General features: G+C 41.1%; 3 protein-coding genes across 5 annotated transcripts in view; all 3 read right to left on the reverse strand.

Moving 5' to 3' along the window:
* The window catches only part of LOC134223784 (probable G-protein coupled receptor Mth-like 14), a 28073-nt gene extending 10615 nt beyond the window's left edge, over positions 1-17458 (reverse strand). Inside the window, exon 1 of the mRNA XM_062702979.1 lies at positions 16392-17458. Within this exon, the coding sequence (XP_062558963.1) occupies positions 16392-16934 (543 nt within the window). The 5' untranslated portion in view covers positions 16935-17458. The remainder of the gene's footprint in view (positions 1-16391) is intronic.
* Positions 17459-38602: 21144 nt separating this feature from the next.
* LOC134223781 (probable G-protein coupled receptor Mth-like 14) lies at positions 38603-71436 on the reverse strand. 3 transcript variants are annotated; one of them, XM_062702976.1, is made up of 6 exons: positions 71080-71436; positions 56747-57381; positions 39770-40379; positions 39502-39702; positions 39231-39441; positions 38603-39167 (listed from the first exon to the last, which is right to left on the reverse strand). In XM_062702976.1, exons 2-6 carry the CDS (start codon positions 57149-57151, stop codon positions 38885-38887), a joined length of 1710 nt encoding a protein of 569 aa, XP_062558960.1. In that variant the 5' UTR covers positions 57152-57381; positions 71080-71436; the 3' UTR covers positions 38603-38884. The 3 variants fall into 3 exon arrangements, with proteins under 3 accessions (XP_062558960.1, XP_062558961.1, XP_062558959.1); XM_062702977.1 differs by having other exon boundaries at positions 56747-57384; XM_062702975.1 differs by lacking the exon at positions 71080-71436 and adding an exon at positions 70735-70990 and having other exon boundaries at positions 56747-57746.
* An 8597-nt stretch (positions 71437-80033) lies between these two features.
* Positions 80034-110044, reverse strand: LOC134223783 (uncharacterized). Its single transcript, XM_062702978.1, has 6 exons — positions 109529-110044; positions 94210-94430; positions 93802-94142; positions 93539-93727; positions 93302-93479; positions 80034-80887 (listed from the first exon to the last, which is right to left on the reverse strand). The coding sequence occupies exons 1-6, from the start codon at positions 109862-109864 to the stop codon at positions 80470-80472; spliced, it is 1683 nt and encodes a 560-aa protein (XP_062558962.1). The 5' UTR covers positions 109865-110044; the 3' UTR covers positions 80034-80469.
* Positions 110045-144179: the final 34135 nt, after the last annotated feature.

Raw genomic sequence — 144179 nt, forward strand, 5'->3', positions numbered from 1 at the left:
GGGTTGCCTTTGGATTGGATTTGGATTGGGCTTCGATTTGATTCGGATTGGATTTGGAATGGAATCGAATTTAACTGCGATTGTATTTGAATTGGATTTGAATTACATTTGGAATGGATTTGTATTGAATATAAATTGAATTGGAGTGAATATGGATTGAATTTTCAATGAATTGAAGTTAAATTGAATTGGATTGAATTAGGATTGGGTTAAAGTGGATTGGATTTAATTTGCATTTGGATTAAATTTGAATCGGACTCTGATTGGATTTGGATTGGATACAGATTGGATTTGGATATGATTTGGATTCAATTTGGATTGGATTTGGATTGAATTTTATTTGGATTAGATTAAGTTTGGTTTTGGATTTGATTTGCAGCTTATTTGATTTGTATTGGATTTGGATTGAGTTTTGTTTGAATGAGGATTGGATTTGGATTTAAATTGAATTTTGATTGAATTTGCATTGGATTTTATTTGGGTCGACGATAAAGTCTCAATTAATTAAAAAAAAACGCTTTTATAAAGCATTTTTTAAATGTTTGGAGTTAAATTGGATTTGGATTGGATATGATTTAGCTTGAATGTATTCAGATTGAATTAGTGTTGAACTGGATTTAGATTGGATTTGGATGGAATTTCGATTGGACTTTCATTATATTTGAATTGGAATCGGATTGAATTTGGATTGGACAAGGATCGGATTTGAGGTGCCTTCCTCCGCCGTGTGGTAAGATGCGTTTCTACAAAGCAAGACCAAACTGAAGGTTCAATTATTGGTGCACATGAACACACATGCTTAATGAACACACATGCTGCGAATCGGCAATGTCCTAGTGGGGGATGTAATGCCAATAAGAAGAAGCAGAACTGGGATTTGATTGGATTGAATTTAGTTTGTAGAAAAATTGGATGTAGATTGAAACTGAATAAGATTTGAATTGGATTGGATTAGATTTGGATTGAATTTGAATTGGATTGGTATCGGATTGGATTGGATTAAGTTTGACTTCGAATTGAATGTGGATTGAATTTAGATTGGATTTGGATTATAATTAGGTTGGATTCGGATATTATTTGTATTGGGTATGGATTGGATTAGGAATGGATTTGCATTTTGGATTGAGATTGGATTGATCTGTGCTGTATTGGATAAGAAATCGATTAGGCCTTGGTTCTAACATCGATTGCATCATGATTTCATTTGAACTATGTTTGTGTTTAATTATAATGAAATTTAAAACAGATTCGTATATTGTTCGAGTAGTATTTTTCTTGTATTTGACTACATTATTGAATTTAAATTGTTGATTTGATTTGAACTGTTTTTGTTTGGATTTGAGATGGAATTCATTGTTTTGATTGAAACATGATTCGACACTAGGCTACATTGAACACATTCTTCACGCCATTAACAAAAATCAAAATGGTTTTCTGGAAGCAGACACTTTTCCATGATCCTAGTGCAAATTGTAGAGAAGGGGACGAATGTAGTGAATATAATGGATTCAAGAAACTTATTCGGTGAGCAAGTAAATGTTTGCAAAAATAAAAATAAAAATGATACATAAAGTAGAAATTATTTTACTGAATAATCTATTCGAATGAGCGCCCAATTTTCTCAGACCAATAATGATTGTCAATGAGGCATTATTCTGAAATGTTCTCAATGACGATGCGCTATAAAAGCTTCACCGAAAGATCTATGTGTGCCAAAGAAGAAGGCTGCACGTGTAAGTATGAGTGAGTCAAGGAGAGAAAATGAGCTGTGGATTGCTGAGGATAGCGAAAGCTTGCGTTTGTGTGTGTATGTGAGTGAATGAGTTTTATTCAATTGCCTGGTCATTCTGTGAACGATCTTTGGTGCGAACTGACGCGTTTTAAATTTGTTTTCCGATTGTAAATTCGCGGATACGACACAGACTATATGAAGTATGCTTCAGCACAATTACATAATTCTTAAGTGAACGAAGTTTTTAAGCGAAATTTGAATCCGTATATGAAAAATCCCACAATTCCTTTATTTTCATATTAAGTAAAACTGATATCAAATTGAACTGATATGAAAATGATCAGATACGGGAACACGCGCTCCACGATGAATTCCTTTGAAAGCGGCACAAATGCTGGGGGTATTGCCTTATCTCCAATGTTAAAAATTCCGCGGAAAAAAAAATAAAATTTCGTTTCGTTTCGAGAAATTTCGAATTAAATGAACCTTGATTTCGTATCGTTTCGAGGTTTCGAAAGAAATCTATATTTCGTTTCGTTTCGATCCGAACCAACATAGACATTTTAAATTTCGTTTCGTTTCGTTTCGTTACGAAAAAGTGTGTTATCGCATACCCTTAGAAGACACCCAGAATATGAAACATATTCGACTGCGCGTGGCGGAGCAAAATAATTTTTGAGCCACCCTAAATATTAGTTTGCTGCTGCCGCTGCCGGTGTGTACATTCGCTCCGCGATCAGTTTTTGGTAGTTTTTTTTATCAAAAATAGCAGTTTATATTTAGTTTTCGCTTCAAACAAGTGACTGATTTCAAAAAGTGATGTTAAATTGGCATTCCATTAACATTTCGGGCTGCTGTGCGGAGAAGTGTGTGAAAACTTGATTTATTCAATTCCCTTTGAGAGGAAGTGAAGTGCAGTGATAAGCCCACCAAATCGCGAACGGCTATTAAATTGGCACGAAGCTGCTGATTTATTATACAATTCGAGCCGAAATGCATAGGACTCTTTGAAGAAACATGTTAATTAACACGGGAAGTAAATAAGTATGCTGTGAGCAGGTTAGTAATTTGAATATTAAACTTTTGTTCGATGCTGTTCGATGCATTCGAATGATGGTGGGAGAGGAGTGCGGGAGGTGTGGTAACGACCCGTGGAAGGTCCGGTGCCATATTGACGGCCATCGTGGTACTCTTCCAACTATGTCCTTAAGCACAACACTGGAAATGATAAAACAAAAAGTCATAAAACTTTCCGCAAAATATTTTGCTGCGCAAAAAAACAAAAAAAAAATCACAAAAAAATCAACAAAGAGCAATCAAAAAATAGGAATATAGGGGAACTGCTCCTTGAATTCATACCATGTACCAAAATCAATACCATTCGAAAACAAGTAATCGGTGCGCAAATTGTTTTATTTCTCATTTTTGTGATTTTTTTTTCAACAGTAAGCACGCTGGATAACAACAAAACACGACACAAATTGAGCCTAAATTGGCTGTTTTACGAATGTTATTGTTAAAAGAGCATGTTATCAATAATGGAACAGATACCCTATCTGTAATAAAATAGAAAAAGGCAATAAACTTGAATGAATTAGCCATGATCATTATCCATGGAAAACATGCTTGGTTATTCCTTTTTATATTATTCCATGAAATTATTCATGTCTTCTTTTGCTCTTTATAGTTTTTTTGTGGAAATTTTGTTTGTGGAAAAAAATGTATTTCGTGGAAAATTTTGTAACTGTTTATTGCTAATATGGAATTATTTCAGCAAAATTTTGTATTTTTTAAAAGGAAAATTTTGAAAATTTTACAAAATTTTACAATATATATTTTTGTGTTGCTAATATATTTTTGTTTCTTTCAAAATGTTTAATTGTTAATGGGAATTTTGCATCATTATAGGAAATGTTAATATTCATTAATTGCTCCAACCCTGATTTCTTCATTGACAATTTCCTTATTTTTTATGGAAATTTTCTATTTATTTAGGGGAAGTTTTTATTTTAGTCAGATTCAAAAGCATCTACAAAGCTTATTTTTTACATTGACATAGCTGTGATAAAAAAAACTCAAATAAATCCAAGGAACCTTGTAATCTGGGATATATTCATTTCTGGAAAATAGAGAAAAAGAAGAAAGAATAAATATGAAAAAAGCTAAAGAAGGAAGAAAAAGAAGATTGATTTCTCTCTTATAAATCCAAAATAATTATAGTCCTAGTCCACCTCACATGGTCACATTTATCTGAGGTAAGTTCAAACATAAAATCAGTTTTTGCAGCCAACAAAAATAAATACTGTTGCACCAAACAAATTGTTACATTTGAAACGTGACTTAGCTGTTTTTGAATCAAACATGCTTTTCAAATTGTTCCAACCAGCGGGAACTTCGAAGCGAACTTGGATATTATTGTTTCGTTTCGACTGACCTAGAACATTCAAAATATCAACAATTTAGAGGCAAAAATAATAAGCTTCCAGCTGGAGTTTTTGTTCACCTTTGTACGAGCTATCAAACAGCTGTCCACTAGTGCATGCATCAAAGCAGCATGCATTTCAATTTGTTTTAAAAATAAATATGTTTGATCCAAACATAAAATCAGTTTGACTTCAAACGAACATGTATGCATGTTTACGAATCGAATGGATGAATTATGTACCGGTTCCCAGCAGAGAAGCAATGGAAGGAGTGCTTGCAAATAAATTGCGCTAAATATTTGCTGTGGAACACGTCTTACTGACGACCGAATTTTCCAGTGTGACAGTGCGGCCTTATTTCGCAACGTGACGAATTTATTTAATACTGTTTGTGTTACCTGAATACCCTACCACTGTTTCTTTTGTTTCCGACACGGGAACTGCATCTTGCTAAGAAAACAATCCGCTTATCAAAACGTCAGGTAAATAATTTATTTGTTTTATCAAGAACGAGAGAGGAAAACTCTTTAAGAAATAATTTTGGAAAATTATTCACAAGTACTTTTTGAAATTCCACCGGAGATTCCTTTAGGAATTCTTTGAAAAATTTCACAAGGAATTTTCCAAATTACTACAGGAATCCCTCAATAATTATTTCAGGAATATGTCGGGATTTTTTCCAGGTGTTCTTTTGTAAATTCCTCTAGTAATTTCATCGCAAGTTCCATTTTTTATTCTTTCTTCAGGAAATCGTTTCAAAATTATAGCCCGAAACTATAGGAATAATTCCTGACGGAGTTTCCAGAGCAAATCGTAAAGGAATTTCCGACATTCTTGAATTTCTGCAAAAAAAAAATCATCGGACATTCCACCAAGAATCCTTCAGAAAATTCTCCGAAAATTACTTATTAAATATTCTAAAGTTGTTCCATTGTAAATTCTCTGAGGAGTACCTTCTAAAATCTATTTGAGAATTTTTTGGAGTTTTTTTTTAAATTCCTTCAAAAGTTACTTCAACAATTCGTTTAGAAAATCCTTAACTTAATCCTTAAGTCAATAATTTTGATGTATCGCTTGATCCCATTTGCCTTTTTTCCAAAATTGACCCTTAACCGGTAGGGTGAAAGACCCAATAGTGGAGGAACTAAGCGCGTTCCACACTGTTTTTTCGCTTAAACACATCTATATTTCATGTCGCTTACCTTAAGTACTTATCCAACAGCTCTTCAATTACATTTTAGAAGAAAAGTATTCCATACGCTGCAGAAACCATTATTGTTACCTAAAATGATACCTCCAATTATTGGAGCAGTGTTCCATTAGTCGCGGTATTTTTTAATTTGTGTTCCTATAGTTACGAATCGCATTGTTTTCTTATGGGACTCGCAACTATTGGAACACTACCGCAACTATTAGTGCAAAGCCAAGAAAAAGATATTGTAATTTAGTGATACTTTACCGATTTGGAGGGATTTTCTTATCTGTTTTCATTTATTTCGAGTAATGACAGGTCAACAAATTGATAGACAATATGAGTTGCTGCGTTAAATACGTAAATTTTGTTAAAATAACACTACCGCAACTATAGGAACACCCACGACTATCGGATCTTTTGTCCTACTTGGTAAATCCTTTTACCGGTTCCAATCGGTTAAAATACGATCCAGGATGTACAAAACTACCATAGATTGCCTTAAATTATGAAACCATAAAGTATGATGTGTCACATGATGATAGTCGCCTATTTCCGTAAAGTGACCCCGTACCAGGTTCCGGCGAAACGTCCAGAATCCCGAATACAGGCCGTACTTTAGTATAAATTCCTGATCAAATTTGGCATAGCTCATGCGTCGTTCATTTCAAAATATCCAAAATAACGCCAAAACATACTTTTCTAATCTAATCGGAAATAAACAATAAGGAATGATCCATAAAAAAGTTTAAAACGATCCGTAAACTCCTCAATTTTGTGGATGGGAAAAACAACGCCCCAAGTAACATTTTAAGTTTTATAACGCTCTCGAAGACCATTATTTACTCTACAATAGTGTTATAGAATCAACATACAACTAAAATGTTACTGGGGCGTCCATAAGGAGATTGCAGACATGGTTCACAGGATCCGTAAGGCGTTAGTATCGGCAGTAAATGAATTCGAACTGATAGCCCATGTAGCGGAGCGCGCATTGACACAAAGGTTTCTGTTGTCGTAGCTCCGCCGGAACAGGGAGGTATCGTATCCTAAGAAGCAGGGGAAAGAGAAACTCCCCGGAGTGCCTCCATGACTCTCAAAAGGACAAGAACCTCACCATGAGATGGCAGGCCTAGCGGACACGGACGGACGCTGTCGCCGTCGAAGGGACAGACGCTACTAGACAGGGAGAAGGATGGAGTACCGTAGTAGGTCAGAAAGAAAAGAGAAAGAAACAGCTGAAGCGAAAAGAGGCAAGGAAAAAGGAGCAGAGCGGGAAAGAAAAGCCTGCACCTCGTAAGCAGACGCCGAAGGAGGGTGCTGTACTAGTCAAGGCTAACGACGTTACGACGTATGCAGCGCTTCTCAAAAAAGTTGGGGGACTTCCGGGAAACGTGATAAGGACCAGGCGCACACAAACCGGAGAGATGCTCGATTATGCAGGAGCGCATTGCGAAATTGTTGGGCTCAGAGACGGAAGTCAAAGCCTTAACTCCAGAGATGGTGATTTTGTACAGAGACCTAGACGAGATCACGTCGGAAGAGGAGCTACGGGGTGCACTACAGGCGCAGTGCAACCTAGGCGGAGGCACACAGGCTGCGATGATTCGTCTGCCAGTAACCGCTGCTAACTGCTCATAAGACACTGGAAGTAGGCAAACTGACGATTGGATGTTGGGTGGTTGAAATGCCCATTAAAAGCCGCCCCAGAAGTGAGCAAATCTGCGGAGAGATGCTTCAAGTATTTGGACATCGGGCAAGAGCTTCTAAAGGCCCAGACAGGTCGAATATGTGCTGGAAGTGTGGGAAACAGGTCATCTTGCGAGAGACTGCACGCAAAGACCTATTTCCCCACAGTGTATGCTTTGCACTACAGAGGACAGGAATGACCATCAGACGGATAGCTTCAAATACCAAGCTCACAAGAAGGTCATTGCAGGTCAGCAGTAGTGGAGATAATGCAGATTAATCTGAATCATTGTGAAACCGCACAGCAACTGCTATGGCAGTCTACAGCAGAAACGATATGCAATGTCGCGATAATTGCAGAGCCATATCGACTTCCTTCTGATAACGGATTTGGCTGCTATACAAGTTATGGGCGAATTCCCTATTCAATAAGTGGTGATGGATTCATGCGAAGGCTTCGTGATTGTCAAAATCAACGGCGTCTTCATATGCAGTTGTTATGCACCTCCAAGGTGGACCATGGAGCAGTTCAGCCAGATATTGGATCAGTTAATCGACAAGCTGATCGGACGAAGGCTGGTAGTCATAGGAGGTGACTTCAATGCCTGGGCCATGGAATGGGGCAGTCAAGTGACCAATACAAAAGGATGTATACCGCAGGAAGCTCTATCGAAGCTAGATGTACGATTGTGCAATGAAGACTCGGTGCGCAAATTTTGGAGAGATGGGAGGAAGTCTATCATCGACATCACGTTCTGCAGTCCTTCGTTGACGGCAAATATAGACTGGAGAGCAGTGGTTGAAATCTGCGAACCTTACTCACAAATCAAGAAGCAGGCAATGCAAAAGACTCGCGAACATTTGTTTTGCCTTTTTCTTGCCTACCTACTACTCGCAAAGAAAACAAAAAAACGAACCCCGAAAAATGTTCGTGAAGCTTCGCGTTAACTTAGTGTTAACCTCAGTGAACAGAGGTGGAAAACGAAAGCCCTCAATAAAGAGCTATACATTGAGGCAATTCTATCGGACAGCAGTACCGAGATCATTGATGCGGCCGAGCTAACAAGAAGAATGGTAATGGCTAGCGACGCTACAATGCCACGTAAATTAGAACCAAGAAGCAATCGGCGTCCAGCTTCGTTCCGGAAAGCTAGGACTGCATTAAAACGGGCTATCCATCTTAGCAAGTCAGACTGCTACAAGGAGCTGTTCCGAGAAGCAGACGCCAACCCCTGGGGGACGCGTATCGGGTCGTGAAGGCGAAGATCAAAGGCCCATTGACGCCAGATGAAATGTGCCCGGACAAGCTAAAGGCAATTGTGGAAGGTCTTTTCCCGAAACACGATCCGACCATGTGGCTGCCATCATCGTACGACGAAGAAGGAGAAACAAATCACGTAGATCGACAAGTGTCCAATAGTGAGCTTAAAAAAGGACTAAACGCCTGAAAGCAAAAAAAGCCCTCGGTCCGGATGGAATACCAAACATTGCGTTAAAAGCTGCGATCCTGGCTTACAGACATGTTCAGGAAGGCGCTCTAAAAGGGTCTGGATGAAGGGAAATTTCCAGAAATGTGAAAATCCAGAAGCTGGTGTTGCTGCCTAAGCCAAGAAAGTCACCCGGCAATCCGGCTGGGTACAGGCCTATATGCCTGTTAGAAACACTCGGGAAGCTCCTGGAAAGAATCATCCTTAATAGGCTGACGAAATGTACAGTAGGAGAACGCGGCTTGTCGAATATGCAGTGTGGATTCCGTAAAGCAGTATCGACGGTGAATGCTATTCGAACAGTGCTCGATAGTGCTGAGAAGGCAACGAAGCAGAAGAGATGAGGAGATCGGTTCTGCGCAGTGGTCACGCGAAGAACGCGTTCAACAGCGCCAGCTTTGAAGCCATCGCGGCAGCGCTGCACAGAACGCGGGTCCCCAACTATCTGCAATATCCTGAAAAGTTATTTTCAGGGTAGAGTTCTGATGTACGACACGAACGAAGGACATAAATCGATGCGCGTCCAACTCTTTGGAACGGGATGTATGACGGAGTGTTGACTTAGCAGCTACCCAGGAAAGCGAAAATCGTGGGTTTTGCGAACGACGTGTCTTTAGCGGTGATGGGCGAGACATTTGAAGAAGTGGAGGTGTTGGTGATGGAGACGATAAGCATGATCGAGCGCTGGATTAACGAAGTTAAACTGCAGATAGCTCACCACAAAACGGAGGTGCTATTAGTCAGCAATTGCAAAGCGATCCAGCGGATGGAAATCATCGTCGGAGGACATGCGATTGCTTCAAAGCTATCACTGAAGCACCTGGGAGTGATGATCGACGATCGGCGATCGGAAGTTTTAACATCCGTTGACTACGGCTGTGAAAATTCGGTGAAGGCAATGAAGGTAATAGCGAGAATCATGCGAAATGTAACCGGACCAAGAAGCAGCATGATGACACAATCCACGCACTTCTACACCAAGGGGCCAAAATTTCAAACTAAAAATTAGGATCCAATATCTGTAGGACAGGAAAACACACATATTGAATTTCAAGAAAAACATTTCTTCCACTGAAAAATGTTTTCGGAACATTGTTTAATAGCCAATCAAAGTAGCAGACTTTTAGTTTAAAAAAAAGACTCCCTAATCATTTTTTTTACAAATGTGCTCTATCGCACCTATTTGGGTGAAACTGTATTGATGAATACGTAATTAAATACAGTTTTAAATGATCTTTTTGTGTGCACATTGTATTGCTTCAAAAATTTTAGTTCACATGAAATATTTGTACTTTAAAAACAGTGACATTGAAATGGTATCGCGTTACGAAAATAGTCGTATAATTGATACTAGACAAAAGGTACAAACATTGGAAAAGTAATATTTCGGATTCTCTTAGTACTCGTCAAGAGCTTTCTTTTCGTGTATTAAGATCCAAAATCGGACCATTTTCCATGAAGTTACACTAGGTACAAAAATATGGTGTCGCGTTACGCGAATTGAATGTGCTTCTGTAATAAGGGATAAAATGCTTTCGGTTTATTGATACAGTATCACAATGGTTTCTTTCAAGTAATTTAGGGCTTGTACATGAATAGCGTAACAAAGTCGGGGTGTAACGGGGTGTGTCATTTGGTAACTCTCCATACTACAAAAAATAGGTTACCATACAAAAATGTTACGGAGTGGTGGGAAATTACAAATGTTTGGTGTTTGGTGACCCCTTTGGGGTCGTCCGTTAATAAGTCACGTGAAACTGAGTTTTTTTTTTCGAATAAATCGTGAGGCTTTTTTAATCCTCTCTCTTTTCCACGCAATATGCCACTCATATGAATAAACGTAACTAACAGTTTGCTGACGAACACGTTCTCCTTCTACCATGTCACGAACCGTCAAACTTGTTTGTGGATGCCAAGTATGATTCTATTTTTTTCAATGGTTCGTTTATTTGAAAGGCTCATCTGACGTGAAGCGTTACGGAGCCGCAGTTATGTTTTTTAATACAAGTTTAATCTTGATTTTTAAATATATTTTTAGCTTTGAGGAACCGAAAGACTCGTGTTTTCTTTTCTCCGTTTAATTTGATGATTTTTAATATTTTAGTTAATTTTCCTTTCGTTCGCTCTTACTAGCTCGGCATTTTTGATTCTTTGACCAAGATCGTCACAGCCGAGTACGTCAGCACTCAAAGAAGATGCCGTGAACATACGTCAATTTAGTCGATATTTCATCTTAAGAACTTTAACAGAGATTTTCACAGTCAATATCGGTGAAATAATTTAAGAGTGTTGGTCACCGGTAGTCGAAAATATTATAATTTGCGTCAGGCAAAAAACTTCACCAAACCAATGCAAGAATAAGGGCCTATCGAAAAAGGTTAACAGAGAGTTGCTGAGTGATAAATTGAAAAAAAAATATTTCCATTTTATGTTACTCGCGATGAACCAGCATTGGGCTGGTTCGTTAATAAAGACATATTATATCAGGCATCCTAATGAACTTCGCTTTGACCTGAATGAATAGACAATAATAAGACAATTAATTTACACCAGGATATAAACACTATTTTCAAAATTGAGTATTCATTTTCTGAGTAGTGTTGATGATAGCGTAAAGATTGAAAATGTAGTTAAAAGTAGTGCACTCAGGGCACGACGCATACGTTCTTGTGATAAACATTGGTTGAGACATGAGACGTATTCCAATCTTTACGGAAATAAATGAAAAGTTGAAAACAGACAACGTTCCAGTAGAAACGTAGAATAAAAAACGACAGAAATATTCCTCTTCAACATTGCTGAGCTTCTTGGGCCATCATCACCTTTCAAAATGGTTAACGTAGAAAAAATGACATATAGAACTTTTCAGTTTGAAAAAACTCACTTCTAGGGGGATCGATCGTCTGACCACGTACTTAAAAACCGATCGGGGTCATACTTGGGTGTGACTAATATAAAAATAGGAAAACCCATTACCATTTAATTTGTTTCTAAAACTGAATATGTGATACGAATGGAATTGGTTCAGTTCTATATTTGTGCCGGTTAGTCCCTCAAACTTTAATAACTGAAACTTCAGATCGTAACCACCAACTCGAACTACATTCAACGATAGATAATGTGATAATATTCTGTGTTGAATATAACATGTCGCATCGAAATCGGCTGAAATTACGTATTCTATCAACGATAAACACGTTTGCGTAACGCGACACCATTTGCAGGAGACTGTTTGTCGATCAGCGTAACGCGGCGGTGTTCATATCAATTCCGTTATTTTCATTATAATTTCCGTTTTTTCCTGCGATTTTAATTCACAGCCTCATTTCTGTTGATGTATACGAGAAATGCTTAGAATAAATCGAGACTCCAAACCGTATACCAGAGCTGAAAAACGCAATTGCATTTCAAAATGCGAAAAAGTGCAATTCAGCGATGGTGTCGCGTTACGAAATGCAGCGCGTTATATTTATCATATTCAAAGCGAAAAATATCAAAATGAATATTCTATCAGAAAGGAAATTTAGTGAGGATAATTTTACACCTGTTTAATCATATGTCCCCGAGGCTAATTTTCGAAAGCAGACCTAATTTCTCGCTAAAGTCGAATCCTCATGGTGTCGCGTTACGCTGGAATGTGTCTGATGCGTCTGCTGGCTAGTGTCTCGTCATCGATACTGCGGTATGGGGTTCCTGCTTGGGGCACTGCAAACCGAGCGGAACCGGGAGAAGCTGGAAAGTGTGTTGATGGCCATTCGAGTCGCAAGCGCATATAGAACGATATCGACGGAGGCATTATGCATTATTGCTGGGATGCTACCCATCGGCATCACCCTGGAGGAAGACATCGAGTGTTATTGGCAAAGAGACACCAGGAACGTAAGAAAGGAGGTGAGAATCCGTGCGATGGCGAGATGGCAACAAGAGTGGGACAGTAAGGAGAAAGGGAGGAGACTCACCGGCTCATCCCAAACCTGTCGGTGTGGATGAACAGAAAGCATGGTGAAGTAAACCTTCACGTGACGCAATTTCTGTCGGGCCGCGGATGCTTCCGGAAGTTCTTACATCGGTTCGGACATACTAACTCACCATAATGTCTAGATTGTGAGAATGTTAAAGAGACTCCAGAACACGTGGTATTCGATTGCCCAAGGTTTGCAGAAGTACGTAGAAGAATGCCTGCCATAAGGGCAGAGATTATCACAGAGCGAATGTGTCGCGATGAAGGTACTTGGAATGCGGTGGAGAAGGGACCAGCAAACAAGTGCCAGTTCTGGGGAGTTTTCAACGCAGTGAGCAGTGTTTTGTCTCGGGTCTTATGGGCGCCAGCGAACTGGAAGTCTTCTGTCAACCGGAATTTTGATGGCCTTTAACCCTTGTAAAAAACACACACAAGTTCCATGAATTCATCGTCGGTGATCAAACGCCGACAGCATTAAGGGAGTTTTGATTCTACCGCCAATGATTCCCAATGTTCTTCTTTCATGGAAGATTTGATCACTTGACTCCTTCACTTCGCTGATATTTTTGGTAGCCACAAATGGGTGTCCTCAAAATTTTAACTGGATGTCTCGAGAAGTTGATTGAGTTTTGAGTTCTCTTGTATTGTACCACTTCTTCAGTACAAAGGCTTGGTTATAAAATAGTGATTTGTGCAACAAGTTGCAAAAGGATGATTTTTTCAGCACGAGTCGTACGTTTATCGAACGAGGCTTGCCGAGTTGGATGAATTACTACGAGTGCTGAAAAAATCGAGTTTTGACGCTATTTTTGCAATGACGAAAAATGGACTTTAATATGACAAATCTGTACCAAAATTATACTTGTACTTGTCTAATTCCTTCCAGAATTTACTTCACATGATCATTCTTGCCAATAAATTATGTTACTGCAGAGATTCCATGTTGCCGTGCCACATTGCATAGTTTGATAAACCGTGAAGCGATAGATGTACTTGCTTTTGGAAATTTTTGATGTCATGTCCATCAAGCTATTTTTTATGATCAGGAATTGCAAAAAATACTTTTAAAAGCTTCAGTTTTTAAACCGGAGATAAAAACTGAAAATAAAATGTCTGTCTCTTATCATGGCACACTCGATCTTCTGCATGCCTAGAGGAATCTAATTCTCTGAAAAAGGAGGTCGTAGAGGGCCCAAAAATTCCTTATTTTGCAGCTACATGCAAAAAAATGTTGCGGTCGAAACTACCATTCCGAGGGTTAATTTAAGAATACGCACCGACGATTTTCAGCAGACAACAAACCCGTTTGATTTTACCATGCGCGCAGTAAAAATCAACTGTGGTCCTGGTGGAATGTTGTTGCATGAACTGAATCAGTGGTGTATTTGTCCGAATGCGTGGTTAATTTAACTGAAAATTTGTGGTTGTTTTAAAAACATGGCGTAGTCTACAAAATAGTAACCGTTACCATGGAATTTATTTCAGTGTAGGATAGGATATGACAATTTAATTACGACTGCCTTGTTGTTTCCTCAGTCGATTGCTTCGACGAAGTGGTGGCCAGTGCTTCCGAATATTTTTTTGGCAAAATCCGCCAAACAATATATGTAAAAGAATAGTGTTTTCTCGTTCATTTCTTCCATTATTTGTAATAAAAAATGTTACGTACTATCAGAAAAAAGTTATAACATGGAATCAGATGAGTTTTACAGCGAAATTTGTAAAAAGTTTGTTAATAATGCTTCCAATTCAGTGCTTTTAATAAGCATAACCTTTGAGAATCATGCATACATCATTTACAGTCTAGCATAAAACCATTTTAACCAAAAAAAATCAAAAACAAACTTTTGAATTTTGTTATAAATATTTTTAATAATTTAATAATTTAATAACCCAGCACTATGGCCAAGCTAACAATAAGCTGTCCTTTTGAAAATGTGATACCGCCGATCGAAGTAATCAATTGTCATTTTCACCCAATCAGCAACCGGTACGATTTTGACAGAAAATCGGTACGATTTTTAATGACTAATTGGCACATCCTATCCTAGTTTTGCAGTATCTCAACCAGTGTTTTAAAATGTCATTTGCATTCGTTTGTATAATTTTTTCAGAACTTTTTTCTGGAGGTAGCCATCATTCCTCAGGTAAGTCGAACTTATAGCGCTTAAATGTGCCTACAACTTTGTCTGACAAGACATTGCTGTAAATATGTAATCTGAGGCGTGGGAGGCAAAATGTCATTCAAATGACATTATGTCAAATGACACGTGACAATTTGAAGAGTTTTCACTATCCAGCCTCATATGTTGGACTTGGACAAAAATATAGCCCTACTCAAGCGTTATGAGTACATCTAAAATTATGGAATAAATTTGGCTTCTGAAGAAAGTTATGGACAAATTAGTCAAATGACATGCATATGACATTTTACAAGCCTGACAGTATCTAGGATTTTTATGGTATCAGAGCAAAGCACATGATGAAGCGTTTTTGCGCTCATGATCAGCACAACTCATATAAATTGCCGTAACTCACGTCGCCCCGCTATTTCCCACTGACGAGGACCAGTTCTATGGCGTCTCGACAATATCAACGTATATGTATCCTAAGACAAGCGAAACTGATAACCTTTTTCTCATTATAGGTTCAAGTTTAAACTTCAGGTTTAGAAACGAATTGACCATATGAAATTTCTGCAAATAAAAATTATCTATCGACCTTTTAAAATTCACTTGGAACAGAAATTTTCCTCAAAAGTTTAAAAATCCTAGATACTTTGTTTTTTTATTGATTTTTTTTTGGTAAAAAGGTTTAAATTATCTACACAACTTTCACCGTGAAAGTTATTTATTTGCTGTGTTGTTTGTAACTTACTTTTTAACAAATTATCCAACATAGCTTGCAACATGTCTTCCAAAATTCCGTGACAATTAATAGAAAACAAATCGTTTTGCCATAGCTTACCGATGGGTGCTGTCTCTGGTTTTTTGCACTTGTTTCAGTTTGCGCTTTTTTTGACTTTTTATACATAATTCATGAAGGTTTATGTCTCTCTTTTAACGTTGTTAATTTATCAGTTGAGTGTAAATTCGGCCATCCTCGGGAATTCTACAATTTCTTCAGTGAAGAAACCTGTTTTACTTTAACTAAAGAAACAGTGTACTCATTGTTAGTTAAACCTCCTTTGGATTTTTTTTATTTGAATGACGGCATTTATATTTTTAAAAGTAAGATTAATAGTTTATCGTTTTTTGCCTTACTATCGTTTTTGATAATTGTCTTTTGTGGTTTCACTAATACCTCTACTATTGGAACCATTACCCTTAGGACATTTGCTAACGAAACATTCAGTTGAAAATGTTGGGGCCCTTCAATCAATAACTTCACTGCCAACAGTATTTAATCGGCGCACATGTCTAGTTTTTTATCAACACTGCCATACTGAGCCAAATGTAGTACTGTGAACTAAATTGGATTGACCAAAAATTGTTACGTGATATCAAAACTGCTTATTGTCATTAAAACATGGCTTTTGTTTACAAACATAAAATAGCAGAATGCAATACCAATTAGGTATCAAGAAAGGCATAAGGTGAATTATCTTGGTTTATTTGAATGAGTATTGCGTCACAGCCCTTCATATGAAAGGCGTCGTCATCACTTTGGACTGCCCAACAAATAACGCTTCTATTCCCGCTCCAAAAGAGCTACTCAACATATTATCAGCACTTTGTTTACCCATAATCCACGTTCATGCGATTGTGCTTCGATCAATTCAAGCACTTTTACGAGTTGTAAATGTGGGAAGCCTACTACCTACTACGAAACAATCAAATCTTATCGAATCACGCTTCCATTGCAATTACTGTGAAGACTTCAAAAACGACTACGTTTGAACATTCACCTGAAATCCCTGACAATCTGGCGCCGGTGTGACAGCCTGAGCTTTTCGTGATCCTGTTCCATCCAACACAGCCGAATCCACCGTACCGGTAGTGTTTTCCTTTTTTCCATCATCGCTTCCGAACGATTCCAACAATCCAAAACGAACCGGAAATTCCGCATGTACACTATTTTCCGTTGACCCTTCCACAGTCTCACTTTTGTTTTCCACTTCTGTGGACCCTTTCGAAGTCTCACTTTCATTTTCCACTTCAGGAACCACTATCTCGAGTGGGGGCTTGGCCACAGTGTCGTTGAACGGTGCCCCATAGTCATCGTCATCTTCCGGATAAAAACTGTCCTCAATCGGATCCAACACATCCTCTTCATTTGGAACTTTCGCAACCGGTTTGTTATCACTCACAGGTTCCGCACTGTAATCGTAGTCATAATCCCCACTACCTTCCAGAAGCACCGGTGACGGGAGTGCCCCAGCTTCCAGTACCAGGAGCAACCCCAAGGCAACGGTCGCCACCGCCGATACCGTCATGCTCTGAGTAATCATTCTGCAGAATTGTGTAATTTTCCAGTTTGCACAAGATTAGGCCACTACAAGGCATCCAGGTTACTGACACAAACCTCGCTGGCTCCTCACGCAGATAACGCAAAACGACTTGTTCAATGATCACATTCACATGTTTCCTCCTTGTTGGATACCAATGGCGCACAATTTAACCTGCATTAAAGCATGGTAAGGTACTCGCACTAGACTGCCCCAGGTTCCTTATCAGCTGGGAATTGACACCTCACTGAAGAACAACAGAGCGAACGAGGTGCGAATCACCTTGCATGAAGCACCCTCTTCCAGCGAACCGAACCCGGGGTGTCAGATTTTTGAAATGTTTGCCGATTCGGTGATGTAATTCCCGCGCGGTTTGTGTTATTTGATAATTGAATCACTTTGGATGGATATTTTGAAAAGGCGCGAGCAGAGTTCGCCAAATTGATGATGATCGATAAGACCCAACCAATAGTCGTACGTGAACCGCGTGCGCAAAATGCTTCCAGACCGAACCGAATCTGAGTGCCTTCTGCGAGGGACTCGACTCATTACTGAGCCGCCCAGCGAATCATGGAGTGCTGGAGTGGTTGCATGTGTGTGTGCTGTTTGAAGGTGATATACCTACTCGCTATTATCGATGTGATAAGTCTGGGAGTGCTTATCAGTAAATGCCACCGGAGGGCTTACGGAGACGATCACGAGCGCTGAGCCGAAAAATTGCAACCACCGGGGTTTGGAAGTGGCTGTCGAAGGGACTGTTTGATCGACGATAGTACGTCCAATGTTTGAGTATGTTGGTTGCAGAGGAATTATGGAGTCAACGAATGGCACACAATAAGTGAAGATCAAACAACGGAGATTGCTTTTGGCGCAAATTTCAATCGTTGGTAATGTATTGAAACAACAATTCAAAATTTTATTCAACCCTAGATTCAAGCTGTTTCCAATAAAACGACGTATCGCTGTTTTAGAGCCCGGATTTTTTTTTGATTTGTATAAGAATCTATAATAATGGATATCTATGTATCAGCCTTGAAATATTACAACAAAGTATAACACGCAAAAACATGACAGTTTTGAGTTTAACGTATTGTTGAAACTAATTTAAGAAGTGCTAATCCACGAAAAACAAATATCTCACCAATTTTGTTTTGTATCGCGGCAAGTGAGTAATGATCTTCTTGGACCACCAAGTAGTTGAGATATTTGAACAATGACAAATCATGGCCTTCAGCAAGCCTATTCATTCGTATCTTTTTTGAGGCATGGAAATAGGATTGAATACCATGTTAAAGTCATATGTTCATCTGCTGGTACCATGTTGCAGTCTTCAGATCTAATGTCTAATGTAATATCTGATTTAGTGCTTGTTATAAAACTCATGTATAAAAATTTAAGCTCTTTCAACACGATGTTGGAAGTGCAACCCTCATAATTGATTACCGAAGATTCGTCAGTTTCAAAGAAATGCAAAATTAAAGCAAACGGGTGGATTCAAAGGCAACAGACCCACAAAGAATAAAAGACAACGATTTGCAGTTGTATCTGGGAACGTGTGAAAACTTTCAATAAACTTGTACGTATTGGGTCTTGGCTAATGAACTGCACAAGGTGTGCGTCGTGAGCGTGGCAACAATCCTAGAAACAAAATACTACAACTGCAGCCTGATAAGCATCTATGCTCCAACGAACGATAAGCCCGATGACGTGAAGCATGCTTTGCTCGACAGCCTTGATACACTCTGACCTTCATCCATTGAGTAAAATTGTATTGACGTTTCTTTTATCTCAAGAAAATTTTACTCAATTTCCGTCAAAAGCGGGACCAATCATAGTTTTCATTTCCGTGGACAAATAAGACGGTAATACAATTTTACTGAGTCACTGAGTAAATGAACGTTCGTGTGTAAGGACACTCAGCAGAAAGCGGGCTTGGTAGTCATATGGCTACTGCTTCTGCCTTATACGCAGGAGGTCGTGGGTTCAATCCCAGGTCCGCTCCATTCTCCTACTTTGTATCTTTCTCTATATTTCTCATGTTCCTAGCAATCGCTAGAACTGGAAATGGACTTCCTTACCGTTTCCATCTCAATTCCTATACCTTCAACTTGAATATTCTAACAGTAATCTGCTAGAATTGGAAATAAACTATAAAGCGCGTTTCCAAACATCCAATTAGAAATTCCATCAGTTGCTTTCTCCTATCTATCACATTGGCAGATCGTTAACCAAGACGGACCTCTGCCTCTCGAACCTAACCCAAAAATTCCAACAAATTCCGCATGAACTCGCGGCAAGTGCAGAGGTATATTCGGCTTGCAGTGGGCGAGTGATTGCATCATCATTTCCTCCCCCTTCCCAACATTGACTTGCATTCTGACGCAGCAGGCGCCAGTATGACCTAACAAATGAGATCACCAGTACTTGTACATTGAAGATGTGTGCTAGTCCCAAGCAAACATCTGTTGGTTCCCTGTGCAAGAACAGCTGATCTGGTCATAATGGAGTAGCAACTACGAGCAGTCAATCAAACTCAAAACTCAACTCAAGTTCGTGTGTAAGGACACTCAGCAGAGCGGCCACAATAATGACTGCAGAATAATATGTCCAAGAATTAGAAATTTTCCATATCCAGCTTTTTACGCTAGCCATAAACTTGATAAGGGGTGATTCAGCTATGACAGATGCTGTGTACAGATTTTATAGGATTAATCAAAGTAGCCTTCGAATATATACTTGTTTTCCCATCTGTCAATAATTTGCGCAAGTTTATGATCGTGTTTAACGGTAAATTATTTGCTTAAAAGCTATTTATATTAATTTTCAACATTTTAGGCTGCGGAACAATTAATTTCGATGCCGTTAGTTGAAATTGGACAAACACATGCAACGTTAAATAGACACACAACTTTTCCTCACGGATCTGGAAAAGCTTACTTTCCGAAGGAAGAAGCCATCATCCAGGCTTTTGGCGCGGCTATGCTCTTATCGGCTGCGAAATGGTGAGTTGACATCCGGGAAGGGCGCCTAACATAGCTCTGGTCCTCACAAGTTCCAATACTCACGCTTCCACGGGTCTTCCGATGACAATTGACCGCCAGCTAAGGGTTGCGTACTTAGCTGGTAGTGCAGCCTGGGCACTGTTGTCCTTCTGACATCAGCTAGAGTGAGAGGGTGCGTACTGTGGGGTCTGCCTAGGATGTGGTGGGGTTCGACAGTGGGCTCTGTTGAACTTCTATAAAAAGCTGCATGTGTCCCCAAGCAGGCCCTATCAAAGCGACCGTGTGCTGCTCAAAGCGTACTAGCCTAGTCCTGGTGTTGGGTGGGACTTTAAACAAATTTGACCCGACTGATCGAGCGTCTGTCCACCAAGGAGGTGCGGCTCCAACAGCGTCTGTTCTGGCATCCAGCGGCTGAGTATGAAATGCTATTCCCCGGAAGCTATACCTAAGATGGCAGCCCCATCCCGGTGGATAGGGAACCTTGGGCCAACAACCTACTGTTCCCGAAACATCAATTTGTTCGAGAATCCGATAATGAAAGAATACGGAATGATTTTACGGCGACGACTCTTAGCGCGAAACAACGGACACGAATAGGAACATGGAACGTTTTAACCCTAGCCCAGCAGGGTAAATTGGCACAACTTGCCAATGAGGCACGCCGCATGAAGCTTGAGATCCTGGGACTGAGTGAAGTCCGTTGGCCAAACTTTGGAGAACACAGAACGCCGTCGGGACAAGTTCTGCTATACTCTGGTTTACGAGGTGAACACGCTCCCCGACATCGCGGAGTTGGCTTCCTGCTAAGCGCTCAGGCACACTCTGCGCTTATGAAGTGGGAACCTATAAGTGAAAGGATAATCGTTGCCAGATTTAGAACACGGGTCCGAAACCTTACTATAATCCAATGTTATGCGCCAACCGATGCTGCCGATCTGCAAGACAAAGAGAACTTCTACAGTCAACTCAATGCCGTCGTAGATAGAATTCCGAAGGGTGATATCAAGATCTGTTTGGGCGACTTCAATGCGAAGATCGGATCCGACAACTCGAACCATGAGCGCATTATGGGACGCCATGGTCTCGGAGATATGAGCGAAAACGGAGAGCTGTTCGCAGAATTTTGTGGTAATAACGACATGGTGATCGGGGGATCGCTCTTCCCTCATCGACCGGTTCACAAGGTCACGTGGGTCTCCCGTGACGGCTTTACAGAAAATCAAATCGACCACATCTGCATCAGCCGAAAATGGAAACGGAGCCTTCTTGATGTAGGGAATAAACGTAGTGCCGATATCGCGTCTGATCATCACCTCCTCATCGGCGAAATACGCCTGCGCATTGCGCGGATTCGTCGGCAGGAGGAAAGAGTTGGACGACGATTCAACACACGCCGACTGGAAGATGCCACGGTGAAACGGTCCTTCGTTGAAGAACTGGAGACGCGTGCTGCAGATATTCCGGAAGGTGGCAGCGTGGAAGACCAATGGACCGCCATCAAGAATGCCTTCATCGCCACCAGCGAGAACAATCTGGGCGAACTACGCACCCAGAGAAAACAATGGATCACCGATGAGACCTGGAGGAAGATAGAGGAGCGAAGAGAAGCCAAAGCCGCGATAGAGCGATCGAAAACCAGAGGAGCCAAAGTCTTAGCCCGTCAACGATACACGGCTCTTGAGAAGGAAGTAAAACGCTCATGTCGACGGGACAAGCGAGCGTGGGCAGACTCTCTGGCCGACGAAGGAGAGAGAGCCGCCGCAACCGGGGACATTCGCCTCCTCTACGATATCTCACGACGCTTAAGCGGGGCGAAGATGAATGCAACGATGCCTGTGAAAGACGCGAATGATCAGTTATTGACCGACCCAACTGACCAGCTGAAACGCTGGTTCGAGCACTTCGAACAACTTTTTCAAGTGCCAACCAGGCCATCACCACCTCGGCATGATCTGCCTAGGATCCGACGTATAACACGTGTCAATACCGAAGCTCCATCACTGCTAGAGATTCAAACAGCCATCCAAAGCATGAAATCGAATAAAGCCCCAGGGGTCGACCGCATATCAGCCGAGATGCTCAAAGCTGACCCCATGACATCCGCTCAACTACTGCATCGTTTATTTCGTAATATCTGGGGCACCGCAACTTTCCCGGTCGACTGGATGCAAGGTATCTTAGTGAAGGTGCCCAAAAAGGGTGACCTGACTGTATGCGATAACTGGCGAGGCATTATGTTGCTGTGTACCGTTCTCAAAGTTCTGTGCAAAATTATCCTAGCCCGGATTCAGGAGAAGATCGATGCGACTCTCCGGCGGCAGCAAGCCGGATTCCGTGCCGGAAGATCCTGTGTGGACCATATTGTCACGCTCCGCATCATTTTGGAGCAGGTTAACGAATTCCAAGAGTCCCTTTACTTGGTATTCATTGACTACGAAAAAGCTTTCGACCGTCTCAATCACGAGAATATGTGGGGCGCCCTGAGACGCAAGGGGTTCCTGAGAAAATCATCGGCCTCATCGAAGCACAGTACGAGGCCTTTTCGTGTAGAGTGCTGCACAATGGGGTCCTGTCCGACCCTATCCGGGTCGTAGCTGGTGTGAGGCAAGGATGTATTCTATCACCGTTACTGTTCCTCATCGTAATCGATGAGATTCTGGTAGATGCGATTGACCGTGAACCAAACCGCGGGCTGTTATGGCAGCCTATAACCATGGAGCACCTAAACGACTTCGAATTGGCGGATGACGTTGCACTCCTCGCGCAACGGCGCTCTGATATGCAGAGTAAGCTCAACGACCTTGCCGATCGCTCCTCCTCGGCAGGTTTAGTCATCAACGTCAACAAAACCAAATCGTTGGATGTAAACACGGTGACTCCTTCCAGTTTCACAGTAGCCGGGCAACCAGTGGAGAATGTTGAAAGCTTCCAATATCTTGGTAGCCAAATGGCGTCAGACGGCGGTACCAAGATCGACATAGGCGCACGGATCAAGAAAGCAAGGGCTGCCTTTGCGAGTTTAAGAAATATCTGGAAAAACAGGCAGATAAGTGAACGCACCAAAATACGAATTTTCAACTCTAACGTGAAATCTGTGCTGTTATACGCTAGCGAAACATGGTGTGTATCAGTGGAGAACACTCAACGGCTGCAGGTGTTCATTAACAGATGCCTGCGGTATATAATTCGGGCCTGGTGGCCTCACAACTGGATCTCAAACAACGAGCTCCATCGTCGTTGTCACCAGAGGCCGATAACAACAGAAATTCGGGATCGGAAGTGGGGCTGGGTCGGCCACACTCTACGTAGGGGCGGATACGAAATCTGTAAGCAAGCGTTAGACTGGAACCCAGCGGGACATCGCAGCAGATGCAGACCCAGAGGCTCATGGCGGCGAAGCCTCAATAAAGAAATAAAAGAAGTCGACCGAAATCTAACCTGGCAACAGGTTAAAGCGATAACCGGGCATCGCTCAGGATGGAGATCTTTCAAGTCGGCCCTTTACACCACCGGAGGTGTACAGGATCCATAAGTAAGTAAGTAAGTATGCTCTTATCGTTTTTTATCGTTGAGAAGCTCGCGGAAATGCGGAAATGCGAGACCAAACTAATATGAAATGATGAAATTTAGTTTCCAATAGAAAACTCCCATGAGTGGCTACAGGTAGCGCGCCAAATGATGAAAACTGCGTTGATGGTTTCTCGTATAAGATCAAGAAAAACCCCTGTCGTTGATGTCCACGTTCCGCAATATCGGGCTGCCTGAAGACGGATTTGCTTTAGAGTATCATTGTAATTGAGGTACAGATGGGCCGTAATTTGCATGATGTCCTAAGGGTTTTTATTGCATGATTTTACACGTATTATTGGAAAAAAGATAACTGGAAAAAATTAAGAAAAGGCTATTCAAAAAGTATAACATTAAAAATGTTATTGTAATTTTAAGAAAGGTGCAGCAATCAACATAAAATTAATTAAAATCGAGAAAAAAATCTCTTTTTGATTTTTTGATATTGGAATTTATTATTACAAATACTCGTTTCAATAATAAGAACATAATTCCAAGAATTGGGTTGTGAGTTTTTATCATTTCTTTCAACGGCTTCTATCTATACATTATTGAGTGAAGCATTTTTGATGACCATCAACGAATGCTTCGTAAGATCTGGAGCTTTCAATATTGAATGATCTGCTTAACATTATGTTATCCAGAAACCTTTCGAATTATTGAATTTTACCGATTACCAAGATGTACATATTTTGCTCTGATTAAACGCTCATTCAGCAGAAAATAGCTTCGAAAGATATAGTTTTCCAGAGGATTACGTAACTACCATGTGCCTCTTGTGAAAGATTTCTTCATCGATACCAATGACAATGAGTAACGGAAGCTCAATACCCCAAAATCCAACTGAATTAGTTTTTTTAGCTCCCCAGAATCTTGCATCACATCATATTCGTTTGGATACCTAAAAGGAAGAGGGAAGATTAAATTACTAAGGAAGATTTTGGAATTGCTGGCAAAATCATGACAGATCTATGTTTTCATAAAAGAAATCTAACGAGCCAAAGGTTGCTGAGATTGATCCATACGCAAATTATATAGTGAACACAGCGAGTGTCAAAAGGGGTTATTCCAAGCATTATGGCACCATCGCGTAAAAAGCTGGATAAAAATTGGAAAATTGCCAATAAATAAATCAGGGTATGAGCAATGAATAAATATAAAATTTCAATAAATAATGCAAAACATCCACAAACAATTATGAATTTTCCACAAAACAAAAAACAAATAAGAACTTCTAAAAGCAAAAATTGCAATTATAAAAGAAGAATTTTCCATAAGAAATTCAAAATGTTCGAGGGAAAAAATACAAAATTTCCATAAATAAATCAATATCACAAAATTTAAATAAACAATTACAAAATTTTCTGCAAAATAATCAATGAAGAGCAATAAAAAATAAGAAAATTATTATGAAAAAATACAAAAAAGCAATGAACTTCCATGAACTTTAAACGCTTCCAAAGAATGGAAATAATCTCAGTTTTATTGCTTTTTTTACTTCTTTGTGTGCTGTAATTGTTTTATATTAATTTTGTATTTTTTCTTGTAGAACAATTTGATGTCTTTATGGAAAATTCTTCTTAATAATCGCAATATTTGCCTTTTAAAGTACTTATTTGTTTTTGTTCTGTGAAAAATTCATAATTGTTTGTTATTTTGTTATTTTGCATTATTGGTTGAACTTTTATATTTCTTCTTCTTCTTCTTCTTCTTCTTCTTCTTCTTCTCCTTCTTCTCCTTCTTCTTCTTCTTCTTCTTCTTCTTCTTCTTCTTCAATGCGATGTATAGAAGTCTAAGGATGCGCAAATATGGATATCGGGTGGGAAAACTTATTTCTTCCAGTACCTAATAAGTGCAAGTCTCCGATTTGTGACTTTACTGCAGTTAGAAACATGACATTCAGCAGTGCCTATTTAGTACGTAAGAATGCCCACAATCATAGCGGGCAACACCCGAATGCCGAAACACTCGCACAGACTGGCCACGTGATGATCGAAGGACGGCATGTGTGCGAAGTTTTTCAATGGCCCGACAGAGTTATTTGAAATGGAGGTAGGGGAACTGTACCAGTTTTGGCCATGTTCCTAATTTTCCAATTTCTCGTATAACTCCAAAAATAAAGTGATTTTTGAGGATTTTATTAGCTTCAACAGGAGATATATCCCTCATTCCGCTGCACCGTTGAAACTGATAGATATTTTTTATTGGAAAATATTTTATTAGCAAAACTAGGCATTAAGGAAGCCATAACCGGTATGCTTACCCTAGTTTTAATGAGTCATATCAGATTAAACTATTCACCATATGTGAAAACCTAATCAGTTTGTTTTGGTAAACAAAAACAAGCAAGCCTTGAAAATGCAATTTATTTGATCGGCGGTGACACATTTTTCCTAGGGCACATTGTTGGGGTGTCTATAATCTGAGAAACCTAGGAAAACCTGGCATTAGGTATCAAGGATTTTTTCTCCCCCTGGAAACATGTTTAGCGAAAGTTAATTACTTGGTTGACAATCGGTAGAAACCTTGACTTATGGAGAGTAGATCGTATTGGCTTTTGTGAATATCTTGAAAATAATAAGAAGGAACACAATGATAATAATAATTATAACAAATATAATATACATAATCAAAACAATGTCTCCAAAATACTGGCGAGCGGACGTTCATCAACGTCAATCCGGAGATGATGAGTTCAATATCGGTCTGATTCAGGCTGAAAATTTCGCGAAATAGAAATTGAAGTAATATTGAGCTTCTCGACAAATATTATCTTTTTGTTTTTTTTTTTTTTTTTTTTTTTTTTTAACTAATTTTATTTGCTAATTATCTAATACATGCATTCATCTCTTAGACTAGGTGTTCCGTGTTTTCTTAACACTATCATCCTTATTTGCTATGTTACGCTTTTAGTTATTATTAATACATTTCAATTGCCTCTGGCAGTTTTTTTCCTCTGGTTGAATTGAACCATGTAGGAATTACAATGTTTTCAACCTTAACTAAACTTAACCTATTTTATACTAAGGGTACAAGGAGTTAATCGTTGCAATAGAAGATTGCAACGATTTTTGTCTAAAATTGGAAATTATTTTGTTGGACATTTGTTGCAATGTCTCAATATTAGAAATTCAATGAAGTTCATTGGTACTATACCACGGAGGCAACTTCAGAATCATTTTCAAAATTTTATTTTGAATCCTCTGGCGTGCCTTCTTTCTGGTATTGCAGCACCTAGACCATCTTGGCACAGCATACAACATGGCAGGTCTAAAATTTGTTTGTAAATCAAAAGTTTGTTCTTAAGACAAAGTTTTGATTTTCTGTTTATAAGTGGATATAGGCACTTAATATATTTGTTACATTTGGCTTGAAGGCCTTCAATGTGATTTTTAAAAGTTAATTTTGATCTAGCAGAAGTCCTAAATATTTAGCTTCGCTAGACCAATTAATTGGAACACCATTCATAGTGACAATATGTCTGCTAGAAGGTTTCAAGTAAGAAGCTCTCGGTTTATGTGGGAAAATAATAAGCTGAGTTTTGGAAGCATTCGGGGAAATTTTCCATTTTGCCATCCATTTGTAAGTGGAGAAAACATCCAAACTTTTTGCAATCTACTACAAATGACACGAAGGCTTCGCCCTTTGGCTGAAAGGCCCGTGTCATCTGCAAACAAAGATTTTGACACCTTGGTGGTAAATCAGGTAAGTCAGAAGTAAAAATGTTATACAATATGGGCCCCAGCATGCTGCCTTGGGGGACACCAGCCCTTACAGGTAATCTATCAGATTTAGTATTCTGATAGTTTACCTGCAGTGAGCGATCTGATAAATAATTTTGGATCAGTTTAATGATGTACAGAGGAAAATTAAAATTCATCAATTTTACAATCAAACCTTCATGCCAAACACTGTCAAATGCTTTCTCTATATCAAGAAGAGCAACACCAGTCGAATATCCTTCAGATTTGTTGAGCCGAATTAAGTTCGTAACTCTTAATAACTGATGAGTAGTTGAATGCCCATGGCGAAAACCAAATTGCTCATCAGCAAAAATAGAATTGTCATTAATATGAACCATCATTCTATTTAAAATAATCTTTTCAAACAGTTTGCTTATTGAAGAAAGCAAACTGATTGGGCGATAACTAGAAGCCTCAGCTGGATTTTTGTCCGGCTTCAAAATAGGAACAACTTTGGCGTTTTTCCATTTATCTGGGAAGTATGCCAATTGAAAACATTTGTTAAATAAATTAACCAAAAGGATGAAGAGCTCTCAGGAAGTTTTTTTATAAGTAGGTAGAAAATATAGTCATCACCCGGGGCTATCATATTTTTAAATTTTCTAGTAATAGATCTCATTTCATCCAAATTAGTTCTTAACGAAGGATCAAAAACATTATCTTGGTTTAGAATGTCTTCGAAGCTCCGTGTAACCTGATCCTCAATTGGACTAGTGAGACCAAGACTAAAATTATGGGCACTCTCGAACTGCTGAGCAAGTTTTTGAGCCTTTTCGCCATTTGTTAATAAAATTTTATTTCCCTCTTTAAGCGCTGGAATTGGCTTTTGAGGTTTTTTAAGAATTTTTGTTAGTTTCCAAAAGGGTTTCGAACTGGGATCCAACCTCGAGACATTATTCTCAAAGTTGGTATTTCTCAGAATAGCGAAACGTTTTTTAATTTCATTTTGCAAATCTCGCCAAATAACTTTCAACGCGGGATCGCGAGTTCTTTGGTATTGCCTTCTTCTCACATTTTTAAGACGGATCAGTAGCTGAAGATCGTCGTCAATAATAATGGAGTTGAATTTAACTTCACATTTCGGAATTGCAATGCCTCTGGCTTCGACAATTAAATTTGTCAAAGATACGAGAGCATTATCAATATCACTTTTGGTATCGAGAGGAATATCAACATCAAAATTCCTATCGATATACGTTTTGAGATAAATCCCAATCAGCTCTATGATAATTAAAAGTAGAGCTGATTGGATTATAAATGGCTTCTTGTGAGATTTCAAATGTCACAGGAAGGTGATCAGAGTCAAAGTCAGCATGAGTTACCAATTGGCCACACAGCTGACTTGAATCCGTTAAAACTAAATCAATTGTAGAAGGATTTCGACTGGAAGAAAAACAAGTTGGTCCATTGGGATATTGAATAGTATAATATCCCGCAGAACAATCTTCAAATAAAATTTTACCATTGGAATTGCTTTGAGCATTATTCCATGAACGGTGTTTGGCATTGAAGTCACCAATTACGAAGAATTTTGATTTGTTGCGAGTCAGAATTTGAAGATCAGCCTTCAACAAATTCTTTTGCTGCCCATTGCATTGAAAAGGCAAGTAGGCTGCAATGAAGGAAAATTGTCCAAAATTTGTTTCAACAGAAACTCCCAAGGTTTCAAAAACTTTGGTTTCAAACGAAGAAAATAATTTATGTTTGATACGTCTATTAATGACAATGGCGACCCCACCACAGGCGCTGTCAAGACGATCATTTCTGTAGATAGAATAGTTTGGATCTCTTTTAATGGAGAGTCCTGGTTTTAAATACGTTTCAGTTATAATGGCAATATGCACATTATGAACTGAAAGGAAGTTGAATAATTCATATTATCTTTTTGTAGTTTTGCCTACCTGTCACTGAGTTGTGCGTTAGGGTATGATGCGTATATTTGGGCATATGTTTTGACATTATAAATACTGATATTACGCTCGAAAAATAATAAATTGTCATGCATAGGCGTATAACTTTTCAATGATAATTCATTATAATATATTATGATTTATTGTAATGATTATTTTGACATATTGTACCCATGCACGCAAAAATATGTGCACAGGTCATAATAGGACAGAAACCCTAGAAGCAACGAATCCTAAATGTACACAATCAAATATCACAGGATCTGTTGCGTAGTAAGATTCTTGTCGTCTGCAGATTTTCGAAGTTCTAGGTAAATAATTAAGAATGTAAAAATGTTTTACTTTTATTATTATTTATTCAGACTAAGGCCGAAGTGGCCTGTGCGGTATATAAGAGTCTTCTCCATTCAGCTCGGTCCATGGCTACACGTCGCCAACCACGCAGTCTACGGAGGGTCCGCAAATCGTCCTCCACCTGATCGATCCACCTTGCCCGCTGTGCACCCCGCCTTCTTGTGCCCGTCAGATCGTTGTCGAGAACCATTTTCACCGGGTTACTGTCCGACATCCTGGCTACGTGCCCGGCCCACCGCAGTCGTCCGACTTTCGCGGTGTGAACGATGGATGGTTCTCCCAACAGCTGATGCAACTCGTGGTTCGATCGCTTCCTCCACGTACCGTCCGCCATCTGCACCGCACATAGATGGTACGCATCACTTTCCTTTCGAAAACTCCAAGTGCGCGTTGGTCCTCCACGAGCATCGTCCAGGTCTCGTGTCCGTAGAGGACTACCGGTCTAATGAGCGTTTTGTAGATTGTCAGTTTGGTACGGCGGCGAACTCTATTCGATTGGAGCGTCTTGCGGAGTCCAAAGTACGTACGATTTCCAGCCACTATGCGTCTCCGAATTTCTCTGCTGGTGTCATTTTCGGCAGTCACCAGTGAGCCCAAGTACACAAATTCTTCTACCACCTAGATTTCGTCACCACCGATGCAAACTCGCGGTGGGTGGCTCACATTGTCGTCTCTTGAACCTCTTCCTATCATGTACTTTGTCTTCGACGTGTTGATGACTAGTCCGATCCGCTTAGCTTCCCTGTTAAGTCTGATGTAGGCTTCCTCCATCTTCTCAAAGTTACGTGCCATAATATTTATGTCGTCGGCGAAACCAAATAGGAGAGGAGATGTAATGCCAATGAAGAAGAAGAAGAACCAAATAGCTGGACGGACTTATTGAAAATTGTACCACTCGTGTTAATCCCTGCTCTTCGTATTACCCCTTCCAAAGCGATGTTGAATAGCAGACACGAAAGACCATCACCTTGCCGTAACCTTCTGCGGGCTTCGAAAGGACTCGAGAATGCCCCTGAAACTCGAACTACGCACATCACCCGATCCATCGTCGCTTTGATCAACCGTGTCAGTTTATCTGGAAAACCGTGTTCGTGCATTCAGCATTAGCTGCCATAGCTGGTCCCGATCGATTGTATCATATGCGGCTTTGAAGTCGATGAATAAATGATGTGTTGGCACGTTGTATTCGCGGCATTTCTGCAGTACTTGGCGAATGGCGAACACCTGGTCCGTGGTGGAGCGTTCGCCCATAAAACCCGCCTGGTACTGTTCCACGAACTCCCTTGCAGTTGGTGCTAGTCGACGGCATAAAATTTGGGAGAGTACCTTGTAGGCGGCGTTCAGCAATGTGATTGCGCGGTAGTTGCTACAATCTAGCTTATCGCCCTTTCTGTAGATGGGACATACGACACCTTCCATCCACTCCTGCAAAACTTCCTCCTCCCAAATCTTGGTAATGACCCAGTGCAGCGCTCTAGCCAGTGCCTCACTACCGTGTTTAAATAGCTCTCCTGGTAGTTGGTCAACTCCAGGGACTTTGTTGTTCTTCAGCCGGCCAATCTCCTCCTGGATTTCCTGGAGATCCGGAGCCGGTAAAATTATGTCCTGCGCGCGTTCTCCCAGGTCCATCACCATACCGCCATCTTCGTCTGCCACATCGCAATTCAGGTGTTCTTCGTAGTGCTGCCGCCACCTTTGGATCACCTCACGCTCGTTCGTAAGAAGGTTCCCGTTTATGTCCTTGCACATATCAGGCTGTGGCACGTGGCCCTTATGTGAACGGTTTAACTTCTCATAGAACTTTCGTGTGTTATTAGCGTGGTACAGTTGCTCCGTCTCTTCACGGTCTCGATCTTCTTGCTGGCGCTTTTTCCTCCAGAAAATCGAGTTTCGTCTGTTCCGCGCCTGTTTATATCGTGCCTCGTTCGCCCTCGTGCGGTGTTGCAGCAATCTCGCCCATGCTGCATTCTTCTCTTCCAGTAACTGCTCACATTCGCCGTCATACCAGTCGTTTCTCTGATCCTGGGGCACCGTGCCAAGTACAGTGATTGTGGTGCTACCAATGGCGGATCGAATATCTCTCCAGCCATCTTCAAGAGACGCTGCGCCTAGCTGCTCTTCCGTTGAAAGTGCCACTTCCAGCTGCTGCGCGTATTCTTGGGCTAGTTTACCGTCGTGTAGCCGCCCAATGTTAAGCCGCGGCGTCCGACTTCGACGCGTGTTGTACACCGTCGAAAGTTTTGAGCGCAGGCATGCTGCAACAAGGTAGTGGTCGGATTCAATATTCGCACTGCGGTAAGTGCGGACGTTCGTGATGTCGGAGAAGAATTTACCGTCGATTAGAACGTGGTCGATTTGGTTTTCCGTTTCTTGGTTAGGTGATCTCCATGTGGCCTTGTGGATATTTTTGCGGGGAAAGAAGGTGCTTCGAACTACCATTCCGCGGGAGGCTGCGAAGTTTATGCATCGTTGGCCGTTGTCATTCGATACGGTGTGCAAACTATCCGGTCCGATGACCGGTCTATACATTTACTCCCTTCCTACCTGTGCGTTCATGTCACCGATGACGATTTTGACGTCCCGCAGTGGGCATCCATCATATGTCTGCTCCAGCTGTGCATAGAACGCTTCTTTCTCGTCGCCGGGTCTCCCTTCGTGTGGGCAGCGCACGTTGATGATGTTATAGTTGAAGAAACGGCCTTTAATCCTCAGCTTGCACATCCTTGCGTTGATTGACTGCCACCCAATCACACGATGGCGCATCTTACCCAGCACTATGAAGCTGGTTCCCAGCTTGTTGGTGGTGCCACAGCTTTGGTAGAAGGTAGCCGCCCGATGCCCGCTTTTCCACACTTTCTGTCCTGTGCAGCAAATCTCCTGCAGCGCCACGACGTCGAAGTTGCGGGGATGTAATTCATCGTAGATCATCCTGTCGCAACCTGCGAAACCTTGCAATCGTGATCCTGTATTCGTCGCCTAGGTCTTTGCCGATTATATCGAGTCGCATTATCTCTTATATTGTTCGTAACGATTGGTTTTCCAGGCGGCTTATTGGGCCTGCGCAAACCTCCTGTCTCGTCGGAGGGCCGTCGTGTCAGGGCTGTTTATCGTCCCACCTAACACCAGGACTTGGGCTTCTGCGCTTTGAGCGGCACACGGTCGCTTTGGTGGGACCTACTTGCGGATACATGCAGCTTTTTATAGAGGTTTAACAGGGCCCACTGTCAAACCCCACCACATCCTAGGCAGGCGCCACAACTCGCAGATGGCCTGGGGAGGGATCGTCAAGCCCTTGGACATAGTCCCTGCTGCCCACGCAAGTTTTACTTTAGATTAATTGATATTTCCATTACAGATGGATTGTTTCAAAACGGGTGAAATATCCAACGAAATGGATTTTGAATGTTTGGAGGAAGATGAACCATTTGTTCACCAGATGCAAGGACACAGCAACAACAACGGCGATGGTGCGTCTTACAATGAGCCTGATTTCAAAAACGACTTCCGACTTTGCTTCCCTGTGACGGTCGACATGAGAAATTTTAAGGGCCATAAAACTGGACCGTCCATTGGAAAAGTGTTTGTGAACTGCGACAATCCGGAAGAAGTGATGTACATTTGTTAGCGCCTCTGCGCTAGCGCGCCTTACTGTACCTATACTGTGACAACGACCAACGTGTATACTCGGCATCAGTCTAGAAGGAACGAGCAGAAAGCAGCACACGTCACTGTCATGACAGATGAAACGGAACGTTTGACAGCGTACGTCATTCCGGTATTGGCAAATAAAGGTTGCACGAAGAAGAAGTCGAAGGATGATATTTGAAAAAAATTGCACGGGGAAGCATACGGGAAGTTTTTTAAAACTCTTCTCAAAAATTCTAGGAGTAATTTAATTAAAAACGGTTAGCAGTACGGGGTTGGACTTTCCTTCTACTGCATAATAAACGCAATTTTTCAATTTCAAATTTTATTTCGTGATATCACCCTTGATACACAGTACAAGCAAATTCCAACCCCGTACTGCTTTCCGTTTTTAATTAAATTGCTTCTAGAACTTTTGAGAAGAGTTTAAAAAAATTTCCCGTTTGCATACCCGTGTAATTTTTTTCAAGTATCATCCTTCGACTTCTTCTTCTTCATGCAACCTTTAATCGACAATGGTGAGTGGTAGAACAGTAAAAGCAAGGGAATAAAAAAGCCGCATTGAATTTCACGCCGCGAATATAGTTTCTAATATTTAATACTAAATTTAGAGATTCAGTAGTGAAACCGTTCAATTTCAGTCAGGTAAATACTAATTACATGAATTACGTGCAGTAAATTAATTGTAAATCCCGTTATCCAGTGAATTTCAACTGCAATCTGTACTTAGCTATTCTAACCTGTATTTGTTAGATCAGCTCCGTCAAAGAAAAGGTAATTAGTTTGGCTTTAATCATTTAGTGATGTATTTTACCAACAAATTTATAAAGCATACAGAAACTGCATCACGGATCGCTAAAAATAATACAGCAACAGTTCGCTAACTGGGCGCTTTTTAACTGGACTGTTTTTTAACTGGGCCTTCGCTAACTGGGTCAAATCCCAGTAAAAAAGCAGTTATCCGTCAAAAACAACAACAAAGACTAGCTGACGAGGGGATTCTGAATGGTATATTCTTTAAGCTTCATGTAAAACAAAATCACAACAATGCATCGCGAATTCCCTCGTCAGCCCAGTTAAAAAGCGGCGTTCGTTAACTGGGCTGGTGGTTTAGCCCAGTTAGCGAACGGTTGCTGTACGTTTCGGAATACAGCCAGTCACAACGCAGTAAGTTTGCAACCACTTTCCCGCTAGACAGAAAACCCACGCAGTGCAGACCATTTATAAAAGGGACTAAACGTGAGTACAGACACAGAACTCCTTTGTAAATATGATGAATTCGTTGTTATCAGATTCCAATTGGAAAACCAACCACAGAAATGTTAGATTTAAGAGATGCATAATTATCCTGATCGGTTAAAAACACAATTGTTGTACGTATCAATTTCAGGAAAATAATAATGCTCATGCACAGTTAAACAGTAAATCCCATCAAATTGGTCGTTTTTGATTGCTGCATTATTATTACGGAAATTCCCTTTTTCTCATCTGTTGGCAATTTCCAACAAATTATTATTTTTGTTTATTGCAAACGTTTAATACGGTCTGAGCGAAATGCCAACCCGTGGAAGTATCAAGTCGGGTGCAAAGGGTGACAAACAGGCGCGAGATAAATCTCAAAACAGTAATGTGGTTGGTAGTGAAGGTGCTGGTGCTAGTGGAAATATTCCGGAGGTTGTGGTAATGGATGAGACAGTGGAAGAATATACGTGCAAGACGTGTCATGGTCCAGACACCGAAGAGATGGCTCAGTGCGACAAATGCGACGGATCGGATGGTACCATTTCTCTTGCGTAGGCGTTTCGGACGAAGTTGCTGACAAGAGCTGGAGTTGTACTAACTGCATCACCGCGAAATGGGTCCAGCGAACTGAGATAGCTTCCAAAGAGAGTGCCGAACAGAAAAAGAGAAACTTAGAGCAAAGGTCGAGTAGGAGCCAGCCAATCGGAAAAATCGTGACAAGCACCAGAATTAATCTCGTGATTTCTCCAGCGTTGGAAACGGTATTAGCAGTCTCAACGGAAGGAGTTCCAGTCACCAACAAGAAGGCAGTGTTTTCTGATGCACCAAAAGAAGAAACCAACAGATGGAGTTACCTACCGAGAGTGTGCCAAACGTGGAACAAACGATACAGAAAGCATTTTCTGCAATATCCATTTCTTCTTCGCAAAAATCAGCTGCCAAACGCGCAAAGCTGCAGCTGATGCGATTGGATGAATAAAGGGAGTATCAGAAACAGCAAGAAGAAAAGGCGCAGAAGTACAGTGAATACTTGAAAGAGAAGTACCGCATTCTTGAAGAAGCCGTGAGCGAGACAGAGTCCAGAAGTTGCAGTGAGATATCAAGTCGAGTCGTATCGCTTCGAGCCAAGTGTCCAAGTAAGAACTCCGAGTCCTCAGTCGCTTTATCCCGAACAATCATCATATCCAAGACAAACAGAAGTTTCTCAAGGTGTTCTTAAAATCCTCCAAAAATTTCTTCGAAAATTCTTTCAGGATTTTTTTTAGTTTTGAAATCCAGAAACTCTAGAATCTATTCGAAATTCTTCCAGGAATTTGTGTGAATATTCCTCCAGAAGTTCCATAGAAAAATGTTTCAGAAGTTCCTTTGACAATTTTTCAAACAATTCTTTAAGTCATGTCTCGAATAAACTCCTCTGGGAGTTCTGTTAAAATTCCCTCCGGAGGAATTTTCAAGCAAATTCGCGGAATTATTTAGGAAATTTCTTCGCATCTTCCTTCGGAAATTTCTTCTAGGATTCCTGATATTACAGACAGAGCACAGCTGTGTGGTTATAATACAACTGCCGTCATATGCCTATTTGTCTCATGTTTCCTAGGATTTCCTATGTACATGGGGCAGTTATGCGTATAACGACAGACAAGGCCATTAATAATAAATAATACGAAGTCCTTTCGTACTTTTCGTATGGTAGCTTTCAACGAGAATAATACACGAATTTTGTATATTCCCTTTCTCACCAAGCTTCAAGTCGTATTGATGGTGTTGGTTGGCGTGGGAGAGCTATCAGATTCGTCAAATCGTCGTTTGAATCTTTGTTTACAAAAGCAGATAAGTCGTTTTGAAAATTTTGACTTGAATTCTGAATTAGAAAAGTTGGACATTCTTTTGGGATTACTGAGAATTGCTTCAGAAATGCTGAGAACTTCTCCAGGAGGTTTCTTAGAGGACTCCTTTGATAAATTTCCGAAGGTATTTCCAGTAGAATTAAGCAACTCCAACAAGAATTTGTAATAAAAATCATGGAACAATTTCCTCTTAGAGCTCCATTGGAAATGTCTCCATAAAATCCATCGGGAAATCTATCAGACATTGCAGGAATAATTCCAATGTAGAGCTTCAATTTTTGGACCCTGTAAAGTTTTAATTTGAGGATATTTCAACTAGAGTACGGATTCCCTGAGTAAATATCTAGGGGGTGTGTGGCCCCAAATGGCCGGAGCGAATTGTTATGACGGCAGCTCTCCGTGGGTGCGTGTGCGCGCCACGGAGGTCTGACCTGAAGAGTCCGAGTCATGGCTTGCTGCGCACTGATCGACACGCTGATGTGTTAATGAATAATCACACGCTGATGGTAACTTACTCAAACCTCACAGGGGGTACCTCAAGTAATGCCAAAGTCTGAAGGGGTACATTGCAACAAAAAGGTTGAGAACCACTGATCTAGAGAAATTCCTGAAGAATTTTCTCGTGGAGTAGCTGGAGGCATTTCCGAATCAAAACCATTGATTGTTTCATTAGTAGTTGCCAAGTCATAGGCCGACCAGATCGATTCAGTGAAAAACCGGGATAATCGCACTTGCAAAACGGAACCTTATGACAAAATTCAAGAGCTGTGGAAATTTCAAAATGGATGGGCTTAATTCTCATGTTCCGTGTAAGAAATAGGAGAAATTTTTTAGAGTGAATCGTTCATCACCATAAACTTCTATTGTATTAAGTTAGTTGTTGAAAACTACAACTCACTGTTTAAAAGAGCGCGGACAGAAAAAACGAAGGAAGAAAAAAAAAATTTAAAGCGTGGTGTTTTAAAATTTTATTTGAATCCACTCTTGAACATGCATTAAGGATTTTATTACTGAGCAACATCAAAAACTTTTATAATTCTGAACAATTGAAAATAACAAAAAAATAGTCAAAGTACCCTGCCTAAAGCCTGAGCATTAGAGAGATATAAGAAAACATAATTTCGAGCAAATAAAAAATGTCAAAGACAAATGCGAAAAGAGCAAAAGGGTGGGATCATTGATTTCCAGTGCTTAGACCATTTATCATGAATATAATCTAAGGAAAATCTACGGATTTGCGGAGCATAACAAGAATCTCAACTAGGAAAGAAATTTTTTTTTTATATAATTTTCTTTATTTGGTAGGCACTGTGATTTCTAACCGCTACTGTGCCGTGATCTACTGTGGCATTCTGCTAAGCAGAATTCACACAGAATCTATTCTTAGACATTCATTATTGTTATCATTGCCGGGGTCCATCTCATTGTTACTCCATTGTGTCCATTTTCCATATCGTAAATCCATTTGTTCAGTCGCTGTTTAACCGGGTACGTTGGAGGAAGGCCTCCAAGAAGAACAATTTGTCAGTCGTCATCGGGCAGCCGTGTCGGTGAGACGCGCACCGCAAAACGCCACCCACTTCCTGGGACTGACAAGAGTTTGGTGGAGGGGTTGGGAATCGAACCCATGATCGTCCGCTTATAAGGCGAACGTGTAGCCAACTACGCTACGGGACCCCCATTTCACATTAGTAAAATGTAATTTTAATTATTTCCATGAATATAGCTGGCGCATGTGACTGAATGTCAAACTTAATCAATTCAAAGTCCTTTTTGATCGAAATTTATTTAAATGACGCTAAAAGTAGCCTCACACCTCGGGAACCTTGTCCATTGGTTTTGTTCCCATGTGCTTACAAAAAGGCGGGACTCAATTTCGTCGCGAAAAGTAAAACAAATCCTGTCTAATTTATAGACTGGTTTACAGCTCGGACTCTCGGGGATTTCCGCCAGATAGTATTTTTTAATTCTAGTAATTCTAGTTTTCGACAACGAAATCCTATAAATCCCACCCAAATCATGTCATATGAAAACAAAAGTTGCAGACAAGCTCCTGATCTGTACACAAGCCTTAAAATACGTGAGGACCGAAATCCGATCAAATTTCCCTCGGTTTGAAAATGCCTTAATCTGGATTTTGTTCAGCTGATTTTCAAATTATTTTTCAATGTCGTCGTTTTTTTTACAGTAGATGATTTCAAAATATTCAGAATCATTCAGAATACTTGCCACACCCCACAAAATACATACTCATACAATGGCGGGCATAAAAAAAGCTTTCAACCTAATTTCGATCCCACCTAACCAAATTTCCTGGGGGCGATTTAGATTTCTTTTGAATAGAGTAAAATATATTTTGGCATTTTTATTTCTTTATTTCAATATGCTTCCTAGTTAACATTAAATATTAGTTTAAACTAGTCATTTTATTTCTGGATGACAATGTCGATCAATACTGCAACAAGATTAATACAATCTTTTCTTTTCTAAACTAAGCAAACTCAAATAAGCGTACCGTTAAAACTGGTAAACATCGTTTATGCATATCTTTTTCTTAAAATATTAAATAAATACGCTTTCGACAAGCTCTCGCCCTCTCGTTCACCCAATCGCACAAACATACTTCCGCCCAATCGTCGCATTTCACGACTCGATCACAGCCTTTCGTTCCATCGTTCGCATCTCTCGCTCCGTCTCCAGTGCATGCAGATCGATTGATCCGGAATTGCTCCAGCATTCTCGGATAATGGTCCACTTTTGGCTACCCCCTACGAACAGCACCCCGATGAGCATCCCCTGGAAGATGACGGCGAAGGCCGCCCCGAGCCGGAAGATGTCGTACTGGCTGTCCAGCTGTTGCTCCATCAAACTGAGCACCACCCAGCAGATGATGGTGTAGATGGCTTCGATCGTACAAAGGCGGTTCCTTTTGGGAGAAAATTTGATTGGTTAAAACGGACATAATAGACCAGAATGCTGGTTAACTTACGTGCCACGCACTTCATCCAACCGTTCCTGATTGATTCGAGGTTGAGCGTTTACCGCTTCTGTGTAGGTCAACTCCTGATAGTTCTGGTGCGAAACAGTAAATCTGATAAATTTACTGTTCGCCAGCGTTCGTATGGCACGGTGACTGAGATACAAGACTACTGCTATTACTGCGTAGAATATGTATAAGACTATGTGGAAGATGAGAGCATCTGAAATAAAATATTGGGCTTAATAAAGGTAGATTTGTATAAGCTGAAGGGGTCTAGTACTCTTCCAAGGCAGGAACATGGGAATGATAGTAATAGTGTATGATACAGCTAGGAAAAAGAACACATCGGACTTGTTTTTGGTATCGAACTCTAAACCATTTGGAAGATAATACGCAGAGTAGACATAGTTGTGGACGTTCATCAAAACGAAGGCATAAACGGCCGTTATCAGGAACACATGGCCGAATATCTCGAGTGTATCTAAAAATAGTCATACATTAGCAAATAGAAATGATTCGAAAACGATTCCCAGGTAATGATAACTCACCACCTCCCTGAACGCAACGGTCCCCGCAAACTGCCAGGGATATCAAGATCATCCCCACCAAAAACGATCCCGCGTGGCTCACCAGCAAATATCCAAACACATCGTTCAGCTTAGGAACGAACGCATAGGCAACGGACGTTAGCACCAGTCCGATCGAAGCAATCGCCAGACCAACGTAGATCAAAACGGCCGTCGACCGAAGCACGATCGGCTCCACTTCGTCGCATGCCTTGGCTAACAGTTTCCCCCGAACGTCCACCTCGACGCAGTAGTTGTCGAACACCGCCATGAACTGCCCCTGGGCGACCACCAGCAGCGATCCGTTCTGGATGACGAACATCTCGTCGCCCTGATCCTTGCTGTACTGAAATGTCAAATTGTTCGCGTAACAGGCATTGCTCGGTTCGTAGTCGAAGTGGATTTTGTGCTCCTTGTCCTCGATACACTCCGCATCGCCATAGAATACGGCGTAGATGGTTTCGATATCAAGTTTGCGCTCGCCGGGTGTGCACCGTAGCCGACCTCCACCGATGTCTTCGAATATTTCCCCATGGGGGCAGCACTTTTTTATGTGCGAGTCTTTGTCGTAAAGTGGTTGATGTGGAGAAACCTGTGGGGAAAAAACAACATAGTTTAGATAATAGTAAACTGGAATATGGGTTCAAGAGAGAGAACAGTAGCGCCTCCACATCTAATATAGAACCAATAAGTTAATGATCTTCTAGCCTTCGGAAGCGTTGTGAAATTGTAGCGATCAACATTTTGGTATTGACATTGACAAAACAAAAGATATTTTAGTTACTAGATAAAGATTGTCGCTTCGGTTCCCTTTGTTCTGCTGCCCGAAACATGTGTGGTACATACCTGTCAAATCGTATGGATTTTCCTTCTTTGACATTTAGCTCCCCTATCCTCGCCAGCAAAAGATGTTCCGGACAGCGACGACAGCGACAATCTTTATCTAGTAACTAAAATATCTTTTGACAAAACCAATAGTGAATAAAATAGTTAATAATGAACTTAACAGCTTAACACAGCATGATCGTATGGACAAAAATCATCCAAAAATGGTCCAGTTTGCGAAAATAAATAATTGCATTACAGGGTCGAGCTTTGATAAGGTAAACGAGATCGGAGCTCGCACTGTTGTAAAAAGTACAATACTTTGAGTAAAAGTGATATATCTTTTAAGGAAGATCGCGAGTTATATTGTAGGGGATGTATGTATAAAATGCGCCACCACCTTTTCTTGGATTGTAACCCAAATTTTGTCTCAAAATCGTAAGCAGCTGAACCCAAAAAACATTTGTGAGCCGTTTAACGAAAGAACTCAGTCAAAAACTCAAAAACAAAAATTTAAAAAAAACAAAATATCATTTTAGCTCATTCCAACGCAATTTCGGCGAATAGGGTAAAATGCCCAATAGTAGACCCCCTAGTAGCGAAATTTTGCTCTTCCTGGCATAAGGAGTGGAAATTTTCAAAATATTAACTTCGCGTGATATCTAATATCAAGCTCTGCATCTCCTCTTCACGATACATGCATAAAACACTCAAATACTGGACGTTATTCGTTGATATTAACATTTTAAAGTCTGACTGAATTCGCCCTATAGTAGACCCCCTGGGGGTCCATAATAGGAAATTGCTTCCCTTTAGTCGACACTTCATTTGATTTTTATGTTCCGTTTCGGGACGTTCTGCTTCCCTATTATGGACCCCCCAAAATATTCCTATAATGGACACTATCGTGTTTATTTTTTATAGAATTGTAAAAAGTCATCTAATTTTACTTTCCATAGCATTTCCAATGCATGTAATCAAATCATAGGACTGTAAGGTAGGTTCCCCCGATGGAATTTCATAGCAAAATGTTTACATTGTGCTGTAATAATGCAAAAATGGCTGGAGGGTCCACTATTGGTTGGGGGTCCACTATTGGGCACTTTACCCTACGTCTTCAGATGTTTTTTCTTTAGATACCCAAAAAAAAACGTCTTCTTACTATCATCAGTCTGAGATATTGACTACCCTAAAGGAAAGGGTTGACACTAAGCTTGTGAAAAGGAGTTAAAATATTTTGGTGAAAAATATTGGAATATTTTGATTTTTATTTTTCAGTGGCGCATATTGCCCTGCATCGTTCATTTCGAATTGAAATTCTCAATTTTGGAATAAAATTGTTTTGTTGCAATATTGCTGGCTTTACATGGAATTTTTCAGACCATATAATGACTGTTATGTTAGATTATTGATAAACACTTCGAAAATGGATGTTTTCGGACGAAATCATTATTAAATTTAGTGATTAGCTTAAAGGGCGCATATTGGCCGCAACTCCCCTACATTTCCTTCCTTCATTTATTGTGTATTACAATTTGTATTCTTTATACATATTACTGATTTACATCCGGGCGAAAATCGACGAAATAGGAAGGAGTAAAGTGAGTTCGTTAACGCGTACACCGTTGAAGAGAAGATGAGCTCCATGCTGAGAAATTGCGAAAAGGACTATCAAGCAAAATCTGCTCCATACGTCAACTAGCAAAGCCCTATGTGCGACAAAAGTGATCACAAACTAATGCTATTGATGAATCGGATTACAAACGCCATCGTTTGTTGTAGACGGAACCAGTGGCTGAACCACGAAGGGTCGATTAAAGATACAGCCGTAGAATGAGTGTGGATAGTTTTCAGTGCTTTGCTGGTGGTTGCTGTCTGCACTTGCTGAGGCTTGAAGTCCTCCGGCTGGTGAAGAAAGGACGGTCCGTCGAACCAAGGATTATCCGGCGAGAAATCTGGTCCATTCTTCCACTTAGTAGCGAGTTCCGCCGTATTTAAACCGAAAGGAACCCATCTCCATACGCGAACATCTGTAGCTGCCGCTTCAGACCGAATCCATGCCAGAACGGTAATTGAATCGCTCCAGAGGAGGCGTCGACGACTGGGATAGGTATTGATAATCATACACGGACTTCAGCATCCGAACTCCCAATACCGCTGCTTCCAACTCCAGGCGAGGAATCGATAGTACCTTGAGAGGCGCTACCATGTTTTTTGAGTAAACCAGTAGTGCTACATCATTTCCGTTCTCCGTTTCGAGGCGGTAATATGCAACGCAGACGTACGCGGAATCACTTACATCAACGAAAACATGGAGGGTAAAAAACATGAAAACACGAGAACATGGAGGGTAAAATGGGTAAAAAAAACCGCGTGAATTTGTAAATTCGAATTAAAAAACATTTTCCAACGAAAAAGATTTAAAACAATTTACTGATAAGTGAAAAGTTACCCACTCTATTTGATTGACAAAAACTTAGAAACTGGATATTGTTGAAATGGGCTCGCCGGAAATTGGTGTTTGGCGCCATTTTAGAATTCAAGACGGCCCACTTCCGGTTAGACCTGTGCTTCGCCGCCGACGATTTTCTTCGCCGTTGGCGCCGTAAAAACTAATCGGCGTGCAGCCGTATGAAAATTGAACAATTATGCAGCATTTATTCTCATTTCCTAGAAATCGATGAATCGAAATCATTGGATGGCGACCTACTCCCAACTACAGCATGAAGATGATTTCTAGCTAAAAATGCGAAATACGTCGCACAAAAATAAAAATACATAGGGTTTCTTACCCTATTCCCGGCCTAACTTGCGTACGACAGCATTATTTAATTGATAATTATGACAGGAAGCAACTTTTCCTGAATTTTGTGGGCTGTATAATACTGCATTTAGGGTGACCATATGGTATCCTAAAGGAGGACATGTCCTCCTTTTTCATTATAAATCAAATGTCCTCCTTTTGCGCTAAAATGTCCTCCTTTTTGGAAAACAGTTGCATGAATATCAATTTCTAAAGAGATTCTAGTTTAACAAGCAATAATACAACATAAGTCCATTCTGTAACAAAACGTTGCAATTCCGAAAAAAATTCCTTGAAGTTTTGGAATAAAATTAATGTAAATATCAAAATAAAATGCGTGAATTACAGTTATACAGGTGTCAAAAATATCAGAAAAATCGGAATTTTGAGAAATTGATTAGGAAAAAAGAATGCAAATGCTTCTCAAACATTTTCTACGGGTGAACACTGAACACCCATCAAATTTCCTTTTAAACTCATTGCACGGTAAGTTTCTTGAATAGGACACGGCACGGGTTGCTTGGTGTCTTTCTCAGTGCAAAGTAATTAGAAAAACGACAGGGCCACTAGATGTCAAAATTGACATTTACTAGCCTTGTCGTTTTCTTACTTTCATGAAGGAGGAAAGAGAAAAACATTCATCCATGCTGCGCCCTATATGTGAGGCAAAGAACACCCGCCATTCTACGCCAAGAATGGAATAGAAATACCTAAAACTAATCTGAACAGTTTTGAGTTACTTCAGTCCAGGGATTGAATCCTAAAGAGAAAGAACAAGTCTCTCACTTATCATCTCCGTATACATATACGATATGTAGCATACCGCGAGAGACTTTTTTCGCGAGCTGTTATGATAGAGAACTGATTCGGGATGCTATACCCCATGATAAATTTCTGTTAGAAAGCTCCAAATGCGGGGAGCACTGGCTCTGATGATGCAATGCAACTTGTTCTGCACAGCTGTGCAGTAACCAACACGGATGGAGCGAAAACAAAGCAAGAATCACCATTTTTCTGTGGGGGCTGCCTATCCGATTCTGTTTTTTAAGCACTCACTTGTAAACAAGTTCGATAAATTTGTTATCATGGCTTGTTATGATTCGGAACAGTTTTTGCCTCTCTTTTATCGTTGTTCGTTATCTATTGAGAGCAATTTCTACAAACCCTGCTTCAGTCCAATTCTAATCAGTTTAATTTTTTTTCAATTGAGAACTTTGTGGTCATACAGTTAACGGTATCATTCTAATTCACATGCCTTAAATTGTGAAAATCTTTCCATTATAAAGATGGTGCTGGTAGTTTATAATTGGAAAGTGCTCCATGTGGACTATAATGAGAGTAGGAAACGTTCCATCTGGAGTCAATGAAGTAATATGTTATGTTAATAAAGTAGAAGAAGATGCCGTATTTGCCTCGACTTACAAAAACTTCTTCCAATAGACTTTAGTGTGCAAAAATCTAACAAATATAATATTCTCATATTAAAAACGAAAAATTGATCGACGTTTCAAATGTTCTCCTTTTTCTTCCAAATGTCCTCCTTTTTCACTACGATTCTGGTGAATGTCCTCCTTTGGAAAATTTTCATATGGTCACCCTAACTGCATTGAGGTTCACTTCTGCTTAAAAAATAGCTTCTTCTTCTTCTTCTTATTGGTGTTACATCCCCACACTGGGACAGAGCCGCCTCGCAGCTTAGTGTTCATTAAGCACTTCCTTAGTTATTAACTGCGAGGTTTCTAAGCCAGGTTACCATTTTTGCATTCGTATATCATGAGGCTAACACGATGATACTTTTATGCCCAGGGAAGTCGAGACAATTTCCAATCCGAAAATTGCCTAGACCGGCACCAGGAATCGAACCCAGCCACCCTCAGCATGGTCTTGCTTTGTAGCCGCGCGTCTTACCACACGGCTAAGGAGGGCCCCTTGAAAAATAGCTATCCGTGCTAAATATCGTTCAAAAAAGCTTTTATTTGATTTTAATTAACGATGTGCAGCACTCATTTCAGTCATAGCGATTCCCATTCCGGCATACAAAAAAAAACAGTTCCCGGCCTAAGCAAAATTTCACTCAATCTCTCAACATTTTACTCTCATTCTCTCTCGGGACGGTAGAAAATGCGACGTAAACAAAAATATGCACGTTCCACGACAACAAGATGCCAGATGGTATTTTTCATAATCATTTTTATTTGGTTGAGAAGACATATTTACTCATCCAAATTTCTTCCAAATACTTAAAAACAATTTTTTTTTCACCTTTTGAAATCGAGAGAATTATAAATAACATGATAGCACCAACGTATTAGACAGTTTCCCTATTAACAATGAAGGATCATTTTCATACTCCTGGCCTTTTGGCAGCACGGTGCGACAAGAAGCTCTTGGGCCGAGGTGATTTTTTGATCGGTTTGAGGATACATTTTAAAATGTATTCTAATGTGTTTAAATAAGTTCTTGTGAAACGAAAAATTAGGAAGAATTGAAGCGCGTGTGTGTAGAATTATGGTGTGGTGATTAACAGCTTCAAGCAATGGTTGTATCGAGCACTGTGACGATTTTCAGGTAGGTGTTTATTTGATGATACCGTTTTGTAAAAGTGGAAAGAATCACTCCGGCTCAGTGGTGTGGCATCGGAGAGCGAAATTTTAAAATCTACATTTTTATTTTCTACAATTGGATCAATTAGGAGTAAAACAAGTGGTTGAAAAATATTGAGTATTGTGAAAAATAAATGGGAGACTTTTTAAAAATTATCAATCATGAACCTACGGCTTTCAAACAGTATAAATCATTAGTTTTATGTGCAGTGAGCCGGGAACCGGGTCCATAGGCCCAAGTAGTGATTTACCCTAATGTCAATAATTTTTTTTTTTTTTTGGAAATTTCCTTGCGTTAATGAAAATTTTGCATTATCAAGGGAAATTTTATATTTATTGGAAGCTTGATTTCTTGGAACTTTAATTTTTTTAAATGTTTAGTTTTTTGGACGAAAGAGGAATTTTCGGAGGAACTACTGGAGGAAGGAATTCTTGAAGGATGTCTAGAGAAGCTTCCATAAGAATTATTGGAGGTACTTCCGGATAAACCTACAGTGGAACTTTCGGAAAAAAAAACTTCGAGGAATTACCGAATGAATTTTTGGAGGAATTACTTTAGAAACTGCGGAGAATTTCCTAGAAGAACTTCCGGAGGAGTTTCTTTGAGGAATTTCCGAAGTAATTCCTTTGAGGAAGTTCCGGAGGTATTCCTTTAAGGTTTGTCTGGAGGAAGCCGAGCAGCACAAGTCGGACCAAAATGGTTGCTGCAACTTGATTGTGACTAAATCTGGTCACGTTTGAGTTGCAGTAATTTATGTGGAACATGTGTGCTTCTAGGGAGCTGAGGAATTCCTTGGAGAAAATCTGGACGAATATGCTTTGTAGAACTTCTGGAGGAATTCCTTTGTAGTCCTTCCGGAGGAATTACTTTGAGGAACTTCCGGAGGAATTCCTTTGACAAACTTCCGGAGGAATTTCTTTGGGTAACTTCTGAATGAATTTCATTGAGGAATACCTTGAGGAAATTTTGAAGGAACTCCCGGAAGAATTTGTAGAGGAACTCCCGAAGGAATTTGTGGAAGAACTTCCGGAGAAATTTCTGGAGGAACATCTTTGAGAAATTCCTGAAGAATTTCCAGAGGATTTTCGGAAGGAACTTCCGGAGGATTTCCTGGAGTAGCTTTGGGAGGATTTCATGGAGTTGAAATTGGAGAGAATTTTCTGAAAGAACTTCAAGACGATTTCCTGGATGAACTTCCGGAAGAATTCCTTGATTTTTATCCAGAGAAATTCCTGGAGGAGCTTCAGAAGGGAATACCTTTCAGTAACTTCCGAAGGAATTCCTTTGTGGAACTTCTGGAGGAATTTAACACTCGGAAGAATTTCTGGGACAACTCCCGGAGGAATTCCTAGAATGGTTTCCGGCCGATGGTTTGTATTGAAAGGGTTTCCAGTCATTTTATCAACCCGGAATTCGGTCATCTTGAATTCCAAAATGGTGCCAAACATCGATTTCCGGCTTCTACTCATCGAGCCAATTCCGGCAATATCCATATTGTATGGACCCGAACATGGTGACTTCAATAGCGCAGGTTTGGGCGGCATATCGGATCTAGGACGAAATACGAACATCTTGGTGCTCCTGTCCTGTCTTTAGGTGTTATTTGAAGAAAAATCTTCTTGATGTCTCCTGAAACTGACACGAAAAACAATCGGAAACCACTGAGGTTTGGTTTGAGAAGATCCGGACCTTTCAGCAAGTATGACTTGAAGGAAACTGCTCCAGCTTTTGCCGCAACATCCCATATCAACCAAATTTTCGCCGGTTTCTTCGGGTTGATGAGGATTCCTAAAGCTAGAAACCAAGTCCTCCGAGGATCGATGGAGGTCGCTTCTGACTGGCTGACTTTGCGTCTATACCTTCCGCTCGTAGTCGCATAATTGCTCGCGAACTCACTGCATCAAGGCAGCATTTCGGATCAGCTTCTTCTACAACGCTTGGCCATTGGATACGTATTCGGGAACTCCGGATCGTCAACTTTCCATAGGAGACCAGAATCGAATTTAGTTTTTGTACACCTCGCTGAAGCCACCAGTAATTGCCTCGCTCTTTTGTATTCATCTAATTTAATCGTCTTTCCTGGATTAGTAGATCCGTTTTCTTCCAGCGTAAAATCATCTCGAAGCTATTCGTTTAGAAGATCGTCCACGGTCGGCGCCGCAGCCATGTGGAAGTTAACACTCGATCTCAGCAGCGTCTACATATACTGCCCAATATAATCGACACTTAGCTGCTATAAAATCAAACGGTCCTCCCTCACGCAACCGCAGCGGAACCCCGAGACGAAGTGCAGAATGGACTTGTATTCTAGATTTTTCCCCTCGATCGCTGCTGTTTACTTCGCATTTAATCCTCTTTAGAGTCCTGGGAGCGCACAGCTGACCTCACTAGCGGCGCAAACTAGCTTAGCCATGAATTCGCCGGAGGTTGATATCTTAGTCCTCCTTTGTTGGTCTGTGAATGTGGCCCAGTCCAATATCATTAGCCCCGGCAGTTTCTCAACCAGTTCCTGCATGAGCATTGGGTTGGCCAAATGTTCTTCCTGGTCTGCCGCTTGAAGATGGTCTACAAAATTCTGCACTGCCAATCCAAATTCCAAAATTGATTCTGGGCGGTAATGTCTAGGTCCGGGTGTTTAGCGGATTTTCTCGTGTAGCGACCGAACCAGCAGTTTGGGGTGGCAATAAAGAGTGCGAAAGGTATTTAAGACTTGCGGTACAACGTTTCCGAAAAACCACACGCTGCCGTCGACTCCTCTAGACTGCTATTAAACATCGGCTAGTCAACTGAATTCCCACTGAAAGTTGGTAGATCCTTGTCAACATTCTACCTGGCTGCTATTTGCTGCGAGTTTAGACTCCCTGAAGGTCCATTCTGCTTCCGAAGATGGGGATCCAGTGATCTTTCTGGATGACTCAATGATAATGTGACCAGATAAATTTTGTGTGAGCGCGGGACAAAAAAAGTTCAGAGTTGAATATGTTTTAGTAATAACGCTTAAATCAAATCTTTCAATTTTTAATTTGTTAGCAATGCTTAGTTTGCTTATTTTTCCATTTTAGAAGTCAAAGCTTTCTTCAAACGTTGAATGTGCAGCTAGATGTAGCTGCCATGGAGTTTCATATAATTTTGAAGTTCAGCAGTTCCCTGTCCAATATCTGCAAAACTGTTGCAACTATCGAATTGCAGTTAAAAAGCATTGCAGTTAAGGCTCAAGACTCCATCACAATGTTTTGAGAATTAATGACTGTATCGCTTGTCTGTAATAGTGAGGCAATTGGTACGGAAAAGTGCAGCAGCGATAGATAAATTTTGTTTACAACTGGGGTGGGTGGAAATGGGGTGTTAAAAATATGCCAGCTGATGCATAATGTTGCCAGACTTGACGAAATGTTTATTCTATATCACAACACATGTTCACGGTGTATCAAATATATGGGTATTTATCGGTTTAAAATTTTTTATTCACCACTTGGAATTTAACAGCGGCTTACATAACATGTTTAAATATTTATTTCTGGTATATTTGTTCAATCCGACAAACAGCAATGATTTTTTCCAATAAACAAATCTGGCAACGGAGAAGAGATGATTATTTCCTTGTGTATGCACACCTTTGTTTGCGTGTTCGCTGGCGTATACGTTGTATTGTTCGGATTGAATGAAGTTGCATCGCGTAGATTTTGAACTCACCATTTCACTTATTGCGCTAGTGAATTTGAGTCTTCCGCATTTTATTGCATTCACAATACGGTCGTCAAATTTGTCTCTCACTTCGATTTTTGGGAAGCAGTTTTCGACAGTTTTTGGACGCGAAGTGAATTAATTGGTAGTCAATATTGAAGAAAAATGTGAAACTCAGTTAGTGAATATGTTTTAGGAGTGATTAAATCAAGAAAACAGTGGGAAAAGATCAAGTGAAAAATCAAGTGCGTGTGTATGTGTTTGCTCCGAACGTTCGGAGTTAGTATGCGTTCGAAAAAATACGAATGCCGGCTCAGGAAAAAAGGCAGTTTTCATAGTTTTTCCTGCAATTCCTCAGTAATTGTTAATTTGGATAAGTGAAAAACTAATATGGAAATGCCATGAATATATTATGATGGAGGTAAGTCGTCAAATAGCGCAAAAATGTTGAATTTAGTTCAAAACTTTATTAGTATTAGTGCGGATTCGAATAAAATCATCGTCATTATCGGATTGATTACGGTTTATAGAGCCTTAAATGACTTTCAGCTGTTGATCGTCTTGTGTATAGAATTTTGTTTGAAAATATGTTTGTATGTAGCGATAGAAGCAGTGATAGGTATCGAACCTCGAAAATTGTTTTCCGATTAACCTAAATAACTCTTTCTAAAATACATATCAAAAGTAGATACTGTGATTATGAATTAATTAGAAACATATTTCTCTAAAAGTCTATTCTGGTTGAAGCCTTCACCTTCAGGAATATGGTCCACGGCCCAATTTATTTCCGAACAGGTTATACTGAAGAGATATCTGCTCAGAAAATCAAAGCTTCCGTCCCATTTCAGATTGCTTGCGTTCCGCTTATTTGCCAAAATATATTTCGCCTCAAAAGCACCAAATCCCATTAAAAGCGTATTTTATGTTACCTATAGATTTATTTTCTATTGTTTTAAGCAAAGAAAGTAAATTCGATTAATTCGATGGAGAATAACACGCAGAAATCAAGCAATGATGCAAACCGCAAGTCTAATCATGAAGGATTCTCTGTGCCATGAGTCGGGTAGTGTTTGACTCACGCTTGGTTTAAATTTTGGAAAAGATTTAAGAATTTGAGTTTTTCCCAACACTGCTATCGATATCCAATATCAGCACAGTAAAAGTCGTCTTCTAACTGGGGTAGATTTTACGCCAGATTTTGGTCAGCATGGCATTTAAATGGAGTGGAATTTTTTACGTTCCGTGTCGAAATCCAAGCAATTACGCAGCAGGAAATACATGGAAGCAAAATCTGCTTACAAGATTCCCAGGATATAAGGCTTGGGTAAAACAATGATGCTACCACGAATTGCATCAGCTGTTGGGAGAACCATCCATCGTTCACACCGCGAAAATCGGACGACTGCGATGGGCCGGGCACGTAGCCAGAATGTCGGACAGTAACCCGGTGAAAATGGTTCTCGACAACGATCCGACGGGCACAAGAAGGCGAGGTGCGCAGCGGGCAAGGTGGATCGATCAGGTGGAAGATGACTTGCGGACCCTCCGTAGGACTGCGTGGTTGGCGACGTGTAGCCATGGACCGAGCCGAATGGAGAAGACTCTTATATACCGCACAGGCCACTTCGGCCTAAGTCTGAATAAATGATAAAATGAAAACAAACTATAGAGATAATTTAGTTTCAGTCGTAGGAGAACATTTTAATCTTGATTTCTATGATCCATATGATTGCCTTACAAAACGTTAGATTTAGTCAAAATTATATTTTTTTAGTATTAGCTAATAATGTATTCTATTTTTCTGTATTTCGCGGGACATTATTTAAAAATAAGTTGAATGCGGGACGTTTCGCGGGACGCTTTTCAGCGCGGGACAAATAGTGAAAATGCGGGACTGTCCCGCGAAACGCGGGACGTATGGTCACATTACTCAATGATAGTTCCTGTGGGGTTTGAGTGAAATGTCTTCAGCGTGTGTTTATAGATTCACACCTCAGCGTGTCAATCGGTGAGCAGCAAGCCATGACTCTGCCTCTTCTGTTCAGATCTCCACGGCGTGCACACGCATCCACGGAGAGTCGCTGTCATAATTTCGTTCCGGCCATACTTGTTGGCGATCCTGCCAGTCTACTTTTTGGATCCAATCGTTGATTTTATGAGGTGAGATAAATTCAAGTGGCTAAATTGTTAAGGGTGACATATTTTAATTTGCAAACCCAAAAGGGGCGTATGGAAGACCGTCGGAAAAAGGTTTGTGGTTTTCAAAATTACAAGACCCGTCTCGAAGTTCAAACCCCACTGAAGGTTACCCTCTGAACTAAATCTGTCACATGGTGTGCATATGCATAATCGTGTTTCAGACATAGTAACTGATTATATGTTGTGTGTGTATACTGAATTTATTTTTACACTCCCAACGAGGAGTGGAATGCTGTATACGTCGACAACTTTAGATACTTTACCAAAAAAATCAACCAAAGACGGGTATTCAACCTGGACCCTCTACACTTACACTGAAATAAATACCAGATGAGGAAAGATGCGACCAAAGGCGAGAAAGTGAAAATTTGTCTCTTGTCCAGTCGTGTTTCTCCAGTAAGCAGAGCGATCAGCCGATCGTCGAAATTTAGTTTTGCTTTGTGCGGAAAGCAAAACGATCACAAAACGAAAACGTTGTTTTCGAAATCACAAGACGCGTCTCAAAGACAATCGGATAATAGTTTGTGGTTTGCTGAATCACAAGACGTGTGCGGAAGACCGTCGGAAAATGGTTTGTGGTGACGCGTCTGAAAGACCGCTGGAGAAATGGTTTGTGGTTTGAAGAACCACAAGGCTCTTCTGGAAGATTGAAATTGGTTTGTGGTTTAGAAAACTATTAGGCGTGACTGAAAGATAGTCGAAAAATGTATTGCAGTTTGTGAAACTACAAGGTGCGTATCGAAGACCAACACGGACGAACACGGATTTCCAGATAAACTGACACGGTTGATCAAGGCGGCGATGGATCGGGTGATGTGCGAGTTTCGAGTTTCAGGGGCATTCTCGAATCCCTTTGCAAGGTGATGGCCTTTCATGACTGCTATTGAACATCGCTTTGGAAGGGGTAATACGAAGAGCAGGAACCAACACGAGTGGTACAATTTTCAATAAGTCCGTCCAGCTATTTGGCTTCGCCGACAACATAGATATTATGGCCCGTAACTTTGAGAATATGGAAGTAGCGTACATCAGACTGAAGAGGGAAGCTAAGCGGATCGGACTGGTCATCAACACGTCGAATACGAAGTACATGATAGGAAGATGTTCAAGAAGAGACAATGTGAGCCACCCAGCGCGAGTTTGCATCGGTGGTGACGAATCGATATGGTAGACGAATTTGTGTACTTGGGCTTACGGGTGACTGCCGAAAATGATACCAGCAGCATCATTTTAGTCTAGGTCACACTAGTTCAATTGAGGATCAATTTAAACAGAGCTTCGAAGACATTCTTAATTAAGAGAATCTTTTACTAGAAAATTTAAAAATATGAAAGCCTTGTGTGATGATAGTAATTTTTACATACTTATCAAAAAACTTCCTGAGATCTCTTTATCCTTTTTGGTTAATTTATTTAACAGATGTTTTCAATTTGCATACTTCCCAGATAAATAGAAAAACGCCAAAGTTGTTCCAGTTTTGAAGCTGGACAAAAATCCTTCTGAGGCTTCTAGTCAGTGGCGTAGCCAGGGGGGTGGTTTTGGGCATAAAACCCCCCCCAAAGACAAAATTTTTAGAAGAAATTTTTTTTTTCGAAAAAAAAAAGTTCAGAAAACCCCCCCCAGACCAATTTTCTGGCTACGCCACTGCTTCTAGTTATCGCCCGATCAGTTAGCTTCCTTCAATAAGCAAACTGTTTGAAAAGATTATTTTAAATAGAATGATGGTTCATATTAATGACAATTTTCTGCTGATGAGCAACTTGGTTTTCGCCATGGGCATTCAACCACTCATCAATTATTAGGACACTAAATTAATGATTTCGTGTGTGTTACTTCTACGTGAAGTTAAACGATTTACAATGATATGGAAATGCTAATATCATCTTCCAAACTTGGACGTACATGTTCATGATAGCATTAGAGGCGAAAGTATAGAATTGATAGTTCCGTTAGGATACGGCAGGCATGAAGAATGTTTTTATAGAAGTCGATTTGAAAGCGAGCGGAGGGCAATATTTGTGATGGCACATATCGCACGACCTTCCTTCTGCCAAGCTCCCGTATGAAGGGGAGGAAGAATATCAGTGTGGAAGCTGATATATCTCCACTGGCAAAAGGAAGGTGGTTTGACTTGCTCATATGCCATCGCGTGCGGAAGGATTTGCTATCGACAGTACTGTCCCCAAATTTCTAATATGACATCAGCATTTAGTCGAATAGGATTTTTATGGCACAGTTCTGACACAATGAGAAAACAGAACTGTGCAATAAAAATCTATTCGAAGGAAGGACAATATATTAGGAGTTATGAATTTAATTCGATTCAACAAATCTGAAGGATATTCGACTGGAGTTGCTCTTCTTGATATAGAGAAAGCACTTGACAGTGTTTGGCATGGAGGTTTGATTGTAATATTGATAAATTTTAATTTTCCTCAATATATTATTAAATTGATCCAACATTATCTATCAGATCGCTTACTACAGGTAAACTATCAGAATTCGAAATCTGAAAGATTTCCTGTAAGAGCTGGTATGGGGCCCATATTGTATAACATTTTTAATTCTGACTTACCTGATTTATCACCAAAACCAATCTTTGTTTGCAGATGACACGGACCTTTCCGTCGAAGGGCGAAACCCTCGAGTCGTTTGTAGTAGATTGAAAACAAGTTTGGATTTTTTTCCACCCTCTGGTTAAAATCGAAAATTTTGCGGAATGCGAAACAAATTTTTGATTTGCAAACAAATTTTAGACCAGCCATGTTGTATGCACAGTGCTGTGCCAATATGGACTAGTTGCTGCAATACCAGAGAGAAGGCACTTTAGAGGATTCAAAATCAAATTTTGAATATGATTCTGAAGTTGCATTCGTGTAATAGTATTTAGAGAATTTCTAATACTGAGATATTGCAACAAATGTCCAATAAAATAATTCCCAATTTTAGACAAAAATCGTTGCAATCTTCTCCTTGTACCCTTAGTATAAATTAGGCTAAGTTTGTAAGTAAGATTTGCGATTTGGGCGTAACTTATTTTATAAATATACATTGTTTCATGAATTCCGGAGAATGCGAGCGTTTTAATCAAAACTAATTCTTTTATCTGATAGAGGAAAGTTTGTGGTTTGTTACGCCCAAATCGCAAAATAAGTTACGCTCAAATCGCAAATCGGTTCCGAATTCCTACCTACATGGCTCAACCAGAGGAAAAATCCTACCTGGCAGAGGCAATGAATTATTGGCAGTGGCTGAGTTTCTATCCGCCGCTGCCACATCCAGGCGCTATAGTATATGCGTAAAATAGCCAACATGTATTAATCGCCAGAAATTTGTATGGCGAAAGACATCTAATGCGGGCTTTCTCAAAATTAGGAACTTTCCATGAAAAACTATTTGATACCGGTTATGAAGGATGGTGTCCGCTACTCCGCCTACCAAATATTTTTTCGATTATTATTATTATTTATTTATTCAGACTAAGGCCGAAGTGGCCTGTGCGGTATATAAGAGTCTTCTCCGTTCGGCTCGGTCCATGGCTACACGTCGCCAACCACGCAGTCTACGGAGGGTCCGCAAGTCATCTTCCACCTGATCGATCCACCTTGCCCGCTGCGCACCTCGCCTTCTTGTGCCCGTCGGATCGTTGTCGAGAACCATTTTCACCGGATTACTGTCCGACATTCTGGCTACGTGCCCGGCCCATCGCAGTCGTCCGATTTTCGCGGTGTGAACGATGGATGGTTCTCCCAACAGCTGATGCAATTCGTGGTTCATTCGCCTCCTCCACGTACCGTCCGCCATCTGCACCCCACCATAGATGGTACGCAGCACTTTCCTTTCGAAAACTCCAAGTGCGCGTTGGTCCTCCACGAGCATCGTCCAGGTCTCGTGTCCGTAGAGGACTACCGGTCTAATTAGCGTTTTGTTTTGTTTTGTTTTTTCGATTAAGGTGTTCAATTTTGAGAAATCGAACCTTAGATGCCTTTCGCCATACTGATTTCAGAAAGTTAACTCCTAGTGTGCCGCTATAAGCACCCTCAAAGCAGGCGATTCATTTGGAATATGTGTTTCAATATTTTTATCATAATTCGAGTGCTAAGACCAATGGCTCAAAAACACTATTCGAATTGATTTAATTGCAGTCACTTCAAATATGACTATGAATAAAATAATCATAGTTCTATATCAACAAAATAAAAATACAAATTCATAATGTGTCAACTCATTAAATCTATCAACAATTTATTATAAAGCATCTTTTTCACAACAAACAATTGTTGTGAAACAAACGCCTATCATGAATCAAATTGGAAGATGCGTCAACAAAAAAACCTCGATGTGAACCACTTCCAACATCGTGTACGGTTCCGGTATTTGAACCAACCTAATTAGATTAACACTGGTTACTAGAAGACAATTCCCAGTATCAACCAATGATCATGCTTCACGACAAATCATTTCACACCTTTAAAAAAATCCACCGTTCCACAACAGTAATCATCGAAAATTTTGTGTCTCGCAGGTAGCACATTATCTATACCGTTGATCCGTTAACTTGCAAATTGCTTGCAACAGAGCTTGGCGACGACGATGAGACATATAGAGTGCATCAAAATAAACACTCGCAAGTGTCGCGGTCTACGTCATCCGTTCTCTGTTTCCCCCGGTCTTCCAAATGGTTCGTGATTCACATCTAAAGTATTTTTCGTCACGCTTCATACTTTCGAAGGGTTACACCCCAAGATAAAAAATACTAAGCTAGATTGTGAACTTACAACCATACATTTGCGGTGCTTATCATCAAAGACAAAACTAATTAAATTTGAGTAAAAACTACTCACCTCGAATTCCGAGCAGTTTGGCAACTGATCATGACTGGCGGGTATGCTGACATCCGGTGCTGGGATGGCTGTAGTGCTTTCGATAAGCACTTCTTTCCTGGTAGAACTTTGGCTGGCTGTCGTAATACTGGCGGTGGTCGTCATCACGCGTTCTGTTGTAATTTCTTCCGTAGACGTCGTCGTCGTAATTACGGTGGTTGTAACTAAAGCCGGCTTTTCAGTTAACGACCCTACACTGGAACTCGTCACATTCGGCAATATCGATGACCCAGTCGCGTTTCCAATGCCGTCAGCAACAAAGGTACTGTTAGGTGGGTCGAGTCCCACCGAAACGGAACCGTCGAACACAAACACTATCAGCACGAAAATCTTCGCCAGCGGTTTGATTCGACCACGTGAATGCATTTTTTTATCGACTATCCCGGTTAATCAAACGAAGATCAAACACTGAAAGCACCTTCACATGCGGGCGAGGTTCTCCGGTTGCTGATCCCGTACCTACTGCTTGCGCTTTGACTTCGGCCGGCGCTTAGACTGTCAACAGAGCCCACGATACCGTGCAATTAAGTCACCAACACAGACGGGTCCGCTCCGTTCGGTTGCCAATCATTACGCGAGGAACGACGGTCTGCACACTGCTGGATGAGGTTTGTTAGCGACAACGCAACGCGACGGTAAGCTCAGGTCGCCTAAATGAGCTGCGCGCGAACGACGCGAGCGAGGAACGTTAGAACAAAGGCTATGGCTCATCCATCAATGAACGAACAACGAAATGGAGCACATTGCGAGCGAGACCTAAGCCAGAGAGTGCGGGCACGGGCGTGTTGAGGGTTTATCCATTGACTTGACCTGTGCGATTCGTAGCGAATAGCCTGCCAGGTATGGGGTCGTCCGTCATTGTCGTCATCATCGTTGTGGCCGTCTCAGTCGGTCGTTTATGGACAGTCATTCATAATGAAAACGGCTGTTTTGGAGAATCTCGGTTCGATAGTGCACAGTGCTGTGAAAAGGGGTTATCAATAGTGGCATTACAAGTTTCATCAGTAAAAGTCATCCAGAATATGTGTGGTAATATACTTTCGATTGAAATATAAATCACAAGTTTTCCGAAACCGTCAGTCAAAAGTATTTTCAATTCCACACACCTATTTCGTTTGTTACTCAGCACTACACAGTCCAATGTTACTACATTAGATCTACAAACTAAATTTCAACTACTGAGTAAAATTGTATTGTCGTGTCTTTTCTTCTCCCAGAAATTTTACTCAATTTCCGTAAAAAGCGTAATCCTTCATAGTTTTGAATAGCCCTGATTTTGACGGAAATTAAGTAAAATTAAGTAAAATTAAGTCTGTGTTGAACTTAGTTAATAATTAAAAAACACATAATAAATCTATTATGTGTTTTTTAATTATGAATTTCTTCTCTAATTATGAATTTCTGTCTGTCTGACCTTTATAGACTCGGAAACTACTGAACCGATCGGCGTGAAAATTTACATGCAGAGGTTTTTGGGGTCGGGGAAGGTTCTTAAGATGGTTTGAGACCCCTCCCACTTTTGGAAAGGGGGGCTCCCATACAAATGGAACACACATTTCTGCTTAACTCGAGAACTAATTCAGAGAATAAATCAATTGTAGGCGAAACAAAGTTCGTCGGGTCTGCTAGTAAAGAATAAAAAAAAAAGTAAAATTAAGTAAAAGTTATGCCGCCTTACAGTTTTTTTTTTCTAAAACGTGGACGTATGTATGTTTTGGGATTTTTTGGGAAAACATTGGGGGTATTTAATATTATAGTTAAGGGTATGCGATAACACACTTTTTCCTAACGAAATTTAAAATGTCTATGTTGATTCGAAACGAAACGAAACGAAATATAGATTTACTTTCGAGTCTTCGAAACGATACGAAATCAGGGTCCATTTAATTCGAAATTTTTCGAAACGAAACGAAATTTTATTTTTGTTCCGCGGAATTTTTATAAAATTGATTTTATATTATGTACGGAATTTCGATTTCAAAGTCAAATAACTGTTTTGCGATAAATAGAGTTATAATAAGAGAAGTAGTAGTCTGTGATAAATCGCTTCATTCCCGTTTATATATCATTGCCAATAAGGCAATAACCCAGCATTTGTGCCGCTTTGAAAGCAATACATCGTGGAGCGTATGCTCCCGAATTTGATCAATCAGTTCAGTTTTATATTAGTAAGTATATAAAAATATAGAATTTTTTTTGATTCTTCGTTTCAAATATCGTTAAAAACCTAATTTCACCTGAATTTTCTTTATTTTTTTGTGATTTTTTTCATATGGTTAACTCATAGTTTCATTGACGGTAAAGGTCGTAATCGAGTAAAAACCAAACGTGTATAAAAAGAACTGGGTGTAATCTACTCTGGATAAAAAAAAGTTATTCACTTGCTTCGGACTTCAAAAGGGCCCTTGGAACGACTTTCCATCTTTGTCAAAGTTTTAGTTAACTGATTCATATCTGGTTACATTTACACAAATAGGATAGAATAGTTAAAGATACTTTTCGTTTTCTGTTAGATATTTCTAACAAAATACTGAGGATGCTTTATAGAAGAAAACTAAATACGTATTTGTCGACTCAGAACGGGGCTATGTAGTAAGCATCTCAAATAGCTATGCGAGCAAAGGCGTAGGATTGCCAATCCGGAGATGGCGAGCTCGATTCTCGGTCTGGTCAAAGATGTCTTGCCACTTAAGATACATTCGTTACGTTCTGGAGCCCTGGTCAAACGAGTAGTTCAAACTGGAGGGTAGATGATGGCTACACTCACAGCGTCCACCTGGCGGTTCGTTACAGTATCTACTATTTGACCAGCATTCAGCGCACGGAAGAAGGGGCGAGGCCTAGCCCTCGTATGTGGAAGACATCGTACTTCGACAACGAGGTTTTTAAAAAGCGCTCCGCCGCGAGCACAATACTCTCGGTCTGAGCGGCGAGCAGCTGGTAACAGTACTCTCTCGTGCATGCGATGCCACCATGCCTAGGAAAGTCCACCTTAGGAATGGGAGGCCACCGGCTTATTGGTGGACTCAAGCAATTGCAAACCTGCGCCGCGCCTACCTACGGGCACGGAGGCGGATGCAGCGAGCACGCACAGAAGAGGAGCGTGTTGAACGACGGGTGGCGTTCGTTGCTGCTAGAGCCGCTCTGAAGACTGAGATAAGATCAAGCAAAAAACCTGCTTCGAGGGCCTGTGTCAAAGTGCCAACGCGAATCCATAGGGTGACGCCTATAGAGTCGTAATGGCCAAGACACGTGGGGCGATGGCCCCTACAGAGCGGTCTCCAGAAATGCTGACAGGATCATCGCGGGGCTTTTCCCACGTCATGACCCAAGTCCCTGACCTAACTTTGTGGAGCTGCCAGGGGTCAGGGTGGCCGACGAGGGAAGAGCAACTGTGGCGGAACTTGCGGGGATTGCACAGTCCCTTAGTGTAGGTAAGGCGCCAGGACCGGATGGTATTCCGAACCTGGCCATCAAAGCGGCCATTGCTGAGGCTCCCGAGATGTTCAGATTTGTCATGCAGAGATTCCTGGACGAGGGAGTCTTCCCTGCAGCATGGAAAAGGCAGAGCTTGGTGCTATTGCCAAAGGCGGAAAAACCACCGAGGGATCCATCGGCATATAGATGGTCTATCGAGTAACCAGTTTGGAATCCGAAAGGGTAAGTCGACCGTAGACGCTATTTTGTCGGTTACCAAATCCGCGGAGATAGCTATCCAGCGTAAGAGGAGGGGAGTTCACTATTGTGCAGTAGTGACTCTCGACGTGAGGAATGCATTCAATAGTGCCAGTTGGGCAGCTATTGCAAATGCGCTCCTGCATCGTTATCGATGAAGACATAGACTGTTTATAAATGCGCGGCACGAGAGGCATCCGTAGGACTGTCGGGTTGGCCTCAATGGTCAAATGGCAGCGTGCGTGGGACAGTTCCACTAAGGGTAGATGGACAACCTAGTCCGGAGGATGTGTAAAGATGAAGTTGGCTGGAACGCCGTTTTATCGGCTATTGTCCAAATCGTCTCGGAGCTACACAGGAAGTGGCGCGTGGACTCGAGGAATGGCTAGTTCAGGCGCAAATAAGAGGTGGTCGAAGGGCTCGGAGTCGGCTTCATGGGTCATACCGGCCCTGTGGTCGAACTCGATCCGCGCTTGCACGATAACATGGTCTTCTTCTAAAAAAGCGAGTCACGATGTTTGGTGCTGCAAGTACATGCAGCCAACCTAGAGGGTGCGTTGTGCACTGGCCCCCCTTTGAAGCATTACTTTCTGGTTGTACCTAAGGGACGATGGGCTGACGGCAATGGAAACGGTTTAGCGGGTCGGGGATGTAGTCCTGCCTCTCTCGTTTGCTGATGGTCCCTAACCCCGCACTCCCTGGACGTCCAACCCAGGATGTCTGTTGAGCAGATTCCCCCTCCATTGCTTAGGAAGAAAAAAACAAGATACCTACTTATGCAATGGTGGACATAGAAAAGTTTTCAATTAATAACTGAGGAAGTACTAATAGAATACTAAGTTGAAAAGCAGATCAAGTTCCAGTTGGGATGTAGCACCATTGAAAAAGAAGAAGTGAGCGTTAATAGAAAAAATTGTATAACTAAAGTTTTGAAAATAGTTTTATAATATAAAGTATGGTTTAAGTTTAAATTTGTTTCGAAATTCCGCGAAATTCCGTTAAATTTCGTCAGAAGCTGGTTTTTTCTAGCGAAATTTTTGTAATTTTACGAAACGAAACGAAATGAAGAAATCAGATTTCGCCATGCTCAAATTCCGCGGAATTTCGTTTCGAACCACCTGAAACGAAATTTTTCGAAATACCGCATATGCTTAACTGTAGTTCAAATTTCAAAACTTAATGCTTAAAAACTCCTCTTTCCATATGTAAGCTTCTTTGTAACAATTTGTTAGTTAATTTTGAAGGCAAAATATAGGCGGAGGGCGATTCTCCAGTGCCGGACACACAAGCTATTTATCGAAAAACTTTCTTACCATCCGGACTATGTTCACTTTTATGTCCTAAATACAATAACATAACAAAGTTTATAACATAAGGATCTGATATTCCATGCAAGTAAAGGGCTTTTTAATAACTTCCTTTTGTACTACATGATAATGAAAGGACCGCTGCAAGTGTCGTTTTGAGTGTCCTGTATTGAGAGAGGTCCTGGTGGATCTTCCTCAACAACGTGTATTTTACTGATATTCACACTACCAAAAACATTATTTTAAACAACTCAAAACCAATAAACTAATGGAATCCGATTCGTTCGCATCATTTCCCCATTTAATTTTTCTGGCGTAAACAAGAATGCACATTAACTTTCGTTCGAAAGAGCATTCGAACGTAAGCAAGAATATGGGTGAATAACTTTCTTCAACAATTATTTACAATTCGAAATTTTTTACAAACATGTATCCTTTAATACTATAACTTTGTTTAATGATCATTGCACTAATTAAAAAGCCGATTTCAGATTTAGAACAATGAACAATGACCTGTTAGACAAAGTTAGAGGATAATTCAGGCGTTACTTGATTATAAAAAAAAGTGAACAAAAATTATTGACAAATTGTCCAATGACATGGAAACAACTGCAAGCGAGTAACAAAGTACAAAGAGAACAGAAATTTAATTTTTTTTGTTAAATATCTTGGCTGTGCATATGCACAGCACATGTTTCGAAATGAACAAATTGATATGAAATTTGCGAAAAAGAATCCACGTGTCTTGGAGGGACTCGAACCCTCAATCTCCTACTCTCTAGATAGGCGTGATAACCCCTACACAACAAAACCACTTAAAGGTCACGTTTGCGGAAAAGCCATCAGAATCCGAGTACCAACCCCCACCGCGGTTAGCTCTCTGTTTTGCAAATTGAATATCTTTCGGATGCTTGATTTGTCCAATCTCCACACGAGGTCATAAGGTCGAAAATATAATTTTTCTTAACAGCTTTCATTCCGAAAGAGCAATATGGCCGAAAAGGCCTGCAGGCCGAAAGGTTTATATTGCCTAAAATATCGATTTCCCGAACATGTGATTTGGCTGAAATACTCGTTAAGCCGAAATAAATTGTATGAACAAAACCAAACTTAGTGAACGTTCAAAAAAGCACAAAAAGTGTAAGACACAACAGGCCAAAAGTACGAGGAAAAGCATCCCATGTAGTTAAACGTTTGTTACAGTCCCCTACATAAAATGAGCGAGAACAAAGCGTTTTATCAAACCCCCTCGGTTAGGGCCGCATATCCGAATCAGTTTTTTCCAACTTGTATACAAATGCGATAGTTTTGTTTTCATGGCTTGTTATGATTGAAGAGATTTTTGCCTCTCATCTATCGTCGTTCGTCGTCTATTGAGAGCGATTTCTGCAATCCCTGCCTCCGAATAATCGAGCCACTTTTTTTGTTGCTGAAAATATAACTTTTGTTCAAATAATCTTTATTCCAGTAAAATAAAAGCTTAGAAAATTTCCCGTTGGCTCTTGCATGGGTTCTGACGGTTTTGACCACCGTTGGAGATGTGCGCCGATCCGCAAATCGTCGGCGGCAGCGTTTGTCATAATTTTGGTCAGCGGCGTTTTCGGCGTCAAGCCGAATACCATTTAGCCACCGGCGGTGTGAAGCGCCGTGGCGATTTTTTCTATTGCGTTTGTTACCTACAGACTTTTCATATTTTTAAAACATTAACAGTAGACTTTTTTAATTTTCGCCGGAGAGATCTAATTGCTAGGAAATTATTCCAAGCTTTTCGGATTTTTGACGGGAAATACTCTGAAGTTTCCATGGAGATTTCTTTTCTTTCACGGGAAATTCTTTAGAGTATTTTTTCTAGAAGAAAATTTTATAGAATTTCCACATAAAAAAGGGTATGTTCAATGATTTTTTTTAAATTTTCACGGGAAATTGTTTCAATTTTTTTAGGAAAATAATTCAGATATTCTTCGGAATTCCCACAGAAAATGTCACTTGCTGAACAAGTAATAGGGCAAAAAATGTCGACCAGGAGGGTTTGTGGCCTTTCGGTCCTTTTCGTCGATTGACGAAAGTCATTCGGTGGAAATCCTTTTTTCAAATGCCACTTTACTGAATAAAATGTTAAGGCAAGAGTTATCTAGCCAACTTTTATTAGGGCGAAACGGTTATAAGGTCGAAAACGGTTTGGCCGAAAAAGTCATTTGGCTGAAAGCAACATACGGGCGAAGTGGTCATACGAACTGATAATTTGGCTGAAAAAGTTGTTTTCCCCAACAGATCATTTGTCCGAAAATAGCGTTTGGCCGAAAATGTCATTTGCCATATTGCCATTTCTTCATATCTTCATATAATGGCCCTCTCTGCTAAATGAGCATTTCGACCAAGCGATATTTTTGAGCTAGATAAACTATTCGGCCAAACGAAGTTTTCGGCAATATGAGCAGGTCGGCCAAACAACACTTTCGGCCTTAAAACCATTTCGGTCAAATAACATGTTCGGCCAGCAGATGGCCCTTTTTTCCAAACGACCATTTCGTCTAAAACGTCATTTCGTGCTAAATGACCCATTACACCTTTCCTACTTTTTTGGCCAAATGACCTGTTCTGCCAAACGACATTATTGGCCATATGGCTATCTCTTCCAAATGATTTTCGATCAGACGAGTTTCGGTCTAAGGATTTGTTCGGCAATGACATGTCCGACTAGTTTTGGGCTTCATGGCCAAACGGCCCTTTACCTTAAACATTTTGACTTCAATGTGAAATTCTTTGGATTTTAATGGGAAATCCTTGAGAATTTCCACAGAAAATTTAATAATTAGCCTTTTTTATTCTTTAGCCTTTCCAGCCTTTAATGTGCATGGAAAATTGTTCGGAATTTTCTGGAAAGAGCACCTAAATTATCCATAAATTCCACGGTCAGCTGTTTCAATTTGTTTACGAAAATTTACTTAGGATTGAACTGCAGTACTTTCGGCATTTCAAGCACATTTTTTTTAGATTTCGACGAAAAATTCTTCGGAATTTCCATTGAAAGTTCTTCTTAGTTTTTATGGAAAACTTTTTTTATTTAAACGGAAAAATTGTATGGAATTTTCAAAACAAACCCTCTGGAATATCACTTTTGTTTTGGGAGTATAAAGCGGGAAATTATACGGAAATCTCACTGGTTCTTCGGAGTTTCCACGGTAAGTTCTGCGGATTTCTGCCAACTTTAATCGGCCGTGGAAAACTGTAGATCAGTGGCATGATACTTTTCAAACGGCTAACCATCGCAAAAATGTCGGCGGCGGCATGATCCCATAAACTGTTGGCGTTGGCGCACACCTCTAACCACCGCCGTGTGCTCCTCCGGAAGATAAGGAAGATCTCACAAAAAGGCAAATCTGCGAATTTCATTGAAAAAGCACCAGGATTTTATAAATGCATTTGTTTTCATATTCTAAGTATGGATTTGATGTCGTGGTCTAAACATGTTTACTATGACCCTCCGGAAGATCCAGAACATCCGGAAAATGCCAAATTATTAAATATCATTGCAAAGCACCATTTGCTATGACAAAAGAAAATATTTAAAAAAAAATGGATAATTATTGGAAATTTACAGCTTTAATATCGTAGCCAATAGATAAACTAATTAATTTGCTTACAAAAATGAGATTGATGTCATCTGACATCAACAACTACAAAATACTGCTTGCACTACTAATGGATACACTATTCTTTTAGTGGCGGTGAAAATTAATTTTGGTTCTATCCATTGATTTCTTATGAAACTCGCCACTATTGGTACAGTTGTACCACTATAGGTGCAAGGGAGTCAATTTTATTAAGGGAAATAGTTGTTTCCAATAGTTTTTCAAGTGAAATCTTAGGATAAGTTGCATTTAACAGGATATTTAAAGTAAGACGCATCAGCTGAAATAATCGTAAGGTGTATAATTATGATAAATATTATTAGAGCCCCACTACCTCCACTATTAGTGCTACATCAACTAAGGGTACGGTTGCCCTATTAGAATGGAAATTATTTCATTTCATTTATTCAAACTAAGGCCAGTGCGGTCTCTGTAGTGATCTTTTGGAAAATCCGGATCATCCAATTCATCATGAGGACAAGCATATTTTTTCTTGCTATGAGTTTGGAGCTGATGTTGTAATTCATACATGGCTCTGGCCCACCTGCCTGCGGTGGTGCCATTTTTTTTTTCCATATGAATATTCCGGAGGAGCATTTGGTGGCATGAGTCCCAATACCAACATGGTACTTAGAATGAACTTACAAATGTTTCTAAAAAATTCGGTGCTTTGAAATGAAGTACATTAACTTGCCATCTTTATGAATGTTTGATTTTGGATCCCTTAGAAAAGCGAGAAAGGCACTATTACCACTAGGTGGATTAATCTGGCTTCTTGATATAAGCCTAACACATACTGGTTACGTTACGGCTGCGTTTGCCTTGATTTTGTGTTATGTTGTGCCAAATACGACTAATATTTTTATCTTTCTATGATGGGTAAATAAATGACTCCGGTTAACCGAGCCCCGGATAATCGAGCCTCCGGATAATCGAGTCCGCCCTGTAATGCCTTCCACAGAGTTTCATTTCTCATTCAGGATATTTCAGACTGTGCATTTCAGCATGTGGAAATCTTCAGAACTTCTTCAATAATCTTCAGAAGTAACTTCTTCAAAAATTCCAATGAAACTCCTATCCAAGAGTTCTGCAGTGTTCCTTTCCCAAATTGTTTGCAAATGTGATATCATTGTAAAAAGCGTTTAATGTTTAGAGTCTCTAGTCGATAGATTAATGTTGGTAAGGAAAGATTAATTTAGATAGGTCAGTTAATTAATTTCGCGCAGAAGTAACATACTTATCTCATTGATAAGTTCCATTCGCAAGAAAGGAATGAGAAATTTCCTATAATTTCTTGATAGAAAATTCTGCAGCTAGAAAAAAATCCATTTTGGGAAATTTCATTAGAAACTATTGGAAATTTAGCAGGAATTCTATCTTCTGATTTTCTTTGGTATCACATCTCTCACTGGCCGATTGACGCATCACAGATTAATGTTTATTAAGCACTTTCACATTTTTTAAATTTCGAGGTTTCTAAGCCAATCAACTATTTTTGCTATCCTATACCATAAGAAAAAATTGATGATGTTTGGATACCCAGGGAAGTTAAAAAAAAAATTCTACACCGGACCCGAATTGAACTGACCTGTTATTGCTCGCAGCCGCGTAAATAAATACTTTAAAATAAATCTTGGGGGGATCTTAGGTGAAACTAGTTAAAGTATTCCTGGAGACATTCTTGTAAAATTTTTGAAAGAGTTTTAAACAATTCATGGAAAAATTCCCGTAGAAATACTTCCCGAAGAAATATTCTTCAGAATGCCCGAAGGAATTATTCAGAAGTCTCGAAGGAATTATTGTAGGATATTTGAAGGATTTTATAAGATTTCCGATCACCCATTTTAAAACTGAAATTGGTGGACGATTATTTAGAAAAATGCTATTAGACAGTGGTTCCCAGCCTTTTCGGGGTCACAACCCCCTCTATGATTAGCCAAATGGGCCGTGCCCCCCTGAATAAGTCATGCTGAAATCAAGATCAAATAGTATTAGGTTATTTTATTTAAATATCTGTTATCATTCTAATACGAAATTCTTCAACAGTAATTCATTCAGTGCTATTTTTGTACTTCTATTTGTGATACCGACCTCGGATGCGTGTCTGATTAAGTCAGTCTTGAATCGTCCTCAATGTTAAATCTGATTTTTGCTTTGATCTTTATCTATCGATATGTTAAAAATCCACTTTCGCATAGTTAAGTAGAAGGAAATGGTATTAGAATCTTCAAATCTTAGAACGCGACTTTGGCTACAAATTAGTATAATGCACACCAAAAGTTGACAAATATACCAAGTGTCTGTATCCACTTATAAACAAAACATCAAAACTATGTCTTAAACATTTTTTTGATTTACAAACAAATGTTTAGACCAGTCATGTTGTATGTATGCTGCGCCAATATGGACTAGTTGTTGCATAACAAGATAAATGGCAATAAATGCAACAAATGTCCAATAAAATAATTTCTAATTTTAGACAAAAATCGTTGAAATTTTCTTTTGCCGGGTCAGCTAGTTGAAAAGGAAAATGATTTGAACCAATCAACAAAAGTTATCGTTCTTTTTAAAAACATTTTTATATTCACAATCACATACTTTCTAAATGCATAATAAATAATAGTTCTATGATTACCGAACCAAGTACTAAAACAAAACCAATAAAAAATCAAATATTATATTAGTACTCAAGAAATGAAAACATTTAGGATGAAACCCTTAATAATCCAATTTTGCACCAACCTCAAATCTCGAAAATCAAGAAGTAGGAACCAGCGAAACTTTTTTTTCCTTAGCTGCGACAGAATGCATGAAAAATATTTTTGCAATTCCTGATCATAATATCTGGTTTACAGTTCGTCTTTGAGTGATAAAACGGCCTACTTTTCCATACCAATGAAATGGGTGCTTTAATGAACATTATGCAACTCAAATGGGTTGCATAATATTCATTATAACACTCATTTGGGTGCTATAATGAAAAACCAACATCAGAACAGTAGTTACATGACTACATTTTGCTGAATTAGCTTGGGTAAGTGCTCAAATAGTGTATTCTATGCGCCCCGTAATAAATTAAATAGTCTGGAGGACATGATATCAATAATTTCCAAAGGCAAGTACATCTATCGCTTCACGGCTTATCGAACTATGCAATGTGGCACGGTAACATGGAATCTGATTGTTCTCCATAGCAACATAATTTATTGGCAAGAATGATCATGTGGAGTAAATTAAACTGTACAATTTTGGTACAGATTTATCAAATTAAAGTTCATTTTTCGTCTATGCAAAAAATAGAGTGTGCAACTCGTTGCAAAACTCGATTTTTTTCTGCAGTCGTAGTATTTATCCAACTCGGCAAGCCTCGTTGGATAAAAGTACAAGTCGTGCTGAAAAAATCATCTTTTTGCAACTTGTTGCACAAACTACTATTTCAGATTTTTTGTCCCCCTATTTTTCATGTTTTTGCCCACAAAAATGCGAGGTGAGGGTTAGAGCAGTTTTTGGACTCTAACGCGATTGTCCGTTGCGTAGCTTTGGGCCATTGGAAAGCGGCTATTTGAATATGCCAACTGATTCAAATTACCGCAATTGAATGAACTGCTACACAACTTCTTCGGATGTTCCTCAGGTAATTCATCTGAAGTTCCAAAAGAAATTCACCTGAATTTCTATGGAAAATTATTTTTGGTTTTCATTGACAATTCCACTGAATTTCCGAAGCAAATCTTTAAAAATTCATTTGAAAATTTTATGATTTCTCTTGGAATTTTTTTCTGAATTTCAATGTGGGAGACTCTTTTTATTTTACATGGAAATTTTTCTCAAGCATACCGGAAATCATTTGAATTTCCACAGACATTGTTCAAAATTCCGACCGGAAATTCTTCAAAATATATTTCTTCAATTTTGTCACACTTCCTATTTTATCACCCCAAAATTCACCGGTGGGTAATAAAATCAGGATTGCTGTAATGCTGCACTGTTGTTAATTTTGATATATTCATAGATGTATTCTAAGGAGTCATATTTCATTTGAAAAATATACAATGTTTCATTGTGGCTTTAAAAATTGTTGATTTTTTCATTTAAAAGAATTCCGATGCGTTTATTTAATTATAATTTTGCAATTAAAATTGTCTCCGCTCGTAATGGGTCTTGTAACCGAGTGGTTAGTGTCGTCAGTCAATGAATCAAATCGTGCTGTTTAAAAAAGTGTGATCTAGAACTATGTGAGTTCCAGAAGATAGCAATTTTGGATTTTAAATTTGTTAACCTGCATTTGTTTGTTATATCATATGATAAAACGGCCCAAAAATTCGAATTGCAAATTCTATCATCCTTAACACGCTACTGATCAGCCTCTATATCAACACCACTGCACAAGTGATGGCTTTGTGGCATGTGTAGAACATTCAGGTAAAGTCGTTCTCAGAGAAACTAAACATATGGAATAGTAAAACCTTATCGTTCTCAGTCGTTGTTATTGGCTGCTTCTCCAATGTCGAATTCTCGTCATCCATAGTCGGCCTTGCGCACCCGCGCACTAAACACATTCAAACGGCCGGCTGGAATGCGCGAATCCAATCGAATCGAATACCGTGACTATACAATTATTTCTGCTCCACTCCAGAAAAAAGATCAGATCCCCAGGTTGGAAACGTGTTTTGCGTGCCCAATAACTATTAGATTGAAATTTTTTGTTTGGATTTCATTCGTTAGCACAAACACAAATTAACCTAAACTAAAAATCTTACTTTTCTCTGTCCGGATTCCTTCGCTAAGTCACGTAACTTGTTTATCCAGCGGATACACCTCTACCGATCGATCGATACATTAAACAAGGGTAGGTGGGCCGTAAAATCTAAATGAATAATTCCGCTGATTTATGACAGTCGGAAATAAACGCTTCTGAGTGTAGTTTCCGAGCCTAATGACGCCAAAACGCCAGGCGGCAACGGCGAATGCGTTCGGTGCCTTCAGTGCGAGTGGCTTTCCTAATTCGTATCATCACCTTCGCTAAATGTTGTTGGCATTGGTTTTCTTCGATGTGCAGTAGATATGGTGATTCAGATATGCTATCAGCCGTAGCAGTGTAATAATGGTTCCCAATGTCTGAAGCAAGTGTGTTGAAACTCGAGCGACAGATAAGAATCGAATGTCATAATGTAGATTGTTGGACGTTGGTATGACGGAGTTTGTGTTGTACCAAGGTTAGTTTGATAGTTAAACGACATATGTATATTGATATCTTCTGATAAAGAATTGCTTAGAAATTTAATATTTTATTTGCACTGTTGCACTATAAACATTGAATATTTAGACTACCTACATTTCAGTTCAACTGCTCAGTTGAAATATTCATATCGTTACCTCGGCACTGAGTAGTTCACCAGGTCTATGAACGGCCCACCAGAGGCAGAATCTAATCAAATCAATTGACCTTTACGCTGCACTGTAGATCGGTTCTAAGGCACTATCCAAATGCAGCGCACATTTACTCATAAATTTAACTTTTTTTCGTCTGTGTCTAAACCAATAAAACGCCCAACCCGTTCTCCACACAATCTCAAAGCACCCCCAACTCGAATTCGGCTAACCGAGCTCTAGCGTTCCTCGCCGATAAGCCACGATAACATCATCATCAACCGGCTGTACCGGCGTCGAGGAGACACACTTGCCCACAAATTTGCGCGTGTCGCGCCGATTATTTCGCTCTTTGGTTCCACTCTGCTGCTGTCGATTCTACACCGGTGTGATCACATTGTTTGCACTTGCGGTCAGCGGCTATCTTATGTAACTCGAGTTCCTTGCCGGCTGCACTGCCAAATTTATGCAATCATTTTATTACTGATGTTCTGAATTGCGTCTGAGTGCACTTTTTCACGATTTGAATTAGAATATTCATTCGCTTTCTTAGATCGGGCTTGATTTACATGCAGCCCACGCGAAGATACGCAACCGCCGGTTTTACACGATGATGGTACGACTTGATCGAGAGTAAGATATCACCGTCGCGGAAGATTGTTTGCTACTGCATGTGCCTACTGTAGAAGTGGGGTGGATAATACTCGCGGACAACGGCGGCAGATTGCAGGTGTTGGTGGATTTCAGATGAGGGAAATCGAGAGTTGATACTATCACCGTTACAGCGTCGCTGATAGCGAAGCGTCGGTTGCTCTGCTGATAGCCTTCGGTATACTCTGCCGTTACATACAACATGGGTATCGTCTGGTGGCAATGTTGATGTTTTACAATCGTTAGATGAAAATCCGCAGTATCTATTTTTTTGGTTTTAGTTACCATCGCCAGCATCATGAACTTCACGGCATACAATACTAAATCTACAATAACTTTCTAGACATCTTGTACACCTTGACATGTTCACCACAAATTTATATGGGTCTAAAAAGTCTTCTTCAAACCCGCAATGGAACAACAGTAACATGACTGACTACAAATTAAGTGTTCAAAAAGTTTGATTAAAAAGAATTATTTCAATAATTGAATTCATTGTTAAATTCATCTGCACCGAGCCATCTGATTTTCTCATGACTTCCGGACAATATTCAGATATATCGGGCAACACAGGATATTTGACTAACTAAGGTATCATGCTAAGGGTGGCTGGGTTCGATTCCCGGTGCCGGTCTAGGCAATTTTCGGATTGGAAATTGTCTCGACTTTCCTGGGTATAAGAGTATCATCGTATTAGCCATATGATATGCGAATGCAAAAAATGACAAACTTGGCTGAGAATCCTTGCAGTTAATAACTGTGGAAGTGCTTAATGTGAACACTAACGGCCCGTTTACATATTCGCTAATTCTAGCGGACAATGCACTTTCCGACAATACTAGTACGAAATTAGCATAATGTAAACACTATTAGCAGATGACAATTCCTGTTTGCATTGTGATAATATTGCGCTAGTATTGTCGGATAGTGCATTGTCCACTAGAACTAGCGGATATGTAAACGGGCCATAAGCTGCGAGGCGGCTCTGTCCCAGTGTGGAGATGTAATGCTAATAAGAAGAGGCAGAAGAAAAGAGGGGGGATCTTGCTTAACCTTCCTTACGCATTAGAAAAAAGTAGAAGGTTGTATCAGAGACACGACCGCAAAATCAACGTAGAATTGCGTATTAGAGTGCAGCGACTCTGAACAGTAATAACAGGTTTCTTACAGGTATACCTCTGCATCTCCACGATTGTCCTGGGATTGGATATCGTTTTAGTTACAAAGGATAATTTATCTGGATTAACTTTGGTAAGCGTTGCGATCTATGGGATGGGTTATAACACTAATTCGGGTTAAAAGTTAAAACATACACGCCCGGTGGCATATGAAAACTGAGGAAATTCACGTTTTGGACGACCGCACGGAAGCACAACACTCTGTACTCACTTGCTCGCTGGCTACATCAAACTATTGAAGAGCGCGCTTTTTTCGACCGCGCGCGACATGCGCATGTGCCACTGAACATAAGATAGATATTTTATTTCTTTCCCGACGACTAAAACACGCACTGCACTTACTTGTTCGATGGCTACTCTTATTACCGGCCGCGCAATGCAGAACACAATATTTCGGCCGATCGCGCGATAGTTCTGCTATTCACTCGCACAAAGCAGAACAAATTTTCGGTGACCAGCCGATCGTTTTGCTTTCCGCACAAAGCAAAACTTAATTTCGAAGACCGGCCTCTCGCTCTGATTACTGGAGAATCTGAAACACGAGAAATCACGCACTGAACTGATTTTTATTACCGGCCGCGCAATGCAGATCGGCCGATCGCGCGATTGTTCTGCTATCCGAAACAAGAGAAATCACGCACTGAACTCAGTAATAACAGGTTTCTTGCCTTTAATCATTTTTCGAATTTGATTTTCAACATTTATCAATTCACGCGCCAGATGACAAATAGCCGACATGTAGGCAATTAACTGTGTATAACAATTTTTCAACTGTGCCTGACGAAATTTATTTTTTCAATAGTTTATCGCCTTTATTCAATTGTTTTTAATTAGTTAACGGGCTTGGTGGTCATATGGCTACCGCTTCTGCCTCAAACGCAGGAGGTCGTGGGTTCAATCCCAGGCCCGTTCCATTCCTCCTACTTTGTGTCTTTTCATATATTTGTCATGTTCTAGCAATCGCTAGAACTGGAAATGGGCTTTTATACCGTTTCCATCTTCTATCCCTATACCTACAACTCGGTTAGTTCTAGCAGGTAACTGTTAGAATTCGAAATAAGCGAAAAAGTTCGTGTCGGGATCCAATTAGAATACTGCACCACCCTTTCATAACTATCACATTGGCAACCCGTTAACCAAGCCGTTAACCTGCCATAAAACATTAACCCCAAGATTCCAATAAAATTCCGCAGGAACTGTTAGCGAGTGCAGAGGTGTTCTCGGCTTGCAGTGGGCAAGTGACTGTATCCTCAATTCCTTCCCATCCCCGATGACGGTGAGGACGTGGCCAGCGCCGTTATCGACTATCCAAAATACTAGAGCTCTCGGACTGTGCACATTGAGGTAGGAGAGCAAATTCCATGCTTCCATCCATTGGTTTCCTGTGCAATTGCGATTGTTGTTCTGGTCGATCACGGAGTAGCAACTACGAAATGCACGGTCATCATGTTCATGCTTATGCTGCTCATGTTTATTCAATTTTTTTAATAGTTATGCAAAATCTTAAAGAGTTTTTCGGTCGATTGATACAAAAATCATCAAAATCGATTAGAAGATGGCTGAGTTATTAAACCATACTTCCTGACCACTTTTCGTGACAGTCTCAAACTTGTTTCTGCAGAATGACCACCCTATGTTTTCCCGAAAGACGTATTCTACGTCAAAATATCTGAAAATTGGATCACGTTAGCCATTGAAAGTGATGTCTGTGCTAGAGAATGCATGCATATTGAATGCCAGGTTGCACAGGTGAGAAAATGTTTATTCCAAGATTACCCCTGTTTAGTAGGTGCTAGGATTAAAAATGATATTCGATTGAAAATTTACTCATCTGTTAGCAATTTTCATACCCGCATACTCAAAAATTGTATGTGGTATTGTACCTACAGTATGATGCACGTAATACATAGTTTCACTCTTTGTGTTAATGCTGTTTAACAGTTCCACTTTGATTCGGTGTCGATGTTGAACTTTATGTAACATTGATTCAACATTACCATTAACTGTTAATATATATAATGTTGGTATGATATATTGCATTATTGTTGATTTTTTCGACGATTTTTTTTCTATCTGTCAGTTGCCTTGTTTCATTCAGTCGCGATTCGGTGTCCACAATAATTAAACAAATTATTCATTGAGTAAGTATTTTTGAATTCATATTAAATCAAAATATGTACTAGTTTAATATTGTTTCAGGCATGAATCTCAACATCCATGACATTACATCTCGCTGCTGTGTTCATTCAGAACTTCCACAGTTATTAACCGCGAGGTTTCGAAGCCAAGTTACCATTTGTGCATCGTGAGGCTAACACGATGATACTTTTATGCCCAGGGAAGTCGAGACGGTTTCCAAACCGAAAATTGCCTAAACCGACACCGGATATCGAACCCAGCCACCCTCAGCATGGTCTTGCTTTATACCCGCGCATCTTACCGCTAGGTTAAGGAGGTCCCCATCTTCAACATCCAGAGGAATCTTTTTTATACTGTGGTAAGTATTGCTCCGATTGAATAAGTTTTTATATTAGATTCGAGAACAGTTAACAAACGAAGAATATTGGGTGATATCATAAATTCTGTTATTTTATAGGTTTTTGGAAAGGTTCAATCGATGATGCAATTCATCAAATTATCATCAGCAGATTTTCCTCGTTTTAAATGAAAGACAGGATTAGCGTCTTCAAACAGAGATCGCACAGACTAAATACTTAGCACCAAGCATTAAACAACGAACAGGAAATTTAGGACAACGGACAAAGCATACATTAAAAACAAATAGTAATAAGGTAAGGTTTATAAGCATTTACGCCCGAATTTACGCATAAATAAAACAAATTGGAACTGTAAATATGTTATAAATATGAAACACAAACATTATTTTCGTTAATATCCGGAAATATCCGTCAATATAACACTCGAACATATTATAGCGTATTTTCTTAGTTTTATTCAATTTATATAATCTACATACTATTATTTAATTTCACAATAATATAATCGTCGATAATAATTATTATATGTATCATGAAATAAATTGAAAAAAATAAACAATTTCAAAGCAAAAACCAAACGCAAGGGGTACCGTTCCACACATAATTTTGTTATGCTGCTACTATAACTTCAAAATAAGGTTTATTGTTTGAACTTTCGAAAATGGATTATAGGTGAACATTCTACTGTATAATTTGTTGAAAATTTTGTTCGAGAAAACGGCCGATTTTGTATGGTAACATAACTTAACCGCCCTTTCTCCATATTGTTAGTTGGCCAAAAACAATCTACCTTATTGTTAAAACAGTATGTGATAGGGTGGATGTATTGTTACGGTGGATTATCAGTATAGTTGTTTAAGTATTGTTTTGAATGGTTGTGAATTATACAAGAGACAATAATATTATAATCCAGGACTATGCGGGTACTTATTTGAAAACGGCGTTGCTCTGTTGCTTATAAATTGCACTTTGAAGAAAATTCGTCTCAGTGTGAAATTATGATTCTGAAAATAACCCATTTGTTTTCAGTAATGCACCTCCCCCCAATCACAAGCAGCGGCAAAACCGAAGCAGAACCTAGAGAAAATTTCATTTCATTGCTACTGACCCCAATGTCAGCCACTCTATAAGTTACCGCTAGAACGCGATAGTCACCATCCATGTGAATCAATTTTCGCAGCATCCCCCTCCGAAGAGCGCTTGCGCTGCTGCCGACGCCAAGCGATAATAATTTGCACTTTGAAAAGTGAAAGAAGAAGAAGAAGTGGCCCTGGTTATGTACGAAAGCACTGGCATCGAACGAACGAAAGGCGATGCCAATGAACGGCTCCCAAAGGGGCGGGGCTCGGACTCAATGCAAACGTATTCTGACCAGCCGAAGTCTGGTTTTCTGGACAGAATCGGCAGGACAATTGCATCGCAGCGCTAATCCAGACATCACCGGCGGCGGTGGAAAGGCTGCGGAAAAGGCAACAGCGATGATGGTTGCTACGGGCGACGGCAGCGACGATGATTGCTACGAGCGGCGGCAGCAAGACTCAAAGAAACATTATCAAGGGCGTCTCATCGAAGGCGTCGAGCGTTATAAACAGCCTCGTAAACGACATCTTCGTACGTATCGAGCTGACCTTTTCAGGGCCACAGTCCCACTCAAAGAGGAGAGGCGTTTTCGTACCGCGCACGCCGGAAATCAAAATTTTGAAATGAATTTCCACTACTGATGCCACTGTCAGCCAATTTATGATTTGCCGCTGGAACATGATAGACGTCATCCATTCTAATACATTGGTTTGCAACGTCTCCCTGCAAGGAGCGCATGGGCTGCTATCGACAAAGAATTTTGCCCGTCACCAAGTGATTATGATTTGCATTTTTTGCATATTTTTGTCTCGGCTCAAACTTCTCTCGTGTAAAATGATGATTTTGTTTTCAATGAAGCGCCTTTCCAATAATAAACAAAACCATAGAGGACTAAAGGTATCGCCTTGGATTATGCCCCTCCTGATGCTGAGAGCCCTGGACCGTAACACCTTTTCTCCATCGGTAATGTGTAGGGATGTGCTCCACATCCCCATAGCGTGCTGCATTAGCCTGATGACGTTACCGTCTATCTTATACAACTGCATTACCTTAAGAAGGTACGAGTAAGGTACTGAGTCGTATGCCTTTTTATAGTCGATATACGCCATGCTCAGGTTCCTTCGCTTGTGGGTGGCCTGCCCAACAACGACTGCATCAACGAATACCTGATCCTTGCAGCCTCGTGTGTTGCGTCGACAACCTTTTTGTTCCTCGATCAACAGGTTGTTGACGTCGCAATGGTTCTGCACCCTCCTCGCTATTACCGATGACAGCACTTTATATAGACTCGAAAGGCACGTTATTCGTCTGTACTTGGCTGGGTTCAAAGTGTTCCGATCTTTCGGCAGAAGATAAGTGACACCCCTAGTGATGAATTCCGGTAGCTGCTTGGTTATCTAATACCGAGTTGAAGCATTCCGCCATCCGCCCGTGGACCGTTGTGAGTTTTTCATACCAGAAATTATGCACAAAATCGGGTCCTGATGCAGCCCAATTCCTGGTATACCGGGTAGCCTCACGTTGATAGCGGTCATGTCTCCAGTTCCACCACAATATCGCTCTTCTTCTGCCATCCACACCCATCGCCGTTGTTTATGACGGGGTTCTCCCATAGATTGGACCAAAACTGCGTGACTTTTCCAATCTCCGGAAGGCCCTCGCCAAAGTCGGCTTTGTCGTTTTGGATGTGGTTGTAGAACTCCCTTTCGTTGATGTTGAACATTTGATTTTGGTCCTTCCTCTTCGAACATTCTCCATAACGTCGCAGACGTTCAGCTAGAGCACTCAACTGCTGTACTTGGGTGTCGAGGATCTCAGTTATGTTCGCCTCGGTGAGATCACGGAGTTATGTGGGTTTCACAATTTCAGCAACATTTCAAACTAGCCTGGTTGATCAATTCCCCTGCTTGTACTGTGTTAATCGACCAACCTTTGACCGCAGTGTGGCGATGTGGGTCCCGCATCCACGCGGGTGTTTGTGCTTTGGGGCGTGCGTGTTCATCACTCTCACCTTGTGGGCACGTTCGCAATCCCAACGTTCCTACAACAGCCATTGTATAGATATTGCATTAGCTGTGTTGTAGATAGAAGAGCTCTGTACCGGCAATGATCATCATGTTTTGATCAAACAGTAGGTTTTGAAATGCCATAGCAGACACGAGAAAAACAGATGACTAGATCTGTCTCATAAATGCCTTACGGGGCTTCATGCCCTAAAATTAATCGTGATTTTTGTGTTAACTTATGCGAGAATATTCATTTTTAATTGTTCTATACGAAGAACGACAATTCGGGACCGATTTGCGATTTGGGCGTAACTTATTTTGAAAACAAACAATGGAAGGCAAATTCCTGCTAAATCAGAAATTTTCTGGAAAAACCTCGGCATGTATCCGACAAAAGATATTTTAGTTACTAGATAAAGATTGTCGCTTCGGTTCCCTTTGTTCTGCTGTCCGAAACATGTGTGGTACATACCTGTCAAATCGTATGGATTTTCCTTCTTTGACATTTAGCTCCCCTATCCTCGCCAGCAAAAGATGTTCCGGACAGCGACGACAGCGACAATCTTTATCTAGTAACTAAATTTTTTTTTATCCGACAGATTAGGCTTCGCTCTATCAGATAAGGGAATACGTTTTGGAGAAAAGCGCTTGCATTCTACAGAATTCATTAAACAATGTTTGTTTACAAAATAAGTTACGCCCAAATCGCAAATCGGTCCCGAATTCACTGTTTTTAGCAATTCAGAATACAAAAAATGAAAAACATGTTTTAATAAATTATTCGGCATTTTGATGTAAACCGATCGTATTCGGTTCCAGAAACGCACCGACTAGACCTGACTGCATTGCAAAGGTAGAGCTCGTGGCTCAAATATTGTACTCAAGCAAAAATTAAATCTTTTTCAAACATATTCTGCAATATTAAGCGGTCCCTATGGATTTTCAATAATCTATAATTGAAAAATCGAAAATATGGATTCCAAATTTAAGACCGCTTCGTACGTAGTAGTTTATTTGTAAAACAAGTACATTTATTGATATACTAGCAGATCCGACGAACTTCGTTTCCCCTAAAGATGATTTATTCTCTAATAAGTTATCGAGTTATGCAGAAGTTTCTGTTTCATGAGTATGGGAGCCCCCCTTTCCAGAAGGGGGAAAGGTTTCGAACCACCACAGAAACATATTTCCCCTTCCAAAATCTCCACATGCCAGAATTTTTTCCAATTGCTTGATTAATTCTCGAGTTATGAAGAAATTAGTGTTACATTTGTATGGGAGCCCCCCTTTCCGAAGCAGGGAGGGGTATCAAACCATCTTAAGGATCTTCCCTGGCCCCAAAAACCTTTGCATACAAATTTTTACACCGATCGGTTCAGTAGTTTCCGAGTCTATAAGGTTTAGAAAGACAGAAACTCATTTTTATGAATGTAGATTGTGTATATAGATTACATAACTTTGAAATTCAACAAAGTCTTCTTGGCAAGGATACTCTAAAAATTGACTCTTGAAAAGGTCCAAAGCAGACATAAACATCATGACAGGCGTATCTTTCTTCCATCGTTAGCGGAGTCAATTTGTCAAAACAACACCAACTTTGTCGATCACTTATTCTAAGCATCGATTATACTTGGAAGTCTTTTTTAGCACATGTTTTGTAATTTAGAGTGTCTTGTGAGTTACATTCTACAAAGAAAAATCAAGCCGTTTAGAACGAATGCATCTCGGAGAACGAGAACAAAGTGGCGCTATTAAAATAGGTCGTCTCTGTACCATATTTTAATTTCATTGAGGTTGTGATATTCGTTTCAAGAGAGATAAGCAAACACGATTTAAAATCTTAAATGCAGTTTCAATCACACTTCACATAATTACACCCAGGTTTTTTTTACACGGTTTGGTTTTAGTCGTTTAAGACCTTCAGCGTCAATGAAACAATGAGTTGACCCCACCAAAAAATTCACAAAAAATCAAAGAAAATTCAGGGGTATTTAAAAAGTTGTGAAAGTTCGGGTTTACCGAGAAATTGATGAATTCCAACCGTGTAAAAAAAAACCTGGGTGTATGTAAATAAACATACATAGGTAGTCGCTTAGCCTAAGTCCCTAGTGTCAGGCTAAAACAAATTCACACCAAATCTCACCCGGAGGACACGCATTACGCGATTAATCACAACACACAACCGTAGTGCCATTAAGGCATTAAGTTCTGCTTTCCGCCTCATTTAACCCCTTGCCCGTGCGATCGTGCACTGGCGTCACATTTGCTCTATGTGGGCGTTGGCATCCTACTCCTGTTCCTCGACCACCGATGCGAGCGAGTGTTTTTGATTATCCCGACTGTGGTGCTGCTGCTGGTGGGTGCCGTTGGGTGGTGACGCAGCAGCGTGCAGTTGATTATACCCATTCTCCCACGGTGGCACGGTCGGGGTCGGTTCCTCTGATGAGGGCAGTTGCTCCTGCTGCTGCTGGTAGTGGGTCGGGTGCTGCCGTCGCTGCTGACGATGACGTAGTACTTTTGAGATGCTGCCATCGCCAGTTCTGGAGCAAGGAAGCAACGTTATCGATCGATACCGGAAGCACACGAATACGGCAAATATGGTCAAACCGCAGCAACTGAGCGCGTACAGCAAGTTGTAGCGACTGGCCAAGAACAGGATCCAGTGCAGAAGCTGGATGGTGCTGGCGAACGAGCAGAGGATGGCACTGCGGGGAAAAAGGAGAGAAGGGACATAAAGTTGCAAATGATTGATTGGTTGATTGGTTTCTTGGAAGCTTCTAAAGAAAATGGAAGTTTTAAAATGCTAACGATAAGGAATGTTTCTAACGACATCATTTCTAATTCGAAAATAATCATTTTCAAAAAATGTTATGCTTCCTGATGAAAAGAAGTGAACGAATTTAGATGAGGATGTATTAATCGTTTCGAAACTGAATATCATATGTTTGAAAATTGTGGATTTTGTCTTTCATATAGATTTGTATCAATAATTCAATAAACTAAGTATTATTTTATTTATTTAGTACCATCAGACCCGACACTTTGTTTCACCTAAAATTGATTTATTCTCTGATTAGTTCTCGAGGTATGAAGAAATTGCTGAATCATTTGTATGGGAGCCCCTCTTTCCAAAGGGGGAGGGGTCTCGAACCATCTCAAGAACCTTCTCCATCCCCAAAAACCTCTGCAAACAAATTTTCACGCCGATCGGTTCAGTAGTTTCCGAGTTTATAAGTTTCAGACAGATAGAAATTCATTTTTATGTATATGAAGATAATTACACTTTTCCGTGTGCTCAGACTTAGGAAGATCAATGCTAACACCGATTTCCACAAGTGTTTACAAATATATTTGAAAAATTGGAAAAGAGTTCCAGACTATTCTTCAACAAAAATACACTTGTTTCTTACATTTAGTTTTAGTTTTAGTTTTTGATTCATACGAACCACATTTGGTATATCTTCCGAACCGCACCAATCAGCTTTTTAACTACTTTGTGATACATATTTTGTTCGTTTAAGTAAAACGCAAATCATCTTACATCCATTCATATTTCTTCTGTAGTAGACTATCCTCTGTTATAGGGTTGATGGATATCCTGCCTGCACGATTTGTGATCAATTAGATCTGTTAAACCTTAAAAGGCCGTTCCTCGTTCAGTAATTCTATTAATAATTAAGTGCAATCAAGCTATAACGTCCTAAAACGAAGTGAATACATGAAATATATCAAATAGAAGTGAATTTGAACGTTTCCCATTTATTATTACTGTAGTTACCAATGTTGAAAGCCATATACTCCTTATTTATTATTGACCGCTGGTCATATTTCTTGAAATTTTGTCACGTAATATACCAAATCATGTCAGACAGGAGAGTTGAACATCACAAACTAATGTGGAGGTGCAATTTATTTGTTGAGAATACTATTGGGGACATTCCAATTCACCCAAAACATTCATGAGCTCAGGTCTTGAATTCTACCATAAAAGAGAAAGTTAATACGCACATCAAAATCCTGCGCAGTTCACAGATAGCAAATTATTCATGTGAAAATTTTCTACGTGTTCCATAGTGATATTCTAGAATTAACGAAATATTCAGAAGTTCAGCCAATGGCCTTCAAAATGTCTTCCGCTTCAATTAGAAATCTTCTCAACAGATCCTTAGTCACCTATCAAGACATGTAAGATCTGTCATCCTACATTTAAATACATGCAACGCCATGCAAAACGTTCGTGAGTTTAGGTCGTCAGATCTACAATCATGTAAAAGCGTGATCCGTGTTTCAAACCAAGCTCAGGTCATTCTGCTTAGTGCAAATATATCAGATGATTTATGTGGAAACATTTGGCATGCTACAATTCCCCAAAATAATAAATTCTAGATTTCGAAAATTGTTCTGAAGTTTAGGTTGTAAGCTCTATACAGTAACGGCCTTCAGAAAGCCCATGGCATATATCACAACTCTTTCCAACAAGTCCTTGGATGTCAATGAAGAAATGTTATACCAACCTTGCTGCATTTGAACAAACCCAAGACCATTCAATACGTTCTTGAATTAATGCCCGAAAAATATGTCGGATTTAACACTGTTCTCAGGCCGTCCTGCTGAATTGCACAATATCAGACGATTCTGCGAAAGTATTCTGTGACATTCTAAATGTGTCTACAACTTTGTCAAACAAAACATTGGGCTGTAAATAATGTTCATTGCTGTAAAAATAATCTGAGGCGTGGGCGACAAAATGTCATTCAAATGACATTACGTCAAATGTCACGTGACAGAGTTTTCGTTCTCAAGCCTCAGATGTTATATTTAGAGCAATGAACCTTTAGAACCCATTAGTCACCTTTGCAGTGATGGCTCCAAAAATGCAATAGACCAGCGGTTCTCAATCTTTTTCTTGAGGGGTACCCCTTCAAACTTTTAAATTCATTGAGGTACCCCCTACAGTTTCATTTTGAATATAAATTAGCATAACTCATGAGATATATGAAAAATGGACCTAAAAACTAACGAAATATTTTGACTCTCCAAAAAGTTGTCTGACATTTTTGTTATACCGTGAAACTTTCCAATTCAAATTTACACACTTAATTTTTTTTACAGAGATCTCAGCAAAATGTTGAACTTTTACCTAGATTCGCACAGCCGTGCCCCAGCAAACATGTTTTTCGCCGAGATTTCTGTCAAAATTGCTGAAAATCAGCAAATATTTTGCCGAAAATCAGCTAACAAACGTCATTTTTGCTGAAATATCAGTTTTTTACTTTGCTGGCGCACGGCTGTGCGGATTTTTGCCGAGCTGCAGAAATGAAAACTAAGTGTGTAATATATACATCAAGTTTCCTATAGGACTTTTGGAGGCTTTCGAGCCTCTTGAAAGTAAACTTCCGCACCACTTGAAAGACGGCTTCTGAGACGAGGGAGGGAGGCTTCCAAGCATCTCGAATGGAAGATTCCGAGCCTCTTAGAACTACCCAACAAACATTGAAAGCTGAAAAAAACTTATTTCGTTTAAAATAAGCTTCTTCAGCTAAAAACTAGCTTAATCAGCTCAAATTGCTTGTTGGGTAGGCATGAGCATTTTGAAAGGACATTTTTGAGCTTCTTGTTGGCAGGCTTCTAAGCCTCATAGAAGGAGAATTTCGAGACTCTTGAAGAAAAGTTTCCAAGCCTCTTGAAAGGAGGCCTTCGAGCCTCTCCAAAGCAGGCTTCCCAATCTCTTGAATGGAGGCTTCCGAGCCTCGTGGAAGGAGGCTTCTCAGCATTTTGAAAGAATACTTACGAGCCTCTTGAAAGGAGGCTTCCGAGCCTCTTGAAAGGAGGCTTCCGAGCCTCTTGAAAGGAGGCTTCCGAGCCTCTTGAAAGGAGGCTTCCGAGCCTCTTGAAAGGAGGCTTCTGAGCCTCTTGAAAGGAAGCTTCTGAGCCTCTTGAAAGGAGGCTTCCGAGCCTCTTGAAAGGAGGCTTCCGAGCCTCTTGAAAGGAGGCTTCCGAGCCTCTTGAAAGGAGGCTTCCGAGCCTCTTGAAAGGAGGCTTCCGAGCCTCTTGAAAGGAGGCTTCCAGGCCTTTTGAAAGGAGGCTTCCGAGCCTCTTGAAAGGAGGCTCTGAGCCTCTTGAAAGGAGGCTTCCTGAGCCTCTTGAAAGGAGGCTTGAGCCTCTTGAAAGGAGGCTTCCTGAGCCTCTTGAAAGGAGGCTTCCAGGCCTCTTGAAAGGAGGCTGAGCCTCTTGAAAGGAGGCTTCCAAGCCTCTTGAAAGGAGGCTCTGAGCCTCTTGAAAGGAGGCTTCGAGCCTCTTGAAAGGAGGCTTCCAGGCCTCTTGAAAGGAAGCTTCCTGAGCCTCTTGAAAGGAGGCTTCTGAGCCTCTTGAAGGAGGCTTCCTGAGCCTCTTGAAAGGAGGCTTCCGAGCCTCTTGAAAGGAGGCTCTGAGCCTCTTGAAAGGAGGCTTGAGCCTCTTGAAAGGAGGCTTCCTGAGCCTCTTGAAAGGAGGCTCTGAGCCTCTTGAAAGGAGGCTCTGAGCCTCTTGAAAGGAGGCTTCCAGCCTCTTGAAAGGAGGCTTCTGAGCCTCTTGAAAGGAGGCTTCTGAGCCTCTTGAAAGGAGGCTTCTGAGCCTCTTGAAAGGAGGCTTCTGAGGCCTCTTGAAAGGAGGCTTCCAGGCCTCTTGAAAGGAGGCTTCCTGAGCCTCTTGAAAGGAGGCTTCCAGGCCTCTTGAAAGGAGGCTTCCTGAGCCTCTTGAAAGGAGGCTTCCTGAGCCTCTTGAAAGGAGGCTTCCGAGCCTCTTGAAAGGAGGCTTGAGTTCTTGAAAGGAGGCTTCCGAGCCTCTTGAAAGGAGGCTCTGAGCCTCTTGAAAGGAGGCTTCCTGAGCCTCTTGAAAGGAGGCTTCTGAGCCTCTTGAAAGGAGGCTTCCGAGCCTCTTGAAAGGAGGCTTCTGAGCCTCTTGAAAGGAGGCTTCCGAGCCTCTTGAAAGGAGGCTTCTGAGCCTCTTGAAAGGAGGCTTCTGAGCCTCTTGAAAGGAGGCTTCCAGCCTCTTGAAAGGAGGCTTCTGAGCCTCTTGAAAGGAGGCTTCCTGAGCCTCTTGAAAGGAGGCTTCCGAGCCTCTTGAAAGGAGGCTTCCCAGCCTCTTGAAAGGAGGCTTCTGAGCCTCTTGAAAGGAGACTTCCGGGCATCTTCAAAGGAGGCTTCCAGGCCTCTTGAAAGGAGGCTTGAGCCTCTTGAAAGGAGGCTTCTGAGCCTCTTGAAAGGAGGCTTGAGGCCTCTTGAACGGAGGCTTCCGAGCCTCTTGAAAGGAGGCTTCCGGGCCTCTTGAAAGGAGGCTTCCGAGCCTCTTGAAAGGAGGCTTCCAAGCCTCTTGAAAGGAGGCTTCCGAGCCTCTTGAAAGGAGGCTTCCGAGCCTCTTGAAAGGAGGCTTCCGAGCCTCTTGAAAGGAGGCTTCCGAGCCTCTTGAAAGGAGGCTTCCGAGCCTCTTGAAAGGAGGCTTCCGAGCCTCTTGAAAGGAGGCTTCCGAGCCTCTTGAAATGAGGCTTCCGAGCCTCTTGAAAGGAGGCTTCCGAGCCTCTTGAAAGGAGGCTTCCGAGCCTCTTGAAAGGAGGCTTCCGAGCCTCTTGAAAGGAGGCTTCCGAGCCTCTTGAAAGGATGCTTCCGAGCCTCTTGAAAGGAGGCTTCCGAGCCTCTTGAAAGGAGGCTTCCGAGCCTCTTGAAAGGAGCCTTCCGAGCCTCTTGAAAGGAGCCTTCCGAGCCTCTTGAAAGGAGCCTTCCGAGCCTCTTGAAAGGAGGCTTCCGAGCATTTTCCAGCATTTCAATACCCTGCTCAGGCCAAAGATGCCAGGGGATTTATGTGAGGGAAATGGCAGGCCTGTTAGTGACGTTATTCTACAATTTGTGAAACGTGCTGAAGCTTAGGTAGTAAGAACGAAGAAGAGTCGTTTGACCAAAACCCATTATCGGCCGAATGCAACTGGGCCGAACAAACCTATAGACCGTAACCCATCTGGCCGAAAGTCATTTGGCCGAACGGTTCATCCGGCCGAATAGGACATTTGGCCGAATAAGACATTTTGCCGAATAGGTCATTCGAAAAGTGAGAAATGAGGTGTGAAAAGTTGGACGTCTCAATTCTCACTCCTCATTTCTCACTTCTCACTGTAAAAAGTGAGAAGTGAAAAGTGAGTAGTGAGACGTCTCATTTCTCACTTCGCACTACTTACTTCTCACTGTGAAAAGTGAGTAGTGCGAAGTGAGTAGTGACATGTCTCACTAATCACTTCTCATTTCTCACATTTTACAGTGAGCAGTGAGAAATGAGAAGGGAGTAGTGAGACGGCTTACTTCTCACTTCTCACTGTAAAACACTCACAGTGAGAAGTGGGAAATTAGTAGAAAGAAATGAGACGTCTCACTTTTCACACCTTATTTCTCACTTTTCAAATGACCTATTCAGCCAAATGTCTTATTCGGCCAAATGTCCTATTAGGCAAAATGTCCTATTCGGCCAAATGTCTTATTCGGCGAAATGTCCTATTCGGCCAAATGTCCATAAGGCAAAATGTCCTATTCGGCCAAATGTCAAACAAACGTTGTTCGGCCAAATGTCCTATTCGGACAAATATCCTATCCGGCTAAATGACTTTCGGCCTAATAGTCTGTTTGGCCAAACAGGTTTTGGCCAAGGGGCCTTCGGCCATATAGCATACGGCCGAACCGAACGGTACTGTTTAGCAAACGAACAAGTGAGTGTAGTTTCTGAACCTGTGAACCGATTTCAATCAAATTTGGAGCCCATATTCTTTATTCTGTAAAAAGAGGAAGAAAGAGGGAAGTGGGAGAATGAAGAATAGAAAAGGAAGAAACAAGGAAAAGGAGAAGGAAGAGGTAAGAGGAAAGAAGGAAATGCATAGAAGGATAAAGATGGGAGAAGAAGGAAAAATAAAAGAAGAAGTTAGAAGGGGGGTAGTAATATAAACAAAGAAGAAAGGACAGAGGGATGAAGAGGAAACCTATGTATTATTCGACCCGAGAATTGCGATTTTCAACCTATTGTGGTATTCGGCCTAATGGCCTAACACCCAATAGGACGGTGGTAGGTCATTTGGCATAAAGTCGTTTGGCATAACGCCGTTTGGCATAAGGCCGTTTGGCATAAAGGTCGTTTGGCATAATGTCGTTTGGCATAACGGTCGTTTGGTATAATGGCCGTTTGGCATAATGGTCATTTAGCATAATAGTTGTGTAATCATCAATTTCGAAACTTATGCATAATATGTTCAATTATTCATAATGATTGTCACTTTAACATTATAAGAGAGATGTTTTAAATTGATTTTTTCGAATTAAAGTTCAGATTCTATCAAATCACTTGATAGAAGGTACTTCGGTAGACTTTTTATTATCTGCCTATTTCACTCAAAATCTTTTTACCTCTGGATCAGCAGCAAGATCGTCGTTGACTAAAATATACTACAAAATACGAAAAGTCAAATCGCAAAATTGTAAGTGCTCAAGGGCAAAAACAATTTTACACAAAAAAGGCAATAAAAAGCAAATGAAGTTATTTCTGCATGACATATATTCATCTCTTTAAAAACATACTTTGTGTATGCTTTTTCAAATAATTTTTGTCAGGCATAACACAAGGAAGAATATGTATTCCTATTCTCAATATATGCAATATTCAGTTCTATAGGAAAGGGAAGATATAGTTCCTTCTTTCAAAGCACGCAATTTTCGTGGCGAAGGCAAGGGAAGATTTTATTCATTTGTTCAATTAAAGCATTTGCTCGGTTTAAGGCAGAGGAGGATATGAGCCCTTCTTTCAAAAGATGCATCGTCCCGACAGTTACATCAGAGAAGATATGGTTCCATTTTTCAAAGGATACATTTGCCCAGCAGATGGTGAAATACGAAATGCTTCCTTCTTCCAAATCAGTCATTTGCTCGGTTTAATGCGAGAGAAGTTATGATCTCTTCTTTCAGAGGATGGCAGAAGGACCAGTAGAAGGCAAAAGATAATATGGTACCTTCTTCCAATTCAAGCATTTACTCGGTTAGAGGCAAGGGAAGATGAGATTCCTTCATTCAGAGGATGTATTTGCTCGGCAAAAGGAAAAAGACGACATAGTTCCTTTATTCAATTCAGGCATTTGCTCGGTTTAAAGCAAAGGAATATATGATCCCTTCATTCAGAAAATGCATTCGCCCGGCAGAAGTCAAGAGAGGAAATGGTGGCCCCGCTCCTGTACCCCGAATCTGTAATTTTGGAGATAATAATGCCTTCTTTTGATGAACGCATTTGTCCAATATAAGGCAAACAGATGATAATGGTTTAAGGTGTACACAGGTAATAATGCCTTCTCTAGATGAACGCATTTGTCCGATATAAGGTGAACAGAGTTGATAATGCCTTCTTTTAATGAGCGCATTTGCCCGGTATAAGGCAAACGGAGTTGATAATGCCTTCTTTAGATGAACACATTTTCCGGATATAAGGCGAACAGAGTTGGTAATACCTTCTTTTAATGAACGCATTTGCCCGGTATAAGGCGAACATAGAAGATAGTGCCTTCTTTAAAAGAACGCTTTTGTTGGTTGAATGCAAACTGAGATGATAATGCCTTATTCAGATGAATGCATTTGCCCTAAATGAAGCGAACATAGTTGATAATGCCTTTTCTTTTCCACCAACTTTTATTTGACAACAACTTTTTCTACCCTTTTATTTGAAATTCTCACCCCTGCTTAAACAGTCTTCGAAGGTAGTATATGATATGTAATGGGAGTTTTTGGACCGAGAACTATTCGTTCTATGCTGTTTTCAAACAGTTCGAGTTTAATTAAACGAATCGCAACACGGTGAACCCTGTAAAAGGATCGAAAAAAGAGTAAGGATCAACGATAAAAAATCTCGTAAAAAATTTGTAATTTACTCAACTGGAGTCGCCCTAATATTGAATAAGTCGTAAAATAAGTATTAATCAATCACATTATATTATAAATAATTTTCCATTTTTCCATAAATTTTCACTGAAATAAACTATATACTTCAAGACAAAATTTTCAAAACGACTTATCTGCTTTTGTAAACAAAGATTCAAACGACGATTTTACGAATCTGATGGCTCTCCCACGCAAACCAAAATCTCCAATAGATAGGTGAAGGTTTCCGCTACCTGTTGATGGTGTTGGTTTGCGTGGGAGAGCTATCAGATTCGTCAAATCGTCATTTGAATCTTTGTTTAAAAAAGCAGATAAGTCGTTTTGAAAATTTTGTCTTGACTTGAAATCAGGACTACTGGGGGTACAATGGCTCATTCTGGGTAGTGTCCCACTCGGGGTGATGGCATTCGGGGTAATGGCGTTCTGGGTAGTGGCCTTTGGGGTAATGGCATTATGGGTAATGGATATATAGATAGCGTCATAGAGTCGAAATGGTTCCTTCTTCAATTCAGGAATTTGCTTGGTTTAAGACACGTGAAGATATTTCCTTTCTTTCCATCGGTACATTTGCTCGGCAGACGACAACAGACGTTATGATTTCTTCCTTTAATTGCCCTTACATGAAACACACCAATGTCAATTTAATTGAATGCTGATCTATCTTGCTGGAAGGTGCGTCAGCATATCAAATGGTCCCGTTTTAGAAGGAAGGAAGCTTTTTCATTGTCACGCCGTACAATTCTGTTCCCAATTATCATGTATTGCCCATATGAAGGAAACCACGTAACTGAATGGCTCAACAAATCTTACTTATTCATTATACAGCTAAAAAAATTATGCCAAACGACCATTATGCCAAACGACCATTATGCCAAACGGCCGTTATGCCAAACGACCATTATGCCAAATGACTTTATGCCAAACGACCATTATGCCAAACGGCAGTATGCCAAATGACTTTATGCCAAACGGGGTACAATCAATAGGACACAAAGACAAACCGGGTCTGGGTCATATGGCATAAAGTCATTTTGCAGAACGCCATTTGGCATAAGGCCATTTGGCATAACGGACATTTGGCATAATTTTGAACTACAAGAAAAGACTGGGTCATTTGGCATAATTTCAAACTGTGAAAGCGAAAGGGATATTTCATGTATTGTTAAGCGTAGATAAAGTAGGTCGAGGCTGTTTTCTGATAAATTCAGACTGATGGTAGACATTTTCCGGAAGAACAAAATAACAAAACGGCAGAATTGCTTCCGTTTTTTTTAAATAGGGATTACATCCACCATTGCTTCAATCCGGGCATGCGCCTTAAGACCGGATCACACAACCATTGCCTTAATCCGGGCAAGTGCCTAACTTTAAAAACTCAAGCAATACACTTGTCGTAGACGAGTTACTAAAACCAATTAAGTCACATATGAGTTACTGCAACCATATCAATCTGAATTGTGCTACTCGGGGAAGAGATCACATCTACCATTGATTTATTCCCGTCAAGTGCCTCCTCATAAAGAAGGAGTCACATCCACCATCGCCATAATCCGGGCAGGGCCTACTTTTAAAGAAGGGATCACATCCACCATTGTCACAATTCGGGCTACACACCTACTTTTAAAGAAGAAATTACATCCACCATTACTTCAATCCGGGCAAGCGCCTACTTTTGAAAAATGAATCACATCCACCATTGCCTCAATCCGGGAAAGCGCCTTCTTTTAAAGAAAAAATCACATCCTCCATTGTCATAATCCAGACAAGCGCCTACTTTTAAAGAAGGGATCACATCCACCATTGCCTGAATCCGACCACACGCCTACTTTTAAAGAATATATTACATCCACAAATGCTCTAATCCGGGCATGCGCCTACTTTTGCATTGCATTGCAAATGCATTCTTTCCACGAGAGGATAATGTCTTTTTAATATTGTTATCGACGGGTGTTATATTTATTATTCCGGGGTGTTTCCCGCACCACTTAGTCACCATTTAGCGAACGCAAAGAAAAATTATGCCAAATGTCCGTTATACCAAAAGAACCTCACTTTTGATGCTGGTCAAAATTATGCCAAATGTCCGTTATGCCAAATGACCTTATGCCAAATGACTTTATGCCAAATGACTTTAAGCCAAACGGCCTGCTCCCAGACAAACCGGTACAGCCTACCTATTAAAAAATTTATCACGGTTCACACATCGAGTTGCATCTACGTATCGATCCATCAGGATCTCAGTCTAAGTCTGCCCATTTGCGTTTGGTGCTACAATTAGGCATTTGATTTGCATAATTTACTTCTCAATTCCAAGTAAAGCCGGGCACATAAAGCTAGTCTTTGATGAAAACCCTGGATCTTGAAAATCGACCGATGCATTACAGAGAGCAGGTCTGTATGACATTTTTCACCGAAAACGGTGTCAATAAACAAAGAGGTAAGTAACTGAGCAGCGCGTAGGATTACCAATCCGAAGATGGCTAGTTCGATTCTTGGTCCGGTCCAGGATGTTTTCGGGTGGGAATCATTCTTGACCTCCTGAGCATAGTGTATCCATTGTACTCGCCACACAAGATCCATACTTGTGCATTGGCGGGCATAAAAAGCTTTCAAATAATAACTGTGGAAATGCTAATAGAACAATAACTTGAAAAGAAGTCCAACTTCCAGTTGGAATGTTGAGCAAGAAGAAGAAGAAGAAGAAGAAGAAGAAGAAGAAGAAGAAGAAGAAGAAGAACTGCAGAGCCTCTTCAAAGGCACCTACCGAATTTCAGAACCTCCGACTCATAGGAGATTAGTAGAGCATATATTTTGGCAGGAATTCAAGCATCTATTGAAAAGGAAGAACTGAACTGAAATATGTTTTGGATGGCCTAGGGTGTACTCAAATACAGCATGATTGGTATCACATATCGAGTCGTCAAGTATCTAAGCAACTGTTGAGAGAGTTTTGATAGATGCCGAAAACATTTTGGAGATAGTCACTGCCTGGTTCCTATGACCTAAATTTCAAAACGTTTCGCAAGTTCCGCAAGTTCTCCGACATGCAGAATATTTTCGCAAAATCGTCTGATATCTTTAATTGAACTTAGCAGGATAGCCGTGGCCCCGGGACCCCACAAATCTTATGTACCAAAACCAACCTTTTTTGTACATTTTGGGACCCCCACAAGCTGTCAGCCCGGGGCCCCCTTCCGGCTTCCGGCCCTGGCTGCAGTAGTACATTATGCGGAAAATCTATCGGTACATTATGCGGAATCAAACGGAGCAATAATAATTTGATACGTCAAAATACAAACCATGTGAAAACAGCATTGATTATCTTGATAAACTGCTAAATATCTTCAAAATACTTTACTAAATTTTCGCCTGTGCTCCAACAGTTGTGGTAGTGTTCCTATAGTTGCGAGTCCCGTAAGAAAACAAAAGTATTCGCAACTATAGGAACAGAAATTGAAAAATACCGCAACTATTGAAACAATGTACCAATGAATAGAGTTGCGAATAGAATGAATAGAATGCGATGGAAGCATTTTTCCATTAAAATAGATGGGGAAAACTATCGATTATTTATCCAAGGTAAGTAAAATGAGTATTTGAATAATTCTGGGAAAATGAATAATATTGGAACGTGTTTATTTCCTCCACTATTGGATTATTTACCCTATATGGATCAGACATATTAAAAGAATTATGATCAGTACCCCTGCTCGTTGAACCAAAAGCGAAAGAAGAGGCAATCTCAGTGAAAGAATGGAGGACGTCTGCATTAAATTGACGATGTTTTATCAGATGACCAGAAATAGTTTGTGTTTAAAGTTTCTGTGCACTAATAATTCTATATGCTATTGAAATCATCGACAAACTTTCTGTGATGCTGTATCCAGCTTTTTACGAACTCAAATGCTACCACAATCAAGTTCAGTTTTTGGTAGGGTGGAAACAGTTTGAAGTTTGGCTTGGCAAAAACGATAAATTTCCGAGTCGAGTCAAGTACGAGACACTGAAGACGGCCTTACTTTTGAGGTCGAAATACGTATCTGTCAAGATACAATTAAGTGAGTGGAATTCAATGGGATTGTATAAACTCGTCTTATGACAGGTGAAAACATTCCACTAAAAAGCTCAAAATAATTTTCTTATCAATAAATTTCCATCATCATAATGATTAATCACCCGCATACTTACAGCTCTTTTCTGTGGTGTACGTATGTGGAATATTCAGAACTATCCGAAATCTCGTAGCAACTATCCATGGCTGTTAATAGGTGATGTCGACGTTTTAAGGTCCCTCGCAGGATAATCAAGTTCACAAACACACTTAGTACTAGTCCACTGAAAATGGTGCAGAGCGCAACCAATTTATCTAAAACGATTCATATTATGAAAGTGGTAAAATCCGTTGAATGAACTTTGCCCTCTTACCATTGAAGTACATCGTGAATAGTACAGAAACCACCCATAAAATGCATCCCCCTAAAGCTAAATACACAACATTTCGGCTGTCTATTTTTTGATAGTTGCTCAGACCCGTGCACAAGGCGTACAAGTTGGCTGCCGCATACAATACATAAGCTGCACCAATGAGGACGTACACAATTGTGGAGTAGAATGCTGAAAGAAAGAAAAAGTGAACAGAAAAAAACTTTCAAACCACAATCCATAATCACAAATGATGCGCGACCAACCTTCATTAAACTCCGTCAGCGCAGCCTCCAATAGCAGCGCGGTAAACAGCAACGCCGCGTGAATCAGAATCAACCGTCCAAACACCGTTTGGAAGCTCGATTCGAAAGCATACAGGAGGACCGTCAAGGACAGAACCAACAGTGCCGATCCAATGATCATCTTATCGACCCAATCGAACGGATCCGGGAATACAATCGCGTCGCAAACGTGCGCCACCAAGACCGAACTGCCAGTCTCCTCCAGGCAAAAGTCCTTGTACATCAGCAGCTGCTCGGTGGTAGACACCATGAGGGACCCATTTTGGATGACCGTGAACATTGCGCCATCGTTGAACACCAGGCTAGATAGAAGATGAGTGAAATGATTATTCGAAATGCTGAATGATATTTAATTTGGGGCGGTCTTACTGTTTTCCTATACAATGTCCATCGATGGTGAGGTTGTGCTTAAGGTACGGTCCGAATCTGTAACAGGATCGATCGTAAAAGTGCAACTCGCGGCTCACGACCGGTAGCCGTGCTGGACGCAGGGGAAAGCGGCACTTGCTGATGCTTTCGTGCAGGAACGATTGTCCCATGGGACAGCATTTTTTCACTGTCAGCGCTTCGAGCGCATTGATCCGTTTAGGCTGGAAAATGAATGGAAGCAAAAATATAGAATTACCGGTGATATGGGAACAAATTGATTACTAAAACGTTTTTATTTTTAAGCTAGTGATGATACAATCCTCAGTGGATTGAAACTCGTTATCGACAAACATGCATAACGAATTTACTATTGTATTTTACTTCGAACCTTGTTGCATTCTAATTGGATGAACGGAATTGCACGAAAAATAATATTGTATCTTTCATAGTCTTCTGAATACCCGAAAACAAATGGCCAATGACCTTAACAACAATGCTCCTACAATATGGTTAGCTAGGTGAATATTGGAGAGTGTGCAGAAAATAATCAGCATGTCAGAACCTCCACAGATTGAGAAGTGTAGTAGTTTGTGCAAAGTAGGAGTGCAAGACGTTGTGAAGATCACTTCCAGTTGAGGTGCATATGCACTATGGGGAATCAGGCGGCCGAAAATAAAAAAATCGACTTTCTCTGATTCGTAATTCAAGTTGACCTACTAAATGCTAATGCTTTGGAGCATTAAACCCCAACATATCAGCACTCTAAGCCATATGGTTATCAAGATATAGGCATTAGAGCCAGACACTTTTTAGTTCTTGAAAAATCAATGCATTATTCAACTGTCAATATCTTCGTTTCTGAAAGCTTGTTTCATGGACTTGCGAAGAACGGGTTAGTTATGGGAAAATAGGTAGTGAAACATCCGAAAATGACCCGAAGAAAAAATTATTTTTTTTTCATACAAAAAGTTCCATACAAAAAAAGTTTCTCAAAGTTTCGCTTAGCGACTACCACTACGACTTTCTTTGGACCTTCCAGAAGGCATTAAAACAAATTCCAGCTGCTTATGGCTGCAAATCTGCGATTCCGATCACTTTTCCGAAAAAAAAGTCATTAATTTTGAAACATTAAATGTAATTATTCTCATAATACACGGCAGACTGTGATGGGCTGGATACAAATCCCATGCGTATGACAAAAGAGCATCAAGAACAGTGGAAATAGAGATAGCAGATAACACGAAAAGTGTAGTAGGCTTCGTGGTAGGCCGTGTACACGATAGCTTATGCAGCTATATGATACTCCATTTGGCGTAGGCTCACCAAGAGGAGGCAACTCATTATCTATCAAATATCAAGCAAATAAATATGAAAAAAAAAACAATATACTCTTGAGGGTTACGAAAATACTCTAGGCTTCATTTGAAATTATTTCATAAAAAGTAAAATTTTGATATTAATTAAAATCCAATATGTGAATACAAGAAGCAAAAATGTCTGTACCTAAGGACATCTTTCGATAATTATAGGTGAAATAAATAAACAGAACATTTATGAATGTCTATCTGCATAGTGAGCTGTGGTTGCGAAGGTAAATCGTGTGAAGTGTTTGTACTTATTATTTGGTGAATCATGAATTATAGGCAACTCATTGAAGTATTTAGAGCTCACGAGGGACGTCAGGTAGATCGCGTTGAAAAAGCTTTGGAATATATCTGCCAAAGCTTCGCTGTGGATAAACAAAAAAAGAGTCAACTCCATACAAAATTGAAAAATCTGCATTTGAAATTTGAAAAAAATGGCAGGCCGCATCCCGGTCCAAAATTTACTTTGACTCATATAATGAGAAATGGCTTGACACAGAATTTGAATTAGAAGAATTTTATCATGCTGAGCCAGAGCCAGTGGCTTCAGCATCTCGTGGAAGGCCATAAAAAAAAACACTAGCACTTAAAAAAAAGTCGGACTCATCATGCCAGGAAAGCCTCAAGAAAAGAAAATTTACATGACGTTTTCATTCGTGCTATGAACTCGTCGGATCCTTTGATAAGCTCCCTCAACTTAGGTAAGCGACTTCAAAATAAATCTAATCTGGAATATCCAGAAGATGTTCAAAGTTTTTTAGTAACTGAAACTTCTTGCAATACAACAGATTCGAGTACAGAAAAATATACCATAGCAGATATTTTAATCGATCTTGAAGAAATAAATGATGATTTTGTTGAGGATGTTCATGTACATAATGAATAAATAAATGTTGTTGCAGTATACTTATATATCTTGAAGCTTTTATTACATGGAGTTCGTTTAGCTTTAATAGAGCTTTATATTGTATTCCCTTTACTTGTTTTACGGGTTAAGAGCCTGAACCAATCTGAAAAATCCTACAAAGACAATCTGTTACGTATGTAGATGCAATGGCCTGTATTTGACGGAGTCCTTGTGCAACTTAGAACATCTGTACAACTCAATTCACATAAAAACAGTATACAATTTTCTAGTTTGAACTCTACAGGTCTGCGCTGCAATAAAATACACATCTATAGACTGCTGTGTACATGAGACATTCGTAGATAAAAGGGATATATTCCATAGAGATCAAAGGTCTGTATTCCAGGGAGTTTGGAGGCCTTAGAAGTAATAACGACCTGCAAAACAAGTATTTCACATCTTTTAGACAATAATCTACGATATAAGTGTGAAATATTGCAGAAATGAAATGAAAATATTTTCGGCCACCTACTTGTATGGAGCCGCCCCATAGTGATTTGGTGGAGATTTTGGGCAAAATAGTCTCGCTGAAGTATTGCGTAATCACTGGCCAGGAATATCGACGGTTGCACAGAGCTTTGATTTTAGTAGGTTGGGTTTGGAGCACTACCTTTGTTACCTTCTGGGTTAAGACGGAGCTAATCAATGCATTGTTTAATACTACGAATGCGGAACAGCATGCGGGCTATTACTTCGAAGTCATATCTGTAATGGGAGCTACATCCAGTGGATAGGGACCCTTGGACCAACAACCTATCGTTCCCGAAACATTTTTTTTAAACAGACGGAGAAAGAATATGTTCTGATTTAACGGGAGAGCAGGATAACAATTTGATAAGAAGTTACAACTATTTTTTTTATAATTAGTGACAACAGTGACCACTTATAGCCAATTTGATGATTGCCAGCGATCTAATATATTGTTGTGTTTTCAGCCCACTTGAGACAATACGATGAATTTGCTGTTTGGTTGGTTGCAATTTTACTTACCGCTGAATAGAAGCAGCATGCAAACAAAAGCAGAAAATCAAATACAATTTTAAAAGGAACCTCGGCACACCCTTCTCAAGTCGTAAATTTCCCATTAATTTATATTAGACTATCATCAATTTTCAAGTAAGCCCAGCTGATTACGATGGAGTTTTGGCAAAATAATATCGCTATCATTGGCTTTTGTTCATTATTTGTATCCGACATGGGGAAGGGTCATTTGGCCGAAAGGGTCGTTTGGCCGAAAGGGTCATTTGGCCGAAAGGGTCGTTCGGCCGAAAAGGTCATTTGGCCGAAAGGGTTCATTTGTCCGAGAGCGTCATTTGGCCGAAAGGGTCATTTGGCCGATAGGGCCATTTGGCCAAAATGGTCATTTGGCCGAAAGGGTCATTAGGCCGAATAGGACATTTGGCCGAATAGGTCATTTGAAAAGTGAGAAATTAGGAGTAAAAAGAGAGACGTTTAAATTCTCATTCCTCATTTCTCATTTCTCATTGTAAAAAATGAGGAGCGCGAAGTGAGTAGTAAGACGTCTCACTACTCACTTCGCGCTTTTCATTTTTTACATGCGAGTGAGAAGTGAGACGTCTCACTACTCACTTCGTGCTCCTCATTTTTAAACAGTGAGAAGTGAGAAGCGCGAAGTGAGTGAGAAGCGCGACCCTTTCGGCTAAATGACTTTCGGCCAGATGGGTTTCGGCCTAATGGTTTGTTCGACCTAGTGGCATTCGGCCAAATGGCTTTATGGGTTTAAGTACTGGTAATGGGTTTAAGTTTAACAAGCCTTCCCCCATATTTATATATTGTTGCCATTGTTGTTTCACCAAATTTCCATTACAAATAATTTTTTCCATCGTACGGCTTTGGCAGGTTTTGTTCTATTATTGTCAGGGGGTGTTTGACCTCCAAATTTTATGAAATATGGCCACCATATTCTTTGTTATGCAAAGAATATTTAGGCCAAATTTGAGCATAATCAGTCATAAAAACCCCTCTGACGATAATAGAACAAAACCTACCAAAGCCGTATTTTCCACTATCAGAACGATGGAAATAATTATGTCAAAGCCGTCATTCCCCCTATTTGGGTTTCTTCATAATGAATAAAAAAAACTTTATTTTTCACAAGTTTGTATATAGTTCATCCAGGATTGTCGCAGGTTCAACATAATCGAGTTATTTTCGTCAGGTTATCGTTAGGATTGTTGTTTGATGTTTGATTTTCTCCTGCTGCTATGAATCAAAATCGAAAGCCGCTATTCGGAAAAATAGCAAGCCGCTGCAAATTCGCTTGAAAAATCTTGAAAATAAGCGCTACAGTGTATTTTAATCATAAGACCTACGTTGTCTGTGCTCTGGATTCACATTGACCCCAAATTGAAATTGTTATACCTTTTTTATTGTTTGACCAATTTTGATTTTTTGGCCTGTTTCGAAAGACAATTTAATCATCTGTCAGGACGTTACCTAAGATTGGCCATAGGTGGGTGTGTAGCTCGCATGGATTTTTTTTTCAAAGGGTACAAAAATAGTGATAATTTCTGTTTATCTACTACCGAAAAAGGTGAACCAGTCAAGGGCTAAAAACCTCTTCAATAAAGAATTTTAAAAAATGCTTATCTACTTATGTATATCTGAAAATCATAACAAATTTGAACTGCATATTTTCGAAAAGGTTATGCAGGAAGGTATGTGCTTTGACATGAGGCATTTGTTAGTTTAAAACATGGTCGCTAGATGGTGGTATATATGAAGTAATTATTTTAGACTATTACGATATATGAAATTTTCCACATTGTAAATATTCCTATCGCACAAATTAGAAATTTGTAAAAATGATATCTTTAGCAATTTGCACCTAGAATACAGATCTCGGCGAGTTTAACCAAACTACCAAAAATTAGGAAAAACGGTTGAAAACTTAAAAAATTGCAGCCTTTCCAAGTGGCCTGGGGTCATATTGACCCCAAAGCACAGACAAAAGGTTAAATTGATTGAAGTACCGCGAAATTGCATCAAACATTCTATTGTCTGACTCGTAATACATTTTTTGTAAAAATGAAGTTTATTCACATTTCTCACTGTATATTGCAAGTTACTGGGTTAAACTATCTTTGGTACTCTTTTAATTATGTTTAATTAAATATTGATTGTAGAGGATGTCCGTCCAGTCATAGACAAGAGCATATGGGATTGTAAAATCGTTTATTCTTCAGCATGACGGGTGGTTGAAATCCGATACATTTCGAAATAATAAAATCTGTATATATCTGGCATGTACAAAATTGCTCGACTCTTATATGAATATTCCATAGAGCCTTACAATTCATGGATCAAATAGGTCCGAGCCCATCGACAAATGAAGAAAAAAAAACCCTTACAATTCTGCTTTCTTGTTATACAATACCTAAAACCGAAACTTACGTGTTTGTTCGTAGAAAAATCTAGCAAGTTTCTATACGCCAAGATTTAAAAATATCTCATGTTCTTATTTGGTATGGTAAGAAAACCTACTTCCACTACTTTGGTATACGAATACGTAGTCAAAAGAGACCTAGAAAACTGCCCATTTTTTAAAGCAAAGAGGAGAGTAGTATTTTTACTTAAACAAAAAAAAACAGAAAGTTTTATCCGAGACACGACCGCCAATTGGACGTAGGATTACATAAGGTGTATGCATATTGTGATTTGCAACAAAATGACAACTTTCGTGATCATTTTCCAAGGCTCTCATAGGTTTGTAAAATAACGTAGTACAAATAGCACGTGCTATCAAAGTATTCGCCGCCAGAATCTACCATGGGGCGGCCAAATTTTCAAGAAATAACAAAATAGCTTTTTTCTGGACGTATGTTTTTCTTAGGCGACTATCTGCCGCGATTTTTCCTTGCGGATAAAAATAAGCGGAGGAGTAGATTTTTTTATGAGCGGTGCAATACTCAATTTTAAAATTCTTCTTATGTTTATTGACGCTGATCTAAGACTGCTGTGACCGCTTTCGAAATCATCGTTGTGGGTTTTCTGTATGAATAAATATGAGAGAATGAAAATATGTGTTTTCTCCAGACGTCAAAATTATCTGCGTTTGTGTTTTCCAATTTAAAAAAAAATCATTCAATTTGTGTAGTATATAATGGTGGTCTGAAAGAGGATTGATTCATTTCCAATAATGCGCCTTTCCAACCACTAAAGCAGCAAAACCAGTCATAATCTTGTGCTAAACTGCTTCTGATGCCAAAGTCAGCAACTCGATGATTTGCCGCTGAAACGCGATGAACGCCACCCAAGCAAACATTTTCTGCAGCGTCATCTTGCGGCCGCTGCTGTGCGGCCGTCGTGTCTGCTCTCCGTGAAGTTATGATTGAAATGAGGATTAGAGTCAAGCCCGTGCGTTGCACCATTTTGATGTCAGTGCTTGCGATGCATGTACGGGATTGGTTGATTAGCCCTTTTATATCAGTGCTGAACGAAATCCAATTTTCTATAATTTAGCGCCTTTGACCCATGGTTTTTTAATAGTTGGGCATAATCTTGAAGACTTCGACGACAAATTGATATTAAAATCTTCTAAATCGGTTGAAATACTGCGCATAGTTTTTGCCCGTACCCGTAAGTCTCCCCACCTTCCCTTACTGTTAAATATAGCGCTCGAGGGAGCGATTAGGAGAGCTGGTGTGAGCGGTACCATAATCACAAGATCGCAAATGCTCCTGGGATTTGCGGACGATATCGATATTATCGGGATTGATCGCCGTGCCGTGGAAGAGGCTTTTATGCCTTTTTAGAGGGAGACATCGAGGATTGGACTCACGATCAGTACCAGCAAAACGAAGTACACTGTCGCTGGCAATCAACGTGGGTTCATTAGTAGTGCTGGTAGCGAAATGGTGCTGGATTTTTTCAAAGTAAATTATCATTGAACTTATTCTTCGTTACCGCATGACATTTGTTTATTTACATTAGAAAATAATCTTCAATTGAGTTCCAATGTTTTCTACCTCTTTAATGTCCAATTGAGTGGAACTCAATCCGCCATTACCAGTCGCAAATAACTGGATAGATTACAAAGCGCATTATCCATTTCGGAAAAAAAGATAACAGCCGTTTGGATACGCGTGCAAACCTTAAGCTTAAGGCCTAAGCTCTAGAGAATTCAACTGAAAATAAAAAATTGTTGAACGCTCATCGAATTCTATTCTATTGACCACAATTAGCATAAACGATTAAAAAACTGGCCGCTCTCAAGGAGGTTAAGGCCTTATACTTCAGGGAATTATTGTATGAACAGGGATGTAATAAATTTTGAAGGAATATCCATTATTACTATGTCGGAAAGGACAAGCCTTTTCTGATTATTCGTAAAAAATAGAGAACGATCCGTTGTGTTTATTATTTTACTTGTCCGAGAGGTGCTTATAAAACGAAAAGATGATGGTTCAATGTATTTTAACGACGAGGGACAAAATGTTGGGCAGGAACACAACTTTTAGTTCTAGTTTGAGTTCATCACCGTGAAATTTATTTATTGAATTTGATTGGCTTTCTCGGTGACATTTGAATTAAAATAGATTTTATTTTTACGTGACACGTTTCGGCTTACTTCTCTTTAGTCATCATCAGACGTTATTCGCTAATGCAACCATTTCCCATCCTCGGTCAAACTATTGTGGTCATACCGTCATAGTTTGACCGAGGATGGGAAATGGTCGCATTAGCGAATAACGTCTGACGATGGTTGAAGAGAAGTAAGCTGAAACGCGTAACGTAAAAAAATGCTATTTTAATTCAAACGTCACCGAGAAAAGCCAATCAAATTTTGTTCAAAGATCATTAATCTTTTTAGTGAAACAGATTTGTTTGGAACTGTAATTTTAGCAGTAATTTTATTAATTTCATAATGTTATTGATTCGTAGTATGGAATAATTTGAACCGGTGCCAACGAAAGTGGTACATAAACAATTTTTGTTGATTTTGAGTTTTTCACACCAATTGCTTCTGTGAGCAAAAGTCTAGTAAGGGAATAACGAAAAAGTGATTTTTGACAACTAAATCTGGAGATATGCACTTTTCAATTTCTGGTATATATCACAATGGCAATTTCGTTGCCAGGAAAAGGTTAGTTAGGTATACAAAGTTCAAATTGGTTCAGTGACATTGGTACTTATCGAACAATAACTCCTTTTAACTAATTTAACGCACTGTGTGTGTTGTAGAAACGTGTGGCGAATACACAGCGATAGTATCTCCTAGGCAATAAACAACTTATAGTTAGTCTCAATATTATTGTTCAATTAAACGCACCTTACCAATAAATTCAAGTTTTTTAAGATTTCTACATATTATCACTGGCAAATTATCAATATTTTCTCAAATTTGTAAGTTGCTGCAAATTTGCGCTCTATGCAATATAAACTCGAAAAATAGTCGCGTATCATCATACTTTTACAGTTTTTTATATCTTATCTACTATCGCTCTGCACATCTTTTATTACTTCTGACCACTCGACCAACACGATCGTTTTAGCAACAGCCTGTTCAGTCGGGAGCTTGCTATGTGACGTAACAAATTCAATAATAACTCTGAGTGGTTGAATCTAAGTCAATACTGAAGCCCCCTCCCCCCTTTCACCAAATAAAATTTTCTCTGATTTATCGGATCATGATATCTTTTTTAAAGAAATCTTATTTTATTACTGATGACAGGCATTGTGATGTCATAATATGGTGCGATACGTTGATCTGCATAGCATTTCTGACAATGACAAAACCATCATTGAACCATTTCGCACAAAAGAGCTAGAAATAATAGTGAACTTGTGTTTACACAACCATTTTTCAGAACCCCTTCCAAACAAATTTCTTTTCCTTAAAATCTGAAAAAACCATTTCTGGGATTCTGGGAACTCCGCTACCAGCGATTTTTTCTGCAGGAATTGTGGGGAAAAACCCTTCCAAGAATTCTGAAAAATTCCATCTCAAAGAATTTCGAGGAAATGCTGCTATGAGAATTTCGGAGATTTTTTTTTCTTTATTTCTGTAACAAATCTGAGGAATTCTGGCAAATTCATTCTCCAGTAAAATAGGGAAACTCGTATAACACGAATACAGGGTTATGACGTTGGACAACGTCTTACCCGAAGATACTGGGTGTCAAATCCGAATCTAAAATTGGGGACCGTCACGAAATCATGTAAGATTTGAACGTTAGTATAGCCTTTATCTTGTGATGGATTTTCGAGATGTATATATCAATCGATCCCACAACTCTCCAGCAATTTCATTTGAAACTTTTGATTATTTACGATAAACTATTGATAATTTCAATTCTCGTCCTACCCAGTAAAAATTTCAGAACCAACCAATCCCATTCATGCATTCCCTACACGGAAATCAGAATGATGTAAGATACGGGTCTTGTGACCCACCGTTTAATTTTTTTCCGGGTATAAAAAGGCCCATGAATTGCGCTCGCGCTTCTTTTGTACGGTGATCCATGTTGAGTGGTCATGGAGAGCGGGAACGGAGAGCGCATAGAACGATGGCATTGGTAGCGTTCCTAGCATCGAAGAGGGTGGTTTCTGCATCTGTAGCGAGTGGCTATTGTCGGCATCAGCGGCACTGCAGTGAAATTTTCTTGCATGGTTCTGGATCTGGTTTCGTTGCATGAACAAAAAATTGTTCTTTTTTTCAGGGCCACCTTTTTATACAAGGGTTGTGTGTGAAGAATGTTGTTCAAAGTGCAAATTAACCGCTGGCGACGCCAGAAAGTTGCCGTCCGTAGCAAAATCACAAGAAAAAGAGGCATGTCGGAGGGAGATGTGGCAGCCAAGTAAAATTTTCTCAAGAAATTTATTTGGTTTTATTGCAGTTTGTGATGTGGTAGGTATTGAAAATAAATTGATACTCAGGATCACAATTTTGTGGAAGCGAAGGTTTTACCGAAACGTTTTTTTTAAGTGCAAATTATAATCACTTGGCGACAGCAGAATGTTGCCGTCGGTAATAAAATCACGAGCGCCTGACTAGAATAGGTTCTTTTCAATCAATTCGAACAATAAGTGAAAATCAAGTCCGTAATATCCCTTTTCCAGTGATTATTGTTGCACTGAAAAGGGCCTTTTGGTTTAATAGATCAGTTCTAATCCGCTTCATTTCCTCAGTTACACCATACTAAATGTAACTCAGATGCTGTTGGTATGTGATCAGATCGATCTGTGATCAGATTGATCTACGATCGGAATTTGTGAAGGAAGATCAATTTAATTGTGACGTGAATATTCCACAATCCACAACATGTTTGATCAAATGTGTCTCAGATGCTCATACTTTAGCCATACTCATATTTTAACTAACAAAACAATAATCCCGAGCAGCACAAGTCAGACAAAAGTGGTCGCAGCAACTTAATTGGGACTAAATCTGGTCACATATTAGCTACTAGGGATACGTTAGTAAACACTAAAATCATAACCATAATATACTACAATGCGTATTGTGTTACAATAATATCTTTACGTTGTCCAACGTCTGTCTTGTGTCTTGGGATTCTGGGGAATCCCTTCCGAGAAGTTCTGAGGATTTATCCCTTCAGATATTATGGAGAATTCTTCCTCTAAGGATTTTTGGGAACTTTTGATTCCTGCAGACTGTCTTTTTTCTTGAATTCTGAACAAGTTCTACTTCAGGAATTCTAGAAAATTCCTGCTCATTGAATTCGTGGAAACGGTTTTTTCATCTTCATAAATTCGGGGGAATTCAATCCTCAGAAGCCCCAAGAAGGACGTATCCTATTAGGAACTATGGGGATTTTTTGCTACAAAAGATCTAATAACTGGTCGCAGTGGCACACCCGAACAGGAAAAAAGGAATTATTCCACCAGAAAAAATTAAAGAACTGCAGCCTGCCCTACCACCTCCGAAATTTTCTCCTTTAAAAACTATGCACGCTTAAAATCAATAACACAGAGATATGTTTGCTTCACACAAAACGGACCTAATGCAGAACATCCCCTAGATGAGCGACAGTTACACAGCCACAAAAATAGCTCGTGTGGTTTTATTGACGCTTGGATTTCAATATTTTCAACAGTATTTGGTTCCTCATGAAACAAGGAATCTGTACAAACGTTTACATGTTGAAAAGGACCGTTATCACGACCGTACAAGGCATTTTTGTGCCTGTGTATTTGTCGCTCATCTAGGGGATGTTCTGCATTAGGTCCGTTTTGTGTGAAGCAAACACATCTCCGTGTTATTGATTTTAAGCGTGTGGGAAATTCCTCTTCCAAGATTCTTTCAACAGAAATTGCCTGAAATATGGGAGATTTTGGGATTGTCCCTCCAAAAGATCAAGGCAATTCCTCTCCCAAGAATTTTGAGAAATCCATCCCCAGAAATTAAAAGGAATGCCTCCTTCAGGAATTTGGAGAAATTTCTCCTACGATGATCCTGGCGAATTACTCAGCTCAGATATTCTAGATAATTCTTCTATCCGATAACTCTTAGGAATTTCTCCCTGACGAATTATAAGGAAATTTTCTCCTATGAATAATAGGGAATTCCTCCTACAGGACTTCTTAGAATTTCCTTCCACAAAAATTCATGTGAAATTCTTATCCAGGAATTCTAATGGTGGGGTTTTTTTCTCCCAGATTTTTTATTCATTCCAAGAGTTCCTTATTTAGGGGTTTTAGGGATTCCCATATACAGAAGCTCTGAGGAATGAATAATACGTGTCTTAGAATATCTGGATGAGAAACTCCTAGAAAATATCCGTAATCAGTACCTGAATATTTCTGTAGGATTTTCACGTATGTCCTGCTGTGAGAGACTTTTTTCGCAAGCTGTCATGGCAAAGTACTGATTCGGGAGGCTATACCTCCTCCTGTGCGATCCTCAACACAAAACGAGCGAGAACAAAGCGTAAATAATCACTTCTTGGTGGGGACTGCCTATCCGATTTTGTTTTTTCGCACTTGTATACAAGTTTGATACATTTGTTATCATGGATTTTTATGATTCGAAGCAGTTTTTGCCTTTCTTTTATCGTTGTTCATTATGTATTGAGAGCGATTTCTGCAAACCCTGGTCCTGCTACAATATTTATTAAGTTTATTGCGATAAGAGCATGTGAAATGCAAATATTGGTGCCTTTCTCGTGCAAAAAATACTAAAAAATATGAGTAAGTGCTTGCGCATAGAAAATAGTATTTTGGCCATAACTTCTGATCCCAATGGGACAGGATTCTCAGTCGAATGGAATTTGTTGCGAGTAATTCGGCCAATGCTAAGTTCCAAAAAGTGTGTCTACAAAATTTTGTACACATACACACAAACAGACATCACCTCAATTCGTCGAGCTGAGTCGATTGGTATATAACACTATGGGTCTCCGAGCCTTCTATCAAAAGTTTGGTTTTGGAGTGATCATATAGCCTTTACTTAGTATACGAGAAAGGCAAAATGGTATTGTTCGTCACCCACCGACGAAATGTTTAAAGGATAATTTTGAACCGCGCCAATCTGAGCCACCGCCGCTGTTAGAAAATTGCGCATAAGTCTATGATGGGCTTCACCAAAAATAATCGATTATTTAAAGCTCTGTTTGGGTGTTACTTCTTCTGTAACTCCAAGGAAATACTTTTTAAATTCCTGGATAAGGTGGCCGGGTTCGATTCCTGGTCCAGTCTAGAAAATTTTCGGGTTGGAAATTTTCTCGACTTCCCTGAGCATAAAAGTATCATCGTGCTAGCCTAATTATATACGAATGCAAAAATGGCAATTTTGCTTAGAAACCTCGCAGTTAATAACCGTGCATGTGCTAAATGAACACTAAGCTGCGAGGCGGCAATGCCTCAGGGGGGTTGTAATACCAATAAGGAGAAAGGAATATCTGTAAAAAGAACTCATGTCCTAAGCTGGAGTTTCCTTCTGGAGTAGAATAACTGTACGTAGAATAATTGAAGAATACCTTCCTCTGAATTCCAAGAGAAGAAACTTCCCTGATTTCCTGGGGGAGAATTTTATGAAAATTTTTGAAGCAGAAATTTTCCAGAATTCTCGGAAGTAAAATACCGTCCAGAACTAAAGAATTAATTTCGCCGAATTCCTGGGCAAGAATTTCCACAGAAATGGAAGAATGTCCGAGAGTATCTGAGTATCGTGTGGCAATTGTTGTAAGAGGTATTCCAAAATTCCTGAACAAGAACTCTCGAGAACAGGGCTCTTGGAAAAAAATCCTGCAATCCTAAAAATATATTTTAGCAAGAATTCCTGGAGGTGGAATTCCCACAATTCCACTTGGTGGAATAACCGAGAATTCTTGGCGACTTAATTCCTTATTATTTTCTAGAGCGATCCGAGCTCATGCGGGAGGATTTCCTCAGAATTCAAAAAGGAGGCATTTCTCACAATTTCTGAATCTGGAAATCCTCCGATATTCATGGGGAAGGTTTCTCAAAACACCGTGGAAAGGAATTATCATAAACTCATAGAAGAGGGAAGATCCGAAAGCAGTGGTTGGTTTCCCATGCCTATCGCGCGAAAAATACAATGAAAGGCATCTATATAATGTAAATTTCTCCAAAAGTATGAAACTTCACTGAAGATGTCTTCCATCATTCTCGTAATCTAATCTTTTCCCAAGGCATTATTGAAAGATAGAACACTGCAGATTGTAGATAACTGAAACGATGCATACATGCGCTTAAAAAAATGCAGTGGCACGCCACACACTGGCGGAAATCCGGACAAAACCTCAAAACAAAAATCGTTTGTTGCAGTGTTTCAAGAGCATCATTCTATTCTCAGATTTAACACAGCATGCATTGAGTTCATCCTTATTTTTGGGATTTTTACAAATCTCAATTTTTATAAATCTCAGCATGCAAGATTGATTCTGGGATTTAATCATAGGGATTCAATCTCTGCGTTTTTTTTTTTTTTTGTTGCGCGAGGCTTGTATTTTTTTTAATTTCACACATATATTAAATGAACTGATTCCAAAATTTGATGATTGTAGATTGCAAATTGAATTTTTTTAATGGGTTTAGTTTACTATGAAAATTATTATTCGAATTTATATTGCATATTTTATATTTTCGATTAACCATACTTCTGTCGCATTTATTTTATCTTTCTTTGTACCACACTCAAAAGATGCGCAGCTTTAAAATATGTAACAGAACTAGAAGGGCATCAACCGAAGAAGAAAAAAAATTAGCTGCTGCTTATATGCCTGTTATTGAATGCAGTTCATCCTGCCAGAGGAACCGGTTATATTTGAGCATAATGATCTCATCCTGTCTTAACTGATTTTGTACGTGTATGCGGCACACGTAGCGAAATGTTCGTATTCCAACCTAGGAGGGAATGCTCATGTTCAATCAGCAATGAGATTGATATCGAATATGCTAATTATTTTAATTAATGACAAACATTGGCAAGGAGTGGTACTTAATGTGCTTCTGTTCGTATTTTGTTTTATCCACGGTTCTCCAACCAATGAATGTTTTCCGACACGCTAACCATTATCGAGAAGGTGCTAAGATTACCTTTTACGAATGAGTATCGACAGAAACAATCTCCATTCATAGTCATAATGAGTTTATCTCCTCCTTCCCATCACCCAGAAACTAGTTCCAGTGGAAGGCATTGACATTTTGGGCATTTCCAAAACAAAATCCCAAGTGAAACCGAGGCCACTCGGTGACACAAAGTTTCATTCCGCAAGAATCACACTCGCAACCAGCACATTTTCACACTTTTACCTCCGCGCAATCATCCCACCTGAACAAAGCACAGAACAGAAGGTTTTGTTGACACACGCGAGCATTCGTCATCGAAATGCGCTCCCCGAAAGTAATTAGCTTACATGGCCAAAAACCACACCAATTAATTCACCTTGAGGTTGGCTGCGCCATATATCATATAGCTTCCTCACCGCATGCTGGCGAGCGAGAACCAGTTTCCACAATGAAACTCTATATCCACAATGTATGGAGCAACATTACCGCAAATAGCCCTGGAAATGATTCGTATCTGGTTTGTCACACCTACCGAACGATTTCCCGCACAAGTCAGATCCTCATCGCGTTCGGTTTCATTAGTTGCAGCGACCTTGACGCCTGCATCCCGGTTTTCCGGCTGACGCGTCTCGTTCAACGCATGGGAAATCAACCGATCGATGGCATCGTGATAGTCGGCCCGCTTCTGTTCCTCATCGTGCACGTACTCCTCCAGATCGGTGTTATCCTTATCAACGTCGTCTTGGTCTTCGTACGCCACAAAGTTTGCACTGCAATTGCGCGCCAAAACGGTCAAGATCAGTGCACCCGCCACTAACACGCTCAGCACCGCCGTCGAAGTTCGCGGCCGTTTCCTTTGTGTCGTCATCGTTTGCTGTTCGCACGCACGCACGCTATTCCACCAACAACGATCGCGATCTACGCGCACTTCGCCGCGACGGCTTTCAGAACAATCCTCGAAGATGGCTCCCCGCGAACTGAACGCAAACTTTGACTCCAGCAGTCGCAGCGGCACGGGCAAACACCGGTCCGGTGCGAAGTCAAGCACACATCTAACAGCATTATCTGTATCTCTTGTTTTGCCGCGGTCGCCGCTGTTTGTCTCGCCCAGTGGTGCTCAAATTGCTCGGGATTGCGACTTAATTTGTTAAATGATTAATAGCTGGCGAGGCGATTGATCCGTGAGTTGAAGATATAATTGATTTAATTGAGCGTTGAATTATTATGACAAAACGACGTAGACAATTCCGTTGCAACGAGCATCAGTCTGAGGCTGCATCGGTTGTTCATTTTCAATTACATCGTGCCCACCAAATCTAATTGGCTCTCAGGCTCCCTTGATGCTTGTGGTGCTATTTTGTACCAACCGAATAACAAGCAAACGCCAATTTTGCAATATTGGTGTCCAACACGAATTTAAGGTGCATTTATTTACAAAAGAGACATTGGTGACAAGTTTGAAGAAACATTGAATTACCAAGAAATATGACGTAGCTTATTTTTCTGAAATCTCTATACGTTGATGTAGCTTTTTTTTGTTTCTTTTTTTTGTCAGTCGATTTAATTGAAACATGTCCTTTTAGGTACGGCATCAGACTTTTTTGTTTGTTTTTTTTTTACGAATCATGGGCACCTCAAAGAATGAAACCGTGAAAGCTTTCAATCCAAAATCGCTTTACTCGCCAATCGCTTTTATAGGATGAATGTTTTCGGGTTGGAAACTTTCTCGACACCCTGGTCATAGTGTATCCATTGTACATGCCATATAAGATACATACTCATTAGAGTGGGGCATCATGGTCATTTTTCCAAATCAATGCTTTTTCAAAGTCATTCTGGGTCCTTAACAACTGTGCAGAATTTTGGCCCGATTGGTTGCTTCCTCGCTTTCCACATCGCGTTTGAAGTTTGTATGACAATTAGTATGGCAGATCGTATATTTTTGCATTTTTTTCTTCTAGAGGTTTCAGTTCATCGTAAACCATCAAGTGGCACATTATGTTAAAGTATAACCCAAATGATGCCGAAAAACTGACATTGCTGAAGCGTCCACGAAAAAGGCTATATCCTAATCCTCCGAAGATTGAGTTTTCAAACCATATGCATAAAATCGTTTATTCTGCCAGCACTACCGAACTACGTGGACCAATAATCTAACCGAGTAATTTTTCAAAATTATTAACCTTATGTATTTTGCAGGATTCGACTTTTCTGGTGGCTTTTTTAACAGTTAATGGCAACAGGTGACAACGGGAGATTTTTTCATACAGTTTTTTTGACAGATTTTTTTTTTATCTATCTATCTATCTATCTATCTATCTATCTATCTATCCACGCTATCGCAGCTTACCGCATTCCACGTATCTTCATCGTGACACATTCGCTCTGCGATGTTGTCCACGCTTAGGGGAGGCATTCCTCTACGTGCTTCCGCAAACCTCGGACAATCGAATAACACGTGCTCTGGAGTCTCCTCTACGTTGATACACGCCGGGCAGAATGGCGAGGACGCATGGCCACACCGGTGCAAATATTGGCGGAAACAACCGGTTCGGTACGCACTCGCGAATGGCCATTAGACGAAACACGTTATTCAGCTTCCTCCGGTTACGTTTCGTCTTGAGCGCAGCTCCCCAGGCTGGAACTCCGTACCTTAGTATCGAGGATGATACTGACGCAAGAAGACGCCTACTGCTGCCTTTCGGACCGCCGACGTTCGGCATGATCTTTGCTAACGCACTGATCATTTGAGCCGCCTTTTCACAGGAATAGTCCACGTGGGTGTTGAAGTTCAACCGGTCATCAATCATCACACCTAGATGTCTCAGAGTTCGCACCGACGGGATGTCGTGCACTCCGATGGTAATCTGCATCCGCTGGATTACTTTGCAGTTGCTGACCAGCATCACTTCCGTTTTGTGATGAGCCAGCTGCAGCTTGACTCCATTCATCCAGGTTTCTACTGCGTCGGTCGCTTCCGCCACCAGCATTTCCACCTCCTCCAGTGACTCACCGGTTATCGTTAGGACGACATCATCCGCGAATCCGTAAATCTTTACACCTTTGGGCAACTTCAGCATCAGCACCCCGTTGTACATCACATTCCATAACGTCGGGCCTAGTATGGACTCTTGTGGAACGCCCGCCGTAACCCTGATCGACTTCTGCCCTGAGTTCGTGTCGTAAACCAGAATGCGGTTCAGGAAGTAGCTCCTAAGGATCTTACACAGGAAGACGGGGACTCGCATTCCATGCAGCGCTGCGGCGATGGCCTCCCAGCTGGCACTATTGAACGCGTTTTTGACGTCAATCGTCACTACCGCGCAGAACCGATTGCCGCTCCTCTTCTTCTTGGACGCCCTCTCTGCATCTTCAATAACTGTCCTGATTGCATCCACAGTCGATCTGCCTTTGCGGAATCCGAACTCTTTTTCCGATAAGCCAGTCTCACCCTCCGTGAACTGTGTAAGCCTATTAAGGATAACCCTTTCCAGAGGCTTCCCCAGTGTATCCAGCAGACATATGGACCTATACGATGCTGGATTCCCCGGCGGTTTTCCTGGTTACGGCAGCAGCACCAGTTTCTGAATTTTCCACGTGTCCGGAAAATTACCGTCTACTAAACACTTCTGCAGCACCATCCTGAACAGATCCGGGAACGCCAAAATCGCGGATTTTAGAGCCACATTTGGAATTTCATCCGGACCCGGAGCTTTTTTCATCTTCAAACCTTTCGCCACTGATAATAGCTCGTCATTGGTGACTTGCATACCTGCAGCGGTTACTCGGTCTTCATCTTCGTACGGCGTACGCGGCCACGTCGTAGAACCATGTTGCGGGAAAATACCGTCCACGATGATCTTCAGCTTGTCCGAACACATTTCGGCTGGCGTTGCTGGACCCCTGATCTTCTTTGTCACAACTCGATAAGCGTTACCCCAAGGATCAGCGTCAGCTTCCCGGCACAACTCCTTGAAGCAGTTAGACTTGCTGATTTGGATCGCCCGTTTGAAAGCCGCTCTAGCTTCACGGAAAACTATCTTTCGCTCCTCTCTGACCATTTCAGACCGTGCCCTCTGAACGTGTCTCCTAGCTCTGAGACAGGCAGCGCGAAGGTTGGCAAGATTTTCGTTCCACCAGTAACTTGGCCGCCGGCTATTCGTTGGCTCCAATTTCCTCGGCATCGTCGCATCGCAAGCCCTCGCTAGCGTTTCCGTCAGCTGGTCTGCGTCAAGGTTTGTAGCGTCGCTGTCCGCTCGAAGTGCTTCGATAAAAAGATCCTTATCGAAGTCCTTCGTCTTCCATCTTCGCCAACTAGACCTTATCTCCCGTCGTACCATCGGCGTTCGCGTTCCAACACTATATCGGATCGCCTGGTGATCGCTATGGGTATATTCTTCACAAACTCTCCAGTTCATGTTCCTCGCCATCGACGGACTGCAGAACGTGACATCGATGATGGACTCCCTGCCATCTCTGCGGAATGTACTAACGGTACCTTCGTTGCCCAATCTTACTTCCAGCTTAGCCAGCGCCTCCAGCAAACTGTAACCTCTGGCGTTAGTCAGTCTGCTTCCCCAATCCACTGCCCAAGCATTGAAATCGCCTCCGATGATCACTGGTTTTCGGCCGATCAGCTTCTCCGTGAGTGAATCCAGCATCCGGTTATACTGCTCCAAAGTCCACCTTGGGGGTGCGTAACAGCTACACACAAAGATCCCGTTAATTTTGGCGATTACGAAACCGTCGCTTGAACTGTCTACCACCTCTTGGATAGGAAATCTGCCCATCACTTGGATAGCCTCAATCCCCGTAGCATCCGCCACCCAGTTGCCGTTGTCAGAAGGAATCCGGTACGGCTCAGCAATAATTGCCACGTCGCACATTGCTTCTGTTGTCGACTGCCACAACAGCTGCTGTGCGGTGTCCCAATGGTTGAGATTCAACTGGATGATCTCCATTAATCTCGGCCCGCCATCGCCTTCTTGTAGGCAGGGCATTGTAAGCCACCCGTCATGTGGTCGTTTCCATCCTCCGGTTTGCAGAGCAGGCATCTTGGTTGCTTCGTGCAGTTCCTAGCAACGTGTCCTTCTCGACTACATTTCCTACAAAGACCGGATCTGTCTGGGGCACTGCAGTTTCGCGCCTGGTGTCCAAATGCCATACATTTGAAGCATCGCTCCATCTGTTTGGTGATTCGAGGGGTGAGTCTCAACGGACACATAGACCATCCGACCTTCACCTTGGCCACCTTCACCATTTTGTTGGCGGCGTCTACCGGTAGTCGTATCGCTGCTATTTGTGTACCACCGTATGCTTTCCTCAACCGAATGGTCATCTGAACTTCGCCCAGCGTGCATTGTGAGGTCAGTGCATCCCTCAGTTCGTCTATCGTAGTGATCTCGTCCAGGTCTCTGCATTCGACCACGGCCTCCTGCGTTAAAGCCCTTACGTTTCCTTCACTACCTAAGGAATTGGCAATGAGCTCCCGGAAGGCCGAGCTCTTGACCGTGGGATCCTTCTTCAGCTCGAACAGCAATTCCCCCTTCTGAGTACGCCTAGTCCTCACCAGTCCTCACCGGGTTTTTCAGTCCTTGAGCACCGGGTCTTCTCTCACCTTCCGTAATATCGCTGCGTATGTCGTCTTGTCGCTCACTTCGACTATCAAGGCGTCCCCCTTGACCCGCTCAAGAGAAGAGCGATGTTTTTCTTTCTTCTTCTGCTCCTTCTTCTTTTGCACGTATTCCTTCTGCTTCTTTCTCTTCTCCCGCTGACTTTCCACGGTTTGCCAATCACCGTTCTTGACGCCTTCCTTCAGTACGCTAGCACAATCTTGCACGTTCCGCTGCTTCTTCGGGATTTCCTGCTCTCCTGGAGAGTCCCTGCTTCGCTTCTCCGTGTGAGTATTTCGGGAGGTCATTGGTGTTTGCAGTGCCTCGACTGTTGTATGCTCCGCTGCATCTTTTAGTGCTTTCTCAGCTGCTTCCGCTCTTCTTTTGAGCGCGTTCTGTTCGTGCTCAGCAGATTTAACGGCGGACTTGATGCTCGTCACTAGAAGCTTGATCTTCGTGTGAACATTGTGCTTGTCCTTCACGAAGTCATAGAGCTCGTTGACTCGCTTCCGCACCTCCATCAGGTTGGACCTCCCAAGTTGTAGCTCCTCCTGGGTAGCACTACTTTCCGATTTTGGGGTGAACACCCTATTCCCGGATCCTAGCTCCTGTTGGCCTGCCTGGTTCTCAGCAGCCTTGGCCATACTGCTGGTACTTGCTACTGCTGCCTGCGCCATCACTGGAGATCGCTGCAGCCTCCCACTCTTTGCGAAAACATTCGCACCGCCTGCTCCTTCGTTGATTGTAGAATTTGTTTCCATGTTAAAAGGGTCCCCCCTCCGGGCCGTTATCTCTACCTGTTGTAGATAGTCGCCTCTTGTGATCCCATGGGTGCCTTTGTAAGCAGTGAGGTCCATGCAAGGGTTGACTCCGGTGCCTTATAACACCGTGTTCAGAGCCGGATCGGCGTAAATCAGGAATGGTGCATCTGAACCTACTACCCACCGGTATAGGTGACAAGTGTTGAGCGTTACCGGAGGCCTGCCAGGTTGTTTACCGGGACGGAGGCAGACGAACCATTAGCCTGCTTGCCATTTCAAAAAGATATCACTCTTTTTTACTCAGGAAACAGAATAGCTCGACTGTCAGCCCATATACGCCTAATCCTATCCAAAAACCGAGAATCGTCCAATGTCGTTTGCCGTGACCAGTATACCATAATCAGGATCTTACTGGTGTGAATCCTGACGTGCCGGTTGGCACACCTGTTGGGCTTGTGTGCTTTGAGCGGCGCACGGTCGCTGTGGTAGGGCCTGCTTGCAGACACATGCGGGGAAGGGTCATTTGGCCGAAACCCATTCGCCCGAAAGCCATTTGGCCGAATGCCACAAGGCCGAACAGACCATTAGGCCGAAACCCATCTGGCCGAAAGCCATTTGGCCGAAAGGGTTGTTTGGTCGAAAGGGTCATTTGGCCGAAAGTCATTATGCCGAAAGGGTCGTTTGGCCGAATGGGTCGTTTGGCCGAATGGGTTGTTTGGCCGAAAGGGTCGATAGACCGAAAGGGTCGTTTGGCCGAATGGGTCGTTTGGCCGAATGGGTCGTTTAGCAGAAAGGGTCATTAGGCCGAATGGGTCATTTAGCCGAAAAGGTCGTTTGACCGAAAGGGTCGTTTGGCCGAAAGGATCACTTAGCCGAAAGGATCATTTGGCCGAAAGGATCATTTGGCCGAAAGGGTCGTTTGTCCGGAAGGGTTATTTGGCCGAAAGGATTGCTTAGCCAAAAGGATCATTTGGCCAAAAGGGTAATTTGGTTGAAAGGGTCATTTGGCCGAATACAGTCAAACCTCCATGAGTCGATATTGAAGGGACCATCGACTCATGGAAATATCGAGATGTGGAATATAAAATCCTTGGGAAGCTGTTTGGAGGGACCATCACAGTAACCCAGAAAATATTTTTTAATATGTAATAATTTGCTTCCATGAGTCGATATCGAGTCATAGAACATCGACTCCTCATTTATTACTTCTCGCTGTAAAAAGCGAGGAGCGCAAAGTGAGTAGTGGGATGTCTCACTTCCCACTCCTCATTTCTCGCTCTTACTGTGAAAAGTGAGTAGTGAGACGTCTCTCTACTCACTTTTCATAATGAGAAGTGAGAAATGAGAAAAAAGAAGTGGGAAGTGAGACGTCTTACTTCTTTTTCTTCATTTTTCTCTTCTCACTGTTAAAAGTGAAAAGCGCGACGTGAGTAGTTAGGCGTCTCACTACTCACTTCGCGCTTCTCACTTTTGACAGCGAGAAGTGATAAATGAGGAGTGAGAAGTGAGACGTCTGCGAAGTTGGTAGTGCGACGTCTCACTACTCATTTCGCGCTTCTCACTTTTTACAGTGTGAAGAGAAATTTCGGCCAAATGACCCATTCGGCTAAATGACCCTTTCGGCCAAATGACCTTTTTGGCCAAACGACCCTTTCGGCCAAACGACCCTTTCGGCCAAACGACCCATTCAGCCAAATGACACATTCGTCCAAACGACTCATTCGGCCAAACGACCCTTTCGGCCAAACGACCCATTCGGCCAAACGACCTATTCGGCCAATCGACCCATTCAACCAAACGACCCATTCGGCCAAACGACCCATTCGGCCAAACGACCCATTCAGCCAAACGACCCATTCAGCCAAACGACCAATATGGCCAAACGACCCATTCGGCCAAACGACCCATTCGGCCAAACGACCCATTCGGCCAAACGACCCTTTCGGCCAAACGACCGATTCGGCCTAATGACCCATTCGGCCAAACGACTCATTCGGCTTGATGACTTTTGGCCTGATGAACCTTTCGGCCAAACGACCCTTCCGGTCAAATGTCCCATTCTGTCAAATGACTTTCGGCCTAATGGTCTGTTCGGCCAAATGGTATATTCGGCCAAACAACTTTCGGCCTAGTGACATTCGGCCAAATGGCTTTCGGCCGAATGGGTTTCGGCCAAATGACCCTTCCCCGACACATGCAGCTTTTTATAGAGGTTCAACAGAGCCCACTGTCAAACCCCACCACGTCCTAGACAGGCCCCCTAACTCGCAGTGGCCATGGGGAGGGGTCGTCAATCTATCTATCTATCTATCTATCTATCTATCTATCTATCTATCTATCTATCTATCTATCTATCTATCTATCTATCTATCTAAGAAGAAACCTTGGTTCAAGGGATTGGGAATTAGTCGAGATTTTATCAAGGTAATGTGTCGACTAATGTCCAATCACTTCTCCGTAAACGCACATTCCTATCAAATAGGGACTCTATCGAACAGCAATCTATGCGACTGCGGTGCAGATTACCAAGACATGAACAACGTTGTCTGGAGTTGTCCCAATTACGACGTTGCCAGGTCCGATTTATGTGCATCCTTCCGGGCCCGCGGGAAACCAGATAAGGTAATTCGATCAAGCCGCGAGTTTTTCGGCTCCCTAAAACTATTATTATGAAATAAGACGCAAATCATGATTGTAACGAAAAATCAAAGAGGCGCTTGAACCTAAAAATAAAGACATATAGGAGATAGGAGAGCGGGGTGACATAAATTTTCTAACATGGTCACTCCCAACGTTTGTTTAAACTTTATAAATCATTTGTTTATGATGATATTCCTTAACTTTATTCCCCACCAACCATCCAACTCCTTGCAATCTATGAGAGCGTGTCGGTGGGTTGCTGGCTTCTTGTTAAGTAGAAAGACCATCTTTGGAGCCGTCGGCAGCTGGAGAACGACAATGTTCCATTGGAAGAAACTGCTTCGCTCTACACCCCGGAGTAACTGATGGCGATATTCGCGCAGCTCGCCACTCGGTTGCGCGGATGTAAAATTTGTTTCAGAAACTGCGTAAAACCACTTCAATACACCCCTCAATAAAGTAGTAATAAGAAACAGACTTGTTTATACTCTGTGGGTAACCTGGTTATAGAATTTAAAAGCCTTGGAAATAAACATTCCCGTGAAGTCACTTGAAGGGTTGAACAAAAATGGAACAAGCGCTTCGTCGACCAGCCTACTTTGATCAATTTAACGTTTCTTTCCTTACGAAAATCGTTTTTTTTTTAATATATTTTTATGTATTGATTTTGAGGGATACTTTGTATGAGTCACATTTAGAACTTTAAAAAGCACATATTTTTGTTGAAGACTCATGGACCTATCTCGTTTATTTATCAAGTTATAGCCGTTTTTGAAAACATATTTTTTTCAAAATCAAATAAAACGCTTTCAACAAAAAACGCCCTCTCATTTTGCCACCATAAATGAAGAAAAGTACGATCGTTCAAATATAACCAATAGATTGAAAATCGGTTTGCTCCATTTTGAAATATTTGCATATGAAAAAAACATGTTTTTCATATAAAAACTCAAATAACTTTTTTCTCATAAGAGATAGATCCATGGTGCAAAAATGTGCGTCTTCAAAAGTTCTGAAAATGCTCGGAACTATAATTTTGCGAGAATTGAATGTATAAAAAGTTATGGGAAGAAAACTGATTTTTAGGGATCGCCCTAACGTATCTATTGAAGAAGCTCATAACTTGTAAACCATAAGTGCTAGAAAAATGGTTTCTTCGGCACATTTGCTCAAAATTAAATGCTTTACAACTTTGTGGAACATTGCACAATTCTATACCGATAAATCAAAAAGTTAATATTATGAACTTCTGAAATATAGGTACCACCCTAAATTCATTACATGGAAAAAAAAATCGTCAAAAAATATGAAAAAAAATTCCCGAAGACACTATATATCTAAAACTAATAGTTTAGGCGTAAATATTTTTGTCTTGCTAGATTCGACTCTGGGACCATTGTGCATTGAGTCGACTGAGGTCAGTTCCAAAGATGCGTCGACGACAACATGGACTACCAGCGACATCCGGCCACACCGGAGGAAATCGACGGGCAGGTCCACTCCATCCAGGAGGTGCTGTCCCAGGCCTGTGAACAACATGTGCGAACTGCGTGACTAGTAAGTAACACCCTAACCATTAATACACTCACCAAAGGGATAAAAGTTTACTAAATGTCACGCGAAGGCAGTACCAGCGTACCGGACTGCCTGCCCTTAAGGCACGTTGGAATCGCTTAAAAAAATTATCCAATCTAGAATGCTGGATCTCAGGAACAGTGATTTCTCCAATAAAATCCGCGCTCTTTCAGACTGTGCTAAGCCGTTCTGGAAAATAACCAAAATTATTAAATCTAAGCCTTGGCCCATTCCACCCTTGATCCCATTAGACAGGAATGGCTCTGAAGAACGCTAGACAACTCCCGCAGAGAAAGCAGCCGAAACAGGTAGCCATTTCGTCAGCTCACACAATCGTGGACAGAAGATCATCAGTCCACATGAAGCAGCCGTCAGCGAGCTTGTGAACAACATCCATCGGAGTCCAAACGATTTCTCGGAGGAGTTGGAGATCACACTTCTTCTCGGGCTCATTCAGTAGCCGCTAAGTTGCGAAGGCCGACGGAGGTCATTCGTAGCTTAGTTGATTGCAGCACCAGTCTAGCGTACTGAGGATCGTGGGTTCAAGTACCATCGAAGGGAAAGTTTTGACGTAGGACGACGTCTGTCTTTTCTATATTGGGGTACACTTTACGATTGCGAAAATCGGGGACCGTCACGAAAATATGATAGACTTTAAACTTTAATATCTCAGCCGTTTCTCGATGGATTTTCAATTTTTTTGGACCATTCGATCAAGGATGAGTCAACGCTTCTTTGTATTTATATGAAAATACTTTTTTTTAACTATTTATTATCGATAATTGATAAAAAAAAGTTTAGAAATAGGTAAACTAACCAATCACGTACATGCATCACTAGCACAGACATAAAAAATCAATCACTTGCGGGTTTGGATCTAATCCTCAGTTTGAACAAGATTTTACGCAGAGCAGACGCATCAAAGCGATCGCAACAGAGCGGACACAGCATTACGAAGGTGCTAATAACATATTCAAAGAAAATCCATCGCATTGGTGGTGATGCTCGATGTGTTGCTGCAGATCATTCAACCTCTACGAACCAGCATTTCATACGAAGAAAAGGTTGACCATAAAAATAGCCAGTGCCGATGTTGAAAATTTATTACAAATTGTGGTGTCAGTCAGTTGAAAAGGAACATTGGGAAAAGAAAATTTAGAGTTAATTGCGAAAATGGACTGTTTCGGTTGCATCGGGTTTGGCGTGGCAGGTTGGTTGCTGTTAGTGATTCCATCCATTAGAATTCACTACATCATCTCCCACCGACGCGCAATCAAATTCGCTATTTACGATTCAGTTTTGCACTTTGAAGAAAGTTTATTTCGAATAGTCGGATCAACCTTCTTTTGTATAGAATCAATGAAGACGCCTCAGTGGAAACTATCTACAGCAACCATCCATCGGTGAACGTCGCTCGGACAGTCAGATGCCGAAAGATAATGTTTTGTATTATGAAGAAACTTTGTCTTGAGTCAAATTTCTGTTGTCATTCTTCGCAACAATACGCATCTTAGATAAACAACATCTCATAACCAAATTCAGAATCTTAGATTCTTAGGATTCTTAGAATTTGTCATTCTCCGAACGGTCCGTTGTCTGCGGAATCCCGATCGAAATGGCTCGCGCGCGCCGAAAAGCAGCTTTCTTATATCTAATGAAGTAATTCCATTAGCCCCGCCCCTTCATTAATCGTTATAAGCAGTGTTGTCCTACACTCAGCTTGAGCTAGCTTGAGCTTGATTGACTGCTCGTAGTTGCTACTCCATTATGATCAGATCAGCTGTTCTTGCACAGGGAACCAACAGATGTTTGCTTGCACACCAAAAAAATTTGACTTTTACTGGTAATGTAATCAATGAAACTAATGTAAGTACAGATCATGTAATCGTTTTCTCAATGTAATTATGCGTTGAAAATCATGCACATAAACAGAGCATGAATTAAACCGTATAAATACATCACCTTTCCATTATTACTACATTCTATTGAAAACAATACTTTATCCACCCTGAAAATTCATTTATTAACCATTAAGTTTACATGATAGTATGTGAACCGAAACTAAAGATGGCCACGCTTGCGACGATCACGGTAGAATGTAAACAAAACATTCAATTCCATCAAGGCAGCTGCAAATGCAGCGGGAAACCTTCGTTTTCGACCACCGTCATACTAAAGTGAACCTTTTTTCATTACTACTACAAAGCAGCATTTCATCGGTGTACTTCATCAGGGATTTTCCTCAATCGATGGAAAAACTTCAAATTATTGCACTTCATCCAGTCAGATATTTCCCCTTGACGATGCGCATGCGCTTACTCAGAGCATGTAAATTTACATTATCTAGCTAGAACCCGATCACAACGGGTTCGATACTGTATGATTGAATCGCCATAACTCAGAACCTGTTACTCTTTAGGCAACGTTGGCTTCAAGAAGTGAAGACGGTAGAGTGGTATCAGAACGGGCTATCACTAGGCGGACCTTAGTTCGATTCTCATGTTAACCGTTTTTTTACTTATATAGCATAAAATAGAACATGTAAATTTAAAACAACACATAAATTTGAGATGATAAGTGATGCAAAGATAAAATAAAATGTAAATTTCTATCGTTTATCATGCTCCAATTATGTGCATGATATTTGATGTAAATGTACATGATTCGTTCGAACAGTGTGAGACTAGCACACATCTTCAATGTACAAGTGCTGGTGATCTCATTTGTTAGGTCATACTGGCGCCTGCCACGTCAGAATGCAAGTCAATGTAGGTAAGGGGGAGGAAATGATGATGCAATCACTCGCCCACTGCAAGACAAATATACCTCTGCACTTGCCACGAGTTCATGCGGAATTTGTTGGAATTTTTTGGTTAGGTTCGAGAGGCAGAGGTCCGTCTTGGTTAACGAGTTGCCAATGTGATATATAGGAGAATGCAACTGATGGAATTTCTAATTGGATGTAGGAAACGAGCGCTAAAGTTCATTTCCAATTCTAGCAGATTACTGTTAGAATACTCAAGTTGAAGGTATAGGAATAGTAATGGAAACGGTATGGGAGTCCATTTCCAGTTCTAGCGATTGCTAGAACATGAGAAATATAGAGAAAGATACAAAGTAGGAGAATGGAACGGACCTGGGATTGAACCCACGACCTCCTGCGTATGAGGCAGAAGCAGTAGCCTTATGACTAAATTCTGCTCTTTGATTTTACTCCATCTAAACGATTTTACAGTCTTAACTAAATAAGTGTAACTAATAGAAGGATATTTGAATTTTCTAAATGTCATGTCAAACTATTAAAAAAATGCACACCAGAGCCTCAGGAGCGCGCGCACTGAAAATTCACTGGAGTGTTTTCACTGGAGTGTATTTTCAGCGCGCGCGCTCCTGTTGCTCTGGTGTGCATTTTTTTGACAGTTTGACACGACATTTAGAAAATTCAAATATCCTTCTATTCGTTACACTTACTTAGTTAAGACTGTAAAATCGTTTAGATGGAGTAAATCAAAGAGCAGATTTTTTTGCACTGAGTGTAGGACAACACTGGTTATAAGTGCACATTATATTTACACCCATATCATCAAAATTTGACAAAATTTGATGCAGCGGAGCGGACACAGCAGCACGAAGGCGTGGGTAGCAGTGGCAATGCTGATCGGCATCGGGTTTAGCGTGGTAGATTGGTTGCTGTTAGTGATTCCATCCGTTCAAATTAATTGCATCATCTCCCTCCGCCGCGCTATCAAATTTGCTAGTTACGATTGAGTTTTGCACTTTGAAGAAAGTTCATATCGGATTATCTGATCAACCTTCTTTTGTATAAAGACCTTTTTGGAGGACACCATCCTCAAAAATAGCCAAAATAAAGGAGAAATAAGCAGAATCAGAAGTGGCGTAAAACCAAACGCAAATATATTTATTTGCAACGTTTAGTTTTCGCCCGCGATGTAAGCGTACGTGGCAAAGTAAGGATTGTGATGTCCCCGACTGAAGGCCAGTCGAGTGGCTTCAGCGGCCGATGAGTCATGTTAATTCCACGGTTAGAGACTCAAAGTCCATCCAACTGGGAACAACTATTCGACTTCTTGATTCAGTTGGCCTCCGAGCAGTTTGCTCAATGTTAATAAAGCGACACAAATTATTATGGCAATACCATCAATTTCAAATAGCTACGTAGTCCTACGTCACCTTTGCGTACAACCCGATTGGGCTGCATCTTTGAGTTTTTCAAATCAAAATCTTCCACATAATCTACATATTCATATCTGAGTTTTCAGAAAATTGTGTTTGTCAAAGTTATATTAATGTACACGAGTCATGTACTCGTACCAGAAGCCAACGAGAGTAGTTTAAATGTATTGATCGAAACCTCATAAACCGACTAATGCAATGAGCTGGCGTAGCAAGTATGACATGCTCTGATCAGTTTGCATGCGAGATTTAATACAAAACGCTTAATACAAAGAATGTCACACAAAATGGTTTTAGGTGAGTGCAAAATACTCACTCGCATGTGAACGCTACCCAGCTTTGCTTGAGAATCACTGTCCCAATCGCAGCACGTCCACTTCGCGATACCCAACAGGTGCCCCGAGGGAACCGCTATGGGTAGCGTGCTGGGTTTGGGTGGCGACACCGCTTGCCGTCCAATGCAATCCTAAACGCACACAAAACTGCTGGAAAGCACACAGCCTCAACAAAACGGGTTGCACGGCTGTTGGGAAGGTGATCTTTTACTGTAACGTAAAACCCCGGAATTCTCACTCTGCGTTATTTTTTTTGTTGTTTTCGGATGAATGATTCACAATAACGAACGTCTGTGTCAATGGATAAGCCATCAACGATGATGTAGGCTTCGATAGTGGCGGCGTTCTCCTCCGCACAGTGATCGAATGGTTGATATACCCTCACTGATTGTTAATGCTGATATATATGATTCATTGTTTTGATCGAAGAAGTGCGAATAAGAAGAGACATGCGATTCTATTTCACCAAATACTTTGATTTATAATGCTACTTTCAATGCATTCAATTGGTATACCTAATCGTTGAGAAGGTTAAACTTTAGCACTAGCGCTTTATTACTTAAATGTTATTTGAATATGGATGAAGTCATATTTGCAACAGTTCCTCAAAACTACGAATAGCTTATTAGTTTGCCTTTGTTTCTCAACAATCGTTAACTTACATATACAGCTCAAGCACCATAGCATTCCACAAAACTCAAAATATTATCAAGCTTCTATGGGTAGATATGCAGAAAGCCCTATAATTTCCTTGGACAACTATAGAAATTAAATTCAGCTCTAAAAATAAATTCCACTGTTTAAAAAATAAAACACTCACATAAAGCTTATTAGAAAAACAGTAAAGCAGGAATATTTTGAAATTCCTCAAAAAGAAAGCAAATTTGAAGTAACGAAGTGCTGCGACACACGAGTTCTCGACATTTTTAAACATAGCAGTTTCTTTGAATGAGATTATGTCCGATTTTTTATTGGTCTGCCCATCACTGTGAGCTTATCACGTCGTACGATAGAATTTGTTGCGGCTGTGATCTTGGGGGGAACCATCAAATGAAACGAGTTTTGTTCTACAAGCTGACCGAACATGCGTCCAGTAGTGGCAGGAACACATTTAAACATGCCGAACGTCCGGTCGGCGTCGGTGCTGGCTATATGCAGCCTCAGCTCATTTCCAATCGTTGCGTTTGAACAGCACACCTGATAGGTGGTATCGACCAACGAACTGCGGAGGTGTCTGATGTGCGGTTTGTTTGTCCGAAGTTTCCGATTGTTTCAGGCCCCTTATCGCACTCTGATAAGCAACTGGGCGAAAGACGCGTCATTATCGGTTTGTTTGGTTTGCGAGGCTGAAATTTGTGTCAATCAGGCTGATAGACACTATACTTTATGCACTGCACCGATGGCAATTCGATTCGGCCAGGTTGGGAGTTGACATGGAGGATATTACTTCCGAGAAATGATCGCAGAAGGAAAATGCTTATTGAGTGGCTCGTCGGTTGGCTTCGGCGTAACCGATTGTGAGTATTTAACTAGCGGTAATTATTATGTGCAATCGATTGGTGATCGAAACTGACAGGCGTGGTATGGGCAAATATATACTACCGTCGGCGATATGTAAAAACTTATTGGAGGCTTGACTTTACAGTCACGTAATGTTGAATACTATATAAAAAGCACATTCTTAACTGCCTAGCAGCTGCACTGCGCAATAGATGAAAGCTTCTAGGAACCATTTTACAGTTTAGGTCATTAAACATTTTAAAGCTTCGTGAGCTATTTTACTCGTTTTCTAGTATCCGGACTACGAAGTCAATAACATATTCAAATTATCTGAGATTTTTTCATTTCTCGTATACGAAGTATACGTAAAAACTACACTGCCCATGGTCGCATATTTGTAACATTTGCATTTTGGTTGATTTTGTAAATGACACATTCTTCGGACAGGACCACCAGAGCACCAATTTCTCAAACTATTTCTTTTACATTATCTCTGTGTTTCCCATATTTTCCAATGCCCTAATCATCAAATAAAATATTTGAAATGATAATAGTTTGGCAAAAAATAAGTTTTTGACTAACAATTAGTATAATTGATAATAATGAAGAGTGACGGTTGCCTAGACATGTTTTCCCAAATTGACTGTAATTTGGGATCTGATGCATCAATTTGCACTCTGTTCTCCGCTTTTCAAAGGTGAAAAAGTATAGAATCAGGGCTCTATGTAAAATTTGATTTGAAATTGTAAGAAATATAAATTTTGACAAGGTGAAATCTGTCACGAAAAATTGACTGTTTTAAATTTTCTGAGAAGTCCATATAAGCCTTGAATTTAAAATTTCGTAAGCACTTTGTATTCGAAAAAAAAAGCCTTGTTTTGGTAGTAGGGTAGCTGTACCAGTTTTGGCCAAGTTAATGTAACGGATCAGATAAAGTATGTGGGACTAATTCTTGATTCCAAGCTCTCCTCTGGACACCTAACATTGAGTTCAGAGTCAAAAATGCGTGTAAGACTTTCGACCAATGTCGACGAACTTTTGGTAAAACCTGGGGTCTTAAACGCAAATATATAAAATGGATTTACACAACAGTTGTACGACCAGCTTTGGCTTATGGATGTCTTGTGTAATGGCAAAACTGTGAAGTGAGGACAATTCAGTCTAAATTAGGCCATCTTCAAAGGATGTGCCTAATGGCAATGACTGGTGCGTTTTTTTCGACTCCCACGGCTGCTCTCGAGGTTCTCTTCGAGGTGGTCCCACTACACATACATGTCAAACAAAAAGCACTTTCTTGTACTTACCGATTATGGGTTCTCGGTTTCATGGAAGAGAATCCTGTAAACCACAGTCCTACACACACTTCATTGGTACAACTCATGGTTGATTAGGACAGAACTTTCCTCACTCCAAGTGATCTCTCACTCGCTAGTAGTTTTCCTTATAGGACATTTCCAACATAATTCCCCTCGCGGGATGAGTGTACTTCTGGCTATTTGGAGAGAAGTATGTCGGACAGCATTGTTTGTTACACTGACGGCTCCCTCCTCACAGGGCTGTTCGGCCACATTGAGAGTTGACGTAAAGTCAATGTCAACTTTATCACCACGAACAGCCTAGATAGCCGTGTGGTGTCGGCAGTTTGTTTTCTGGCTAAGAATAACATTACGGATTGCCTGTTCCAGTGGTAAAAGTCCACCATACAGGTGACCCCCAATTCTCGTTGTGGTGCGGCTTTATGCTTACCGTGCCTACGAATGAATGATTAGAGGAGTCTAATAAGAACTTAACCGCAAACCGCTTCTCCGAGATAATCTATATGGATTTGCATTATGCGTTTTTTACAATGTACTCTATGTTTGTCACCTATTTGGATTCGCATTATGCGTTTTTCACAGTGTACTTTGTGTTTTGTCTTCGACGTTCTTCTTCGGCTACTCTTGTTCAATCTCAACTTGACGTTAAATAAGGGTGGGGTTATGAATATGTTTTTCCTTAAAGATTGAGATGGGTATAATCAAATATAAAGATTGAATTGAATAAGAGGGCATATACATTAGTCATGAGTACCAGATGCGAGAGTGACAGATGAACGGAGTCAGTTTTTAGTTTTGTGATGTACTTCGCGGGAAGTAGTAGTGCTTCCGAGCTGCTGTGGATCAAGCAGCAACTGGAGACGACTGATTCGGATGCAGCCGTCTCCTCCAGACACGACACTCTGCATGTCAGAGCTCCGTTGAGCGAGGAGTGCAACGTCATCAGCCAATTTAAAGATGTTTAAGTGCTCCATGATTAAAGGCTGCCATAGCACACCGCGGTTTAATTCACTGTCATTCGCACCTACCAGAATCTCGTCGATTATGATGAGGAACAGTAACTGTGATAGAAGATATACATTCTTGCCTCAAACTATTGTCGTGACCGGAGGAAACGGCTGCATCCTAATCAGCCGTCTCCAGCTGCTGCTCGATCCGCAGTAGCTCGGAAGCACTACTACTTCCCGCGAAATACATTACAAAACTAAAATCTGACTCTGTTCATCTGTCACTCTCGCATCTGGTACTCATGACTAATGTATATGCCCTCTTATTCAATTCAATCTAAATATTTGATTATGTCCATCTCAATCCCTACATCTTCCCCCTGCTCTACTCTAAAAACATTAATCAACTACCTAAATTAGAAAATAAAATCATAACCAATATTCAACGCAAATCTTTGCTGATAAGGTCTCACTCTTTGTTTACATTTTCTAACACTGTACTCTGTAACAACTCAATCGATGAAAATGATAAAAATGATGAAACATACCTGGTGTGAACCCAGTTTTATGCGTTTGTATTCATGCGTAAGCATGAAGCCGTCGGTATCATACTTTTTCTGCCATGCTGTAAATTGAACTTTAAGTTTATTCCGATACAAGAACCGAAGGCACGCCACCTAGTTGTGAAGTAGTAAATTACCTAGCAAGATTTCAAAATTTGAATCTATTGCGTATTAAATATTAAATTGCGTCGTAGAGAATTTTCCAAGGACTTCTTTTGAAATAGTTTGACGATTTAGAGAATATCTCTCTTTATTCAACCAATTAGTAGAAATTGCGCAGTAAAGATTAGGTAAAACCAATCGGGATCGCTTCGGGCTATTCACAATTGTGGAGTGCTTTGAATCAAATAGTTGATTATTTGTCGGAGTGAAATTTCAAAAGTTTTAAATCTAAATTAAATTATTCTAAATCTGAAGTAAGTTTCGGTCGCTTAAATATCAATTATGATTAAAATGTCTAACTACTATTATCTAATTCTTATTAGCGGTTGAATTTGTCGAAAACTCAAAGTTTTGAGATACGAGTTCGAATAATTGAACATTAAATAATTTGTAATTCAGGTAAGCCTAAATAATCCACCATTGTGAGCAAAGATCAATAAGATTATCTGCGTTGTATAGGACAGTGAAGCCCAAACAACGTGGGCGGTTAGTCTGGGATCAAGGATCCGTCCGGAGCTCAAGCGAAACTTGGCCATAGTTGTTTGAAGGTCGAGTAACACCCGTCGTAGAGTACGACTGTGATCTCGCTAGCCAATAAGCCGCGGGGAATAGCCGAATTATTACGACCGGCGGCACTCCACTTCGCTAGGGGACATCTATACCCCGAGATTCGAACCTGCGCGCGAGTCACGTGGGTTGTTCCGACCGGTTACTTGGAAGTAACCCGCAACGAACTCTGGTGACGACCAGGGGTACTGTTGGGCCAATTTTGCCACGAGAAACGAGCCAAGCTCCTTTTTTCGATTCCGTGGGACGTCCGCAGCGGGAATCTGTCGAAAGCCCCGCCGATCAGGTTAGAACTGTCCAAGTAGCTCACGATCTATCAAATAAGGGATAAATTTAGAGATTGCTTGACGTCACAGAGTTAGCTTAGGTTTTCTTTAATTGAATAAACTAGTTGCAATAATAAATAGGATTCGATGAATTCGATCGATTAAAATTCGCGATCGTGGAATTGTAAATTGATTTAATTACTTCCAATTTAGAATTACACTGCACAATCAAACGTCACGTAATAAATTGAATTATTTACTGACTGGTTTATTCCTACTTTAAGCTAAGCTTTTCCCTGATTGGTAGAACATCGAGGGTTGTATATATTTTTCTTAGATTAAGTCCGACATTGAAGTCGAAGAATTTGAACTTGGTTAATTGCCTACGATCTATTTTGTGTGTCGGAGTGTGAACTTCGGTTCTGGTTGAAATAAGACCTGCCCTGAATAGGCAGTCTCATCCGGGCGAAATTAAACGAGCTAGCGGTCCTTCGGAAACAGAAGGTGGCGCTTAAGCCGCTTGCTTATAGAAACCGAACGGAGCGTTACAACTCAATTCAACCACTGATCTCGGAATGCAGTCATGGATAGAACTTACCAGGCTCTAGAACACCAATCTTGCATCAAAAGCAGACAAAAGTAACCAACAACATTCTACTCAACTCATTCCTTACTTGTTGTCACTTTTTGTTTACATTTTCTAACACTGATCTCAAATCATCAGCTGATATTGGAATGCAGTCATGGATAGAGCTTTCCAGGCTTTAGAACATCAATCTTGCATCAAAATCAGACAAAAGTCATCAACAAAATTCTACGCCACACTTTTCTTACTTATTCTCACACTTTGTTTACGTTTTCGAACACTAAGCTCAAGTCATCCCTTGATCTCGGAATGCAGTCATGGCTCTAGAACATCAATCTTGCATCAAAATCAAACAAAAGTCACCTGAAAAATTCTACGCAACTCTTTCCTTAATTATTCTCACGCTTTGTTTACATTTTCTAACACTAAACTCAAGTCATCCACTGATCTCGGAATGCAGTCATGGATAGAGCAGCAGCAGACAAAAGTAATCAACAACATTCTACTCAACTCTTTCCTTACTTGTTCTCACTCTTTGTTTACATTTTCTAACATTGATACTTACTTGATACTTGATGGGCTACAGCTCTTCGATGAACCTACGCCGAATGGAGTATCCTTCTCCACTGGACTCGATCCTGGGCCAATCGCTTCCAGTCGCCCTGAACATTGAGCGCCCTCAGGTCCTCTTCAACTGCAAATAGCCATCGTGTATGCGGCCTTCCACGAAGCCTGCGGCCTCTTCCGGGTTCTCTACTAAATATTATCTTCGCTTGACGTTCTTCCGGCATACGAACATCGTGACCAGCCCACCGTAGTCTGCCGTGTTGTATAAGCTTAATAATATCCAGCCCTTTATACACCTGGTACAATTCGTGATTCATGCGACGCCGCCAGATACCGTTCTCCTGTTTACCGCCGAGTATTATCCGCAGCACCTTACGCTCAAACACTCCGAGAGTTCTCCGATCAGCCTCCTTTAACGTCCATGTCTGGCTGACGAACGAAAACGGCCTACGACTAATTGATTTCGCCGCCTCCAAGAATATGGCCATTCGCAGCACCTACTTCCAACACAGCCTCCCGTATCGGTACACCTGGAGATCGCCACTGCAGACAGAATCACAAATCGACCACGTTCTGATTGATGGACGGCACTTCTCCGACATTATCGACGTCAGGACATATCGTGGCGCTAACATCGACTCTGACCACTATCTGGTGATGGTTAAACTGCGCCCAAAACTATCCGTCATCAACAATGTTCGGTACCGACGACCGCCGCGGTACGACCTAGAGCGACTGAAGCAACCTGATGTCGCCACTGCATACGCGCAGCATCTCGAGGCAGCGTTGCCGGAAGAGGGTGAGCTCGATGGGGCCCCTCTTGAGGACTGCTGGAGTACAGTTAAAGCAGCCATTAACGACGCAGCGGAGAACAACGTCGGGTATATGGGTCGAAGTCGACGGAACGATTGGTTCGACGAAGAGTGCAGACAGATTCTGGAGGAGAAGGACGCAGCGCGGGCGGTTGCGCTGCAGCAAGGTACCCGGCAGAACGTGGAACGTTATAGACGGAAGCGGAGACAGCAGACCCGCCTTTTTCAGGAGAAGAAACGCCGCCTGGAAGAAGCGGAGTGCGAGGAGATGGAACAGCTGTGCCGTTCTCCAAGATACACGCAAGTTCTATCAGAAGCTCAACGCATCCCGCAAAGGCTTCGTGCCGCGAGCCGAAATGTGCCGGGATAAGGATGGGAGCATCTTGACGGACGAACGTGTGGTGATCGAAAGGTGGAAGCAGCACTACGAGGAACATCTGAATGGCGCTGAGAGTACAGGAAGTGAAAGTCAAGACAGCGGAGGAGATGACTACGTCAGTTCAGCGGACGATGGAAGCCAACCAGCCACCACTTTGAGGAAAGTTAAGGATGCCATTCAACAGCTAAAGACCAATAAAGCAGCTGGTAAGGATGGTATCGGAGCTGAGCTCATCAAGATGGGCCCGGAAAAGCTGGCCACTTGCCTGCACAAACTGATAGTCAGAATCTGGGAAAACGAACAGCTACCGGAGGAGTGGAAGGAAGGGGTTATATGCCCCATCTACAAGAAAGGCGACTGGAGTGTGAGAACTTTCGAGCGATCACCATCCTTAATGCCGCCTACAAAGTGATATCCCAGATCATCTTCCGTCGTCTGTCACCATTAGTGAACGAGTTCGTGGGAAGTTATCAAGCCGGCTTCGTTGACGGCCGCTCGACAACGGACCAGATCTTTACTGTACGGCAAATCCTTCAAAAATGCCGTGAATGCCAGGTCCCAACGCACCATCTGTTCGTTGATTTCAAGGCGGCATACGACAGTATAGACCGCGTAGAGCTATGGAAAATTATGGACGAGAAGCTTACCAGACTGATCAAAGCAATGGTGTGTGTTGTGCAAAACTGTGTGAAGATTTCGGGCAAACACTCCAGTTCGTTCGAGTCGCGCCGGGGACTAAGACAAGGTGATGGACTTTCGTGCCTGTTGTTCAACATTGTGCTAGAAGGTGTCATGCGGAGAGCCGGGCGTAACAGCCGGGGTACGATTTTCAACAGGTCCAGTCAATTTATTTGCTTCGCGGATGACATGGACATTGTCGGCCGAACATTTGCAAAGGTGGCAGAACTGTACACCCGCCTGAAACGTGAAGCAACAAAAGTTGGACTGGTGGTGAATGCGTCAAAGACAAAGTACATGCTTGTGGGCGGAACCGAGCGCGACAGGGTCCGCCTGGGAAGCAGTGTTACGATAGACGGGGATACCTTCGAGGTGGTCGAGGAATTCGTCTACCTCGGATCCTTGCTAACGGCTGACAACAACGTTAGTCGTGAAATACGAAGGCGCATCATCTGTGGAAGTCGGGCCTACTACGGGCTCCAGAAGAAACTGCGGTCGAAAAAGATTCGCCACCGCACCAAATGTGTCATGTACAAGACGTTAATAAGACCGGTAGTCCTCTACGGACATGAGACATGGACAATGCTCGAAGAGGACTTGCAAGCACTCGGAGTATTCGAGAGACGGGTGCTTAGGACCATCTTTGGCGGTGTACAAGAAGACGGTGTGTGGCGGCGAAGAATGAACCATGAGCTCGCCCAGCTCTACGGCGAACCCAGTATCCAGAAGGTAGCTAAAGCCGGAAGGGTACGATGGGCAGGGCATGTTGCAAGAATGCCGGACAGCAACCCTGCAAAGATGGTGTTCGCTTCCGATCCGGCAGGTACGAGACGACGTGGAGCGCAGCGAGCGAGATGGGCAGACCAGGTGCAGAACGACTTGGCGAGCGTGGGGCGTATTCGAGGATGGAGAGATGCGGCCTCGAACCGTGTATTGTGGCGTCAAATTGTTGATTCAGTGTTATCTGTATAGATGTAGACTAAATAAATGAAATGAACGTCCATGTCTCATGGCCGTGTAAAGCCACCGGAAGAATCAGAGTAGTATACAGCGCGAGTTTTGTTTTCGTTTGCAGAATACGGGACTTAAGCTGGTTACGAAGTCCGTAATAAGCCCTATTTGCAGCTGCAATACGCCTTTTCACCTCGCGGGTAACATCATTATCGCACGTCACTAATGTTCCAAGATACACAAATTCTTCTACCACTTCAAATTTTTCACCATCCAGCACTATTTCGCTACCACCACCACTAATGAACCCACGTTGATCGTGAGTCCAATCCTCGCTGTCTCCCTCTTAAAAGGCGCAAAAGCATCTTCCACGGCACGGCGATCAATTCCGATAATATCGATATCGTCCGCAAATCCCAGGAGCATATGCGATTTTGTGATAATGGTACCGCTTCTTTGCACACCAGCTCTCCTTATCGCTCTCTCGAGCGCTATATTCAACAATAGGTTCGAGAGTGCATCACCCTGCTTTAATCCATCTAAGGTAACAAATGACGTCGATATTTCATCCGCAACCCTTACACTTGATTTCGATCCGTCCAACGTTATACGAATCAGCCGTATCAGTTTCGCCGGAAAACCATGTTCAAGCATAATATGCCATAATTCATTCCGTTTCACTGAATCGTACGCCGCCTTGAAGTCAATAAACAGATGATGTGTCTGCGAGTTGTACTCCAGGAATTTATCAAGGATTTGTCTCAGGGTAAACATTTGATCCGTCGTTGATCGGCCCTCACGAAACCCTGCTTGGTATTCGCCGACGAAGGACTCTTCAAGCGGTCTCAATCTGTTGAACAGAATACGGGACATAATTTTGAACGCCGAATTAAGGAGAGTTATTCCTCGGTAATTGGCACACTCCAATCTGTGCCCTTTCTTAAAGAGAGGGCAAATGAGGCCATCCAATCAGCTAGCAGGCATTTCCTCGTCTTCCCATATTTTCGACATAATATGGTGCAGAACTTCATAAAGCTGCTCACTGCCATGTTTGAGAAGTTCAGCCGGGAGCTGGTCCTTCCCCGCAGCCTTATTGTTTTTCAGCTCTTTGACAGTTTTTTTTTAACCTCATCTAGTGTAGGTGACTCCACAGCTTGTCCATCGTCGCTAATATTTATTCTGTTCACCGATGCACCGTCACTTCCTCCATTCAACAAAGTCTCGAAGTGTTGCTTCCACCTGGCAGCCACTTCAGTTTTATCTGTCAGCAAATTCCCTTGTTGATCGTTGCACATGACGGGAGATGGCGCTGTCTTTCTCCGCACGCCATTGACAGACTCATAAAACCTCCGCATATCGTTCTGCTCCATTTTTTCCTGCGCCTCACTAATAACTTGTTCTTCGTATTCTTTTTTCTTCCTGCGGTGGGTTCATTTTTCCATGGATCGACTTCCATAGATCGTTGATGTTGTCGCTAACGTTGATTGCACTTATCCGTTCGACGAGCTTCTGGCGGTACTCAGCCGATACTCCTTCCGCCGACAATCGCTGGATATTGTAACGCATCGTTCGCTGCGATTTTTCGTTCGATACAGTTGACAACCGTGATCGAATTTTACTGACAACGAGGTAATGATCAGAGTCAATGTTCGGACCTCTGAATGTCCGCACATCGATAACATCCGAGAAATGGCGCCCATCCACCAGAACATGGTCTATCTGGTTGCAAGTTTCACCATTTGGGTGTCTCCAGGTGTGCTTTCGGATGTTCTTTCGTGCAAAGTAGGTGCTACTGATGGCCATCCCTCTGGCAGCAGCGAAATTTACTAGCCGTAGGCCGTTGTCATTGGTAGCGGAGTGAAGGCTCTCCCTACCAATTATGGGACGAAAAAGTCCTCTCTACCGACCTGAGCGTTAGCGTCTCCGATAACAATTTTCACGTCATGCTTTGGGCACTCTCCATAGGCTTTATCAAGACATTCATAAAACGTGTCCTTCACGTCGTCGGATTTATCGTTTGTCGGTGCGTAAACGTTGATTAGGCTGTAATTGATGAATTTGCCCCGTATCCTCAACACACAGATTCGTTCGCTAATGGGTTTCCACCGCATCACTCGCTTCATCTGCTTGCCCATCACTACGAAACCAACTCCATGCTCTGCTTTTTCACCGCCGCTGTGATAGATGTTATACTTGAATGCAGTATTGGTCGTGGGGTCCACGGCTCGCAATTCACGTTCTCCGGATCTAGGCCATCGGACTTCTTGAATAGCAGCCACGTTCACTCCAACCTTCTGCAGTTCACGAGCCAGAAGGCTCACTCGTCCAGGTTCATTTAGGGTCCTGACATTCCAGGTACCGAGTTTCCAATCATAGTCCTTATTTCGTTGCCGGGTCGGCCAAAAATAACGTTCTCTTTTTCTTCTATCTCTATTTTTCGTGGTATTTGAGAGGCTTCAGTAAGCTACCTTACCGGGGTCGCGTTACCTACATCGCGATGATGGGGCTGCCACCTTAGGTATAGCTGACGCGATACAGCATTTCGTTAATCAGCCGCTGGGTACCAGGCAGACGCTGTTTGAGCCGCACCTCCTGGTGAACAGACGCTTGAGGCGTCAGTCTAGCTCGAGCGTCACTCTAGCTGATGTCAGAAGGACAACAGTGCCCAGGCTGCACTACCAGCTAAGTACACAACCCTTAGCTGGCGGTCTTTTGTCATCGGACGACCCGTGGAAGCGTGAGATAGGGACTTGTGGGGACGAGAGCTCTGTTGGGCGCTCCTTCATTGATGTCAACCCACCATTTTGCAGCCCTAACATTGATATCATATCATAAACTGATGTCGCAATGCAGTCAAGGAAAGCCACCAAAAACATTATACGCAACTCTTTTCTTACTTATTCTCACTTTTTGTTTACATTTTCTAACACTGATCTCAGATCATCAGCTGATATCGGAATGCAGTCATGGATAGAGCTTACCAGGCTCTAGAACATCAATCTTGCATCAAAATCAGACAAAAGTCATCAACAAAATTCTACGCAACTCTTTCCTTACTTATTCTCACTCTTTGTTTACATTTTCTAACACTGAACTCAAGTCATCCACTGATCTCGGAATGCAGTCATGGATAGAGGTTAGACAATATTCTATGCAACTATTTGCTTACATGTTCTGCATAGATACCCTCTCGGGGGAATGATTGTGTACCTTATCAGGGATAACCTCTTGGGGGAATGATTGTTTACCTTATAAGGGATACCCTCTCGGCGGAATTATTAATTACCCTATGAGGGATACCCTCTCATAGGGAATGACTGTTTACTTTATTGAATATACCCTCTCGGGGGAATGACTGTTTACCCTTTCAGTTATTTTGGGAGCGCCACTAATCACAATGCACCGACTTGGCCATTGTCGTGTCCGTGCTGATTCGGATGCAGCCGTCTCCAGCTGCTGCTCGATCCGCAGCAGCTCGGAAGCACTACTACGTCCCGCGAAATACATCACAAAACTAAAATCTGACTCCGTTCATCTGTCACTCTCGCATCTGGTACTCATGACTAATGTATATGCCCTCTTATTCAATTCAATCTATATATTTGATTATACCCATCTCAATCCCTACATCTAACCGTCTCCTCCGGACACGACACATGGATTCACATTATGCGTTTTTCACAGTGCACTCTGTGTTTCGTCTTTGACGTTCGTCCATTGTTACGTCCTCAGTGGTTTTGTGACACCTCTCTTTAGTCCCTAGTTTAATGCGTGTGAGCCTACATAATTGGCTTTCCTATAAATGGTATATCATATGCATTCGTATTGTGTGACTTATCCAGTATATTTTATACTTCGCGTTTCATTGCGTTCTACAAAATGCATCATATGTATCCTCCTTCTCCAGAAATCTGTTCCATTGTCCTTTCCAACTTCATTTCATCTTCTTTTCTCTTTTCACTTCCTTTTCCGCCAGGTAAATGATGAGAAAGGCCAGTGAAGACGATGGCACAAATCTCCCAAATTGAGGGGAACGTGCCCCCTGAGCCGACGTTCTGATACCTGATACCTGAGTTGCCCAAGCAACACCTCTTGTTTATCAGTGAGTAACAACAACTGTGGTGTGACTTACTAAAGGTCTGACTTATGCACAACGCGTCGTATTTGGAACTCCTTTGTGACACAAAAAGCGCAAGAGGTGGAGCCTATTTGCAACATCTTGCGGCTACAATGAAAATAAAAACACAAAAACCAACCGGGAATCGAACCATGGACCTTGAGATTTGCAACCTTCTACTAAAACCATCACACCAACAATTCTATTTGAAGATTCTGCTACAAGTGCACTGCATAAACAACAAAGTGATTTGTAACTTCATTGTACCTTATACGGAACATGCAGGGGACTGTCAAAAATAAAATACTGCTCAGCTGAGCTAAAAGTTTTTTGCAACATATCAGAAACATTTTCGTAACAGCAATGAACCGAAGTGTTATTAATTCTGCAACTTATCTGTTTTGTTTCTGATATGAAACACATCGAATTTTAACCACCCAAGAAGTCAGATGGGTAGAATATTGCGACGCCACTTTAACGGAAATGAAACATTGTGATTTTCTGAGACTGGGTAGTGGCTTTAATGTGACTCGATGTATTGCCAGTGTCTTCAATGCAATTTATTAGGAACAAACACCAATTTGAAAGATGTTGCGCGTGCTGCTTGGGACAGTCACACTCACTGGGCGGAAATATTTGCCATCATGTGTGGAGTGCAATCTGCACTGCAGCAACGCATTATGGGCAATGTAATATACTTCTGTTGAGATAGCCAAGTAGCTATTAAAGCTCTCGCCTCGGCCAACTCAAGGTCGAAGTTAGTAATCGCATGTCGAACTCAAATTGGGGAACTGAATTCAGTTAATACTTTACACCTTATATGGGTACCTGGACAATCTCCCATAGCTGGAAACGAAGTGGCTGATGAGTAAGCCCGCACTGGAGCATCACAAGATTTGATTGGTCCTGAGCCAGCTATTCCAATATCTAAATATTGGGTGAAGCGTTTGATTAGCTCTTGGGCTTCCACTCAGCACAAACGGCATTGGAGTAGATTCAATTTATGTCGACAAGCAAAATTGTATATCTGAGTGCCATCTCCGGTAGTAGCAAACTATTTAGCTAATTTGTATAAAGAAAATTGCAGTGTCTTTGTCAAGGCCTTGGCAGGTCACTGCCGACTCAACTATAGCATGGCAAATATTCAACCGAATCCGAGTATGGAACTTCTTATCACAGAGAAACAGACGTCTCACTCAACATATGTTCAACGGAAGATTCAATTTTTTCAAGGTTTTGCTTGTGTTTGATGTTTGCACACTACCGCCATCTGGTTTCCGATTGTCCAATCACAGTGCATTTGGCATTGGGCGATAATGTTTACGTGACGATAATTTTGATTGCATTTTGTTCTAAATGAGACGTCTGTTTCTCTGTGTTCTTATCATATGGTATGTAACTGCCGTATGTCTGCGCAATTGCGCTTCCAAATATGTGCTAAACACTTACTAAATGAAATTGACTTCAGAAACCTGAACCTTCAAAGTATTCTGTTGTTCATAATCCGTTGTGGTAATGAGCTATGGGCGTTTATGTACGTTTATACGTTGTGTGCCCTCTTCAAGGGTTCCTTTTCCCAAACTTCCCATTTTTCTCCCATCCATATTCCTTTCCTTTTGTTCACTTCTTTTCCGTCAGGTGCGTGATGAGAAAGGCTGTGAAGGCGATGGCACAAATCTCCCAAATTGAGGTGAATGTGACCCCGGAGCCGACGATCTGACACCTGATAGAGTCTTCAGAACGTTTTCTTTGTCGTCAACCTCCTCTAGTGATGCAAAGACTAGAATGCGTCAAGGATATTATCGATCATTTAGTAATCTGCGTTCGATCATTTAGTAGTTTGTCATTAACTCATTCCAGAGGCTAAATTTTAAAATGTGTTGTATGGTAAACTTCTAAACCGCGAAAATCGGTCGACTGCGGTGGGCCGGGCACGTAGCCAGAATGTCGGACAGTAACCCGGTGAAAATGGTTCTCGACAACGATCCGACGGGCACAAGAAGGCGAGGTGCGCAGCGGGCAAGGTGGATCGAGCAGGTGGAAGATGACTTGCGGACCCTCCGTAGACTGCGTGGTTGGCGACGTGTAGCCATGGACCGAGCCGAATGGAAAAGACTTTTATATACCGCACAGGCCACTTCGGCCTTAGTCTGAATAAATAATAATAATAATGGTAAACTTCTAGTGCGAGAGTTTTTCTACAACTCTGCCTAACAGTTCGATATTTGAATTCCCCTATTAAAGGAGTAAAGACGCCAGTTGCAGTAACTCATTCTAAATGATAACAAAATTTCAATCATTTAGTCTAAGTCACTGCTACTAACGCTACAGCTCCGTTATTAATGAAATTCAAAGAATGAACCGTTGGGTAAAGTTGTAGGAAAGCTTTTACATAAGAAGTTCACCACACAACAATTTTTAAAATTTAGACTCTGGAATGTGCTTTTGACAAACTACTAAATGATAAAACGCAGATTACTAAATGATCGATAACGTCAGCGTTCACAGTATGTTCTAGACCAGCGGTTCTCAACGTGGGGTACATGTACCCCTGGGGGTACCTTCGCTGTTCCCAGGGGGTACCTCGGACAAAAATGCCTAATGGCGGATATATTACAGTTTCATTCAAAACTTATTGATAGAGTTTTGATAATTTTGATCCTCAAACTTTATATTGTGCATCATGAGCATGGCTATTAGTAAAGCAAAGACTTCTGAATCCTGCCCCACCCAACCAGCAAATGAAGGGATGACGCAGTGTATGGGACAAAAAATCAAAAGGAGAAAACGTCGAATGAATTTAAAAATTTACCATATTGAATAATATGGAAAGAATATTTTTCTGAACTAAAATCTTGATTCTGAAGGTTCAGAAGACTATATTTGAGATACATGTAGGCTTTTTTCCGAAAAGCTCAGTAGCATCGTTGCAAGAGGCCTCAAAAGCCTCCTTTCAAGAGGCTCGGAAGCCTCCTTTCAAGAGGCTCGGAAGCCTCCTTTCAAGAGGCTCGGAAGCCTCCTTTCAAGAGGCTCGGAAGCCTCCTTTCAAGAGGCTCGGAAGCCTCCTTTCAAGAGGCTCAGGCCTCCTTTCAAGAGGCTCAGAAGCCTCCTTTCAAGAGGCTCAGAGCCTCCTTTCAAGAGGCTCAGGAAGCCTCCTTTCAAGAGGCCTGGAAGCCTCCTTTCAAGAGGCTCAAGCCTCCTTTCGAAAGGCTCAGAAGCCTCCATTCGAGAGGCTCAGGAAGCCTCCTTTCAAGAGGCTCAGAAGCCTCCTTTCAAGAGGCTCAGAGCCTCCTTTCAAGAGGCTCAGAAGCCTCCTTTCAAGAGGCTCAGAAGCCTCCTTTCAAGAGGCTCAGAGCCTCCTTTCAAGAGGCTCAGGAAGCCTCCTTTCAAGAGGCTCAGGCCTCCTTTCAAGAGGCTCAAGCCTCCTTTCAAGAGGCCTCAAGCCTCCTTTCAAGAGGCTCAGAAGCCTCCTTTCAAGAGGCTCAGAAGCCTCCTTTCAAGAGGCCTCCAGCCTCCTTTCAAGAGGCTCAGCCTCCTTTCAAGAGGCTCAGAGCCTCCTTTCAAGAGGCCTGGAAGCCTCCTTTCAAGAGGCTCAGAGCCTCCTTTCAAGAGGCTCAAGCCTCCTTTCAAGAGGCTCAGGCCTCCTTTCAAGAGGCTCAGAAGCCTCCTTTCAAGAGGCTCAGAAGCCTCCTTTCAAGAGGCTCAAGCCTCCTTTCAAGAGGCCTCAAGCCTCCTTTCAAGAGGCTCAGAAGCCTCCTTTCAAGAGGCTCAGAAGCCTCCTTTCAAGAGGCTCAGAAGCCTCCTTTCAAGAGGCTCAGAAGCCTCCTTTCAAGAGGCTCAGAAGCCTCCTTTCAAGAGGCTCAGGCCTCCTTTCAAGAGGCTCAGGCCTCCTTTCAAGAGGCTCAGAAGCCTCCTTTCAAGAGGCTCAGAAGCCTCCTTTCAAGAGGCTCAGAAGCCTCCTTTCAAGAGGCCTGGAAGCCTCCTTTCAAGAGGCTCAGGCCTCCTTTCAAGAGGCTCAGAAGCCTCCTTTCAAGAGGCTCAAGCCTCCTTTCAAGAGGCCTCAAGCCTCCTTTCAAGAGGCTCAGAGCCTCCTTTCAAGAGGCTCAGGAAGCCTCCTTTCAAGAGGCTCAGAAGCCTCCTTTCAAGAGGCTCAGAAGCCTCCTTTCAAGAGGCTCAGAAGCCTCCTTTCAAGAGGCCCGGAAGCCTCCTTTCAAGAGGCCTGGAAGCCTCCTTTCAAGAGGCTCGGAAGCCTCCTTTCAAGAGGCTCGGAAGCCTCCTTTCAAGAGGCTCGGAAGCCTCCTTTCAAGAGGCTCGGAAGCCTCCTTTCAAGAGGCTCGGAAGCCTCCTTTCAAGAGGCTCGGAAGCCTCCTTTCGAGTGGCTCGGAAGCCTCCTTTCAAGAGGCTCGGAAGCCTTGTTGCAAGAGGCTCGGAAGCCTTCTTTCAAGAGGGTTGGATTTTTTTCAAATGGCTTAAGCTCAGAATCCTCCTTTCAAGTGGCTCGAAAGCCTCCAAATTTCCTTAAAGTCTTGTAGGCAGCTTGAAGTATAAACTTAATTTGAACTATAAAGTTTCAGGTCCGCGTTTGATATATCTTATTATGCGGGGGTACTTTAATGAGTGCAAAATTTCGAAGGGGTACCTCTTAAGGAAAAGGTTGAGAACCGCTGTTCTAGACCATCCAAGAAACCATCCAAGAAAGAAATGTGTTCAAAGAATATGTTATTGGCCATCCAATAAGTCCCATTCGCAGTCAAAGTCAAAGATCATTCAACATGGTTCAGGTATGGTGCAGTAGTACAAAGGTTAGAATGCTTTCACATAGTATGTCCTTGGCCATGCCCGGAATTAAGGCCTTTATATCCACACGCGTATCCAAAGATCATCCACCCTGTTTCAGATATGGTATATGATCTGATGTTAGTATACAATTATAATAAATATTTTGGGTCATCTGTCGTAAAGGTCTTTTTGTCTACTCGCGTTACCAGAGCATGTACCACTAAGATTTCACTAAGAGCATGTACCATATTTGAAAAAGGCCGGCTTATCTTTCGTTATGCGTGTATACAGAAAGGCCTTGACTCCAGGAATTTCTTGAATGACTAACCAAATACTCTGTGAACGCATTCTATGTTTTGCACCTCTAAGAGCATGTACCATATCTTAACTATGCTGGATGATCTTTGGTTGCGTATGTAAACCAAAAAGACTTAACTCCAGGGATTTTACCGTAGACCGAACGACCTTAACGCCTGGGACTTCTTGGATGGCTAATAAAATATACTGTGAACGCATTCCAATGCTGGTATCACTAAGAGCATGTACCATATTAGAAACAGGCCGACTAATCTTTGGTTACGCGGGCTTACCGTTATCACATAGAGATTTATCTGCAACATATCGTTATTATACCATAAATGATCTTTTTTTTTTGGCACATCATGGAAAATATAATTGGCCAACAATGAGGTAGCGTGGAAATTTTGCATTTCAGAGCTTTTAAGGTGGTGTCCGGAATTTGCATCAAAGCGTTCGGTATTTGTGACAAAGTTTGGCAGAATAAAATCATTCAGAATTGATAGTTAAAATCAATAGAATATGTCTATTAGCCCCTTATGTGAAAGCTCTATTATTTCGCTACGCGATGGGAGCAATAGATGTATATTAACATATTTTAGTGAAGAGGTTGACTGTAAAAAGACACTTTTGGAAGAAATGATGATTTCATACATATCACTACCTGTCGTCCAAATTGTAAACAAATCAATTATTCATATCAAGGCACATGCCTTCCTGAACAACTTTTTTGGAGAGGTGTAGCTCAAAATGGTCAGGATTTTCAGATATAAGTAACATAAGCCTGATTTCGTACTTTTTTTTTAACGAAAACCTCTCCCACGAGGTATCCACCCACCTATGGCCAATCTTAGTTGAACGTTCTATTTCTTTATCTCATATTATTATTACATCCCCCACTGGGACATTGCCGCCGCACAGCTTACTGCTTCCTAAATATGATTTTATAAACATGATCTTTCGAAATATAATTAAAACTTCAAAATTGGTTAAATATTAAAATAAGATAGAACAATTTCAATTTGGTGTCAATATGGCACCAAAGCACAGACAACGTAAGTAGTTTTTGAGCACAGACAGAAGGTTAATAACTGTGGAAGTGATGAACGAACACTCAGCTCCGACGAGGCCTCAAAATTTGGAACATCACCTAAAAAATGGGGTGGAGCAATACACCCAACAGAGGCATTTTATATGGAACTCACCTTTGTGTAATTCTAATCGATGAGCATTTCTATATTGGCTGTTGAATTATGTAAGGTCCAGCAAATAAATCTAGAATTAAGGTTTGATGAACCGAGAAAAGGTTTCGGATCGAAAATTGATGCCTAATACGAGCGTTGATTGATTTTTGAAGGAACGATAAATCGTTTACTGACCCATAATAATACACTGTTCTCTATATTTTAATATTATTAGATATCATTAAAGTAACGCCAGTGGTATTTTTAGAATTCAATTTGTTTTCCTTCGATGACATGAGCAATAATCCTTTCATGCGTGTTGTAGTAGGGGGCCTCCTTAGCCGTGCGGTAAGATGTGCGGCTACAAAGCAAGACCATGCTGAGGGTGGCTGGGT

The sequence above is a fragment of the Armigeres subalbatus genome, chromosome 3 (assembly GCF_024139115.2).
Source record: "Armigeres subalbatus isolate Guangzhou_Male chromosome 3, GZ_Asu_2, whole genome shotgun sequence".
NCBI lineage: Eukaryota > Metazoa > Arthropoda > Insecta > Diptera > Culicidae > Armigeres > Armigeres subalbatus.

Excerpts from the sequence above, each read along its gene's own strand:
- LOC134223783 (XM_062702978.1), bottom strand. The coding sequence starts at position 109,864 with ATGACGACACAAAGGAAACGGCCGCGAACTTCGACGGCGGTGCTGAGC. Across the intron at positions 93,728-93,801 it reads GCTGACGGAGTTTAATGAAG|CATTCTACTCCACAATTGTG; the intron begins GTTGGTCGCGCA and ends TCTTTCTTTCAG. Across the intron at positions 80,888-93,301 it reads GTACACCACAGAAAAGAGCT|TGCCATCCTCTGCTCGTTCG; the intron begins GTAAGTATGCGG and ends TTTTCCCCGCAG.
- LOC134223781 (XM_062702976.1), bottom strand. The coding sequence starts at position 57,151 with ATGCATTCACGTGGTCGAATCAAACCGCTGGCGAAGATTTTCGTGCTG. Across the intron at positions 39,442-39,501 it reads CATGTTCCTGCCTTGGAAGA|ATGCTCTCATCTTCCACATA; the intron begins GTACTAGACCCC and ends ATTTTATTTCAG. Across the intron at positions 39,168-39,230 it reads TTGGATGAAGTGCGTGGCAC|GAACCGCCTTTGTACGATCG; the intron begins GTAAGTTAACCA and ends TTCTCCCAAAAG.